Source organism: Pyrus communis, chromosome 13 (genome assembly GCF_041283825.1).
Source record: "Pyrus communis isolate YQ-2024b chromosome 13, ASM4128382v1, whole genome shotgun sequence".
Taxonomy (NCBI): domain Eukaryota; kingdom Viridiplantae; phylum Streptophyta; class Magnoliopsida; order Rosales; family Rosaceae; genus Pyrus; species Pyrus communis.
This window is the reverse complement of record NC_142577.1, coordinates 30470378-30598600: the sequence shown is the minus strand read 5'-3', so window position 1 is coordinate 30598600 and position 128223 is coordinate 30470378. Positions and strand designations below refer to the sequence as shown.

The following is a 128223-nucleotide window of genomic DNA, read 5'->3' as shown; positions in this document are numbered from 1 at the left end:
TCTGAATGTAAAGGGTAGAAGACACGAAACAAGAGGAGAGAGAGAGAGAGAGAGAGAGATGGGAAGAGGTAGGCCTACAGAGACCAAAGGTGGCCCCCATTTTACAGTCCCCGCATAAAACGACATACATTAGGCTGCGTGAGCAGCATGAACACCGACCCCACCGCCCCTCCTCTCCCTCCATCTCTATTCATCCCCGATATTTTAATTTCTTTGTCAATTTTAATATTGGTAAATATTTTTAATTTACAGTAAGAGAGAGAGAGAGAGAGAGAGAGTGCATGTATGTGTTGTGTATGTATGTGCATGACATTAAATGAGAGGAACGCAATAGAGCGTTTTATGAGATGAGTTTTATTTTTTATATCATCATCTAAAAAAAACAAGATAACTCTCTCTCTCTCTCTCTAGCTAAGGAGAGGAAGAAAAAGAAGAAGCCGGACAAAGGCCGCCTTGACTCTCTGCGTCTTCTCTCTCTCTCTGTATATATATCTTCATCTTTTCCGGATTTTAGCTGTCGTCCCAGAAGATGCTTATTAATTTTTTCCTCATAATTATTTGTTCTCTGCATCCCTGAAGCTGTAGCTACCTAGCAAAAGAGCGTATGACTCAGAGAATTTTTATTTTACTTAATTAGCTATATAGCTAGGTTTACTATGTCTCTAGTATTCGAGGAGCTAAGAGTCTAAATTTTTTCTGTGGGTCGGTTATATAGTACCTTGAGTCTTTGATCGTTTTTGAGTGCGTATAGCTCAAAACAACAGCTGAATAATTAAGAATAATATTAATTGTTTTCCTTACCATATATATATATATATGACGGCTCATTCTTCATCGTTGCCATTCTTTGGAAGTAGTAGCAGAGAAGAAAACCAAAGCCAGATGACTTCGTCAATCCTTCCGTCTTCCTCAAATGCTACCACCGCAGCCACAGGCGCAGCCCCACCACCTCAAAAGAAAAGGAGAAATCAACCAGGAAATCCAAGCAAGTACCTCTTTACTTTTCATGATCGTCAATTCTTTGTACACATTTATCGATTTATATAAGATTTCAAAAAAGAAACCCTAAGCGAACCTTTGTGAACTATTTGGTTTGATGAATTAATGGTTGTTAGTTTCTTTGAACTTACTCCTCTATCTGGCTCTGATTTCTTTTCTTTCTTTCTTTATTTTTTTTTTTTTTGTTAAATATCATGAGTTTTCTTTTATTATAATTTGGGTATTCTTTAAAATTTTAACAAAGAAAAAATGTTAATTTTATTTGGCATTTTTCCCTAGCAGATCCAGATGCGGAGGTTATAGCACTATCTCCCAAGACGCTAATGGCAACAAACAGGTTCATATGTGAGGTGTGCAACAAAGGGTTCCAAAGGGAGCAAAACCTACAGCTCCACAGAAGAGGACACAACCTGCCTTGGAAGCTCAAGCAGAAGACTAACAAAGAACCTAGACGCAAGGTCTATCTATGTCCGGAGCCATCATGCGTTCACCATGACCCCTCTCGAGCTCTCGGAGACCTCACCGGCATAAAAAAGCACTACTCTAGAAAGCACGGCGAGAAGAAGTGGAAGTGCGACAAGTGCTCCAAGAGGTATGCCGTTCAATCGGATTGGAAGGCTCATTCTAAAACGTGCGGAACTAGGGAATATAGATGCGACTGTGGCACTCTCTTCTCAAGGTAAATTAATTAGTAGTTACTTGATTTAGTAACTAGCTCCTAATTATTGTTGATTTTCAATCATTCATTCATCGATACATACATTCATTTTGGAGATGTTCTCAAAATTGATCGAGAGAGGTACAGGTGGAGGTTTATGGGTGTAATACTAATAATCCTCTCTTCTTGGGTAAAAATAGGTGTCTCGCATACGACTATAGTGATCCTTCTATTGAAATTAATCAAACGATTTTTCAGTCTTTCCCCATGATTGTGCTTGTTTCTGTGTCTGGGTTAATATGGCAGGACTGTTTCCAAGTGAGAAATCTGTGAGAAACTGGCTTTACAAGGTTATGTATGTATATGGAGGTTTCAATCAGAATTACAGAAAGAAAAACAAGAAAGATCATCTTTTTATCGATCCTTGAAAACAACGCCCATTTTTCTTTCATCTTTTTGATACTCACGAGTGTAGTAGTAAAAATGATGAGTCGGATTATACAGACTATCAACAGAACATATATATATATATGGAAGTGGAAGTAGTGGAACTATGGAAGGAGAAGAAAGAGCATAATATCAATGTTACTGGAGGGGAGGGGAGGTGGAGATAATAAGCTAGCTAGGCTTTATCTTTGTTGTCACATATAACGAGTTGGATGTATATGTCACTCATGAGTTTTGTTCTCTTCCTCGTTGGATTCATGTAATCAGAGCTACAGCTCTTCCCTTCCAGTCCAGGTACTCCTTCCCATGAAATTAAAACGTATACTGATCATGGGACCAATATTCAGATTTAGATAGATGCTCTCTCTCTCTCTCTCTCTCTCTCTCTCTCTCTCTCTCTCTCTCTCCCCCCCCCTCGCAGTACTGGTCCAACACCATATTTCTAGCTAGAAAATCGCTTGACAGATCTTATTCTGATTTGAAATTTTACAAGTCAAGTCAGTCGTTCAATGATTAGGGTGACGAGGTTTGTGGACTTGTGACTATTATCTGTGAAAAATTAATTGAATAATGGACCGTTCATGGTTTCCTGTTGTAGTGAAATTTTTACGGGCCTTTTTTCCGTATATTTATTCACCTTAGTAATTTTGAGTATCCTCTATGGGCTCTCTAAATGAGTTCCTAACTAAAATTTAGGAAGGATTCAATATTTTCATGTTCAATCACACTCCCTGTCATGCTCCTAAGATAGCAAAATTTCAAGGAATTACTAACTCTACGGAGTGAGAAAGGGGCTACTAATTAAGAACTCCTAGCATTGATTACTATTTTTTAATAATATTTTAAGTAACTTTTTTATTAGTTCATATTTATTATGACTCCCAGAAAATATGATTAAAGTAGAAATTTTTTAGGGAGATTCTAAAATAGCTTTCCAACATTTAGTTAAATTTTAACGTAAAATAGAAAGTATGATTGGAGATGCTTTTGTACTCCTAATTTGTCATGGAAAGATAAACTTTTTCTTGCTTTTTTTTTTTTGTTCAAGTTTATTACTTACTAGCACTAGAACTTTTTTTCTTTCTCAAGCACTAGTTACATTTTAACGTAAACGGGTAAAAATGATTGGTATTCTTCAACTATTGTTTTTATCTGGATGCATCATATATGCATGTCACCACCACATATATGATATATATGTCTTGTTCTTCTATATATACATACATTTTACTCTATATATATGTCCATGAGATGATATGATATGACGAGGCCTTTCCTTTCCATTTCTTTGTGTGATACACAGGCGGGACAGCTTTATCACTCATAGGGCTTTCTGTGATGCACTGGCTCAGGAGAGTGCAAGGCATCCTTCAAGCTTAAGCACAATGGGCGGTAGCCTCTATGGAAACAACCACATGAGCTTAGGTCCATCCCAAATCCCCTCACTCCAAAACTCAACCCACCTCCCTAACAACATGTTGAGGTTAGGTAGTAGCGGCAGCGCAAAGTTTGAGCACCTCATCCCGCCATCAAATCCGTCTTCGTTTGGATCACAAGCCATGCCTAATTCCCCCAATTTCTTCATGAGAGACATTGCTAACCAGCAAGGGTTTCAAGACCAGCATCAATTTCCAAGCAAGGTATTACATGGACTAATGCAACTTCCTGATCTCCAGAGCAACCCTAACAACAACAACAGCTCACCCTCATCGAATAGCGCTGCGAATCTCTTTAACCTGAGCTTCTTTTCTAACAATGGTACCAGTAGCAGCATTACTCCTCCTGATCATCAGTTTAGTGATGGTAATGGCGGTGGCCAAGGGTTTAGCATGGGTAATGACCATCAAATTGGGTCGGGTTCTCTACCGTCTCTCTATGGGAATTCGATGCAACACGAAGGTGGCATGGCTCCGCACATGTCTGCCACTGCATTGCTTCAGAAAGCTGCTCAAATGGGTTCGACTACAAGCACCGAAAGCTCGTCTTTGCTTAGGGGATTAGGTAGTTCGTCAACAAGAGCAGCTAAATCCGTAAGGCAACTAGTGTCGGCGCCCTCGAGCGTTGGAGTCAGTTTTAGTGGTGATCATCATCACAGTACTAATGAGGGTGAACAACACCACTTGAGATCATCACAGCAGGTGGAAAATGAAAACCATCTTCATGGATTAATGAACTCTCTTGCAAATGGCAACTCCTCGATTTTCGGAGGCGGGGGACTGGATCATAACAACTTTGGCGGGTTTAGTAGCGGCACTACTGCTACTAGAGTTAGTGCAATGGATCAACAGCATAATAACCCTAATTATGATGAGGCTAAGTTGCACCAAAATTTGAGTGTAAATTTTGGAGGGTCTGATAAACTGACCTTGGATTTTCTTGGTGTTGGAGGCATGGTAAGAAACATGAATGGTGGCCATGGATACTCACAGAGAGATCATCAACAACAACAACATCATGGCATCAATATGATCAACTCCTTAGACCCAGAGTTGAAGTCAACGCAGGCAAGTCAACTCTTTGGAGGCACTACACTACAGTGAGCCTGCTAGATCGAGGAACTAAAATTACATTCATGGTATAGGTGAGAGAGTCGATCCTTTTAATATGTACGAAAAAAAAAAAGAAACGGTATCGATTAATTACCAACTCTAGTTGTCTTGACCCCCAAGCATTAAGGTTTCTTGAGTTTTATTTCTATATGTGCATGCCTTAAGGACCACACTAATGGATGTCGAGTACTTTCATCGGTACTATATTATGTATAATGTGGTACCTTAATTACTTGCTTATATATTTGGCGATAAAGGAATCCTAAATTAATATTGATCCTCCCTCTTTTGTTGACCAAGTGGTGCATGCTTAATTTTCACATAATAAAATAGGGAATTGTTATTAGCACTCCAAAAATCTCATTCTACACTCCAAACTTTCTATATTAGGAAAGAAAAATATACTTGTGAGGAGTGTAGAATGAGATTTTTGGAGTGCCAATAACACTTCCCAATAAAATATAAGCATCTAATTATTAATTAGTAATGAGATCGATGCTCATAATTAAATGTGGGAAAATTTTCAGACTATTTGTTGTAAACCACATGATGTGGTCGTAGATGTATGTTGGGCTCTTTTTTATAATGTTTTAAAAGAAGAAGTCTCACCATCAACCGTCATATCATGTGGTTTACAAAATAGTCTAAAAAATTAATCTCTCTAATATTTTTCTCAAATATGTATTAATTAATTTAATATTGCACATATGTATGAGGTAAGCCATGTTTGATTTATATATGTAATCAGAATGTCACAGCAGCAGACATGGGCTAGCAGCTGAGCAGGTGCTGTTTGCCCAGAAAATTCAAAATGGATACATTCCAACATAATGGACAAGTGAGATTTTATTTTCTTATTTGTCTGGTTACGAGATATCCCTAACTAATAATATAATATTGGTATTGCCATGCATCAAGAACAAAGAATCACATAAAATAATTTGAATTTATAAGAGCTAGAGGAGAAGCTCGGGCGACGAGTTATGTATGCCAAGTTGCCCGGTACCCCACAATATAAACTACGCACACGAATTTGTTCGGCTACCTAGCTAATACCTAACCCTAATGCCCACTTCTACAACCAAGTACAAAACGTTGCTTGGTTTTTTAGTAATTAATTAATTAATTAATCGCCCCTCCCTGGCGTTTTCCAACAATTCTTTCCATTCTAATTCGATCCTTAAGCTGGTATTTGAATATTTAACTTCACAGCTACTGATGATAGATATATAATTAGATATTTTACTTTGAATTTAGAAATTTAATTAATTTAATTTACGAGCATATGCATGTGTGTTGCCATTGGGTTTGGGGCCGACTGAAAGACTGAAGAATAACTGCTGGCCATGTAATATAGGATACTGCTCAACCAGAGGCAGGAGCAGAAATGATATATATTATGAAATATTCGACTATATATAACTTAACCTTATGTAATTATTAGGAAATTGATGGATGATGATAGCCTGATAGGGCTGTCTACTATTGTCGTAATTGTTGTCTCTTCTATCTTATCACGAATCATAGATAATCATCCCGTGACTCCAGCGTGTGGATGCCTTTTTTTCTTCTTTAATTCAAAATTTGAATTCCTGCCCTTTTTTGACTAAGGGAAGTGTTATTCATACTCTCAAAATCTCATTCTACATTCTTCACAAGTGTATTTTTTTTTCCTAATATAGAAAGTTTAAAGTATAGAATGAGATTTTTCCAGTGCTAATAACAATTCTCTTGACTAAAAACAAATATGTTTGGAAGAAAATATAAACAAAATTATTTAGTTCATGAATATTCATTAACACATTTAACTAGCCTGAAAAAGAATAAGTAAATTTATGTATAGGGGAATGAATTTTGCATGGACTAATAAGTAAGTTTGAGTTACTTCTTATATTATCAATCAATTTTATGGTGGAACCTCAATTTCCTTAATAATAGAATTGAGCAAATAAAATAAAACTGAAGAGAAACTCTGTCTTAGACAATTTCTCCAAAATCCTTAATCCCCAGTTGTGTCTTTTGAGGGATAAAGAGTTCTACTCTAGAAACCCTCAATGACCACTAGTTTTTTTAGCGTTTCTACTCAAATTTTTCAGTCGATCGAGTTACAAAGTTACTCCCTGCAACCTTCTCTACGTACTTAATTGTGTATTTTTTTTAAGGTACCTATGTATTTTAGTTGGGTATTTATCAACACTATATTGGATGCCAAAATTTCAAATTAAGAACCGGAAAATAAATGGAAATTAGGTGGTGAATGAAGAAAAATTGTTCTTACATGGGGTTTCTAATAATTTCCTAAAGATAAAACTCGAAATTGTATAGGTTCATTGAGCCTCCCTCATCTTAATATATTAGACATAATATTGTTAGGTTGAAGACAACATTAATACTAATTGTGTTTAATAGTGGTGCAACCTTGTCCCTCTTGAGGAAAAGACGCGTTGAAAGTGTGCGAAAAAAATAATCACACAATTCCCGGCCTTCCTATTAGGAGGAGACAATTGGATACAACTTTGGACACTCTCATGGAACTTATGCCATATATTAAGAATTGATCAGTCAACCAAATGAAATGAGAGAAGAGAGAAACATACATGTTTCAACGGAGATGCCAACAGAGTTCCGTGGATTTATGTTTTTATGTGTATATACAAAAAGAAATAATACAATCTTGTCGATCTCTGTATTTCTTTCCACCCTACGTTGAGTCCATGAGGGTGGGATTAGGCTTCAAAACTTGTCTCTTATTAATACAAAGAATTGACCACATCTCTCTCTCTCTCTCTCTCTCTCATCTCCATATATATATATATATAGACATCAAGCAATAATCATTTAATAATTTAACATTGCACTAACTATTAGTTTGGCTTGGCTCTACAAAGTAAGTTCATGATTTGAATTGTTCATGTTTTAAGTCACCGTTCATAAATCGTTATTGTAAAAATTCACTCAAATCGGAAATTGATTGTTGTGAATATTTCATTGTTTGTCGACAACATTGTGTTTCTTTATTTATTAGTTTACAGTCAGATAACTAATCGATTTCCAATTTCATTGAATTTTTGTAGTATTGGTTTGTCATTGATATATAACCTAAATAATCATCAGCTTAGATTATAAGAAATATGTGTCGCTAATTAAAACTTTGCGTTAGTACTACTGCCACAGCACTTATATAAGATGTTGATAGTTAGTATCTAATTTGTACAAATGAGTGTGAACTTTATTTGTAACTGCGTGCAAAATTTTGCTGATACCTCTTACAAGGCACACGTCAAATCCAATATTATGAACAATATATATGTTAATCTTCGGTAATATACAAATCTTGCATTTTCCTGTACTCGTCCATAACGCAGCTACTAAAGTATTCTTAGACTTTAAGGGTTGGTTTGGTATTGCTGTGCTTTTAAAAAAAACTACTTCTGCTGTACTGTGAGAATAAGCAGCTATGAAATAAAGCAGCAGAGTGTTTGGTAAATTTTTTTGTAAAAGTGCTTTTGAAAAGAAAAAAAACGGTATTATAGTGTTTGATAAACTTTTATGTAAAACAGATGTGAAAAAAAGCTGGTTTTTCAAAGCTGGATTTTGCAGCTTTGTGTTTTTGGCTTTTTTTCACCCAAAACTGTGAAAAAAAGCTGAAGCTGAATGTTTACCAAACATAAAAAAGCTCCCAGCTTTTTTTGATAGCCACTTTTTACATAATCATCTCAGTACCAAACTAAGGCTAAGAGGCACGAAAATGTTCAAACACAATTATTGTCCTCTTCCATTATCCAAAAATATATTGTCGTCTTCTTTTCAATTAGGTCGTGATATAATTCCTATGGCATTTGCACATATATGTACTTTTTGTTAAATTACGATTCAAACATTTTATCATCATTTAAGATGCCGATGCACAAGAGTCTTCTTTTCCCGAATAAGATGCCTTGTGTCATAAAAAAATTGACTTCCAAACAAAATCAAGGCGAACATAAGAATTTATTTTTTAATTTTGCTAGTTGTATGCAAAGTTCTAAAAGATGCTAGGCACTAGTCGGGCGGTGAGTTAGAGTCTAGCGCCTCGGCGGCTAGACGGATAATGAGTGCTCATCCAACAAAAATAAAATGTAAAATAAAATTATTGATTTTTTGTCTAAGTGAGAGTCACGACCTAGGCAGATGCCTAGTCAGGACTACGTGGGCTAGACGGGCGCCTAGGCAGGCTAGGTGGATATGCCTAAGGAGGACTAGGCAACCTTTCTTGATTTTCAAACGTCTAGGCATTAATAGGGACGGTGGCCAACCACCTAGCGCCTAGGCAGTGCTAGGCGGGGATTTTTTCAAACAGTGGCTGTATGTATGTATGTAAGCTTGCATGTATGTATGTATATAGTGGTGGATTCTAACATCGGGTGGTCCTAATCAAGCTACGCTAGGCGCTATAGTCAGGTGGCGAGCTAAGGCCTAATGCCTATGAGCCTAGATGAGGCATAGACAGGACCCCAGGCGAACTAGGTGAATTTAAGTAAATTTATTATATGCCATATAAATAAGCATCCATATACAGGCAAAAAAACTATGCTTGCATTGAGAAATTGAGTTTATTGTTTTAGTTATGTATATTATTTAACATATAAAATACAAAAATATCATTTTTTTTTTTATTTAATATTTTAGTAAATTTGATGGTATGAGATGAAAGTTCAAGTGATTACTAGTTCGTATTACTTTACTAAATATTTTTCAGAGGTCGTATGAATTTATTGTAATTGTTTTTTTTTTTTTTTTTTTTTTTTTTTTTTTTTTTTTTTTTTTTAAGATAACAATGTCAAACATATGGTATAAAAAATTGGTTGCATAATACACCATCCCTTTATTAATTAAAATGTTAAGTGCCACAACCTGATTGGACAACAATTGAAAAAAAAAAAGAGGAGTTGGTCATGTGGGAAATGAAGAGAGAAAGTCTTTTGGAACCAAGGTCCAAGTACACAACAGAGCCATGGTGGTCTTTTGTGTGTTCCCCTTCGTTTGAAATTAGATCTTTCTTATTAGTTCAAAGCTTGTATTGCACAACATCTGCACAACCAAAGTGGTCTTCTCTCTTCCACCTGCCCAGATTGTTGGGTGATCCTCGAAAGTCCTCAGGGACGCTTCTTCGGACTTTTAGATGATCCTAAGACCATCGAATGGACGAATGGACCTGCCCCTATGTATGTATGTATTGGAGAATGAAAACTTGAACTATATTATTTCCATAGCCCATATATAAGATAAAAATATATCAAGTTAAACAAATACACTTTGTTTTGACTTATCAACTTGGTATAAAAAAATCATGTTTAATGCCACTGGAACGAAGAAAAGAATACTGAGTATATATGTTTCAACGTTATAAGTCAACATAAATTATGACATGGTTGCATGTCTAGTCAAAATACTTCACGAAAGTTTCTATGGATTTCAATTTTATTGAAATGCTAATATATAAAGGAACATCAGTTAAACATGAAACAGAACAAACTGTCGACTAGCTAGTCATTTAAATTTAAACTACGAAAAAGTTCTAAGCCTTCTTTGACTTTGAAAATTAAACTCCCGGCCCCCAAAACACCTTTTGAGGCTTGAACGGACAAAAAAAAAAAAAAAAAAAAAAAAAAAAAAGGAAAAAAAATATACTGCTCAAACACCATTAATTAATCTGCACTGATCTCCTTGGTCTCATATAGCCAGAGCTTCACGGTGTTTAGGATGCATATGGCTTTAGTCCGAAACAGGTTATATTCCCTGAAAACAAACCCAAATTTATATGATAATTGTAAAAACTCTATTTTCTTATAATTAAGGTATATTATTACATTGTGAACAAGAAATAAGCATAGTCATGGATAATGTGAACCAGAAAAGTCCCATATATAGACACATCCTAACCAACTTAATTAGTATAATCACTTCAATTCCTGGCAATCGAAAATAAAGAAATAGTTAATATATTCAAAATGTAAAGTTAAAAACATTTTACTTGTAATTCTTAGTATAAACTTAGGGGTAATGAAACTTTTAAGTACTTGACGAAAAGAAAGAAACAAAGGAACGACTTAGGTTATTTTTCCAAGAAAATAATATTCAACACATAGGAGAGAAGTCAATCTCATCATATATAAAAGATGTTCTTAATTAAGAATCTTAACAAAAAGGAAAAATTTAAAATATGTAAATCAAAAGGGAAGTTGTAATGAAATAGATTAACAGTAAACAAATAATTCCGGCATGTGATGAGTAAAAATAGAAGACAATTTGGAAAATGCATCTTTTTATATCTTCTCTCATTCACGCAATATCTTCTCTCATTCATGCAATGCACTTACTTTACAAGTTCAGCACTCGTGACTCTCTCTGCCATCCAAAATAAAAGTTAAAAAGGAGTAGAAGTATCATGTTTATATAAACAAAAGGACAAGACACCCAATGTGTCCTCCAGGTCATCACTCCTGACGGCCTCAATTTTATGTAACCATGCAAAGACATTGTGTCAGAATTTCATTTTTCATTTTTCTTCAATTTTCATTTTTTTAAAGTACCAAAAAGCCAGTGAACAGTAGTATCAGTGTACAAAAATTACACAATTACCGAAGAAAACTAACTCCTTAAATAAAATATAAGAAATTTTAACGAAAAGATTATGGGTTTATTTTAACGAAAAATCATATTTTTACATTAAAAGTCAATCTTGATACTATTCATTTTATCCTTTATTTTATCCTTATCATTAAAATTCAAAATTTTCAAATTATTTTCTTTAATTTTTCATGAAATATAATCATTTTTAGCCTTAGGTCAATCGTCACTAATTTTCACGTACCTCTATTTCTCTCACCATCTCTGTACTTTTCTGTTCACTGAAAATTCCCGCCTCCTCCAAAAGATTGGGTTGACGGCGCAGCTGCTGCAGCATTGCTCTCTGAATCCAAGGAGCTCAGCATCTCCATGCCGCTATGCTGCTGCTCTGATCTCTGATGAGAAAATCCACCGCTCATGCTCCTCACTACTTGTCCAACCCCAAGAAAGTCCCTCGTTAACCTATCCGAACCTCCTCCAATATTGTTCAACCCTATATGCTGCTGCTGCTGCAACTTTGCATCCTCCATGTTAATTGCCCTATTTGCCGATGCATCATATCCACCAAACGCCGCGTTTCCGAAAATCGATGAGCCTCCCCCTCCGCTAGCAAACGAGTTCATTAGGTCTTGGAGGTGGCTCTGGTCGGTTTGGTCACTTCCGAACATCCTACCTAAGCTGGAAGGAACTAGGGTCCCGGGCCTATCAGGTTTTGTAGTGGTCAAGGAGGAGCTTCCAAAGCTACGGAGGAGCGAGGTGGTGTTGTTGTTGTTTGAAGTGTTGGATCCCATTTGAGCAGCCTTCTGAAGCAGCGCGGTTGCGGACATGTGCGATGACATAGCCTGCTGCTGACTATTGCCATTGTTGCTATAGAGAGAAGGGACTCCAGAGCTCATGTGATCGCCGCCACCCATTATGTGTCCGGCAAAGAGATTATTCGAGACTTCATTGCCACCTCCGGTGGCGCTGGCGCTGCCGTTTGCATTGGTGTTGAAATGGTTGGGACTAATTAGTGAATTGCTGTTGTTGGCACTGTTGCTATTAGTACTGTTGGTGTTGCTGTTGGAAACGAAAGGCAGGTTAAAAAGATTGGTTCCTGCTCCGGAGTGATGCTGATGTGGCGAGTGGTGTGTAAACTGCATGAGTCCATGAAATGACTTGTCCTGGTCATGGTATTGTTGTTGGTTGGACTGGTCATGATCTGAGGCTCCAGTCATGAAGAAAGATGCTGCTGACGACTGAGCCGGTCGGAAAGATGATCCCATTGAAGGGGATGAGAGGAGGTGATCGAATTGTCCGGCCCGATCGGCAGCAGCAGCACCTGAAGATCCGCCAAGCCTTAGGATGTCACTGGGTTGATTGCTGTGGTCGAGTGAGGACAGTTGATGGGGAGGGCCCACAACTTGATGGGATAAGCCGAGGCCAGTGTTGCTGAGGCTTCCTCCTCCGTATAAGCTGCTGCCAATGGTGGTCAAACTGGGTGGATGCCTTGCACTTTCCTGAGCCAGGGCATCGCAGAATGCCCTATGCGTGATAAAGCTGTCGCGCCTGTACTCACGCTACATCATCTTTAATTTCATGGTGAATATAAAAAAACAGTACAACTAGGTAGCTAGGTTGAAACATTTTCTGGTGACAAAGTACATCAACTTAGAAAATGTACGAAAGACATCGCATTACATTTATATACATGATGAGTAGTGTTACTCTTATCATCGATTTGTATCATTATTCGTATCATCTTTTTAATAAAGGTAAAACCCACCAACACGTGTAAGTCCTACATTTATTAAAAGCGTTCACCTTTGAAACTGATGTTCCAAATTTGATTCCACTTACTAAAAAAAATCTTAATGGCCCCATTAGGCTTCAGAAAATTAAACTTGTATGTAATTCTATCCTTAAAACGAAGCCATATTGTTCAGATCAATAAGTGAGCTCCCCAATTTAGTAGTATATTTGTTGACTTTAATTGGAATTTTGACGATCTAATCACACCAAGAAGTAGTCATTTGTAGTTGCAGATAAAGCTGAAGGTGGACATCAAATTTCAAAGCCCTTGCATGACGGCGGGAGTTCGAACCTCATTGGTGACTAATCTAACAAAATTTATCGTTTGACAAAAAAAAAAAAAAATTTCAAAACCCTAATGTGTGAACTCTGAAGGCTTCAAAAAACAAAGACTAATTAAGAACTTGTTGCAAACTAAGATGCACTGTAATTACAGTTTTGAAGGGGAGGACACATTTAATGACTTACACCATTACACGCACTAATCTACCATAACAGAATTAATTGCACAAGGAAAATGAACGAAAATTTCCTAAGGGAAAAGTAATTGTGAAATTTTCTGAAAAATGGAAAAGAAATGTTTGAATGAAATTAATTAATTAACAACCAAGAAATTCCATCTCAAGAACTGGCAGTTCAATAAATGCAACATGAGAATGTAGTCGAAGTGATGAAAGTAAATCTATCAAAAACCCCATTTGAGGACTTATGCTCAATTAGGACAAAAACTCATGATTCAAATGTCTGTTTTTCCAGTTGAGAATTATCCCCAAAACCACTCAATATCCTCAATTACTGCTCCTCTTTAGTCTCATCATCCCCAAATTATGACACTGCGTGCAATTCTATAAACCCTAAATTTTGACCACAACTTCGAACTCCTGCAAGGTCATGAACTGACTCCTGGAGCCAACTCAAAACCAGTTTTGAGAGAGAGAGAGAGAGACAAGCGTTATGATGAAAACGAACAGTAGCAGTGTGACGAGTCATAAGAGAACAACAACACTCTCAGGACAAGTACAGTCCTTCTTTCTCCTCTTCTCTCACATTACAAAGCAATTGGCATAGCAACACGTGAATATGAAAAAGCTTTTGCTAAACACCGAAACTGGCGTTGTTTCCAAGGTGAAACAAAGTAAAAGAAATTAAATCAAGCACTAGTACGACGACCATATATGGCCATTATTTTCTTCAAAAAAAAAAAAAAAAAAAAAAATTGGGGCGCTCCAACTGGGGATAAAATCATATATATGTATCCTGAAACCACCACGATCATGGCAGTTTCCACAGATTATTCACGTGGGAGCATGTTTTTCTTCCATTTTCCTCTTCCCCCAAAGAAATTTTTAAAAATTAACTAAACACATTTGACAAGAAGAAGAAAAAGAAAATTAACACAGCTAGCCAGGATAAGGGTTAAAAAAAAAGAAAAATTAACGCATACATTTTTCTTCTGTTGTCACGACTCGAGGAATCTTAATAACTTGAACAAAAAAGGTCAAGTTTCAAGTTTCGACTAAGAAATTTTTGTAATTTAAAGTAACTTGCTATATGATCACGCGTATGATTGATTAATGGGAAAACCAGTTAGATAAAAAGTTGATTTTGAGTTGATGAATAATCACCTTGAGAAGAGAGTGCCACAGTCGCATCTGTATTCCCGAGTGCCACAAGTCTTAGAATGTGCCTTCCAATCGGACTGGACGGCGTACCTCTTCGAGCACTTCTCGCACTTCCATTTTTTCTCGCCGTGTTTTCTAAAGTAGTGCTTTTTTATGCCGGTGAGGTCGCCGAGTGCCCGAGAGGGGTCGTGGTGGACGCATGTGGGCTCCGGGCAGAGATAGACTTTGCGTTTGGGTTCTTTTGTAGTCTTCTGCTTGAGCTTCCAAGGCAGGTTATGTCCTCTTCTGTGGAGCTGTAGGTTCTGCTCCCTTTGGAACCCTTTGTTGCACACCTCACATATGAACCTGTTTGTTGCCATTAGGGTCTTGGGAGATAGTGCTACCACTTCTGCTTCTGGATCTGTTCTCTCATGAAAAATGCCAAACCACAACAAATTAGATAATTCATAACTTTATTAATCACAACAACAAAATTGTATATACCCTACAAGACACTTCATATTTTGTAAGCTTGCGTACTCATTTTTTCAATCCAACTAATTAGAAACTTTTATATCTATCTATATGTACGTGTTTTCCCATTTGAATTAATTCCTCTGCCAATTTAGGGTTCCTTATCTGTGAGAGAAAAAAGGGGAAGGAATATTAGCCATAATTGAATTCAGATAAATTAAACCATGTATATTCTTAATTTAATTTGCTTTTTGCGTTGGATAGCTAGTTAGGTAGATCCTAAATAATGTGATTTTAGAGTCGTGCCCACAGGTAGCTAGAAAAGAGAAGAGAATCAATTGTTGGATACTTGCTTGGTGTTCCAGGTTGGTTTCTCTTTTTCTTCTGAGGTGGAGCAGCTGGTGCAGCTATGGATGAGGTTGGTGTTGTGGAGGAATGTTGTTGCCTCATCTGCTGGTTTTGATCTTCTTCTCTAATTCCGAAAAGCGGTGCGCCCGATGAAGAAGACGCAGCCATCTCTTTCTGATCAATCTTCTTCTTCTTCGCTTAATTTCTTCCCTTTCAATTTCTCAGGGCAATCTGAAATATTCTAGCTAGAATCCAGCAAAAACCCCACAACCAATTTATGAGTCCTTCTCAAATCTTATCCCAAATAACAAATGAAGAGAAAAGGAAAACTTGAAAGGATGAAAATATTAATAAAGGGAGTTGAAGAGAAAGTAAAAGGAATCAACTCCATAACTAAAGCATTTGATGCTCTCTCTCTCTCTTCTTCTGCTAGTTTTTTTCTCTTGTTTTAAATGAAAATGTTCTGAGGAAAGTGATGCTGTTACGGTTTTATGATTTGGTGTCATGCACATACAGTAACACATGTACACAGCATCTTTTAAAAACAAAAAATATATTGTCATTTTTTTCACAGTTTCTTTTTTCCAGAATTTCTCAAAAATTTTCCTCCCTTAAATAAAATGCAAAAATTGAAAATTAATTGACAGGGAGAAGAGAGAGAGAGAGAGAGAGAGCGACGTAGAGAGAGAGAACCTGAGACCTACAGGTCGGTGGACCCAATCCATGCCCACATCACGACATGCTATGGTGCGTGAGAGGAGCATGAAGCAGCTAGCTACATCTCTCTCTCTCTCTCTCTCTCTCTCTCTCTCTCTCTCTCTCATTCGTATCTTCTTACTCAAGTCCAGACAAGCTATTCTTCATCACCCCTGTCCCAAGTGGACCTCACTGTAAAAATTTTAAATACAAGAAAAACAGAGAAAATGAAACTAAACCTAACACCAAAGAAATGGATATATATACATTTTCAAGAGATTTAGTGTGAGAAATGACAACAAAATTCATCTAAACTACAAAAATGAAAATATTTGATTCCAGGATGCAGGGAGATGAAAAAGAATGACCTATTTACCTCCACCACTTGCTTCTCAAGAGAATTAGTTGAATAATAAACAAATTTTCAAATGCATAATTAAGAAACAATTCCCAGAAAGAAAAGTAGCAACCTGATTAAGGTAGTTTGAGATTAGGCTGCGTTGCTGAAATCCAGTATAAGCTATAGCAGACTAATGTTGTCACTTGAGCTCTCTCTCTCTCTCTCTCTCTCTCTCTCTTTCTCTCGGTCACAACGCCTACTAGGTCTAGTTTCAGTTATATGCAATTGATTCTCCTCCTACTGGCAGACATATAATGGGGGACCATGAAAGGTTGTTTTAGTCCTTTTATAATTACATTTGCAAAATTATAATTAAAAGACTAAGAACAATTAAGAAAATACCTAATCCAACCACTATCGATAAACAATTACCTGGGAAAATCTATTTTTACACCACTAATGATAAATTGCTATCATCATCATCAACCCTGTCATTTCCCAAGCCCAAGCTTTGGGACAATTACTTTCAGTCATGTAGATTGTACAATAATTAAATCAAAGTAAAAAAAATTGATGAGGTAGTTATTAAATTAAAGTGATGTGAGTCACTTCTCTGATTTTGAAGGTCGATATATATGTAATAGAGTGCAAATTTTGCTTTATTTGTAGAATTTGATAAGTGATTGGAATAGTTTTTCTTTTTAGATCATTATTTGTAAACTAGATGACGTGTCGGTTGATAATTGGATTCTATTCATATTGATTTAAAGAAAAATTATCAACTGTCACATCATATGTCTAAAAAGATAATTTCTCTAACACGACCCTCTAGAATGACAGTTTTTATTCTATGCCAGCAAGCCCTTTTCCTCATACAAGAACGCTTGCAGCAGATCTGTCATTCTTTGAAACAATGACAGCTTAACTATAACTACGCACATCACTTTCATGTGTAGTCATTTTGATAATATGATGAGGGTGTAATATTATTCATTTCTTTGGGTGGATGACATTCAAATTTGGACCTTGGGCAGATTAGTACCCACTAAGCATATATATTAAGTTTTGCTAATTAATCCTAATGGGAGTTTCTGCTTCGATACAATGTCCCAATTGCTAAAGGGAGAAAAGGATGTCTTAATTGAGAAAAAGATTAACTTTCATTGCTATGTTATTCAGCTGCTCTAGGCATCATAAACTCAGGAAAATTACTTAAAATTCAATTTTTCAAATGGTTGTTTATGAATAAATTATCTTCCTAATTAAACATGAAAATGACAATTAATAACTACTATAACGTGTCATCACCTTTAAGCAGGACTTACTTGGCACCGTGCATGCACAACTGACTAATGTAACGTGGTACTAAGTGGACCCCCTCATTCTGTTCAATGTTGAAAACTTACATATGTAGTGTGCATGCACCTTTTTATTCTTATCTATTTATATGTTATGTGATGAGAGGGCTAAAGAATAAAAAGTTATTACACCTTGCAACAAAGATTTTCTCCAATTCACCAAGGACTTGATTGTAACTCTCAATACAGTAAATAGTCAAATCCTCACTTGAAAGTTTGGTAATTTCATTGATTAGATTCTTTTCAGACAAGAGGATGACAGTCTGTGTAATAATAAGATAAAATGTCAAGATGTCTAACAAGGAAAGGCATCATTTCCAGATACTTTCTACCTAATCCTTCTTATCAAATAATCTGGATTCTTGAAATTTAATCTAACGGCTAAACACACAGGCTCACTTTAAAAGTTATAATAACTTTAGTTGTTGGATCAAATTTCAATGATTCAGATTGTTTAATGATAATGATTAAGTGTAAGGAATCCGGAGATGATCAATTTCCGTCTAACAACTGATATTTTGTAGCTTATATATTGGAAAAATATATAATGTCTAAAGAGAAAGGCACATTTGTCAAGAAAATAATATAATAGTGAAGGAAATAAGCCTTAAAACTTTAAAATAAAGTTTCAGTTACATTTCATAGAATTGTCAAAACCCCATACGTACCCAAAAAGCAGCAACAAGTTGAACAAAACCGGGGCTGTGGGCGGTGAACTGATACACACACACACGTTCATACAGATATATATAAACACGCAGCAACAAGTTGAACAAAACCGGGGCTGTAGGCGGTGAACTGATACACACACACACACACACGTTCATACAGATATATATAAACACGCAAGATTGCTTTTTTGTGATTGAAAGATCACGGTTTGAGGTGTGGGAGTAGAAATTTTTCGATAAAACCGAGAACATTGTTGGCTTGAAGTCACCCTTTTATATATATATGTTTAAAGGGACGAGACCATTAAGTGACAACACAGCAGTTTGTTGCTACACGAGGACGATGGTTCAGTTAGAAGATGGACACTGCATTTTGAACAATGGCGGCATCTTCCACTTTACAACCGCTGCCCTCAATTCTTCTGCAATTGCTATCTGCCCTCCCTTAACCCTAACCCTACCAGCTAATTATCTCATTTACTCTCTTCTGTTTGCTTTTTAGTTGGACTTTTTACGTTCCCATGCAATTTTCAAATTTGGTCAAATATTTTTTGTAGTTTCCAGTCAGACGGTTAAGGACTTGGTCTTTATTGCTCTGTTGGGAATTTGGAAGGGAGACCCATATATTAGGGCTTTTTAGGGTTGAATTATGAGGCCCAAACGTTTTTTTTATATTGAAGTTTCTTTTGGCCCAGATGACGAAGCACTTAACCATTTTTTATGTAAGAAATTTCGCAGATTGAAAAAGAAATGCGGCACTAAATAAGCAATTTGGGCAAGTGTTGTAGTTTAGTTAATCAAGAGTATTTTTCTTGCAGTCGAGAAATGCCAAAGGCAAAAATTTTAGTTTTGTTCCAACAGCTGAAGGCAAAAATTTGCTACAAAAAAAATGGTCTAACAAATGCTAAGGATTTAGCGTCAGCTTCTATTCTCTTTATAATATGAGAATATGAAGGTAAAAAAGTCTCACATTATTGAAGGGTTTGTAAAAGATTGGGCTACTCCCTATATTGCCAATTGGTTTTATAATGAAACCTCAACTTCTTCATGGTATCAAAGCAGGTTGGCCTACGTGTGAAGTCCAACGGCCAAACATGCTCCACATCACCTAATTCATATTATCCACGTGTTTGGCTTGAAGATTCACTACAGGTGAGGGAGCCTGTGAAAATGTGAAGATAAAAGAGTTCTTGGTGAAAGGAGAAACCTTGGGAGGCCCGTCATATGTATGGTTTACGATCACCTCTTCCCCCGGGAGCCTCGGGTCCTTTCTCCGAACCAACCCTTTGCACCACTTCCACAGTTTTCTATCATTCAAGAAGGCTTATATACCAGCAAATACAGAATGTCCTCCGCATTCAGAACTGGAAACCACCTGTGTGGCAAAAAGCTTTAAAACTCATACACGGCTTCATCATTCTTGCGAACCATGTTGAGCATCGGTCCCCGGTGCATCATAGTGACGGAAAGAACCAAGGCTGGAATCAATGTTCACAATTAAGAACCGTATTAGAAAATAACGGAAAAGTAATGAACAAGGTAACAGTGATTGAAGATGTGTGCTACTACATTCGGCAACAATAACTTCACATTTTCAATAACCATAGTAATTGAAGCGTCTTACCTGCAGTTGTGCGGGACAACCCATCAAATATCTCTTCAAATTTGGCGGCAAGGACACAGATCGCTTCCAATTCTGAACCAGGATTCTAAGGGCATGAAGCTTGCTACCTAGACCTTTACAATAATTTGCATGCATTGTACAAACTTGATTCAAATCTTTACTAGGTTCACAAAATCCACCAAAGTAAGCCGTATCCAAAAATTTTATTTTCAGTCCGATACTAACGGTGGTTGGATAAAACTTGATAATATTGAGGACATCCTGATCATGGAACCCAGGGTAGGTTTCCCGTGAGAAATACCGAAATTTGTAGAACGCTATTGACCTGCTATCGGACTTTCTCCATTCGGTCAGTTCTTTAAATCATCCGAGCTGCCAAAGAAATGATCGCATGCAATCTGAAAATCTGCATCCTCATAAAACTGTGGAAATGGATCCCTGAACCACATAACATCAGCATCCTGGAGGAGGAGAGTGTTAGACGAAGTCAAGCCCACAGCGACATTCCTGCAACTTGAGGAGTCTTCATCAGTTTATGTTGAGAAGTCAATGATATCATTCCTGATATCTTGGCTTAGTTTTAGGAAACTATCTTGTAAATTGTTTGTAATTTATTTGTGATTATCTGTAAACCCTAGAATGTAGGATAGGTTACTTCTTCGGCAAGTACTCTCTTTGTATAAAGTCTCTTAGTATCAATTGAAGAAATCAATCTTCTGCAAAATATTCTTTGCACTTTTTACATGGTATCGAGAGCTAGGCTGAAAACCTAGTTCCTTCCGCTGCCTTTTGTTTCTCTGTTCTTTTCCGTCGTTTGCCATGGCTACCAACGCTGTTTCTGGAAGCAATTCCGATGCAAAGGCTAATGTTTCCAACCCTTTTTTTATTCATCATTCTGATCATCCAGCCATGATGCTGGTTTCAAAGCCCTTGAATGGGGATAATTATTCAACTTGGTCTCGTGCTATGAAGATCTCCTTGAGTGCCAAAAACAAACTTTGTTTTGTTGATGGCACTGTCCTTCAACCTTCTGTCAAGACCAAGCCGGATGATCACGCTTCATGGCAGAGATGCAACGACATGATTGTAGCATGGATTATTAATTCCATTGACTCGGATATTGCTGACAGTATCCTTTATATGACTGATGCTCATGCAATTTGGGAAGAATTACGTGAGCGCTATTGCCAAAGTAATGCTCCTCGAATTTTTCAACTACAACGGGACATTGCTTCACTTACACAAGATCAACTCTCTATTGCTGCATATTATACGAAGATGAAAAGTTTATGGGATGAGTTGTCGTCCTACAGTGACTCCGTTTCTTGCACTTGTGGAGCACAGAATGAGAGGAACAAGTTGATGCGGTTTCTCATGGGACTTAACGACTCCTATAGTGTTGTTCGAGGGCAGCTTCTGTTGATGAATCCTCTTCCAACTGTTCGTCAAGCCTATGCATCGATTTCCCAGGAGGAGAAGCAAAGAAGCCTTGCTTCTTCCCGAGTTACTACAGGCACAGCAGCCATGGCTGTGCGTCACAGTGGTTCGAAATCTTCTAATCGCAAACCCTTGCATTGTACTCATTGTGATCAAGACTACCATACCATTGATACCTGCTATCAACTTTATGGGTATCCACCAGGACACCGTTTGCACAAGGTTAAGCCACAGAAAGGGAACCATCGTCCTAAGACGGAGCGGGGTTCTTCCTCGGCAAATCATGTCTCGGAAAATGCAACCACCAAAGAGGAGATGCAGTCCGTTATGTCTGGGCTCTCTGATGCCCAGTTTCAACAGATTCTTCAAATCATGAATGGTCAGGGTAGTGATGAACAGCCACAGGCCAATGCCAATGCCGCCAAGACAGGTTTGTTGAATCCCTCTTTGCATCTCCATCGATGGATAATCGATAGTGGTGCAACGGATCATATCACTTCCTCACCAGAATTGTTAACTAATGGTGTTGAAAATAAGAAACTGTCACCTGTTTTGTTACCCAGTGGAGAGACAGCCCGCATACTTTCCACCGGTCACATTCCTTTGAGTTCTACTTTTAGATTGCAAGATGTGCTATGTGTGCCTACCTTTAAAGTAGATTTGATGTTAGTAAGTCGTATTACGAGTGGATTGCATTGTTCAGTAACTTTCTTTCCTTCTTGGTGTGTTATGCAGGACCTAACGACGAGGACGGTGATTGGTTTGGGTAAGCGAAGAGGCGGGCTGTACTACTTGGTGGCCTTGGCTCCTGCGCAATCTCAGCATCCTCGGCGATTCTGCAACCTTGTGCTTTCACCTACGGAGCTATGGCATCGGCGTTTGGGTCACTTGTCAGCCCCTCGTTTAGATTTCATGTCCAAACAATTGTTACATTTCCCTTTTGCATCTAATAATGCTTGTGATGTTTGCCCTTTAGCCAAGCAACATCGATTACCTTTTCATGTTAGTTCTATTTCTTCTAATAAACCTTTTGTTTTGATTCATTGTGATATCTGGGGACCCTTTAAAGTTGCATCTACTTCTCGAGCAAAGTATTTTTTAACCATTGTAGACGATTATTCTCGCTTCACATGGATTTTCCTTATGCAACACAAAAATGAAACACAATCTATTCTCAAGAATTTTTTTTCATTTGTCAAAACTCAATTTAACACTTCTATTCGTCAAATCCGTGTTGACAATGGTGGGGAATTTTTTTCTCTTCGTGACTTCTTTAAAGATCATGGAGTGATTTACCAACATTCTTGCGTTTATACGCCTCAACAAAATGGGGTAGTAGAACGCAAGCATCGCCATATACTTGAAACCGCTCATGCCTTGCGTTTTCAAGCTAATCTTCCCCTCCATTTTTGGGGTGAATGTGTGCTCACAGCCGTTCATCTCATTAACTGTCTTCCCACACCCATTCTTTCCAAGAAAACGCCTTTTGAACGTTTATATTCTACACCTCATACTTTTTCACACCTTAGAGTCTTTGGTTGCCTTGCTTTTGCCACTGATGTTAATGTGAATCACAAATTTTCTCCTCGTGCCCACAAATGCATTTTTATAGGATATCCTATTGGTCAGAAAGCCTACAAGTTATATAACCTCACCACTCACCAAATCTTTACTAGTCGTGATGTTGTCTTCCATGAAAACATATTTCCTTATCAAACCTCGCCTTCTTCTTCCCCTCAACCTGTGTCTTCACCTGTCCCACTTATTTCACCTCACTTACCTGATCCCGTGTCACCCCCCGACCCTATGATTCCACTTGAGTCGTCCCCTTCCGCTGATGTTAGTTCTCCCACGCCTCCTGCACCGCTTCCTGCATCTGCCGTTCCTGACCTCCCAACATCAGCGCCTGCTCCTGCCCCGATGCTCCGTCGCTCTAGCTTACCCAACCACATCCTCCATCGTCTTCGTCGTCTGGTCACACTCCAGGTACACGGTATCCACTCGCTAATTACCTTACTTACCATCGTTTCTCACCTGCACAACAATCTTTCCTTGCCCATATTACTCAACAGGTTGAACCCCGGAGTTACGAGGAAGCTGCTCGTTTTCCTCATTGGCAAGCTGCCATGGCTTCTGAATTAGAGTCATTGGAAGCTAACCAAACTTAGTCTCTTAATTCCCTTCCCCGTGGCAAAACTCCCATTGGCTGCCGTTGGGTTTACAAGATTAAGCACCGTTCTGATGGCTCCATTGAGCGCTATAAGGCACGTTTGGTTGCCAAGGGCTATACCCAGCTTGAAGGTGTTGACTTCCATGACACGTTTTCTCCTACTGCCAAGATGGTCACTGTTCGGTGTTTATTGGCTCTTACTACTTCACGGCAGTGGTCTCTTCATCAGTTAGACGTTAACAACGCTTTTCTTCATGGTGACCTTCATGAAGAAATTTACATGACTCCTCCTCCAGGTTTTCGGCGACAAGGGGAGAACTTGGTTTGTCGCCTCAGCAAGTCTTTATATGGGTTGAAACAAGCTTCCCATCAATGGTTTGCAAAGTTTTCTGACTCTATTCAATCCGCTGGTTTTGAACAATCCAAGGCTGACTACTCGTTATTTACCCGAAAACAAGGCAAGTCTTTTACAGCCCTCCTAATTTATGTTGATGATATTTTGATTACGGGGAATGATTCGAATGCTATCGATGCCCTAAAACAGTTCCTTAATGGTCGTTTTAAAATCAAGGATCTTGGCAATCTAAAGTACTTTCTTGGGATCGAAGTATCACGTTCTAAGAAAGGAGTCTTTATTTCCCAACGAAAGTATGCTTTAGAAATATTAAAAGATGGAGGTCTTTTGGGAGCTCGCCCCGTTGAATTTCCCATGGAACAAAATCTTAAGTTATCAGACAATGGTGCAATTCTCAAAGACTCGGCACAATATAGAAGATTGGTGGGGCGTCTGATATACCTAACAATCACTAGGCCGGATATAACTTATTCCGTGCATGTGTTGAGTAGGTTTATGCATGAGCCTCGCACACCACACATGGAAGCAGCGCTTCGGATTTTGAAATATATCAAAAATACACCTGGACAAGGTTTGTTCTTCTCTTCTGAAAATGATTTGGCCTTAAATGCATATTGTGACTCGGACTAGGCAGGTTGTCCAACAACACGAAGATCAACTACGGGGTATTGTATTTTTTTGGGCTCTTCATTGATTTCTTGGAAGTCAAAAAGACAAAAGACTGTGTCTTTATCATCAGCAGAGGCCGAGTATCGAGCCATGGCTGGAACTTGTTGTGAATTATCATGGCTACGATATTTATTGAAAGATCTAGGTATACTGCATCAAAGACCGGCTCTGCTCCATTGTGACAATAAAGCAGCTCTTCACATTGCTGCTAACCCAGTTTTTCATGAGAGAACTAGGCACATAGAAATGGACTGTCACTTCATCCGGGACAAGATACAAGACGGTTCAGTTGTTATGAGATTTGTTCCTTCTTCTAATCAACTTGCAGATGTACTCATGAAGCCATTAAGGAAGGAAACTTTCTCAAAGATCATTCACAAGTTGGGAGTTCTCAATATCCACTCTCCAACTTGAGGGGGAGTGTTGAGAAGTCAATGATCATTCCTGATATCTTGGCTTAGTTTTAGGAAACTATCTTGTAAATTGTTTGTAATTTATTTGTGATTATCTGTAAACCCTAGAATGTAGGGTAGGTTACTTCTTCGGCAAGTACTCTCTTTGTATAAAGTCTCTTAGTATCAATTGAAGAAATCAATCTTCTGCAAAATATTCTTTGCACTTTTTACAGTTTAAACTCTTATCGTTAGCTGTTCCTAGTTTATAGGATTTTGGTTTTCAAATGTTTGTTGTAACTCAAGCTGCGCATGCAATCTTTTGTGATCAGATTTGTATTTTTGAAAGCTCCCTGTATCTCGGGTTTTCAAACCCTTTCTGTAATCCTCAAGTTAATATAAATACATGCATCCCATCATTAACTGGGCATGCAATTGAAGTAAAACAAACTGAGTCTCTAAAGTTTTACAGAGAGAACAACCACGAAGTACATCAGAATGTCTGCACAGAGTTTTACAGATGTATATTGCAATTAATACTTAAATCGCCTAAAGAGCTGCAGGATGAGATCAATAAAGAATCAACACAGAATCGGGAAACCATTAATGATTTAGAGCAGAGCCCTACCGAACATATCTTCGACTAAAGTTATTCGAGTCTAAAAGTTCCTCATCAGGTTGTTTCATAAGTAAGTTTTAAACTGACAAACTTTGACAGTTACGCTTAACAGTTCAAGTTCTTGTAGCATAAGAGATTTACTGTGAAAACGAAATTGTAGCCCATCTCAGGAACAGAACGCAGAAAATCAATCCTTGCCCACATCATCTTCAAGTAGTGAGGGGTCATAACATAAGCCTCTCGACGAAAATCAAATTCTTGAGTGACGAGCAGAGCAATGGTTATGCACCTCCAAACAACACTGAAATGCCCTTTGATCCAAGGCAATGATCACCAAATGGCTCAAGATCCTGCGAGTTCCAACTCGAATCCTAAAGCTCTCCAACTGATGATGAAAATGGGAGGTTTACATCTGGTGTTAGATGTTATAAAATATTATCCAACTGATTCAGATATTTGTTGGACCCTAACAGTCATCCCAGTTTTGTGTCTCGTTTTTCTGTGGCAGAAGTCTTTCTTTTCTTCGTTCTTCATGTATTCGTTCTTACATTTTTAAAAGATCCGCCTTAGTTTGTACTGTTGCAGACATGGATATAATCGCATTGGCTAGAACTGATAATGTTTCCTTTTATACACTCGAGTTTGAATTTTAAAGTGAAATAGCGCAAGTATGAAATACATGCATATTGCTAATGTTTGAACGATATTTGTGTGTTAGTTTCTACCACATCATTAGGTTTTAACGAGACACCCACCTTGGGTTGGTCAGATCCCTAATGACGTCCCGTGGATGTTTCTTTTGACTTTGCACTTCTCACACATTTTTCCTTAGACTATGGATTTTGTCCCTCCTCGAGTTTTTGCCATAGCCTTACGGTTTTTTTAGTGAGACATACTACTTATGCAAGTTCCTACCTTATCGAGAATAAGCGTTGTTCCTTAGAATCAGTGCCGACGAGTCGACTTCCTCAACTTCTGCATGATGCTAAATCTACCTTGAGTATTTACACATTCAAGGGAGAGTGTTGTAAACATTCCTAGTTTAAGTGTGATTGTGTAAATCCTAGATTAGATTTTATTCTAATTATCCTTTCCTATTGTATCTTGTATTCCTTGGGGATGAAGGAATCTCTTCTTTCCTTTTACTACTATAAATAAAGGCATATTTTAGGAGGGATAACAACACACATTCCTCTGTAATTCTACAAACACATCTCAGTTTCTCTCTTCTCTTTGCCGTCGGCCCTCTTTAACCTTGTTAGATAAAATAGACCATAACACTAACCTTATTCTATTACAAAACAAAAAGAAATTAATTGATTTTAATTTTACTTTATTAGGATAATGAAGCATTCAGAAACGGTTGAATGAGTAAATTTAAGATTAGTTTAAAATGACGCGAATTGAAATAACAAAATTTTATTTTTAGAATTTGTAGATTTTGTTGTTTGACTAACTTTGAAGAACAATGAAAGTTAAATATGGAATTTAATTTGGACATAAAGCCATTAATATATAAATGAGAGAGACTTTAGTTAGGAGATATGTTAGTCATGATGGTGGCGACTGCAGTGATGAGGGCGGGTGCTTACGGCAAGTGGTGGTGGTGACGACAACTGTGGTGGCGACAACCGTATGTGGTGATGCAGGCAGATGCGGTGCCAACAATGGCGATTATGGTTACGACGGTGATGGTGATGATGGTAGGTGGTTGGGGATGCAGCAGTATCGAATGTGGTGGTGGTTGTTGGTATTCTAAAGTTTACTAACTCAATACCAAAATATGTGGGTGATAAGTTTACAAACTCTATCACACCTCTCACTTTCACTCTCAATAAAATTGGACAAAGAAATAGAGAAAGGAGGAAGCAACAAGCTTTGAAAAAACAACACTTGGACTTTGATATATGAAAAGAGAGTTTACAAACTCAATAGCTTACAAGCTGAAAATGAGAATGGGAAATGGGATTTGGATGATATGCTCTAAGGCTTAGCAAGATGGCCTATTTATACAAAAACTGAAAAAATAAACAATCCAACAATACATATAATGAATGATGGTGTTCCACATCTTTACACCCTTTCAAACACATGCAACAACTTTGATAGTTGGCATACACATGCATTGCATCATGGCAGGTTGTAATACCTTCCTTTCGGCTAACACACAGCAGCACACTGTTGTCTTCCTGCTAGCACATCACATGGTAGCACACTTGCTGTCTTTCATCACCATTCGGCTGAATAATGAAGGAGCAATGATGATTATATCTTGCTGGAAACAATCTGTAAAGAAACTAACAGCTTGCTTTAACCATTAACAACCTGTTTTGATTTGATTTTCCAACACACCTCCTCAAATTAAAACGCCTTTATGCCTAGCATTTCACGTAGCAACTTGAATGGCTCAACTGGCAGTGGCTTTGTGAATATGTCAGCCACTTGTTCCTTGGTGTGACAATAGACAAGTTCGATTGTCTTTTGCTTCACATGGTCCCTCAGAAAATGGAACCTGGTATCGATGTGCTTGCTTCTTCCATGTTGGACTGGATTCCTAGCAAGCTTGATAGCTGAGATGTTATCCACATGAATCACAGTCGATTCCACTTGTGGATGACACACTGACTTCAACAGATTTCTTAACCAAATTGCCTCACACACGGTTGAGGCTACAGCAACGTACTCGGCTTCACACGATGACAAAGCAACAATTGATTGCTTCTTTGAAGTCCATGAGAAAGCTGTTGATCCTAGAAAAAACACATAGCCAGTTGTGTTTTTCCTTTCATCTTGGTCACCTCCCCAATCACTATCTGAATAACCAAATAATTTTGCATCTTCACCAAAATTATAAAAACAGACCATAGTTTAGAGTACCTCTTATGTACCTCAAAATTCTCTTGGCGGCCAGCCAATGAGACTCCCTTGGTGTTTCCATGTATCGACTCACGAGTCCAACACCATAAACTATATCAGGTCTTGTGATTGTAAGGTACCTTAGGCTTCCAACCAAGCTTTTGTACACGGTTGAGTTTACAAACTCACCTTCTCCTTCCTTGGACAGCTTCAATCCAGTTGCAACTGGAGTGTTGACAATATTGCTCTTGTCCATATTGAATTTCTCCAATATATCTCTCATGTACTTTTGTTGAGAGATGTAGATACCGTCACTTTCTTGCTTCACCTCTATGCCAAGAAAGTATGACATTAATCCATTGTCAGTCATCTCGAATTCACTGAACATGGATTGCTTGAACTCATAGAACATTGCTTCATTGTTTCCTGTAAACAACAAGTCATCTACATAGAGACAAATAATTAAGAACTCCCCTTTTGCACCATTCTTCATGTAAACTGAATGCTCGTATGGACATTTCTGAAATCCATTTTGGTGAAGGTAGTTATTAATCCTTGAGTTCCAAGCTCGTGGTGCTTGCTTGAGGCCATACAAAGCCTTCTTCAAACGATACACCTTTTCTTCTTCTCCTTGTACTTGGAAGCCTTCCGGTTGTTCCACGTACACTTCTTCCTCAAGAACTCCATTAAGGAAGGCTGACTTGACATCTAATTGATAAATTTTCCATTTATGCTGAGCGGCAAGAGAGATTAGTAATCTTACCGTGTCAAGTCTTGCAACTGGAGCATAGACTTCATCATAGTCCACTTCATACTTCTGTTTGTAGCCCTTTGCTACAAGCCTTGATTTGTATCGATCCACACTTCCATCTGCAATGCGTTTGATCTTGTAAACCCACTTGACACCAATAGCCTTCTGATTTGGTGGGAGCTTTGTTAACTCCCAAGTGTCATTCTTTTCGATGGCATGGATCTCTTCTTCCATGGCTTTCTTCCAACAATCTTCTTCCACAGCTTCATTGAATGAGAGAGGCTCATGGTCTGCATAGAAGCAGAAAAAATTGGTTTCTTCTTCTTCTTGTCCATAAATCTCTGTGAGACTCTTTAACCTCACTGGAGTTGAGGAGCTGCTTTCCTCACTAGATGTAGGACCACTCCTTGCAATTCTGTGCACTGGAGTTGTTGTGATTGTTTGAGCAGGCTGTTGCTCAATAGGTGGTACAACTTCTGGTTCTTCAAAATCAGTGGAGACGATCTTCTCTTTACTGACTTCTTTGTTGTTCCACTTCCATGTCTCTTCCTCACTGAAGATGACATCTCTACTAACCACTAGTTTGCCTGTTAGTGGGTTGTAGAGCTTGTATGCCTTGGACTCTTCACTATAGCCCACAAACACACACTTTTCACCTCGATCATCGAGCTTTCTCCTCTTGGCTTCTGGAACCTGAGCATATGCAACACACCCAAAAACTCTTAGGTATGTAACATTCGGCTTGTATCCACTCCAAGCCTCTTGTGGTGTCATCCTCTTGACACTCTTTGTTGGACATCGATTCAACAAATAAATCGAACAAGCTACAACTTCTGCCCATAACTCTTTTGGAAAATTCTTCTCCTTAAGCATGGACCTTGTCATGTCAATGATGGTTCGATTCTCTCTTTCGGCTATCCCATTTTGCTGTGGGGTATAGGCAGCAGTAAGTTGATGCCTAATTCCTTGCTCCTTGCAGTATGCTTGGAAAGCATTGGAGGTGTACTCTCTACCTCTATCTGATCTCACAGCCACAAGCTTGTGGTTACTTTCAACCTCTGTGAGTGCCTTGAACTCCTTGAAAATTTTTAGGGCAGCTGACTTCTCCTTGAGAAAATAGACCCAAGTCTTTCTACTGAAATCATCAATGAAGGTAATAAAATACCTATTACCTCCATAAGACATGGGATCCAATGGACCACATATATCTATGTGCACCAACTGCAGTGGTGCCTTTGCTCTCCATGTATCACCAACAGGGAACGATAGTCGTGCTTGCTTGCCAAGCACACAACCTTCACATACTTGGCGTGTGGCTTCAATTTGGGGTAGACCACGAACCATTCCTCCACTTGACAGCAACTTTAGGCCATTGAAATGAAGATGGCCAAATCGAAGATGCCATTTCCATGACTCATCTTCCATTACACCGATGTTGCAGCTTCCAATCTTTGTGTTCAAATTCAACGAAAACATCCGGTTCTTTGACATTCGAACACGTGCAATAAGCTTTCTCCTTGTATTCCTGAGAGTGAGAAACATATTCTCTATATGTATAATGTACCCTTTCTGGAGCAGTTGACCAATGCTCAGAATGTTGCTCTTCATACCTGGTATGTAGTAGGTATCAGAGATGTATTCTTCTCTACCATCCTTCTGGATGATCTTGATCTTCCCTTTGCCTTCAACTGGCAACTTTGAGGAGTCACCAAGACTTACAGATCCATAGGCCCCATCTTTGAGTTCGGCAAAAAAACTCCTTTCCACACATGTGATTGCTTACACCAGAGTCCAAATACCAAACATCTTGTTGGCTACTGGAATCATGGTGTGCTAGCAAGACTGTAAGTTCTTCATCAGTATTTCCACTTGATTCTGCCATGTTGACATGCTCACCATTTTTATGTGAACAGTCATTGGCATAATGTCCATATTGCTTACAGTTGTGACACCGGATATGCGCCTTTCCTCGAGTAGATCTCCACTCCTGAGACTGACCTTGATTTTGTGCATAGCCTCGACCTCTTCCTCGGGCTCGTCCTCGGCTACGGTTGGATGAACTCCCACGACGTGAGTTCCACTGCCCACGACTTCCATTTGGTTTGTCAATATTCAACTTTGACTCCAAAGCTTGCTCTAGCATTGTGGGGCTTGCATTCTTCTGAATGCGTTGCTCGTGAACTAGGAGGGATCCTAGCAATTCCTCTGTGCTCATTGTCTCCAAATCCTTCGATTCCTCAATGGCAGTCACCACATGCTCAAAGTTGGATGTGAGTGACCGAAGGATTTTCTCCACAACTCGTACTTCATCGAGTTTCTCGCCATTTCTCCTCATCTGATTTACTATCGCAATGAGCCTTGTGTGATAGTCAGAGATGCTCTCTCTTTCATTCATGTGAGCAGTTTCAAAATCTACTCGAAGTGACTGTAACCTTACTTTCTTGACTCGATCTACTCCTTTGTAGATTGTATTTGAGTGTGTCCCATACTTGCTTGCTCGTTGTTGCTTCTGCAACCTTCTCGAACGTTGAATCTTCCAAACCCTGGTATAGAAGATACAGCGCCTTTTGGTCCTTCTTTCATGAGACCTTGAGAGTGTTCGTTTGATCCGCAGTATATACGGCTTCTTGCTCGGCAGTGGGTACAACATACCCACTACTGACAACTTCCCATAGCTCCTGTGATCCAAACAATGCTTTGAATTGGATGCACCATCTTTCATAATTTTCTTTCTTCAATGTGGGAACTTGGAGTTGCACTAAGTTGGACGCCATAACTGCTGCACCTGCCAGAATGGTATTCTGGCTCTGATACCAATTGTTGGTATTCTAAAGTTTACTAACTCAATACCAAAATATGTGGGTGATAAGTTTACAAACTCTATCACACCTCTCACTTTCACTCTCAATAAAATTGGACAAAGAAATAGAGAAAGGAGGAAGCAACAAGCTTTGAAAAAACAACACTTGGACTTTGATATATGAAAAGAGAGTTTACAAACTCAATAGCTTACAAGCTGAAAATGAGAATGGGAAATGGGATTTGGATGATATGCTCTAAGGCTTAGCAAGATGGCCTATTTATACAAAAACTGAAAAAATAAACAATCCAACAATACATATAATGAATGATGGTGTTCCACATCTTTACACCCTTTCAAACACATGCAGCAACTTTGATAGTTGGCATACACATGCATTGCATCATGGCAGGTTGTAATACCTTCCTTTCGGCTAACACACAGCAGCACACTGCTGTCTTCCTGCTAGCACATCACATGGCAGCACACTTGCTGTCTTTCATCACCATTCGGCTGAATAATAAAGGAGCAATGATGATTATATCTTGCTGGAAACAATCTGTAAAGAAACTAACAGCTTGCTTTAACCATTAACAACCTGTTTTGATTTGATTTTCCAACAGTGGTGGCCATTCATAGTTCAGTTATTTGTATTTTTTTGTTATTGAACTCATGGAAATTTAAGTTCCAAATGCAGCTGATTTGTCAAACTGTAACAATCTTTTGGCCTGGTATCGGCTGTCAAAGATACATTCTTTGTTCTACACCGTCCTCCTGACGGATATATATTCCATCGTACTTGAAAATTCAGAGCTCATAACAAAGATATATGCTTTGCTGTTCCAGAATCAAAAGTGGAACTCAAGGACTAATAAACTACCCGAAGACCTAAGCGGTAACTTAACTACAGCAACAGTAAAAGAACAAACAGAATGTGGGGTGAGTGAGGGCATGAAAACCTGCTAGCCTAAAACAGATGAGTTTTCTTTTTACAGCAGCATCAGTTACTGCAGAGAGCAATCGAAAGATTCAGATTAAGGCTCCGATTCCCGGAAGAAGAGGCGGAGCAGTCTTTGTAGTTGGACATAGAGTAACACGATGAGATTGCACCACTTAAGTCACTTGAAGAAGCATTACTCTTGTGGGAGGGGGGATGGTGTAACGAGAGGGACAGTGATAATTCACATTCACCGGCTTCATCGTCGTCTTTGTCATGTGCTCTTCCTGCCTCTTGTTTGGTGGTAACCTGGGGGAAGGACAATTAATTAAACACCATGTCAGTAGGTCACATTTGATTTTCAAAGAGATGCAGCAATGCTACATGAAAATGATTCAATGAGACAATGTCTAACTGGGAACGGAAATGACTTACATACACCTCTTAAGATGCTAGCAAATATTACATGTCGTATGTTTTACTTTTCTCATATTAGTCTGAGGTAACATTGTAGCGTCCACACAAGTCTCTCTCGCTCTAAATGGTTAAAAGGACGTTTTAATAATTTGAATTTACTGTTTAAGAGAGAGGAGGGGACCTGTATCTATACGAATCAGAATTGGACCACAGAATGTAAGAGTTTTTGCAGGCAAAACCAAGGACTTGTCCAACAACTTTTTTAGAATGTAGTTCATGTAAACGACAAGGCATGAGGAAGAGGTGGACCTCGAAATTAAATAGAGCAGTATGGGATCATATATTTTCAAGGCCAAACCACCGTTTGTTTTGTAAATGCTGCACCCCAACCACCTTTTCCATCATTAAACAAGGAAGAAGAACGAATTGCACAACAAAAAAATAAACCAGAGATTTTAATTGACGAATTGTGATTCGTTATGTATATTAGCTAGATTTAAAAACCAAAAATTATTTTCGCACACTCATTTTCTCCATTTGCACCCCTCGATTTTTCTTTGTCTATTCAATTTCATGGCAATAAATAAACCGGAGAATTTCCATAAAATAAAGAAGGGGACTAGTCTGCTGTCTACTGAACACTTTCAAAAAGTAGAGAACTGTTTAGGCAAAGAGGTGACGCAGGTTGACTTAAAATAAATCATGCACATTATTCCATCCATGCCCCCTCCCAGCCTCTCTGTGGTCATAACTGGGCATGTCTGGATTTCCTGGTTGAAACCAGAAAACCAAATAACAGCATTGCAATCAACTTAGTCATTTAAAAATCAAAATATTGAAATGCAGCAGGAAGAGAGAGAGAGAGAGAGAGAGAGAGAGAGAGAGAACCTTCAAGAACTCATACTCTGGCAAAGCAAATTTGAAGGCTGAAGGGTGAGGATCCTCCTTTATTCCCAATGCCAGCACATAATCATCAAAAGAGTACGGATTTGAGACTCTCTCATATATTCCTCCTTGGCTGCATAGCATCTGCTGCTGCGGCTGCGAATTCTCTGATATGTTTGAACTCATCGTCTCCGTTCTTGCTGATGGGTAAATAAATAAATAAATAAAATAATCAAAAAGAAGAATAAGTATCAAGGAACAAGAAAGCAACTTTCAGATAAAAGCAAAGACATCTCATGCAGTTCCTTTTTGTTTGTTTCTGATCACACGATTCACGCCATCTTTATTTTGGGATTTTCAAATACGTTCCGCGAAATTCTACACATTGAGATTTTTCGACTCTTGTTTAGCAGTTCAATGATCAAGATCTAACGTCCAAAACTACCAATATATAAAATATAAGGGAACATAAGTATTTTTCGCTTTAATATACTTTTTTGACATTTGATCAAAACAAAAAATCTTTACCCCAAAAAGAAACCAAAGATAAAGATGGAAAAATAAAAGATAGTGGATATATAGCTGTGCCGGCAGAGTACAAATTGGTAGTTGGTGGTGCAGGTGCAGGTGCAGCCTAACCTTTTTGAACGGCGGGGGTTGCAGATGACCTGGGAATCGGAATCGGATTCTCTCGTGGTTTGGAAGATGGGTAAAAGCTCAAACCATTTACTTCTTCAACACACCCATCATCCTCGGCCTCTTCAAACGAATGTAGTTTTCTTGTTTGCACCCTAGCTGTAATTTTATAAAATAAAATATCAAAAAAATGTTAGACATAAACCCAAAAGAGAGAGAATGCGTTCTTTAGGACAATGTTTCAGGCTTCATGAGAAGTGCCAATACTAGAAGATCGTAAAGAAGAAATGTTCACTTTTGGTGTGACCTGTTTGGGGCATCAACTAAAAGTAGACTACAAACAATAAATATGTATTATTAAAGGGGGGAATATATAATCAATGAGGTGATGGTGCAGTTGCAGCTGAGTCCTCATATTTCATAAATTTATTCCATCGAGGGAGTTCATAACTCTGCAACCCTAGCTCCGGACACAACCCTTTACTGGAAAACTAATGGACAGTCGAGAAACATACATGAGAATATAAAAAGATGAAAACTTTGACAAGAAATCGGCCAAAATAAATTATGGGCATGTACAAAGATGAAAACTTTTAAAATAAATCGGCCGACAAAAAGTAAGGGTATGCGAAAAGATGAAAACTTTACAATAAATCGGCAAAAATAAATCGATGGATATTTACCTTGTCTTCTAATCGGTTCGCCTTTCATGCTTCTATACATCTGATGATTAGAAGAAGGAGAAGGGAAGCAAATTAATAAAAAGAAAGGAAGAAAAGTGTGAAAGCAAATGAATTTTTAACCTATTAGACAAACAAAAGCACTTTAGAAGAACTGGAGAAAAAAGCAAAAAGACCTGGAGATGGCTTTTAACATGAGAAATGGTGATCCCCTTGACATCCATCAACTGAAGAACAAGTTTTGGAGTAGCCTCTGCGCGAGAAAATAAAGAAAAAATTAAATAAAAACAATAAAATTTTCTATAAAAGAAACAAAAATAGAAGGTGGGGTTTCGTAATTGCTCACTTTTATGGCCTCCGAGCCTTTCAATGGCCTGAAGAAAGCAGCGATGAAGTTCAGGAGTCCATCTCAAACGGGGCACCTTGGATCTCACATACTGCCTAACAGCGCAGTTCCTTGCACTGCAACTACTTGTAGTCATTTTTTTTTTTCCTCAAATTTGCTTCTATTGCCTTCAAAAGTCCAAACGTTCCCAGCCACCTGGGTCTTTCCCAAATCCCTTGAAAAAACTCCTTGAAACCTTCACACCCTCAGGATCGGCGTCGAGACCAGAACGAAACGGCGTCGTTCCGGGTTGGTCTTCTCTTTAAAAAGTTCAAAGCCGTTGAAAGTGTGTGTGTGTTGGTCACAGCAGAGACTGAGAGGGCATTTAAAAAGAAAAGGACTTTAAAGCCAATATCTCAGAGAGGAGAGAGAGAGAGAGAAGAGAGAGAGAGAGATCACGAGAAAAAGATAAGACGAGCTGGGAAGCTCTGTAAATTCCTTAAAGAGTCTGATAATGCCTATTTGCTATTGCTACAATTGCTAGTATTTCCCTAGCCTGCCTCCCCTGCTAATCCTTCCAGTACTATTCTATCCATTACCCAGGACCCCCTTCTCTCTCTCTCTCCTGCTGCTTCTGCTGCTGCCTGCGCCTTCTGTTTATTTCTTGCAAACCTTGCACCCACTGGCACCCAAAATATTAATAATAAACTTATAGAATCGAAAAATACAGAAAATTCTCTCTCTCTCTCTCTCTCTCTAAAAACGCATCACACTCACTCACGAGCTTCTGAAATTCTGATGGATCTTTATTTTAAAGTTTATTTTTACCCATCTTCTTCTCTCTAATTATTACCCCTATACAAATAGGGAGGATGTGCTACAACTGCTTCGCTTTGACCTTTTTCTTTCTCTCTCTTCTTTCTCTCTCATGAATTCTATGGTTCTGATCATATACGCCAACGTCGTCATGATACAAAAAGCCCCGCCATGAAATTATTATTTTCATTTACCCGACCCAAATAACAAAAAGAAGAAAATAAATCATTGTTTATTTGTCTTTCTCTCTAATATTTCTGTCCTTTTGTATTCCCCTCGACACTCGACAGTCTCTTTTTATTTTCCGAAGTCAAATATTTAGAAACTATATCACGTGTACGGGATAGAAAAAAACTGAAAAGTATTCAGATACATGAAAAACTTTTTTGCCCTAAACATGCACATGCGAAGGAATAAGGAACTTAAGTCCAAAGTACTGGGATCAGTTATTATGTTATTTGTTGTCTTTGGCGAGGGCAGGGGCGATCCTTGCGAAACATCTCTCTTCGGGATGGCCAAGCTCCCTTAAACCCTAAACCAACTAACGAAGTACAAATTTTGCATGCCTTCCATGATAAAATAGAAAGTAAAAATTGGTTTATTTCTCTTCACAATTTTCTTTTTTTCATGAAATAAATTATTTTACAATTTTGCTTTGGAATGACACACTTACTGTGATCTGAATAAAGATACATTTTGATACGACTTTCTAATTCAAAAAGCTTTAGTATCGTATAAAACAACATGAATTAGTTGAGACTCATAATGTAAAAGTTACTATGCTTATGTAAAATAAGCATCATATATGACGTGGTTGAATATCTCTATCTACAATTTTTTTTTTCTTGCGAGTAGCCTAACCTCTTTGTACAACATTATTGAATGTCTTCCTTCCTTTTTTTTCGTTTAAAAAAAATTCAGAGGGAGATTTGGCTACTCTCACCACCAACACTAGGATATGCCCACAACTTTAATTTGAAAGGACTTACGCGTGACACCTAACTGTTAGCTGTCACCGATATGGATTTACATCTGAATTAAAGATCACGCACCAATAAAACGGCTAATAGCAGAGATTAAACTTGGATTAGAGATTAACAGCAAGCGTGTCCTTACCAACTGGACCAACCAGGACCGTAAACGTCCTCCTTCCCTTTGTTTTTCTTTTGATTGCCATGGTCGAAGAGGAATATGCTTTGTGATATGGGTAAGTTGAAATCAATGATTGAATTGAAGTAAATGAACCGACTTGAAATTTTGAATCAATAATATACAATGCTAGGTCCCCTCTTTTAAATGGGTTGGCAGCATTCAACGAGACAGCATAAAAATATGTATGTCCCTTTATAAAATGAAAAAATAAAAAATAAACTAAAATACTCAGCATGGCAATTGGAATGGCATGATGGCAATTTATTAATTTGGTTCATGGTTGGAGGGTAAAATTCCATTTAAGTTCATTAGTGGTTAAATCAATGAGGATTAATACATAACACAAATGAAAATATTTTAGGTCTGGCATCTGAATCACGTGGCCGTGTGTACTTTAGACACAAAATTCCCTATAGCTCACCACCTCTTGTTTTGAGACCAACAATTACCACATGTAATGACCGCACTCCCCTCTCACACCACTCCCATGACCTAGCACTCCGGATTTCTCACACAAGAATCTCTTCAATTTGAAGGGGTTATGGTTGGTCACTTGAAAGGTATAGGACAAAGTACCCTAACCATTTTTCAATGTGTCTGCAGCTACAGAGGTCGAGCCATATATAGTTATTATTTAAATGGTAAATTAATGTTATGACATTATTATTAGTATTCAGCTTCCTGCGTTTAGGCATTATAGAGAATACAGTAACAGAGGTAAAGAGAGATGAGTACACACATATATATATATATATATATATATATATATATATATGTTTGATTTGAGTTTTTTTTTTTTTATCACTTTAGGTTTGCCTGCATGCCGAGAGACCCTTCATGCCCTTCATACTCTTTATTACTACTGTGTTTCCTCTTGTATTAGCTGTTGCATCCGCTGATGAGGACTTTATGTCGAAATCCAAACATTGTAAAGTCAACCAGATCATGCCAGGAAGGCAAAAGAAGAAGGTATGCATACGTACCCCAAACCTAGTGAAATCTGCACCGTCCACCGTACTTTTTTTAACGTGAGAAATACGGATGTCGATGAAGAATCAAGGGTTGCGATTGCGAGAAAGGACAATACATCGAGTGTGGATGATGAGTTAATTTTCTGTACATGGAATCGAATCAAATTTCACGCATGGGAGAAGGAAGAAGAAGCAGGTGGTTTTCTAAGGTCAAGCTTCAGTCATACATCAGTGTCATATTCTCCTTCAAACCTCTAGGTGTGTGCAGCCATAGCTAGCAAAGGCCTAGTTTTATGATAATTATGGTAGTACTTTATTGACAGATTTTATGGTATTAATCCTAATTTTTTGGCAAGCATATGATATTAGTTAAAACAAGGTCAGATTTCTATCAGAATTTAAGAATTTTAAAAACACTTTAGTTGTTCTGATTCGGAGCTCCCGGAATTTTCAGAACCTAAATTCTAGTTGTCAAAGCTTACACAGTTAGAGCCAACAATCCTTTTTACTTTTTATATGCTTTTGAATTTTCGATCATCAAATCTAATAAATTAAAAAAAAAAATTATGACAAAAAATAGATAGTGTGTGGAAAATGAAAAAACTACTCGTTTTGTTTACCAAATATCTTTTTTCTCTGTTGCAGTAATACTCCTCAACTTTTTCTTTATTGGTATTTCTCCTCAATTTTGCAGCAACTAGCAAAGGTGCCTCATGTTCCTGTCTGACTGTAGACTACAGTTTTGTACCCCCTTTCTGTCCTAGCCGGAGTTTGAATATGATGCCTTTGGGCGTAGGGGGGTTGCGATGCGATGCACAAGGGAGGCTACCGTACTCGAGTTTTCAACGTAGGGTGGCTAAATTAGGTCTGGGAGTATGATATGCTTAAAACTTAGGAGTTAGAACAATATATTTTCTTATTCTTTTGCCCTTTTATTGTCTGGTCAGCAAAGGAATAAAGAGTAATATTCAAAAAATATAATAAACAGTTGATTTACTATCAATGAATTAAGACGAGTTAATATTTCACATCGTTCCTGTATGATTTAGGTAGTTGATGAGAACATTGTGTCCGACTGTCTGCCATCTTTCATTTAAGTTCGATCAAGATGGGAAGGAAGGCTTTGAATCCGAAACAATACAAAAAAAGTTAAGATTCCACCACAAAATCATTAGCAATATATGAATTTCTTATAAGTTTATGTAAGGTTTCTTCTGACATCAATGAGAATTTTATTCTCAATAAAACTAAAGAAGAAATTCATGTACATCAGACCATGTCACCACTTACATCATAATTGGTAGTACAAAAAAAAGGGTCGAGAAAAAATCATGATTTATATAGGGTGATGTTATTCACATACCTAACTTTACCTTTTACATACATATCTCGATTTTCGGATTCTGATCAAATTATTAAAGAAAATCAATAGAAAAAATTAACAAGAATGTGCCGAAAATAAAAACGGTGCATGCATAACCATACCTTTATATATCGATATAAAGACAAACATCACACAATATTTATTCATGTATTCGTATCAATAGGTGTCAGAATATATCAATGGAAATTCCTCTGGTCCGTTCCCGTTGATGTTATATATGTATATGAATGAATAAAAAAGAATATTTGCGTGAGACTTTGTACAATGATGAAAGATATATATGATATATAAATACACACACACACACACACACGATATTTCCAACCAAACGACAACTCTCTACGTACACGAACGTCTATAAATCTTTCTTTGTTCATCGACCTTTCTTTGTCTCAACTCTTAACGTGCGTTATGCATGTTCCTCAGACTGGAGCATTCAAATCCCTTTTCAGCAGATCCCACGGATTTCCAAAGGCAAATTAAGCTCATGAGTTTTCAAAATCAAGCTTTTAGTTTTCAGTGTTTGTTTTTTTTGTTTTAATTTTCAAACTCTCGTATCTCAGACTCTTGTCGCATCATTTCAATTGAAGAAATAAAATTAGATCATTGTATTTTTAAAGAAAAAATTAGTATCTGGTCCCTAGTTACTAATGTTCATTGACTGAAACCTTATTAGTTTTCAAATTTTGATCAAAGTCCCTAGCATTAATGCAATAATGAATTTACATGTCAGTTTCATAATTTTAAAATAAAAATTAATAATTGATTAAGAATTTTAATCTCACACCTTTATTGAACTCCTAACTAATTTTCAATTCAAAACATTTCCAAAATAATTAAAAAAAATAGAATAAGTTTGTACACCTTAATTTTTTAGAAAAAGGTTTCCAATTTTTTAATCTTATATGTACCCATTCATGTCATTTTTCAATTTTTTGATCTTAAAATGTACCAATTTGTTGTATGTAAAATGTACCATTTTTCTTGATTTGAGAATGTATCCATATCAAGTTTAATCAAAGAAATTTACTAATGTTATTAAACCTAATATCTATTATTTTTTGTGTGGTTTTGAAGAATGTACCCATATTTTGGTACAATAATTTTTTTGTTAATTTTGATTAATGTATGTAACAACCCGTCTGTAATTTTACGATTTTATTAATTTTAAAGGAGTGAATGGACGAAAATGTCCCTAAAGGCAAGATTGTTGACTTTTTTTACCGTCATTTTGAGGCCTGTATGAGTTATTATTTTACTGTATCCTCGAAGTACTCGATGATACGAACGCATAGGCGCAAGCGGAATCAAATTTGGAGCTACGATGAAAATTTTACAGAACTACGAAAATTGAGGTTGTGTTATGAAATTTGAATTTTGAGTATTTTATTATTTTAATATTTTCTGGCCGGATATTTCTAAATATTTTATAATTTTATGGCCCATGGGTCCCACTCTTCACCCTAACTCTCCTCTCCTCTCCCACCACTTGTCCTTTTCCCCTATCTCTAAGACACACTCTATCTTCTCTCTATTTTCTCCCTCACCTCACTCTTGTCCTAACTCTCTCCCTCTCCGGAAATGACATGTCACCACCACTCGGTTCCAAATTGGTATGAATGTGTTTTCCTTATTTTTAGCTTCATTTCCATATAAAGATCATCGATTTTTCTTAAGAATTGAAGAAGTTATGAACGTTTAAAGTTTACCCAATTTTCCAGCGACCTCTGCGGCTTTCATGCCATTTTTTGGCCAAACCACGACGAGGTAGCTGTCAAGAAGGGTACCAATATGTTCGTCTTATTCCGAGTTTTCCGACGAGTTACCCAGTTTCCAGTCGACCAGTCGCTTTTCAGGCCATTTTCCAACCATCTTCGACCACTTTTTGAACTACAATTAGGTGTGATTACTATCGGAAACTCCGGCTTTCCTAGTTAGAACGGATGCGCCTCGCAAGCATCTGTAGGGTTCTTTACTTTTAGATATTATATACTTATTTAGTTTCCACATATATAATTAATAAAGAATTTTCTCCTTATACCTAGATTAGACTCACGTTTATAAGAATTAGTGAAATGATAGAATTTACGAAATTATGCTAAATTCTACGGGATGCACAGGTATGCGAACTATTTTAGGACTTCAGTTATGGCCATGATCAATATTTTATTGAATAGTATTATGTCGACTAGAATTATCGATTTATTGTTGTGTGACCCTGTTTACTTTATCTGCTCATCGTGTGCAACACTGGTGTTTGTACTTGCCAGGGCCAGGGCCACGCTATACGTGTATGTTCACATCACATTGTACGCTCACTTTGGATCCATTGTTTGTGCCAGTCTTGTCCTAGGTTGCTATAGGCAATTAGGACTTGTATGTGATGTGCATAGCGCCAGTCTTCAGGTGATTGTAGTACTAGAGTGTAAATCATATTGCACCCAGTCTTGTTCATGTCAAAATATCTCTGCATGAACTTGTATGTTAGCATACGTCGATGAGCACCTGTTAGTATATGTTCGTTATTCGAGATATTGTTATTATTGGATGTCATAGGACTTAAATATGAAATATTGTGGACCGTTGCTTTTCAAAAGATTACTATTTATGGTAAGTATTTTCTTGCTATATTTAGATATATATTTGGAAACTATACTTATTTTATGTTTTCGAAAAGGTTTTTACAGAGCTTTATTTTTGTGCCGGTGGGGATTCTTGGCAAATCTTGGTATAGGTGGTTACTTTCAATGGTATAATTCTCATTTTACTTTTACTGTATTTTACTTATGCTCTGACATCACGTGCGAAATGGGTTCATTCCTGCTCACTAGTGCACTCTTGCATTTAGGCACTTTAGGTTTAAATTTATTCACATTTTCTACATCACTACACTTTATGGCATCATCACCTTCCTGGTGTAAGTCAGCACAGCTCGATTCGTAGTCTAAGTGGACATCTCGGGTCGGGGTGTGTCAATGTACCCATGTTTATACACACACACACACACAATATATATATATATATATATATATATATATATATATATATATATATATATTGGGGAGTATAATTTATATTTTAATAATTTTAATCCAAAAATTATGGATTTTTTATTTAAAATCTCATTAATACAAATAACTATAATTTTTAATTTTTATTAAAAAAATATAGTAACCTACATAAAAAATACATTATCATATTAATTTCAAGAACTTCAATCAAACATTAAAAACCAATAAGATTTCAATAAAAAAATATTAATAATTAGATACCGCATTCAAAGTGTTCCATTCTTAAAATTCAAGGAAAATAAAGGAATTGGCCAGATACAAAATAGAAAGAGCTACTATTATGTATTTGCTAGCTAATAAATTAATGTAATTTCAGCAAAAAAAAAATAAAAAATTAACGTAATAGGCAGTCTTGCTCTCTTGGTTCTTGCATGCAGATGTGGGGTTGAAAAGATTAAACGGTGGACAGAGGCGAGAAAGGATAACCGGACAAGTGCGAATATATATATATATATATATATATATATATATATATAATATTCTGTATGGTGTTTGTCTATGACAGGGCACGGTACGATAATGATGGAGAGGTCAGAGAGGAAGAAAGGAATGATGGAAATTCCTGCGCAAATGGAATGATGCATACGGCAAAAGCATGTCCAGATCCAGAGGACCAAAGCCGAACCAATTCTTTTAGATCATCTTCAATGGTTGAGCTAAAAATTAAATATTTTAGCCTGAAAAGTTTAGCTTTTAACCCAGAAATAGCTTTTTTGCTCAAACCGTTATAGTCTAAAATTTTAGCCCGAGATTATTAAAAAATGAAGTTAGGCTTTTTTTTTTTTGTTAAATTAATTTTTTTTTTAAATATGTAGACCATTGTAAATTAATTTTATAAACATTTTAATCTAAAAAAAATTTAAATTCCAATAAATATTGGGTGGAGTCCACTCGGATTTCTAGGGGGAATTTTACATTGGTTTAGCATTTAGCCCAAAATTTTCCCTTGGGTTGGAGTGGGTTTGGGGGGGGGGGAATTTTGGAAAGTAATTTGACTTTAGCCCACCATTAGAGTTGGTTTTAGGGATGTGATATCCACACACCCATTTTACTTCTCATACATTTTTTTTAATTTTCGACTATTGGATCGAATGAATGGAAGAAGATCAACGGACAAAAATTATCAATGAATGTGTGAGAAGTAAAATAAGATGCGTGAATAAGACATTCCTTCTTTTATCTTTTTTATATTTTGCTATAAGACATGAATATTATTATATCTGTACGGATTCTGAAGTTCTTGAAGCAGCAACAGTAGCAAAACAAAATGAACTTATTATATTCTCTTGTGGCTGTATTTTTCCTATCAATTTGTGTAGCAAGCATGCAGGTAAAAACCAAAGAGCAAAACCCAAAAAAACTTTCAAGACGATGGAAAACTTAAAAAAGCGGGATTGGAGAAAGACAAAAAGTGAGACTGAAGTGGGGAGCCGGCTTCGAGGACGCCGGTATATTTGGCGTACGCAGGTAAACATAAATGTGTCTTGAACAGTGTGTAATGTATGTATATATATGTGCATGTATACGCATATGGATGTCATTGTGCATGGATGCATGCATGTGAATGTGGATCTCTCCCTCCGGTAAAAATTGTAAAGGGGTAACTACCTGTGGATGTCATTGTGCATGGATGCATGTATGTGAATGTGGATCTCTCCCTCCGGTACAAATTGTAAGGGGTAACTACCTTTAGATTTCATTGTGCATTGAACCTTTAGGTTTTGAAATTGTTTAAATTTATACTTTTTTTTTGTTAACTGGAAACTTCATTACCAGGCAGACAGTCAAAACTTACAAAAGCCTACAAGAGGCAAGCAACATAAAGCATAAATATGAAACACAGGGTAGTGGAGGGGGTACAGAAGGATAAGACGCTGCAACAAATGCTAAAGCATCGTCCTTTACATTACTCATTAAAGGAAATTAAGTAGAACATAGCAAGCCGTTATTGTTGAGAACATGAACCAACGAAGATGGAGGACGGTTTGTCCATGTGAAGTCGCACATCTCCATATTTCTACTTGACGCCAAACGGTCTGCCGTCATGTTGCCAATCTTGGGATCCAAGACCAGCGGCATGCTTGAAAAGATTCCCTAATTCGCCTAATTTTGGTCAGGGAAGGGAATGCGTCCCAGCAGCCAAATTTTGAAGAGTCCCTCAAACAGTCAATACTCTCCTTTGAATCGGATTCAATAATTACCATATCCATGACCAGAGAGATGGCAAACTCGTAACCACTGAGGATTGCCAAAGCTTCAGCCGCAACCACACTCGGAGCCCTGTTTCGGTACCTCCTTGCCGCAACGAACAGTCCACCAGAATTCTGTGCAACAACTCCAGCAAACCCATCACCATTGGCAGCGGTCCAGCTTGCATCCACATTAACCTTAACAAATGGAGAGCAGGGAGGAAGCCACCGGGTCGTGGCCACATTCCATTCCGGTAGTTGGTTCACCGTGGGTCGACAAGAGGCCTCCAAGAACGAGCCAACTGACACGGAGGCAACAAGAATAACCTGCTGCGGGTATATGGCCCTCTAGTTGAATAGGAGATTACACCTGGCCTTCCAGATGTGCCAGCATGTAAAAGCAACTTAAAGGTCCCCCAAACCGAACAGTCTCCACCCATGGGCGAATTCCTCTTGAGCATTGCAGAAAGGGCAGGTTGGTGAGGGGGAGGACCTCCGTTTGTATAGATCAGCCATGGTTAGCATCTCCCGCTGTAAGGCCCGCCATTTGATCGCTCATTCTCTGTATTGATGAGTTTTTGTGTCAATATTTTTTTTTTTTACATGCAACGACAAATAAGTTAAACTCTTACATGGTTACCACAAGAACAAAGTGTAAATGGTACAAATTTGCCACACAGGCAATAGAGGTGAAAAATCTAAGAATAGAAGCACGCATAACACCACTGCTAAAAGCGAAGTCACATCAAACCACCGCTGAAACAGTGAAGCCACAACAAACTCACCAGAGCGATACAACCCCGTTGAGCGTCACAACACAAAACAAAAGTTGAAACACGCCAACCCGCATATATATATCTCTTATTCATCATGTCCAAACAGTCAATCAGACTGAAAGAAAAAATTGAATACAATTTCGATATCTTATTATTGAACATGAGAAAATTAAAACTTTGAAACTCATCTCGAAGTTCATCCCAAATCTGGAATTTTTCTTTTTTAGTTTATAAATTTGGCCGCAAACTCCGTCCCACTTCAGCATTGCTATCATGGGAAGAGACTTTGAAGAGAATTTATTAATAAACAATAAAAATACAATATGTTAGGGGGGATATGAAGCTAAACCCAGACCATTAAAGAATTCATAACAACAATTCAAAACCTCTTTTAGTAAAACCTATAACAAGAAAGCTTAGAAAGGTAGTTAGCCTAGTTGTAAATTAAAACAAGGGTTATATTTTAAGTTAACTAAAGAGGAGAAAAGAGAGAATATTGTGTTTCTGCATCTGGTATTGGTGATTCACTACTCTACTAGGTAAATAGTGTGTTACTGTACTGCTTCTGGCCGCTGGAGTTTACTTTTCGTGGATTAGGGTTAGGATTTTTTTATTTTCTTTTATTTTTTGGTGAAAGGATTAGTTAGGGTTTTATTTAATTTAGGAAATGAATGATGAGTCTCGTGACCTCGTCCATAGCCGGGCTAATTGACGTAGCAGACTAATAAGACTACGTCTGTGTCTGCAATTTGCCGCCGTGCCAAGTTTTATTTACATTACATGGAACCATACAAGGAACCAGTCGACCCAGCACTCACGGTCTAGGGAATTAATGAAGAATGATTGAAGAAAGGTTCCCACCATCTTGACTTTTCACTGTATGTATAAAGCCTAAAGGTATCGAATTGCTAAGTAGAAAGTTTGAATGATAGTAATTGCTTTATCTTACGAGGGTTCAAGTATTGCGAGACTTCATTATTTTCTTTTTCTTTTTTTAAATACCAGGAAAATAGTTATATATTATATGTCATCACAGCAGAACGATTATCTTCGAGTTTTTAAGTATTTTGGAATACAATTTTTCCGGATAGATCCTCCAGATTCTTCAATAATATATCACTGTATCTAAACAGGATGACTATAAACTATGTTAGGAAAACGATTTGTCTAACTGTAGCTTAGGAATTTCGAGCCTTCAACATTTTACGTCCACACAGAATTTTAAACAATGGCAATATATCATGGTTGTTCCAAAATAACACTCAACCTTGTTTAACAAGTATTTGTTTCGGACAATATGCTGAAATATGTAACGTAAATATTATTAAGTAACATGTGTCACTATCTAATGTGGTTGATTAGTGACTGTGGCTTCATCCTTGATGCATTGGGTTTAGACTTTTTGGAATTTATTAAGCAATTTATTAGTAGTTAAGTTGTCCTAAATCACCACCTTGCTATTGTATGAATAGCTTATGTGCTATCTCGTATAAATTTAATCATTCATTCAAATACAATACACAACAACTATTACATCACTTTCTCTCTCTAAACTCTGTCCAGTTCATCTTTCACACCGTCCATCTCTCTTTATTTTTCTCAATACCGTCCAGATGTACGTAGTTAACACTGTTACAATATATAGTTTTTAAACAAGTCATAGTGTACGTGAACGAAATCATCATATGAAGGAGAAAATATATGGAAAGAAACCATGCATGATCTAACTTCTTTTATGTTTAACTATGTTTTTCTTTCTTTCCAAACGATTATCCATTGCTGGGTTCATACATGTTGAGCACGGTGCATGGAAGTCAAGGACAGCTGCAATCAAAAGTCATATATTCACCTCCCCTGACATATAGTATGGAACAGCTGAAAGTTGAAATCATATGATTAAATTTGGAGAAATATACATTTATTATATTATTGTAATCCTTCTTTATATCATCTCTTTAATAGAAATAATGCGCGGCAACACATGTAGTTCAAATTTTTATTCAATAAATAGTACAAAAGAAGAAAGTACAAATTAATATGTAATAAGGGCAGCATTTATGTTAAATTTATACACTATTTTAGCTTCTAAAATCTATTTCTTAGTTCATGATCTCTCTTATTAAATAGAATTAAAGAATTAGTAAATCTGTTTTGCCAAAAATGAGAAAGGGCTTATATTATAAAATATCCTGGCGTATCATTCTTCTGGGAAATATGTGATGATTAATCTCGAAGGTTGACCATAACAAAGGTAGTCGTGGTCCTCGTAGAGATCATGGGTTTCAGCTGGTGCGGCATGGCAACCGGAAGGGGTGTATTCAAACGTCCGTAGAGTCCTTTTCGAAAGGCAACCCAGGTCAATGTATTAGGTTATAACTTTGACGATTTTTTACCCATAGAAGCAAAAGAGTATGTTTCCTTTGATCGGTCGATAACTTGCTATGTATTTTTTTTCTAAAAGAAAAATGGCACCTATATATCATTTCAACAAGTAAAATATATGTATAACATATATCTAATTGTCCCATCATATAAATTATCCTAGATTAGAAGCTACAAAGAATTTCAAACCTGAAAGAGACATTAATATTTTAAAATCAAGGCATGTGTATTATTTCCCAGCATCTTTGTAGCCTCTATCGGTTCTAAGTCATTCTTTGATCGAGTAAGCATGTCTTAAATGAGATTTGTTCAAATCAAAATGGCTAATTGTTGCCCAAAACACTAGGAACTTTGAAATTAATATTTTGGAACTTTAACGAAAAGCTCCCAGTACTGTTCACTTTAACGAAAAACCACATTTTTATATTAAAAAGTCAATCTTGATACTATTTATTTTACTATTTATTTTATTCTTTTCGTTAAAACTCAAAGTTTTCATGTCTCTTTCATTAATTTTCCTTATTTTTTACCAAGCGTTTGTCTTTTTACACACTTCGAAACTAGGACTATTTCAGGGCGACATTTGTGAGTGTGTGTGTGAGAGAGGGAGAGAGAGAAATCAGAATATGGATGCGTGTTGTCGGTAACAATTAAAATCATGATTCCCCATACAGCATGGAAGAGACAAAAACATAGAAAATAATTAAGAATAAATAATCCAATTTAGATGCATGTCTACACTAAAAATGGGAAAAGGATCCTTGCCGGGGAGAGATTTTTTTTTTGTGACGAAAACACGAGTGATATGTAAGTAATGGAAATTTTTATTTTTTAAATTATTAACTTTTTAATACACATATTCTATCATTTGTGTAGTAACACGTGGTGTACCACTTCGTATGCCGGTCACATTGAAAAATCTCTCATCTCTGGATCTTTTTTCTAGGGATCCTAGGGATCCTAGGGATTTCGTGATCGTAACTATTCATCATACATTGGACGATCAATTTTCGTTAGGTACTATTCATATTTAATTTTAAATTTTAAATTTTAAAATAATTTCTGACCGCACGATGTATGATAAACGATCATAATCACAAAATTCTTAAGAAAATGATCGGATGAGGATCCTTTTCCCTAAAAATGCATGTTTATACATAGAAATATAAAAAGCCTATCCTTTTTCACTTTATCACCTTCGACCTTGACCATTAAAAAAACAAAAACAAAAAGGTCAAAATTTCAAAACGTTTTTTTAATCAACTGATAAATGTTATTACTAGACTACTCGTGTGTGTTGTAGATAGCATTATTATTTTATTATTTTATGAAAACATTTTTTTAATATGTCATATACACAGCTCGGTACTAAGTGTCAATATAAATTGAAAAAAATGTGTTTTTGAAGCACATAACCTAACTATTTATAATGAGACACTTATACTATATTGTGTTTACGGTACGTTGAAAAATTTGTCTGCGTACTAAAACTCTGGGAAATGAAGACTGATTGATGTGAAATGTTTCTGATCCGATCCCCACCATATATTGACTTTGCAAGCTCAAGGCATCGAATTAGGTGAAAAGTTTGAATAATTGTGGTGTTGTTTTAGTTTCGATTGATAAGACCTTTACGTTTTGTGTAACCTTTTGGCTATGTGCTAGTTGTGAATGATTTTGTGATCAAAAAGCTCACAAATACGTCCTAATTAATGTTTTTAGAGTTTTGACATATGATATTTGGAAATTTTACGATGCACGAAAGTTGCGATGGACTTTTTAATTGGTTGAAATGCAATCACATCATCGTATTTGTGTTGGTTGGCACCGACACATCTTTTCGTATCTTCTCAGAAAGAGGAATTGTGGAAACCTAAAAAGTTGGGAAGGCCGAATTCTATTCACCAGAGTAATGGACCATTAGACCAAATCATCTGCAATGGTGAGAGGCATCTCCGAAAGTTGGAGCGATGAGTTTTATTGTGTATTTCTACCCGGACAAAGATTGTCTGCCGTTTCACTTCCGACGACCTTCCGTACCTTTTTGTTTTGTGTGATCACAGTTAAGCCACATCAATATTTTATATTATTTTTTTTATAAAGATAATAAGATAAAAATAAATAGTATTATAAAATATTGACGTGACTTAACCGTGATCACATAAACAAGAGGTCATCGGAAGTGGGAGGGCAAACAATCCTTATCCTTCCTACCCGATCCAATACAGTAAAAAAGCCAGAACATGTAGTTACCGTTTCGGAAAATCGGATACAAATGTTAAGCAATGAGGAACTTAATTTATTCGAATACTATGAAACTGGTTTGCACAACTGCGAAAACAACAGGACCGAGTCTATAACATTTGTCTCGGTACAAAAGAGTCCGGAGAAATTTCTCATCAGTTGCGGTGAAAAGCATCAAAACATCCACACCTCATAAATTTATGCTTCCTGTCAAAAATTTAAACCAGACTTAGTAGGCAGAACCAGTAAAATTCAACTGATGAAAGTAAGACGGTAAAGTAAGGCTTCCTGCCAAGTGATCAGCTGAAATAATATAAACAGCGAACATTGCTTACTGAAAGCAGGAACAGAAACTGGGGCAAGTGTGTTGTTGGAAAGTCTTTTACTCTCCACTTTCAATTGTGATCGGGTGATGAGCGTGTGCATAATTGCATATTTGAGTGCACACAACTACTTAGAAATGATGATACATTCATAAACTACTTTACCAGAAACTGTTCCGTGAGAGCTTTCTATTTCTTTTATCCAATAAAGGAGAGAATAAAATGTAGCAAATTGGCAAGTTTTTATTTGGCTGAATGAATCAAAATGATGAGATGCATGAATGTGGATGCCCGAAGTTGCTCACGTTCTCTCCTCTAGCATTTGATCAGTAGTTTGAGTTGTGCTCCCCTTTAAAAATCCCACTTAAATGGGTTTTAGAATGACAAAAGAAGCCTCTTGGGGTGCTCTACTTGAGTTGAAATACCCCCACATAGTAGCATATCTGAAATGACCTCGCCTTATATTTCCTCCAGCCACAATTCTTAAACAGCCTAGGCTATCAGCCCTAACCCTCTCCCCTGAGGTAAACAAAGGAAGGCAGAAAGGGCCAACTAGGGGGGAACAAATGCTTTTTCTGGTTCCCCCAGAGCCGCAGGGGAGGAGTGGTGGGTTTGGAGGGGCGGGGGTGTTGGCTCGTGAAGGCTCTGTTGTCCTAAGGTACAGAAGTTGTAAATTCAGAAGTACAAGTTGTATCTTGAAGTGTATAGCTCAGCTCAGTTGGATGAGCATTAGCCTTTTAACCTAATGGTTGTACATTCAAGTCACTTGAGCTGATATGCTACAACCAATGCTATGGTCAAAATAGTTGTAATCTTATCCCTCTACATAAGTTGGACATAACCTTTCTAATAAATGAGTAAGTAACCCAAATCCCTAAGTCATTTGAGCTGATATGCTACAACCAATACTATGGTCAAAATAGTTGTAATCTTATACTTCTACAGAAGTCCGCATATATTGGCACAAAAAAGGCCACAAACCTAACATGACATGAAGAAACTTGGGACTCTTGTATTTTCCATAACATGGACACAACGAGCATAATTCAACTTCACATGTCGAAAACTTGCATCTAAGAATTTCACTACCGAATGCACCACACGAAAGGCATAAATTACAGTACCACATACCAGAAGAAAAGGAAAAGGGGATCTCAAACTCAAACAAAAAACACATTTTCTACAGCCTAACAAATATAGGGATGATAGGCAATTAGGACCAACCCATATAAAGCAATAAGAACAAATTTCCAGTTACTAGCCTTACACCCAAATAAATCCCTCCAACTATACACATCCTCATAGATTTGTCTTGCATTGTCTTCTCTAATAAGCAAAGAGTACAGTTGGACAAGCTCAGGTGAAAACATAGGCTGCATGTTTAGGTCATATGTAAGCTTGCAATATAACAGTATATTTAGAAAAACCCCATATACATAGCAAGTGCATTATATTAAACATCCAACCAACGGAACACCTAGCAAGGACGTTCACATAATCCACTCCATATTACTGAGACTCCTTAAATGATCTAAAAGAAATGACCACTAAAGATGCCAAATTCAAAGCTGATAATGTTTTTTTTTTTTCATTAGAGGGTGACCCAAATCATTGATTTTTATTAGACTGAGCTGATATAATCCCAAAGCATTGAAATTTAGAGTTCTCAAAGATGCCATGATCCCATTTTAACAGTGGTTGAATTCCCAAACTGATACCAGCTGATGGTTAATCCGAAATTTGGACCCTCTCCACCCAAATCATTTCTTCAAGCTTGAACCCATGAGTGAACAAATCTAAATACAAAACCCCATATTTCTCTTAGAAACTACATTGAGCCCAATTCAACACAAACCCTAGGTTCCATAATCGACCCGAAAAACTCCACAATAGCAGCCAAAAAACACATAGTACTGAACAATTAACAACAAACCCATCAATCAACGAACCAACAGTTCAAATTCAAATGCCAAAAATAAGAAATAGAAGAAGCAGAACAAAGAACTAGTGAATTACCCAATAACGGATGGTGGGTTCTAAGCGTTGGCGGTGTTGGGAATGAGAGGAATCGGCTGCCCCTTCTTCTTTCCCTGCTTCAACTTGGCCTCCTCGCGGATCTTCTGCATCGCGAGCATCCTCTCCATGACGAGCTCGTACTCGCACTTCTCGTAAGAGTGGCGCTCGTTCTCGCACTTCCATGGGAGGTAGAGCTCCGCCTGCCTGCACTTGTTCAGAGGGATCAGCAAGTGGGCGCACTGGTCTCTGTACGGAATTGGCACCCGATTCTCCACCATCTCCGCCTGCGTCGCTATCATCTTCTTCGACGTTCCCTCGGCTGCCATTGCTCTGAAAAATTGAGCACCTTTTGGTCCCTGGGAAAGAATTTGGTGGTGGCTTCGGCGGCGGCGTGTACGGCGGCTTTCGGTGTCGGGGTGTTCAAGGTCGTTTCAGTGTGCGGATTCGTGTTTAGTTACCATTAATCCAGCTCGAATTCTTGTTGGTTTCAGGCTTTTTTTTTTCAGCCAATGAAAAGAAATTGAGAGTTATTTTTTGGCCCATTGGGCTGAAGGTAACTAGGGAAATTATTGGGCTATTCAGCCCAGATCAAGCCCAACGCAAAGAAAGAGTGGCAAAACTTTTGTAATGTCCGTGAACCAGAATTGGATCGAAGAAATACTACTTTTTTTCAACTTGCTAATTTAATGGTTAAAAATCGGACTACCGAATACAAACATGATACTTTGTTCTACTTTGACCTCTGAATTTTAGTCCTCTATTTTCCAACTCGTGTCAGTATGCCCTAACTGTCACACTTTCTATAAATTTTATCACATCCTATGCTCGCGATCGACTTTTAAAGTTCTATGTGTACGCAAAATACTATATTCACAAAGTTAATACTAGAATTGTAATAATCAAACTTAACAAACATTGTCAAATTTAAAAGCTTGTACAGTAAATAAGTGGACAAAAATACCCCTTAATTGATAGAACTACCGATGGGAGGAACATTGGCGTGACTTAGAAGTTTAGGGAGGCTCATAACCAAAGTGAAAGTTCAACGGAAAAGTGAAACGGTTGTCCCAAAACGAAGAAGGAAAAAAAAAAAAAAAAATAGGCCACCAGACTCTTATGGGTTGGAAGTAGTTGTAAGGAATGAAAACTGTGCATGGATTGAATAATCAAAACATGTAGAGAGCCCTGTTCAACTTGTTTAGGTTTTACCCCAATCTTAACTTGCATTATATACCATCAAAAGCTCAATACAATGGGCTCAAAATATGGAGCAATCTCTTCCAATGCACGATGAGGACGAAGCGCGGAGGCCGCCTTCAAAGAGGTTAGTTGCAACTTTTGGCGAAACTCCAAGCGATTCTATGTTTATTCGTACATATGCGGTTTTTATCTGCTTTAGTTTTGTTAGGTTGGCGAACAAAGTTGCAGTCATAACTGGGGGTGCAAGAGGGATTGGAGCTGCGTCAGCCAAGCTATTCGCTCAAAACGGAGCCCATGTCATCGTTGCTGATATACTCGACGACATAGGAGCTACACTGGCTGATTCTATCGGAGGCCGCTACATACACTGCGATGTGTCAAAGGAAGCTGATGTTGAATCAGCTGTTGAGCTTGCACTTAAATGGAAGGGCCGAATTGACATCATGTTCAACAATGCCGGGGTTCCTGGTCCCTCGGGGAGTATATCCAGCCTTGACATGGAGCAGGTCAAGAACCTCCTCTCGATAAATGTTCTCGGCGTTGTGCACGGAATCAAGTACGCTGCAGCGGCCATGGTCAAAGGTCGAAGAGGAGGGAGCATCATTTGCACATCAAGCTCAGCCGGTATCATGGGAGGCCTTGGAGGACATGCCTACACATTGTCGAAGGAGGCCCTCAACGGATTGGCAAAAAGTGCCGCGTGTGAGTTGGGAGTGCATGGCATTCGCGTGAACAACATTTCTCCTCACGGGGTTCCTTCGGAGATGCTCGTCGATGCCTACAGAAGGCATCTCGGGAAAATGGACATGACGGCAGAAGATGTAAGCAGAATTGTGGGAGAGAGGGGGAGCTTGTTGCGAGGGAGGTGCGCAACCGTGGAAGATGTGGCGGAAGCTGCATTGTTTGTGGCCAGCGAAGACGCCGGGTTCATAACGGGACATAATCTTGTTCTTGATGGGGGTTATACTTCTGCTTGCAGTACCATGAGCTTCATCTACCAGAATAGTAACAAGGATACTGTGTAATTCGTTGCTCTCATAAAGTTCAACGACGGATGATAAGATTATAAGTCAAATTCTAATTAAAAAGTTACTGGAACAAATTAACTCTATAAATCTTCTACAGAACTGTGTTCCTTCCAACAGCAAGAAGCAAACACAGAAAATGGTTGTTAATCACAATCCCAGAACTACAAAAGTAATTGCTCGACGCGGCTGGTTTAGGAAGGGAGAAATAGCCTTTCCCGAACCTCCAAAGTGAGAATTAATACCAAGCTGCAGATCTAAATCTTGATGTGGAAGTAATCAGAATCAAAGTGATGTAAACGTACGTAACCATCCTCACCTCCGCTTGAGAAACTGTTCAAATAATACAACAAAAACCGAAAATATTAAGATAGTCTCAAAGCAGCAAATTCTCTTTTCCAGAAAAAATTTCTCAATTCATATAGGCAGATAATAAGCCACATCATCATCTGAGAAACAAGGAACCATTATTCCTCCAGCACCAATTGTTAAGACTCCTAACCAGCTACGTAGAGAAGTTGCATAATATTTACGAACGATTTCATCTCGGTTTTAAAATTAATTTAATTTTTCTAGCTAAACATTTAAATTAATTGTTCATGAGCACAAAAAATGATATCCCTAAACATTAGCAAAAGCAATATTGCACAGATAAAGGTGAGAAATTCCCAAGTACTATCTAACGGTAAGCCAATCCAACTCTAATTGAGAAGAATTTGTTCATTATGTATTCACGTATCATGAAACCAACAAAAGTAGTTAAGAAAATGAACTATACCTTTTTCCATCGGGATTAAACGCCAAAGCATTTATAGGTCCAAAATGCCCTTTAACACCTCCAATTTCTTCTTGAAGAATCTATTTATATGACATTAAGATAAACAAAATCACTTACTGAAGAAAAGACAACCAAGAACCTTCATACTCCAAAAGACATAAAAGAATAGTATGGTTTACCTTGTCATAGAATTTGGCTTCAAATTTCCCAGAACGATGATCAGTTGTGGTGACAGTTGATGCATCCTGACCACCACCAAGTACCACCTGGATAGAACACACGGAATATTTTTTCAATAAAATGAAGACTTTTGTAATGAACCGGGAAAACAGTGCATGTATAAGAGATACAAAATAACTAAGGGCCGTTAGTGCGTATCATCCATTCACCAAAGTTCCAACTAGAAACTCTTCTCAAAATGTGACTGATAGAAAGCATTTAATCGTATTTGTACAAATTCCACTTTTTATCTCATTATGTAAGTAAACAAGTTGGAATGCAAACGAGACGGGTTTTAAGTAAATGAAATACCGAAAAGACAACATTTTGAAAAAATGCAAGACAATGCAAACAAATTTGAGATTACAGTTACATACATGATCACAAAGGGGAGACATTGCAACGGCATTGACAGGACGCTCTGTCACATAGGTCTTGATAAGAGTCAACGTTCTAGTATCCCACAGCTAAAACATATGCAACAGAAAACACAAAACTCAGTAAAAATACGAAACCTACATACAACTCAAGAAACAAAGCACTAAGATTACGAGATGCATTACCTTGGCAGATTTATCTAGCGAACCGGTGAGGAAATGTGAACCATCCACAGATTTCGCAAGCGAAGTTATGGTCTTTTTGTGACCCACTTCCGGATCATTCTCCTTAAGTAGTTTACCAGTCTGCAAGTTAATGGAAAACACTTAGGGGGCAATCAAATTAAAGAAAAAGCTTTCAAATTTCCAATGCAAGTATTGAATAACATCACAGCGAGCCAATGCACACTCACCTCAGAATCCCAAATGCGAATAACTGCGTCTTCTCCGGCGCTTATGATGGTTCTGTTCAGAGGGCCCCAAACAGCTCTGTTAATTCTTCCCTGAGGTCCCTTGAGTATCAGAGCCGATTCACCAATCTCTGAAAATACGAAACCGCCGATTATTCCATATCTAATTTTAGATAAACCGAAAGGCAACACAACAAAAGAGGAAAAATCAAAGAAGCTTACGATCTTCGGGATCTCCGGCGATACGCTTGACGTGAATCGCCGACGTAACGTCCATGAAGGGGTCGGTGGTGATGACGGCGAGCTTATCGCCGACGGAGAAGTCAACAGCCCTCGCCGGCGAGTCAAAATTGAAGGTGAAAAGCTGCTGACCGGACTGAACGTTCCACAGCTTGGCGGTCTGGTCGGCGCTGCCGGTAATGAGGCGGGCGGAGTCTCTGGACACATCGCAGCACCAAACGGCGCCGTTGTGGCCGCGGTAGGTCCCGAGGCGCTCGCCGTTGTCGGCGAACCAGACGGTGGGGTTGTGGTCCTTGGCGCAGGAGAAGAGGAGGTCACCGTCCCTGTTGTATTTGAGGAAAGTCAAGGGCCTCTCGTGCCCTTTCATCAGTATCGGCCTCATCGTCGGAGTCGGAGAAGTAAGGAATCGACGGAGATTTTGCTGGTGCAGAATCAGGATTCCCAGGGAGTGGCGACGGCGAACGTAAGAGAGAGGCAGATTGTGGAAGAATGTTTTAGGTTTAAGCCAATCGGGTTCGGTTAAACGGGGCGTGGGTCGGTGTAGAAATTTAAGGCCCAAGCTTGGCTTAATTTAAGGCCTAATCGTGGCATTATGATTTGAGGCCCAAGCTTCCTCGTGATTATCCGCAATCCATCCAGCCTTCCCGCCCTCGGTTGTGCTTGCTCGTAGTAGAACTCATGCTGCCCCATGAACGTGATGACCTCGGCAGCGGCTAACAAAAAGTACTGGGGAAATTTGGCAAAGTATGCTAAGTGGAACAGCAACCTTTTCATGGATCTAACCGCGCTCCCTGGCAAGCTGCAATCGCGTGATCTCTCTAACAATGCAGCAGCTGCCATGCATGGAATGGACACGAACAGCCCGGGTGCGATATAGCATTTCCTTTCCAACTAGTGATACTTGTTGAAGCAACAACAGTTTCTTCGTGCAGTTTATCGGTGAAATAGTTGACAAGATTGGTAGAAATCCCGTTGAAGGCCAACAGTTCACAAAAGAACGCCCGCATTTTGTGTGTGTGTGTGTGTGTAGATATAATAAGTAAACACACTACAACTGTTAGGAAAAGAAGAGATTACTCGGACACATGAGAGCAAATGTCGAACACAATATGTCACCAAAAATGAAGGAGCGTGCCTTCCACTGTCCAGTGTTATTTTTTAGAGCAGGGTTCCCCTTCGAGTCAACTGAACCATCTCCGGTGTAGAGGTCATCGCCTTCATTCTGGACTGGAGACAGTACATGATAGCACGATCGCTAATCCAAAGGGAAACCAAAAACAGGATAGACAAAATGTGACCGATGTGGAACTGAGTATCCATTAGTACAATTCACACACATTAGAACGGGGGGGTTATCAACAACCTAACTGAAATTGAAGGTCCCCGAGTCAGTAATTGAAGGTCCCCGAGTCCATAGACTTCACTGTCATTCGTTTTATTTGCAGATGACACGCAACAATGGTTGGTCAAAACTATGCCGCTGTCATAAATTAACAGTGAAGTTAATGGATTGACTAAGGAAGCATGAAGGTGACAAAAAAAAATCAAACTTTAGGTATGAAAGTAGGACGAGATGAAATAAGTTAGTGCAGTCGAGTTTTGCAAAACTTAAAGGTTGTAAAATAGAAGTTATCCTAATTATTAATTTCGAGAAATGAATCAAAAGTACTGTGCATCCAACTGTCACCAGAAAACTTCAGTAGGCTGTCCGGCTTCGTCATCCCCGCAGCATTCGGGTCTCGTACCAATCAAACGACCGAGGAGACGAAACTCAGAAAGCAAGAATAGTTCACAAAGTGCAGGGCTAAAGCAAAGAATCGTTGCGAATAATACACATTTCTTTATAATCTCAAATGTTTTTGATTGGACGAAAATGCAGAGCTTGTAATTTCTATTTACACGGTATCAGTAACAGGGTGATTTTTACAAATGGGTTCTTCAGTTTCTTCTGTTTACGGTTTTAAGGGTGTGCGGAAGGCGCCACCCACCTGGAGAAAGCCTTAAGAAGCCTTCTTCTTTTTGTACCTCTTGGCACAGACCACGTACACCAACATATTCAGGAGGCTGAGTCCGGCTAAGAGCCAGAAGAAATAATCCAGATGACCTTCGTTTAAGTTATCCGGTATCCATCCAGCCTTCCCATCCTTTGTTGAGAAGTACGTTACAATTGTTAGAATCAAGGAGCTCAGATAGTTCCCCAACGAAGTCGTCAGAAGCGACAATGCACTGCATAGACTCCGCATAGCATCTGGAGATTGGTCGTAGAAGAACTCAAGCTGCCCAATGAATGTGAATATCTCCGCAGCACCCAACAAAAAATACTGAGGTATTTGCCAAAGGATACTCATCGGTACAGCCACCTCTTTGTCAACCAATCCAAGCTCTTTTGCAAGATTCAATCGGTAAATCTCTACCACGGCAGCAGCCGACATGCATAGCACTGAAAGAAAGAGACCAATACCCATCCGTTGCAACTCTGAGAAGCCCCTTTCTTTACCCGTAAATCTCCTAGCAATTGGGACAATAAACTTGTCATACACAGGGACCCAGAAAATAACACTGATGACATCAAAAGTTGAGAGGGAGGCTGGGGGAATGGTGAAAGAACCGATAGATGTGTCCATCATCGTGCCTTGCTCAACAAACATAGTCGACATTTGGGCATAAACAGCAGAAAAGACAATTCCAGTAGCCCAAATTGGAAACATGCGGATTAAAATTTTCAACTCCTCCACCTGTGTTACAGTGCAAACCCTCCACGGATTGGAGAAGTCCCCAGTTTTGGTCTCAGTTTCTGAAATCACAGCAGCTTTATCAAGACACCTGCAGCAAAAACAAAGTTCAAATTTTTAGGAACAATTTATATTGTGGTCGAGTTACACAGTCTCAACAGTTCAGAATAAGAAAATAACGTCATTCCATTTATTTTGTGCAGCAATTTGAAAATTCGCCATTTAAGTTTTCTGTGAAAATGTGTGATTCTGTAAAATTCAAATAATTATTCCCAAGAACATGAACACAGTAAGAAGAAATTTACGTCAGTTCGTCGCTGTGCTCTAGTTTACGACTTCCTTTAATAGCAGAGTCTTTATCCGGTGTTTCATACAGGAGACTACTGTCTTTAGGGACGTCCAAATTCCACTTACGAAATGACGCAACCAAAACCTGGCACATTCTTGTCACAGGGCTTCCCCCCGGTTTCTGAAATCTATATAGGGGTGTGCCTGAAAAGAAACTAAAAATAGCAATGCCCATAAACAATGTAGGTATACCAAATCCTAAACCCCACCCAGCATTGTCTTGAACCCAGACTAGTAGAGAACTCGATATTAGAGCACCAATGTTGATAGAAAAGTAAAACCAGTTGAAGAAGGATCCCTTCTTTACTCTTTCTGTTTTGTCTGTATCATCAAACTGGTCCGCCCCAAGGGACGAAACACATGGCTTGATCCCACCAGTCCCCAGAGCAATCAGATAGAGTCCAACGAAGAACACTCCATACTGTGCCGGAGAAGCTGAAGGACATACCGAATCCACACATTCTGGAGGCTTCAATGCAGGAACTGATGCAGAGAGAGTCAAAGTACCCATCCCCTACACAAAATAATTACCGAACCAATCAGCAAAATTTATATGCTCTAATCCCAAATATATATATATATATATATGCATATACATCATATATGCATGCATGTATATGAGATGAGATTATATAAGCACCAAACAAAATGGGAAGAAAAAACAAAATCTAATTTGTACTTACAATGAAGTAAATGGTCGAGAAAACAGCAATTGTCCAATATCTTCCCCAATAAGCATCTGCTAAGACAGCCCCAATCAGAGGTGTAAGATAGCAAGTGCCTGACCAAGTAGTAACATTCCTTGCCGCAGACACATTTCCTTCGTGCAATTTGCGTGTAAGATAAGTAATGAGGTTAGTTGCAATCCCGTTGTAGGCCAAACGTTCGCAACATTCGGTACCTGTAACATATATCAAAAGTATTACAATCACATAAACTACATTGATGCACAAGAGCAAATTATAGCGAAGAACAAAGCATCACCTAGAATGAAGGGGCAAGCTCTCCAATTCCCAGTATTTTGTTTCAGAACACGATTCCCCTTAATGTCAACTGAGCCATCTCCAGTGTACAGCCCGTCGCCTTCGTTCTGAAGATGCAACAGAAAAACATCAATGCGTGTAGTGCCAAACTGTTTGAAACATTTACATTTGGAAACATAAATGTGAAAGAAAATCCTTTTAAAGGAAACCTCGTTTAGGATTTCAGGAAGCACTTCTGCTCATAAGCATATGCTTTTATTAAAACACGTTGACATTTTATTAATTCAAGTACTTCGGAAGGCGTTTGACAGGTAAAGTCATAAGTGCTTCTGGGTCACCTACTATAAATGCTTCTTAAAAAAGCACTTGGCTACAAACAAAAACAATCCCAAACAGATCACTAATGGCAAAAGATGATCAGTATTCAAAAACGTGAACAGAAATCAAAGGATACCCTGTAAACTTCATATCATTGACCATAATCATACACTAAATCTCAAAAACTCCCAATCGAATTTCAGTTTAACATAAAAAATTCAAAATCTCTAACAGCAGCTAAGCAAATTAAGAACCGATTGCTCTTGAATTGCAGAACGTTTTACAAGATCAAAGATCAAACTTTTGAAATTCCAAAATTCGAAATCAATACGAAAGATCACAACTTTCAGACGAAAAAAATGAAGAGAGAGAGAGAGAGAGAGAGAGAGAGAGGAACCTGAATAAGTCCGTCTTCCAAAAGCAATCGCTCCTCCTCCTGGAGAGAACCCATCTCTCTCTCTCTCTCTCTCTGATCTCTGATTCCGTCGGCCTGCTTCTTCTCCGAGTGCAATACCAATGGAAAATGTGTGTTCTGAAGAACAAGGAGGAGCAGAGATACTATCTTCCGTCTTAGAAGCCGGAATGGTGGGTGGATAATACGGGTAGAGGTCAAGGTATCGGTGTCGTGTTAGGTGACGTAAAACGGAAGACAACCTTGGGACTTGCTTCAACTAACTACTTACCCCACTTCCCGGGCAAACCAACCGTTCTCTTTTTCCTTTCCCTTGACTGGGCCGTAACGTGCCTCTGTTGGCTTTTTACCTTCGTCTCCACTGCTTATGTGGCGAGTAGCACTTTTTGAAAGATGTACTTGTATTGGGTTATAAATTTCCGAACATTTTTTGAGATATATTTTTATATTTATTTTATAGAATCTATTTTGTAATGTATTTCAACAATTCGAATTGTTTATATTTTAAAATACAGAGGCATTTCAGCCTTATATGGTCATTATCGTATAATTCAAAACACGCTAAGAATCGAACTCAGAAAATGCAGTATAGAATACGCACTTGAAATTCATCATCAATCACTAACCCATTCCGTTTTGGTTATATTTCAAAATACAGTTAAATTGGGTTGTTAAAATACATAAAAAAGTGGATCCCACAAAACACATGTTAAAAGCGTGTGTCTATAGATCTTAAACCGTTTTATTATAAACTTATTCAAATTCTTAATAAAAATTTAAGAGATTCGAGAAAGATTTACAGAGGTATTTCAACCTTATTTGATCATTATCATGTAATTCAAAACACGCTAAAAATTGAACTCAGAAAGTGCAGTATAGAATAAACCTGAAATTTATCATCAATCACTAACCCATTCCGTTTTGGTTATATTTCTTAAGAACTTGATTTTTTTTTTTTTTTTTTTTTGAACTTTGAATCACAGAAAGGAGTCTCTAAATTATGACGTAAACAAGAAAAGCAAATAGTACACTTAAAGGAAGTGCAAAAAATAACGGAAAATAATGGCAATATTATTATCTTATATTCAAATATTATTGTTGTAAATTACGACAGAATATTGGAATCGAATTGCCCCCTTCCCAAGAAAAAAAATGATGCCTTGTTTTGTTTTTATTACTTGCTAACCACTCAAAGGAGACGAGTGCAATTAGCCAATTAATTATCTCGGTCATTTGCTTGTTAAAACTTCAACATCAACTGCATATATATTCAAACTGGACAACTTTGAATTAATTATGGTTTTCCATTGGTTAAATTTGCTCGCTCCATTCAAACAATACATTCACATTGATCGTTAGATGTGAACGACAATATTTCCTTAGGTTAAGTCACATGTATATATGACTATATATAGTTCTTTTGTATCTCATGACCCCGTAAATTTGTAATCACTCACCGTTCAATTATAATTCAAAGGTAGGTGGTTTAAGAGAAAAAGGCCCTGACTATATATGTTTATGGCCATATGTGCCTAATATGCTAGTATGAACTAAGCACATATATGTCCATTGATCAACATATCAAAATATGAAGTATATATGGACAAATCATGAACATAATTAAAGGTGAAAAAGACATAAGTTATAGATTAATATCTACAATAGGAATGCATGATGGATTGTTTGGAAGTTCGCATGAAAAACTTAAAAGGTATAAAGAGGGACGTGTAGAATTTTCCATGGAATTAGTTCGTTCGCATTGCAGGTCTAAAAGTTGTAGTTTTTACGTAAAAGGAATGAATATATACATTGATGCGGCCGATGATCCCTATGTGCGTTCATATATACCAATCAACCTCCTCTACTGCAAGCTCCATTGATATAATATTGACCAATATTATATTACAGATAGGGAGATCAATCGTTTAGACCAAATTTTGTAAATTATATAACGTGATTGTTGAATTATATATAGATATGGAGATCAATCGTTTGGACCAAATTTTGTAAATGATATGTCGTGGTTGTTGAAAAATACTGAAATTAAATTTGCAAACCAAATGGTAATATGGTGATGATTGAATTATTGGTAACACATAATTTGGCTTAAAAATTCGGTCTCCCTAGCATAACCAATATAAAGAAAAATGCTAGGGAGACCATATTATTTTTAGACCATTTTTGTGAATCACATGACTTGGCGGTTGATGGTTGGATATTCAACCATCAACTGACACATCATATGGTCTACAAAATATGATTCAAGTAGACACAACATTTTTGCTCATCATAACTATGATGTATGCTTACCATACACCTAATCCTTTGTTATGTGTCATTTCACCTAACTTTAGTTAACTTTCACATTAAATGTTACTTTTTCAATTTAATAAAAAATAAAAAAATTAACCAAGAGTAAGTGAAAAGACATGTGACAGATGATTAGGTACATGGTAAGCATACACCAAAATTTAGGGTAGTGAACAAAAATGCTCCCTTCAAATACACCAAACACGTTTTTTTATTTATTTTTATGGTTGGTCTAAAAACGTCGTCGTGGTCAATAAGTTTTTTGTATCTTCAATTGATCTTCTTTCTAGGTAAAGATTCGCCACAAAACATGCGTGCTTTAAGTTTAAATGATTTAAGTAATTTTATTATATTTAATGTTGTTTGGTTTGAATAGGATGAAATAGAATAGGAAATTATTATTTTTCTATATAATTAATCAATCAATTTTTTTTCTTTCAGTTCTTTCCAGAAAATGTTAAAGGCAGGAAGGACAATAAACAAGCTCAAAGTTTCCTGTGCGAATCCGGCAAGATTTATCACAGACAGAAGAAACGAGTAAGATATCCCTATAAATACCACATAAATGGTCTTCAACCCTCTTCCCCAAGCAACCCCAATCTCACGTTTGTAATTCGTACATATACCCCTCTCCCTTCAATCAATTTTCTCACCAATTAGCCAGTTTAATTGTGTGATTTCAGCTTTGCCCTAATATCTTGTCCTTCCCCTATCCCTCTCCCTGTCAGTCTCTACTGGTTTAAACTAGCATGGGGCTCTCAAAAACCTTCTCAGAGTCCGATGTCTCGGTCCGCTCCACCACTAGCTATATCCTAACCTCACCCGCTAAGTACTTATGTCGTTTTTTTCTGATTGAATTAATCATGCATGACCCTCCCCTGACATCCAAGTTCGACTTATCCTTTCCGTAGATTAGAATTGAGGTTGTTAGAATATGAGCATGAGTATGAATTGGTAAACTTGGTTGTAGGATTAGAGATTGAGTAGGAAGTCTTGTTGGGAATGGATTTGTAAATCCATGTTGTAACTGGATTGCTATTTGGAATGAATTGGTATTCTATATGGTTTTTAATAGGGGAATCCTTATAGAATTTGGCTTAGATTGTATAGTATATATATGGTGGCCTCTGCTCTCGCAGTGAGTACTCGATATAAGACTAAGACCTATTAGTAGTTGAGAGTCTCGTTCATTGAAGAGAGGAGAAGGTGCACCACGACTTTGCTGCAGAAATCAAGCTTCGAACTCTTCTGCCGGTATGTTTTCTCTCTGTGCATTGCTTTAGGGTTTATGGTTCTGTGTTTTGATCACGGTAACTTGCTTTGCATGATCTTGGTGTTGTGTTTATGCTAACAGAGGTAGCTATATGATACCATATAGGGTTATGGTGTTGCATGCAGGTACGAGATGCCGGAGAATTCTATGAGTGAAAAGGTGGCGGCCCAGATGATAAAGGACGAGCTGAAGCAGGATGCGGACCCAGGGATGAACTTGGCCTCGTTTGTGACAACATCGATGGACAAGAAGGCTAAAGAGCTTATCATGGAATGCCTCGACAAGAACTATGTTGACATGGATGAGTACCCTGCTACCACTGAGCTTCAGGTTCGTGTCCAGACCACAAAGAAGGAAAAAAAACGAAAACTTGCAAAATTATAATTAAATTATACATTGTAGTGCTACACTACCTCGCAATGGTGGTGAAAGAAGGGGTAGAAAAACCGGGCGGTTTAAGATATTGTCAAGGGACATTGGGGTTCTGGTGGTGGCGTTTTCTCTCAAGGACAGAAGCCGTTACAATGAGTTTAAGGTGTCCGAGGGTTTGAGGCGTCACCAATTTATTGTGCCTGCATATCACATGTCAGCGGATGCTAAGCATGTGGCCTTGCTCCGCGTTGTCATAAGGGGATACTTCTCTCGCACTAAGACTGAGGGCCTTCTGTCCTGCATCAACGCCGTGCTTAAAGAGCTCGATGAGCTGCATCCAGTTGCTGCCATTCAAGAAAATGGTCATCATAAACTGTCTCTAAAAGGAGTTGCAAATGGAAACGGTGAGCTGCCACCAGCTGCTGCCGTTGAAAATGGCCATCACATAGTGTGCACAAAAGGAGCTGCAAATGGAAATGGTGTGACAGAGAATGGCCAGAACGGCGCAAAATACTACTAGTCGCATTGTCGGAGTGACCAAACATGACATACATCTCAATTAATCCAAACCAGATTATTTAACATTTTTTTGTCGGAAATCGATTTTATTAGATCGATGGTAAGAGTTTTTGTTTCTTTTGTTTTGGTGTTTTTGTTTCTTGGCATGATCAAATACGTTCAGCAATAGTAATAATTGAGTGCTGAAATTTCATTACAAATTCTTTTTTTTTTAATTAGAAAAACATTTGAAAGTGCTTCCATCATCAGTACTTTAAAAAAAGAAGCGCTTCCAAATGCTTTACAATCTATACACTTTCCAAAATTTTATGTCAAATTACATTAGAAATGCTTTTGGTTATCTATGAGCGGCCTGAGCTTTCTCTAAATGATCTTCCACTCGTACACTTTTTCTAAAAGATCTTCCACCCGTGATTTGGGTATTACCGTACACTATTATGTTTTGTACCAAATTACCAATACGTACATGTGTAAACAACATATATGTTACCGTGACAATGAAATAAAAATATTACATGATGGTGTTATGATTACATTGAAAAATAACTAGTCTTGTGAACTACATTAGAACATTCAATCCATTGATAGAAACCCCGTATCATATATAGAGCCCACATCTTCAATCTGCCTGCAGGTCCACAGGAACTAAGGCCTTTTGCAAGAAATATGCCCCTTTCATACTCAAAGCTTATTACATATTGGAGGAATTTTAGAGTTGGTTTGGAAATGCTATTCTAGAACTTCTTACGTTCATAAGCGTTTTTTATAGAAGAGCATTGAAATTTATTAGAAATTCAATTTTTTGTTCTTTAAAAAAACGCTTGAAAGTGCTTCAAGCAGCAATACTCTATCACAAAAGCGTTTCCAAATGCTTTACAACCTATTCTCACGTTTAAAATTTTATGTCAGATTACGTTAGAAACGCTTTTGACTATCTACGAGAGCCTTGAGCTTTTTCTAAAAGATCTTCCACACTGGATATTACTGTTACACTGTTATGTTGTGCTACCAATACAAGAGCAGAAAACATGTTACAGCGACAATGAAACAAAAATAACACATGGCGGGGTGATGATTACATAGAAAAATAAGTTGTCAGGCAGTTCAACTCTGGATTCAACCAGATGTTGCCAGGTATTTGTGGGTTCTTATACAGATTCCCAAGATGTGGTTCTGTTCGAACACCAACTACTCAAAGCATATCTCTCAACAATGCATGTGAAGAATAATATATATATATATATATATATATATATATATATATATATATATATATATATACATATATAGAGCATGCGGCTAGGCAAAAAGAATGAAAGAGATCTCAGAGCACTCTACAGATGCAAAGCAACCAACAAAATCTAATTATATATGTGTCACCTTGTGGAAGTATCAATCAGTGTGAACACTCTGCGCAGTCTTCCCAAATGATTACATCTTTGAAAAAACTAAGACACAAACCCTAATAGTCATCATCCCACAATCCCACAACCACCCCACTACTGCAAAAAGGATCATTCTCTCCATGCTATATATATACTCGTCCATTGAGCTAGTTCACCAGGTCAGTGCACAAGAGGTATATATAATCAGGCAAACTTTAATTAGTAATTGCAAATATACACGTTGAGCTTCAACATGAAAGCCTGCGTTGTTTCTGTGTTTTTGTTTCTGCTGGCTACGAACATTTTCGTCGAGGAAGTTGTTGCAGCTGGAGAATGTGGAAGGACTCCGATTAGGTCAGCAGCAGCAAGCCTGAGCCCGTGCTTGAGTGCGGCTAGAAACGTGAGGGCCAAGGTTCCCCCACTTTGCTGCACCAAAGTTGGTGCCTTGATTAAGACTGCCCCAAAATGCCTTTGCGCTGTTCTGTTGTCACCTTTGGCAAAGCAAGCCGGTATTAATCCCGCCATTGCCATTACCATTGCAAAGCGATGCAACATCAGGAAACGGCCTGCCGGAAAGAAGTGCGGAAGTAAGTAGTTACATAAAATTGTAAATTATTGAGTAATATGTTACTTATACACACAAAATTTACGGTAACTGATGTTTTAAAATTAATTGTTTGTTGATTTGCAGGGTACGTGGTGCCATAAGCCAAAGTCAGAGGAGTCCTGCCATTAGCCATACATATATAAAAGAGGGACCAGAACATCCAATGTCTTTCTATATATAAGACTATAAGTTGGAATAGAGAATAAGATGTAACGATGGGTCATTTGCTATGCTCTGATCGTTGACTCTTCCAGGCACACTACCGTTTTACTTTACTTTCATGTACCATTTAATGTGGTGTTCTTGTCCTAATGTTTTCTTAATGGATTATATTTCCTATCCTTACCAGCTGAATCTCTTAATTTCTCTGATTATAGTAGCAAAATGAACATAAAATCAAAATTGACCCCAAAAAAAAGGGAAAATGAAATATAAAAAAACTCCCCCGTGGTATATTTTTAGTGTAATTAACAAATATATATACACACACACACATACAATTAATGTATTGCATACATTGATGCCTTGTAATAAAAAAGATCGAAATGTATTTGTACATGAATTTAGAATGTGAGTTAGCAGAGATTAAATAATTTCTGCCGTCGGATTATCCATCAATCAACGTTCACACGAAATCCGATGTAGGTGACTTACATCAGACCAAGTTCGGCCATTTAAACACCATGATCAAAAGTATGCTGGTCCCACGCACCCATCTATCCTGAAATAAAAATTCGTGTAGTGAGTTCCTTTTTTCAACATGGTTGTTACATCACCATGAGTATGCAAGACATAAGTATCATTTTCATATCTTACATATTTTGTATTTATTAATTAACACAGAAAAGTCTCACACTAAAATCAATTATCTCATACCTAAATTGTTAAGAATTAAATCACTAAGAGGGTCAACTAGTGTGTAGTTATTGTCTATATCACAATTTAACAGTTAGATAGCATTTTGATTCATGTCCTTCATTAATTTGAAGTAATTAAATATAAACTAAATTCATAACATAAATCTTATCTTTACTCAAATTATAATATAAATTAATAACAACAAGTGATAGTACGACCGTCACATAATATTTGTCATGATTTGATCCGTTACAGTTATTCACCACAAGTATGCCAATAAGTGGACCCAATGCATGCAAAAGAGCAAAGAAAATTTAGAAGTGGAAGATAGATGATACCCGACGATGGAGAGAAGGTGTGGAAAAAGTCTCAAAAAGAAGATCGGTTGGGAAGCATAATATTGAAGGGAAAAACAAAAAAGGAAAAGCTGAAATTTGAATTGCGTCGTAACAGTTACAGCACTAGGGCATATCTATTTATCTTTGCCTTTCAATACTTGCTTTTGCATGCAACATCATCATATGAGTACCCTTGCAATTATTTAGTCCCCCACACATACTTCTAATTAACCAAAGAAAATTAAAAGTGATACCACATTTCCCGAATCCCAAGAGACACAGCCCTTATTTTTCTTTTCTTTTTTAATCTTTGCCGTTGACTGAGCACTGCTGCTTCTGAAATCATATAATCTCTTTTAACTTTTTCCACTCTCTCTATATGTCATGACTTTGCGCATATATAGGAATGTATGGGCCTGAGTGAGTGAGTCATTAAACATTGATACTTCACAGAGAGAGAGAGAGAGAGAGAGAGAGAGAGAGAGAGAGATGGGTGAGCTTCATCACTCCATGTCCATGGCTTACACGAACAGTAGCCTCCACAACTCTTCCCAACGTTGGGATTGTCACGGCCACCTTGGAGTTCTCAACACAGACAGAATGTCTTTAGGTCTCTCCACTTTTTCTTCCTTTCTCTCTCTTTCCTTTCACTGTTTTTGTCTACATTTGTATTTTACTGTGGTTGAATATAAGACAATGATATATTTCTAGCTTGCTAGGGTTCATTTATTAGTTTTGAATAATATGTGCAGCTATGGATGAGTACATGATGATGAACGCAGCATTTTGCTCATCACCTCATGTAGATCAGTCAGATTTCTCGACGGGGTACTTAGAAGACGCTTTGGTTGAATTTGGTGAGCGATCCAAAAGGAGACGCTTGCTCGTGTATACCAATGATGATAACGAGCTCAAAGACTCCACTACTATTCTTGCGAAGGTATTGAATAGGCTTATTTGATGGATCTCTCGATTTGCATGTCTTATCTTTTATAATTATAAGAGTTTTTTCCATCGATCTTGCGCCAATTTCTCACTTAAATACTTTGTAAATAGAGAAACTGGAATTCAAACTGGGAATTATCTGAGAATTTTGATTGCATGAGCCAGCTAACTACTTCCAGTACTGGGCTATCAGGTAATTAATTGGTAATTAATTAATAATTACTTTTAGTTCTTTCTTAATTATGATTTCCGAAGTTAATTTCATCTTTCTAAAGTTGATTTCATCTTTCAGTTCTACTTGGTGATCCTTTATGTATAACCAGACCAATGAACAGACTCGTTTCCGAGGAGATCACAAATGACATCGTCAACGCAAAGATAAACACACCAGAAGAGCCAACAATTTCAGCTCCTGAAGCTTTTGATTCCTCCTCTTCTTCTTGCAAAGACTCGGCCAACACCAACTCTGATTATTTACCTACTCCCAAAGATACCCTTTTTTCAAATATTGCTGCTCCAGCTGCCGGTGCGTACACATATCAATCTAGTAACCTATTCTAAAGCAACTCTAAATTCAATAATGTTAATTTAACACATAAAACTGACTACATTGCGCACATATGCATGTACTCTTTAATTGAAGTGGATCCTGCCATTGCATACGAGATTGATCACCTATATCAGAGAGTGTGACTCTGTATAACTAAATAGCATGACTCAAACAAAACTAACGATATCATTGACATGTTCTCTAATACAGGTGGTGGTGGTGATGAAAAGAGAAAAAAGAAGAAGAGGGTGATAACAAGGGTAGTTTATCCATTTGCGTTGGTGAAGCCGGGCGGAGTAGAAGGCGACGTCACCTTAAGCGACATCAACGAGAGGATCCTGATGCCACCAACACGGCCAGTACGACACCCAGTTGGGGACTTTGCATGTCGGCCATGCGTGTCTGCGGATGGCCCTGGCCTTTCTGGCAAAGCTGTGGTGGCCCTTACCAGAATTCAAACCCAGGGCAGAGGCACAATCACTATTATCAGAACCAAAGGTTGAAATAATCATCGTCATTTAATTAGTTAATGCCCTCGGTGCTAGCTAGTTACCATGCATGAGTTCGATCCATCTTCGATTAATTAGCTAATTAATTAGTTTAAATTAATATGTCCGATCTGTCTGAATTGTATAGAAAACCCTATATATGTTTTCACAGTCCATGTGTTATGGTTTTACTTTTACGTACACAAGTAAGAGTTGTTATTTATTTATTTATTATTATTATTTTTTAACAAATAATATTATCTACACTAACTGAGTGGAGGAATGTGCTACGTCTCTGTTAATACTCAAGTTTTTTGTGTAGATTACTGAGTAACTGAGGTATTTAATGTGCAACAAGAGACATCATTTCAGAGGTCATAATAATAAAGATGGTGGAATTAATGGAAAAGAAGAAAGTAGTAAAAGAAAAAGGCCGAAAAGAAAGAAAGCAAAAGAAGATAAGAGAATAGACACGAAAATGACTCTTCAAAGATTAAAGCTTCCAATATATTGTCTGGTACGGAGACCTGCCTAGGCAATATATGTTATCTGCTATGCCCCAGTTTTCGCAAGGTGTAAAGAGACTAAAGTGAAAGTAGATGAGTTTGGTCATTTGATTTGTTGAAGTGGGGACAATTGGAGGGGGTACACAATATATTAGATCTCATTAATTACTTATGACTATCCAACAATAGGAATACTATACAAATTTGAAAATTAGAGAGTAACGACTGACATAAATTGCACAAAATAAAACAAGTAAGGTGTACCAATAACCCTATTAGCCAATGATGTGCTTTTTCTCAACTCATTAGACATTTGTTCACTCTATTATGTATAAATGACATCAATTTTTCTTGTAGTGACGATGACAAATATAGTATAACCCAACCCATTAATATTCTTTGAACATGAGATGGATGGATTCATCATCTTCCATTTCCCATCCTTTTACCTTTTTCATAGCTACCCTGCTGCAGACTCCAACCACTACCACCATAGTAAACATCAAATCATTTTCCATTATATATACATATCTGACCGACCAAGACTTTTAAGGCATGGGGATCGTGAGGCACGCATTATGTTAATTATGTAATTGTTAGCAGTGCGCCAATCATTTCTGATCGTTGACTAAAAATGCATACATTGTTCATGTTCTGTGGTGCATGTCTTCTTCAATACATAGGTCGGTAATTAGGTCAATACGCAAAATTCAAAAACATCTCAGGGATTATTCAAGACAATATCTAACATGTGGGACCGTATATACGAAAACATGCACCAAATATTGATATATATATTTTGTTCTAATTAATTGCTGATTGTATGCGCTGCACTGATCATCGATCACTACCCTCGATGAGCCTTTTGACTTTTCGTGATAAAAATTATAATATATACGATTTGAGATAACATTCATGCAGTTTGATAGAACGAAAATACTAGGATTGTCGAAGTCCAAGAAGGCTCACATACACTATAAATAACATTGTCGGACACTCTTTAATCGTTAACCTAGTTTTTCTCGGTAGAGCACATCGCAATGCTCGGAGACTCACGGTAATCACGTTTGCCCACAGATGTTGCAGAAGTCCAAAGCGGCATCTGTATTGTGTAGAATCTACATACGGCGTCGTTGACAAATTACTTTGTGCGAGAGTGACAAAGGAGTAACGAGGATTGGTGTTTGGTCTCATTACAACAACCATATTGTTGTTGTTTTTGGTGAAGATAACTTTCACCTTTTTTATTCCCAATTTCTTTGGATTTGCAGAATCTAGGTCAGTTATATATAGAAAATAAAAGGGCACCATTCTCAAAATCAAATATATACATTCCAAAAAAAAAAAAACAGAGGATATATATTCCAAAAAGAAAAGTAATAAATATAGAAAAAAGAGAAAAATCAAAGGACCATATTAAAGAAGAGAGGGACCTAAAAGGATGAGTAGGGTGGCTCAAGTAGTGAATGTAAAAAGAATGTAATGCTTTTGTCCCCATCAAGGGACTTATTTATCCTTCCACTTACGATTAACGAATCTTTATTGTTCAAACATCATGAGCAAAATCATTCATTCTCTTTATTATCATTTGAAGACCATATATGCAAAAGATTATTCAACTTGGCAATTCTTTAACCACTCATATGCATAAAAAAAAATGAACGATTCATCATAAATATGCTACTTGTTACCAAAACCGTTGATTGATTTAACACGTATGAATAACTAAAAAATCTTGAAATTGAATATTTTTTGCAGATATGATTATTGGATTATGATATAGAAGATTAACAATTACTATTATGATGCTCGGACGGTAAATGTTCATTAATGGTAATTGAAGGGATAAGTACGTCACCCCAAGGAGGGACACAAGCATTATCCTTCAATTTAGTGTAAACACAAACACAAGCTTTCTCAACAGAAGTTTAAGAAGGAGACTCTCAAAGTGAGATTTTCCATGAATCTTTGTCACTTCATATTTCAACAGTAATTTTCGTGCTAAACACTATAAAATATTCTATAAAAAATATGAGATGGCATAGAGATGTCTCACTTTTGAGACTCTCTCTTTAACATTTCTCTTTTCAATATTCTCCTTCTTTCTTATATATCTTATTTAAAATTAGAAAAAAGAAAATTCCCTTGGTATATGTGAGAATATCATCTACTTTTCTTTTTCCAAATCCCCGGATTCTCTTTCTGATTTAAAACACATATATTATACTGATTGGGGATTTTCAGTCTGTAAATTCTTTTAAAAGCAGGAACGGCGGTTTTTATTTTTGTCTGGTGAGCAGCTGGGCCTAATATATGATAGCTCACCAAGCCCACGTAGGCCCATTATTAAATGATTGCTTCAGAATCGATACTGACCCAATAATTAGCAGCGACGCAATAATTTTTGCATCACAATGCTTAACTCATGCAGCCGTCGTGTACGTCATTGGTCAAAGTAAAAGTCAAGAGGCCAAGGTTTGGAGAAATTTTTAATTGTAACGGAAATACAAGTGCTACATCACGTGTTTTAATATAAGTGGTGAAAATTTTTATTTTTTAAGTTATTAACTTTTTAACACACATATTATACAATTTGTATAATGACACGTGATGTACCATCCGTGTACTGATCACATTGAAAAATCTCTTTAAAGTTTGAACTCAGTCCTAGTTCGTGAAATTGATAATAGTGTTTAAATATGTAGCCGAGATAAAATTTCTTATTTTTATTTATATATGTAGGTTTCGTTATCAATTTCACCAACTAGGAGAATTTATTCATGACTTAAATTGACCCGAAGAAGGCCAAGGCAGAAAAGAACTAAGTACAAAGGTATTCATAAGCATCACAATCATATTCAATGGTAGTACAGAATCTCCGTGTTGACTTTTTACCAACTTGCTGACCAATTAATAAAACATAGGAACAAAAAGATGGGAGACGTACGTGTTCTTGCTATCTTGAATCGAAGAGAGAAAAAAATAAAAACAGATACCCAAATCTCAATATGCTTACTGATCAAGCAACTCAATGAACACACAATATTGCATTCAACGGGGACATTACAGACATGATCATCGAGAGAGATCACTGACGAAGGCGATCGATCAGTTACTTGACCAAGAAAAGTTACTTATATCGAATCAAAATTTCAATGGAAGGCTTCACATCAACCCACCATGAACAAATAACAATCTAAACGTAAATGAGAACGATTTGCGTACGTGTAAAAGAAACTGTAGTAACAAGCATGACAATGGATGACAACATAATGAAGTTAGACCGAGTACGTACGTACTAAAACTCTCATATTAACCGATCAGTAAGGAAAAACCGATGAAGGGTGTTTGTTTGGTGTGGTTGTTGCTGTCTGATCAAAGAACACACAAGCAAAGATAGACTTCAGAATCTTCTTCAGAACTTGGCCACGTTTCGGGATCCAGCGACTACTGCGAGGAACCGCCACTCCCCTTACTGCAGAAGCAGCCATATTCATATACTGAGTGCTTCTACCTGTAGCTAGCTAGCAATGAAGTTGGTAACGGTCGGAAGCAAGAGGCAGTAGTGAAGTACAGGTGGTTTTTGCATGATGAGCTGCCGACAGCAAGATGCAGAGGTTATATATAGTGGGGTGTGTTGAAGCCGCGTAGGAGTTTTAACCGAGTGAGCAACGTGTGTGTTGGCGTAGGTGGTGGTGCTGCTGCTCTTTCTCTCTCTTTTGTACAGTTGTATGACTCGTTCTTTCTATAAAAAACCCTATTACCCAACAACCCGCACCACCCTTACTCTATTCAGCCCCCAATTCTCCCACACGCCTATGTCTCAATTATTCTCTTTTTTTCCTCGGCTTTGAAAAGGTCAGTATTTTCTTTCTAATTCTAGTTAAACACAAGTTCTGTACGGTCGCTTGATTCATAATATATGCATTCTATTTCACTTGTATGATTGTAACATTTGCCACATAGATGAGGTTTAATTAGGTTTAGTAAGAAAACAAAAATCTCTACTTCTGTTGGAGATGCCAGTCAATAATATATCAATAAATTTGAATGTGTTACTGATAATTTTGTTGTTGTAATCTTTTTGACTATGAGGTATACATATATGGAGGCGGATTCGTGACGCCATTTTTTTTTTAATAAAATTTTTAATTTTTTAGATACGTTTTACGGGGTTCACTTCGTAACGTATTTTAACGATCCGAACAATCTATATTTAGGCACATATTTTTATGTGGCCCACTCTGTAATATATATTCTAATGATAGAACTGGTGCAGACCATTACTTATTGGCTCACTTATTTTACAACAAAGGGAGGCGATCTAAATGCTTTATGATGTTGGGAACTGGCTTATATTTTAAGAAAATTCGTACAAATTCTCTTCCAATATTATTTTGTTGTTGTAGATTTCATAATCACGTTGTATAAGAAATTTAAACTTTCCATTTTTTATAAAGCATATATATGAACATGAAGAGGAGGATGAAAGATGATAAAGTTACACGTGACATTTGATTTTGAGGTAAGTTTTTAATAATCCGAATTATTGAACAATTCAATTTTATATTAATTACATTATCAATAAACAAAAATATAACAATTCTTCATTTTGATTTTGATCGTTATTTACTACTGAGTAACCCGAACTGTTAAAAACTTTTTGCAATTGATTGATGCATACAGATGGCGACTTACCAAAGACAAAAAAGAAAAGGTGACGGGCAAGAGATTCATCCCTGTCAAAAGGTCAGTCCAAAACCGGTCTAATTTGGCGGGCTGAAATTAGGGCTTGGAATCGTGGCCCACTGGACTGGTTGAAGGGTATTAAATAAAAATTGACTTTGTCCCTTGCAAGATGGTTAGTTGTTAATCACGTAGCACCAGCAGCCAGCTCTTCCTCACGTCAACTTCTCCTTCCCTACCTCCTCTCTTTTTGGGTCGCGCCACCAGCATAAAGCACTCCTAATCTTCCTTCTCTGCCTCCTCCTTGATGATTTTTCAGAGTTGCTCTCAAAGGACCGCGAACCAAACTGTAAACGACAGTACGACTTTGACCGAGGTCATAAAAAAACTACAAGCAAAGCAAGTAAAAGAAAATATTTGAAAAGAGGATTCAAGGTCTACTTGCATGCTTCTCGTAACCTGTAAGTCGGAGTCGGAGTCGGAGTCGGAGACATTTTGGAGAGATTTAATTAATAATTGACAGTTGAATGAAACATCAGTTGGAGCATGATCAGCCTGTTCTAAATGCTAATCATTGAGTAATACTTTTCCCTACTGATGATTTCTACGCAGAAAGATTTTTCGGTGTGATCGGTACACCGGGTGGTACATCACGTGTCACTATACAAATGATGCGATGTGCGTGCAAAAAAGTTAATAACTTAAAAAATAAAAAATTTCACCACTCCTATTAAAACACGTGGTGTGCCACTTGTGTTCCCGTCACAACTAAAAATTTCTCCTCCATGCCTAATTATTGCTTTTTTGTGTTTAGTTCTGCATCATGATTAATTTAGAATATTACACAGGTTTGATTAATCGTGTTACCAATAATTTCTTTTGAAGGGTTGATGAGGACGCCTTAATCATGATGTTTTATATGATTGCACCCCATATCCTATTGGGATTTGGATCCTCTCCTGAGCTTAGGAGGCTGAGCTTCCTGAGCAAAGCACACGAGAATCCAACAGCTACAAACAGGGGGTCCTCTAAAAGTTATAATAATTGTAGCCGTTGGATCAAAATCCAACGGGCCGTGTGATTTGCTTAGGAGGCTTAGCTTCCTAAGCTTAGGAGAGGATCTAAATCTATCCTATTGGAGGGAGACTGTTGGCTTTACGTTGGTCATGGGTAATGTTAGGGTTAGGAGACCATCTATTTAAACTAAATTTTGTAAATTATACATTGTGGTTGTTGATGATTAATGAGCTTATTTTTTATTGGCGACACATCATATAACTTACCAATTTGGTCTAAAATTAGTCACCTACATTAACCCGTTGGTTAAAATACAATATGGTTGGCATTTGTGTGATTGTTACTTAGCTATATGTATGCGTTATTGAAGGATGAAGAGAATATATGATAACACACAGTTCCGAACTTCCAAATATGCTACTGGTTTATAGGAAGAAAACAAGAAGTACAAACCAACATATGGTTTAACCCAACTGATATTTCATTACTCGATCTTGATATGCTACAGGTTCCAACTTTGCGTACGTCACTAATTAAACGGAATTTCATGCAATTAGAAATTAGGGTTTTCAATTCCAAATGAGATGCATAAAGGGGGATCCCAAGCCAACAAGGTTCTCCACTTTATGAGAGTCTGAAGAAACGTAAATCGTACGCAGCTTTTTTCTTACCTTACAAAAAGATTGTTTCCACAACTCAAACCCGTATGATAGAGATTTTACCACCTGTAAAACAAGGGTTAAACCAATTCTTGCAAGAGAACAAGTTTTTGTAGTATAGAATGGCTCAAGCAAGGTCGATCTCCTCAGGGACTGGTATAAACAGTTTACGAGTTTTGGAGTATTTAACTTGGTTAACTCTAAGAACTGCACTAATTTGACAAAACTAAATCCTACTGTACGTTACTTAAACAAATATGTAAAATGAGAATTGGCTTATAGAAATAGTGGTCCAACTAAGCAAAACAAGTAAATGTAGAAACTCAAGATAATATAAATAATTGAAGAAAATTAGATTGACAAGGCACTAGAGTTCAACCTTTACCAACAACACTCTTACGTAGCTCTTCCAATTGCTTAAGTAATCGAAAACACACATGCTTTGAAGGTTGGGTTTTTCCTTGTGTGGTTTTACTTGTGACATTCAAGCTAAAACACATACCACTACATGCAATTCATCCATGACATTTGGATTAAATATAAACATGAGCGATTCATTTATCTTGGTGAAAATCCTTTTGGTAAACCATGTAATCTCTAAAAGTATGATATTTACCTTAGAAGAAATTACAATCCTCAATCACAAGAAGCATAACCAATTTTAACGTGATATTTGTTCAAAATTGCATTGATGACTTTTCTAAGCATTCTAATGGTGATCAAACATCAAGGCACATAGATAATTTAATTCAATGATTGAAAATAGTTATACATATTTGTCTGAATACATAAGAAATTATCCACGAATAATTAAAAAAAGAGTAACCATTTTTTACAACAATTCTTCCTGAGCTCTCCGATCTTCTCCTCTAAGAGAGGAGCACTTTCTTCTTCACTTCAAATGTGGAGCTGTGGCACCCCTCTATTTTCTGCTATGTTGCTCTCTGCAACCCTCCTTCTTTTCTGCTGCTCCCTCTACTCCCCTTGTTGTCGTCTGTTGCCTTAAACAAAAGGCCCCGATTTTTCAAAGCCACAAAGGCCACAAGTGGAATACAAGCCCAATTCCACTTCATACTGGGCACCCCATGTTCTCCACTCTCTAACCTCCTGCTTGTCTCTTGCTCCAAAGGTAAATGAGTGGAATTCCACCCCAATTTTCTGCCGAGTGTTGATGACAAAGCAAAGCACAAGACAACGATGTTGTCTTTCCTTTTTTTCTTTTCTTTGTATTTTTTTACTAGCTGTAAGTAGCTAGCAAGTTGGCCACTTCCTCCAACTTCCTCAAATTCCGCTTCCTTCCTCCAAGCTCCTGCTGCTGTAAGTAGCTAGCTGTAAGAAGGAAGTTGTGTTCTGGGGGAGTGGGTGTGGTGTTGAGGGATGGAAGGGGCAGTTTATAGCAGCAGGAGCTTGGAGGAACGAAGCGGAATTTGAGGAAGTTGTATTCTGACTTCGTCCCTAGCTGGCTAACTTTACCTAACAAAAAGACACTACCACCAAAGAAAGCCAGATAGAAATAGAATTATAATATGGAAAAATATAAACCTATGCCAGAGGTAGAATATAATTCTACATCTAAAAATATGAGCAATAGTAAAATTACATGTTTATGTTGTTTCCCGCAGAAATCACTTAAGAATCTGGTGCATAAACAAATTATAGATCGAGAATATCACATACATGTGGTGGTGTTATGTTTTTCTCTTCTATACATATATGATAGTTAGGTAAAATTTTAAAGTATGATTATTGACACTAAAAAAATCTCATTGTGCTACTCGCATCAATGATTTAAAATATCACCATCGGTGGAGATATCGATATGCAAATTATAAAATATTAATGGATATATCGATATCGGCTACTTTGTATAGAAAAAATTCCAAACACATTCCTATCAGGTATTATCTGGATCATTTTCCTCATCATACAGTTGCTTACATTGACTATATTGTTAGCGGAGATATAGAGATTTTTCCGCCTAGTTTCATACAATTGAATCAGTCTAAATCGAAAGCTCCTTCTTATTCTTCGGCCACTTTTATCTTTTCCTAATTTATCTCAACCAACTGCCTCACATCAATAGCATGTGCATGAGGAGAACAAGAGCATGTGTGCTCCTCAGTATACAAAGTTACGTAAAATTTTTGTCCATAAAATAAACACATACTGGCATATAAATTTATACGCATCTTTATTTTATTAGCATAAAACGATCGTGACAGGATACCCGCCCTTGTCATATGAATCCGTGCGTGAGTCAGATCAGATGTTTTTCATGTTTGATGTGCGGTGCTGCTGCATTGACAAAACCCGACGTTCAGGCAAAACCAACAATAACATACATGCAGAAGGACTGAGCGGGCTGAGAGATAAGTGGGGCCCACCCGCTTAGAGGTCAGCATAGCACGTGTTGCAAATTGGAAGTCACATGATCGTTGGCAAACTCAAGATTTTATTTTAAAGAATTTTAACGAAAAACTGCTGATACTATTTATTTTAATAAAAATTAAAAGTTTAAATTAAAAAATTAATTATTGTATTATTGTATTATTAATTTTATTTTTTATTTTATCTTTATAGTTAAAATTTAAAATTTTCAAATCATTTTCATTAATCTTTTTTTATTTTTTAAATACGTGGCCTCAGTCCTCCTCCTCCCTTTCATAACCTCATTCGACCACTTTCGTCAGGATTCAATTATTCACATCATTGCAAAGTTGTTAAGGATTCAATGATTCAAGGATTCAATAATCTCGAAAAACTCAAAATTTTCTAATCATTTTTCAAAGTTTTTGTCAGGATTAAATGATCCACATCTTTGCAAAAAAAGGAAATACAAATTAAAGGGGAATCAGTCCTCCTCCTTCTCCAGCTTGTCGCTCGGACTCGGACTCCGAGTCTTAACAACTCGGGGAGGCTCTGAGCTGAGTTGGGGACTTGTGTGTCAGTGGTGGTGGTGGTGTTTTAATGGATCAACCACCGCACTCGCCGCCGGTGACTGCGTTTGAGGTTTCCGTTGTCGTCGATTCTGCCACCAATGGTCATCGTCTCAATCACCCTCGCATTGCTAATGGAGATACAGACAACGACAAGGTGGGAAATCGTATGAATATCTGATGTGGGGACGCAGGCAGGCGTTCGCTTTGTTTTTGTTTGTATTTTGTGTTTTTGTTGATGGGGTTTTAAATACTTCTTTATTGTTTTAACAAAAATTAAAAAAAGATGATTACTTTGTCGACATGCAATGGCTTTCCCCTGTTTTTATTTCTTGAAGATTTTTATTTGTTGTATTATAATAAAGATGATTACTTTAGTTGTAAATTCTTCTGCTCAAACAAATTTAAAAAATGATTACTTTAGTTCATGGGGTTTTATTTGTTGTATTATAATAAAGATGATTACTTTAGTTCATGGGGTTTAAAAAATTAAAAAAAATGATTACTTTAGTTGTAAATTCTTCTGTTCAATTGCTTGAAAGATTGTTAATTGTTTTGGTGTTTTAATTTAATGAGTTAATCAGGATTAAGGCGTTGTTAATGACAAAACTTGTTTGATTTCAGGGGAAAAGTAGATGGGGGAATCTGCTAGTTGCCTACAGGACGCTGGGGGTGGTGTTTGGAGGGCTTGTTACATCCCCACTCTATGTATACCCTTCAATGCATCTCAAGTCTCCCACAGAAGCTGACTATTTGGGTATCTACAGCATCATGTTCTGGACTCTCACTCTCATTGGGGTTGTCAAGTATGCCAGCATTGCTCTCAAGGCCGACGATCATGGCGAAGGTACACTCAAGCTCACTTTTGTTTCACTTTCGAAGAACTCCAGGTCCTTACATTTATCCGCTGTCTTCAGTTTATTTATGTTTGTTCACTTTTAGTGGATGTGATTACTGTGTTTGAGCATTTTTGTTGTTAAACATTTTGCATTCGTTACTTACATTTGGTATGCGATAGGCAACTGGAAATCACACGCATATACGAAAACCTGTAAAACCAGCATCGTTAAGCCGTGATCATGAATGGAAGGTGACATCTTGAGATTGCCCCTAAAAGTTAGACCTTGAGTGTCATTATGCTATATTTCCAAGCATTAACGTTTTGCAGCATGTATCGATAAACCTCTTGTTTGTATGTCAAGGTGAAGACGAGATGCAAATGTAAATATGAGGGTTCACTCACGTAATAACATATTCTGATCTGCGTTCACCGATGGATTGCAGGTGGAACTTTTGCCCTATATTCATTACTTTGCAGGCATATGAATATCGGAATCCTTAATTCAAAGCCTGCAAGTTCAAACTCAAGTCCTTCACGCTCTATCTTGGATGACGGCATAGAAAACCAGAATAGGCTTGCCAAGTTTTTCAAGAAAAGTGTAGTTGCTAGAAGGATGTTGCTTTTTATTGCCATGATAGGCACATGTATGGTTATTGGCGATGGTATTCTTACACCTGCAATTTCTGGTATTTCACTGCGCATTCTGCCTTTCGTTTACTTTTGGCAAGATTTATTTACAAATTTTCTTTTACTTCGATACTTCTATATCGCCAGTTTTATCAGCAATGGATGGAGTGAGGGCGCCTTTTCCATCTCTCAGTTCATGTAAGGATGTCACTTTTTATTGCTATGCTAGGACAATGAGGCCAGTTTTCTGATTAGGAAATTGGAGTGCAATGGTTTTAATGGTATCAGGTTATTACTTCTCCGCTAAGTTGTTATATCTCATTTGAATTTCTTTGCTATTCTGGTTTATATGTTGCAGCTCTGGTGGAAGCACTTTCGGCAGGAGTCCTTATCATTCTGTTTTTGTTACAAAAGTTTGGTACATCTCGAGTGAGTTTCCTATTTTCCCCAATTATGGGTACATGGACTTTGGTTACGCCGCTCGTGGGAATTTATAGCATCATACGTCATTATCCAGGCATATTTAAGGCTATATCACCACACTTTATCTTGCATTTCTTTCAAAGAAACGGCAAGGAAGGCTGGCTGTTGCTTGGTGGCACTGTCCTTTGCATCACAGGTGACTATCATATTGATATCAAGATATAGATTATTTAGTATGGAAGATAGACTTGATTACCTTTTGGATCATGTACCTTGCAGTCTTGGAAATAATCATTTAATCGATGTTCCCTGTTTAATTCAGGCTCCGAAGCATTGTTTGCAGATCTTGGTCATTTCAACAGAAGCTCTATTCAGGTTCACCTCCAATAACATCGATATGTCTTTAAGGTTCCATTTCTTTTGTCTCAGTAGGTTTCTGATATATTTTCCTCAACAGATGGCTTTCCTGTTTACAATCTATCCGTCTTTGATTCTGACATATGCGGGGCAGACAGCATACCTGATCAGGAATCCAAATGATCATGATGATGGATTCTATAAGTTTATACCGAAAAGTATCTACTGGCCTATCTTTGTCGTATCCACATTGGCTGCGATAGTTGCAAGCCAGTCTCTGATATCAGCCACCTTTTCTGTAATTAAGCAATCTGTAGTGCTTGATTATTTCCCTCGGGTGAAGGTTGTGCACACATCCACTAACAAAGAAGGCGAGGTTTACTCCCCCGAAGTCAACTACATCCTCATGGTTCTCTGCGTTGCTGTCATACTTATATTTGGAGATGGAAAAGAAATTGGAAATGCATTTGGTACGTTAATTTTGAAAGCATTATGTGTTACCGTTGGAAAGTTAACATTTTCGTCAACATCTTATACAGGCATCTTTTATAATTTTCTGACTATTGCCACAACCTTATTTCAGGTGTTGTTGTCAGTCTAGTCATGCTCATCACTACAATATTGCTGACACTGGTAATGATCATAATATGGAGAACACCACTGGTGCTGGTTGCTCTTTACTTCTGTGTATTCTTCGTGATGGAAGGTGTTTACGTGAGTGCAGTCTTCACAAAGATCGCGGAAGGTGGATGGATTCCGTTTGCCATATCCTTTATACTCGCCTTCATTATGTTTGGTTGGTTCTATGGGCGACAGAGAAAGCTAGAATATGAGTTGACTCATAAGATAACCTTAGACAGACTTGAACAGCTATTATCTGATCCCAGTGTTCAAAGGGTTCCCGGATTGTGCTTCTTTTACACCAACATTCAAGACGGGCTCACTCCGATTCTTGGACACTATATTAAAAACACGAAATCCCTTCACCAGGTCATTATGTTCACTACTCTTCGATACGTTTTGGTTCCGAAGGTTTACCCCCATGAGAGGGTTGTCATCAGCGAACTCGGCCTGAAAGGAGTTTATGGGTGCGTTATTCAGTATGGCTATGCAGATGCCCTAAACCTCGAGGGAGACGATTTTGTTAGTCAAGTTACTAATAGCTTGCAGGCACATATACAGAACATCTCAGGCCGTTTCCCATCTGCTCCTTCAGAGGTCCGAGAACAGATATCTAATTTGGAAGCAGCGAGGAGTGCTGGCGTACTTCACGTTCGAGGGAAGACAAGGTTTTATGTTGGAAATAACTGCGGCTGGTTCGATAAAATTATGCTACCATTTTATGAAGTTCTGCACAGTAACTGTCGGTCCTCTCTGCCTGCTCTCGGGGTGCCTCTGCCTCAACGTATCGAGGTTGGAATGCTTTACGAGGCTTGATGGAAGGTTATATTTTGGTTCTCACATGTAGAATGTTGAAACAAATAATTTTTCTAGATGTGATAGCAGAAGTTTCATGTATAAGATTGAACTTCTGCAAAATTATTATATACGTAAGTTAGTTCTTCATCTAATCCCTCCGTTGGGGGAGCGAATCAACAAAATTTGCAAACTTTAGTTATTCGTTTGTACAATCAATCGATAGTTGATGTCGCGTACAAGATCTCTCTGATCCAACTAAAATAAATATTAGACAGACTTGTTTAAAACTTGGAACGACAGTGAATCCGACATTACAACCGTGGTTTTTCGGAATCATGAGGTAAACATTCAAGGAGCCTGGCAAAAAGAAAGCCTACTTGGTGAATCGATTCTCACTATTACATCATCCTCACCACCCGATTCATCACTTGAATCGTCTGCCACATGGCTCTTACTTGGTTCTGTACTTAGCTGCCCTAGAAGACTTGTTTGGGCTGTGAATTTTCTCACTTCATAATCCTTTCTCACAGTTGTTACCCCTTCTGATCTGACTGAAACCAGTGGACGGTTGTGATGAGATGGAACACTCGGATATGATACATTTTGTGAACGGCGCATGCTTGGATATGACACGGTGTGTGATGGATTAATCGGGCCACTTCTCGGAAAGCTTCTAGCGCGCTTCCGGGGATTCACGTTCACCTTGTTTGCATAACAACATAAGAAAAGAAGTTTGCTTGAGCAAAAAGATAAAACCAGAATTATAAGAACATAAAGAAACCAAGCTCACCATGCCGCCGTAAATGCTTAACTGCATCGCCCTCGCTGACAGGCTGTTGATTTGTCTGTCAATTCCTTCGGGGTTCTGCTTTTGTTGCTTTACTTCGAAAATGTGCTCAGGCCAACTCATAAGACCACTATGCTCTCTAGAAAGAGACCTGTGAGGATGATGATCAACTCCATTTGATATAAAAGAGGATGAGCGTCTAATCATGCTGCAATGTCGAATATGATCACTCTCGATCTTGTTTCAACGAGATAACTGGATACCTTATGAGAAAAACTGGCTCCCCTGGTGCCTGTGATCAATCATCAGCAAAAGTTTAATGATTAGCATTAACGATGTGGAAGTGGTTTATGCAAGAACGAAACTTGTTCTGAGAAGTATCTTTCGAAACAGAAGTTAATTATTACCTGATATTTCCAGATTCTGGAAGCTCTGGTAACCATGTGAGGGGAATAGAGGCGCAGGTGATGTGATCAGTTCTTCTTGGACACCTTGGGTTTTAACGAAACCCTCTAACAGAAATCCAATGGAACGGTATGGAATTTCAAAAGATTCGCCCCTTATGTGAATCGGCATCACTGACCTTTCTGCAACAAGAGTTCTCAAATCTTGCATTGCCATTTTCTCAAATATTTGTGGAAGGAAAAGTTTCACAAGAGCAATAGAACTTTCCTAAACATAAAGATAATTAAACAAATCAGTTCCACTTGCCATGCATTACAAAGTTTGATTAAAACACGTTAGTTTGAGAAAGTACCGAAAATTTGACAAACAGAACTCTTCGTGTAGTTTTGGTAGCAGTAACAAGCTGGAATTTTTAGTAAAACAATACCTGCCAGAGGAAGCCTTCTACTGAGGGATCGGACCGGAGCATTGAATGTATCTTATGAGTTTCAACGCAGAATCAGTGATCATGTCACAAATGTAGGGCTTTCCGGTTAGCGCTTCATACAGCCCCAAAGTAATGTTGTGAGTAAAAGTTGGATGCAGCGAGTGCTTGTTTTTTATGCTCTTACTGGTCCACTGCCACAAATGATTCTCATCCATGATATTATCCATGAGGAAAAAGCAGAACATGTTGCAGCATCAAACTTTAAATTACCTTGACTACCCCAGTCGAAAGAAGCCAAACACCAGTAGGCTTGGATCCCTTCCTGTAAAGCTTCACATCGCGCAATTTCGTTGTTTCCTTGGTAGAACCTGTGAGTTCTATAGAGAGCAAACACTTGTTTATCTAGTAGTGCAGAGTTGCAGAATAACCCTTTCAGCTCAAGCAGTAATGTCTTCATCTGGTGAGTGGTTAATTTGGTATTGTGATTTAGTTTTCATAAGTTATATACTAACAGTTGGTATCAGAGCCTTCGCGTATCATCTTAATCCTATGTTGGAGGCATCGAGATTTTTTTTTTCTTTTGATTTTCTTATTGTTGTGCAGGTTACAGAACTGGTTACATATTATCTGGGAAAAACATGCACGAGCATGTGATGGCTAAAGCCATTCTTATTCGTGTGGGTTTTTCATGTCAATTTGTATACCAGAAATGACACTTGAACGCTAAATGCGAATGCTGATCCTCTAAACAAGTTCAGATGTTCATATTTAATTTTTGAGGCAGCATCAGCCACCATGAATCAGCAACATCAAATACAAGAAGGCAACATTGACATCACCACTAATCTCAGAAAATCAACTAGGGTCAGGAAACCCACATCTCTAGATGATTTTGTATACTTTGCTGAGAGTGACATTGATTTATCAGAATTTAATGATCCTATAAGTTTTAAAGAAGCAATCTCAAGGTCAAATGCAAACAAGTGGATAGAAGCTATGAATAGTGAGCTGACCTCAATGGAAAACAATCGTGTATGGGAATTAGTTGAACAGACAGAAGGAATGAAACTCATAGGAAGCAAGTGGGATTTCAAAACTCAGAGGGATTTGAATGGAAATATAGAAAGGCACAAAGCTAGATTGGTTGCGAAATGATTCACACAAAGAGAGCGTGTTGACTACAAAGAGACCTTCAGTCCAGTTTCAACCAAAGATGCTTTTAGGGTTATCATGGCTTTGGTAGCACACTTTGATCTTGTTTTGCATCAAATGGACGTGAAGATGGCTTTCTTAAACAGGGATTTGGAGGAATGTATTTATATGAGATAACTAGATGGGTTCAAAGAAGAAGGGAAGGATAACTTGGTCTGCAAGTTGAAGAAATCTATTTACGGGCTCAAGCAAGCATCGGGGTAGTGGTAACTCAAGGTGGTAAGAGAATATGGTTTCACTGAAAATCCTTCTGACAACTGCATTTACATGAAGATTAGTGGGAGCAGTTTTATCATTTTAATTCTTTATGTTGATGATATACTGCTTGCCACTAATAGTCAGATTATTAAGTGAAACCAAGTCTTTCTTGCAAAGGAATTTTGAAATGAAAGACTTGGGAGAGGCAACGTATGTCTTGGGGATTGAGATCAAAAGGGACAGGAGGAGAGGTTTATTGGGACTATCGCAGAGAGGGTAAATAGAAAAGGTTTTAAAAAGATTTAACATGTCCAGTTGTGGAACTAATGAAGTGCTAATTTCGAAGGGAGAAAAGTTGAGTAAGTTGCAGTGCCCTAAAAATGATTTGGAAAGAAAGATCATGGAAAATAAGCCATATGCTTCCTTGGTAGGAAGCTTAATGTACGCTCAGGTATGTACAAGACCTGATCTTGCATTCACAATAAGTGTGCTTGGGAGGTTCCAATCGAATGCTGGTGAAGCTCACTGGAATGCAGCAAAGAGAGTGCTGCGATATCTTCAAAGAACTAAAGCACATATGTTGGTTTTCAGAAGGATAAATGAATCGGTGTTAGAAGGGTACAGTGACTCTGATTTTGCTGGATGTTCGGATCATCTTAAATCTACATCAGGTTACGTTTTCTTGAAGGCGTATGGAGCTGTTTCTTGGAAAAATGAAAAGCAAGATACAGTGGCTGCTTCTACAATGGTAGCTGAATATTTATCTTGTTGTGAGACTATTAACCAAGCTGTTTGGTTAAAGAATTTCCTAATGGGACTTAAAGTTGTTGATTCAATTGCAACGCCAATTCAAATCTACTGTGACAATAATGCTGCAATATTCTTCTCCAAGAACAATAAGAGATCAGCTGCACCCATGAACTTGGACATTAAGTACCTCATTACGAGAGAGAAAGTTGTGGCTGGGTTAGTTAAAATCGATTATTTGGAGACAGGTTCGATGTTGCAGATCCTATGAACAAAGCAGTGCCCAAGGGAGTGTTCAAGAAGCATGTGATGAGCATGGGAGTGCTGCAGTGAATTAGTGGGAGCCAAGTATTAATTTCTTCTTCTGCGAGTTATCTAGTTCTGAATGTTTTGAATATTAATAACAAAGAACACTTAGCTAATAAAGTGAAATGTTGAATGGTTGTTAAAGTTTTCCTATCAAGCTCAGCAGTTAGTTATGAAAGTGCATGTATGTTTATAATGCAGGATGGATAATGATTCTCAGAATCGTTATAAAGAATAAACAACCTGAAGACTTCACTATCAAGTATTTGGAATTGATTGTTTTATCAATCTTGTGGAGGACCAAGTGTAAGATGTGTTACTCAAATACATGCAGACATGTCTTGCATTAAATTACCTATCTTGTTGGAGTTTCATGTGTTATATAGCTTCATTATATTGACTACGGGGACAGTGCTTCTTGAGTGGGAGTGTGATGCCCTTTGGTTCTTTATGAATGCTTGTTAATGACAGGAACTTGTAATCGAGTTTAGCTGATATTAGTCTCTTGGCCAATCACGTATTATTCCATTTCTCTAAGTGTTCATGACAAGCAAGTATTAGCTCTAGTGGGAGAATGTAAGTTCTATAGAGAGCAAACACTTGTTAATCGTGTAAAAGTGTTTTGGAATAACAAGGTATTGGAAGAAAAAGGCAAGGAACGTGCACATACAGGCAAGCTCAGTAAGGAACGTGCACAGACAGCACAGCAAGGAACGTGCAAGTGCATGTGTGCTGTCAGATTACAAGTGTGTAGGGTGTAAAGCTTTCAGTGTAGGGTGTAAAGCTTTCAGCTTTGCTTTCAGCTTTCTTTGTATTGTATAAGTATGCCTTCCATAAGGCTTTCTAAGATATGAAATACATTACAATTCAAATCAGAAAATATCAATATGGTATCAGAGCAGGAAAAATAACCTGCTTCTGCATCATCTTATCCATGTCGTAGATAGCTTCGTTGTTGAGGAGAACCGACACATCGGTGTGCTCCAAGAGGGAGTGAGTGGAAAGCACGCTGTTGTATGGCTCAACGACGGAGTTTGAGACCAGAGGAGACGGGTAGACTGTGAACCCAAGTTTCGATTTCTTTCCATAATCGACAGAGAGCCTGTCCAAGAGCAGAGAGCTGAGGCCAGAGCCGGTTCCACCTCCAACGGCGTGGAACACCAGAAAATCTTGAAGCCCCGTACAGTTATCAGCAAGCTTTCGGATTCGATCAAGGCAGAGATAAACAATCCAAGCTGCTCCTTCCATTTCCTCAAACTCTCATCATCTTTATCTTTCTCAAGCTGCTCCTCAAGTTGTGATTGAAGGTCCCGCAACCTCTTCACACTCAAATCGCGCTCGTCAAGTCGTGGATCATCCACATTCCCAGACACGCCAGGAGTCTCCGGCTCCCAGCCCAATACTCTCGGTTCGTCTCCACCCTCGTCGCCGCCATAGCCACTCTGACCTTCGGATCTGCGCTCCGTAGCCGCTCCTTCCATTTCCTCAAACTCTCATCATCTTTATCTTTCTCAAGCTGCTCCTCAAGTTGTGATTGAAGGTCCCGCAACCTCTTCACACTCAAATCGCGCTCGTCAAGTCGTGGATCATCCACATTCCCAGACACGCCAGGAGTCTCCGGCTCCCAGCCCAATACTCTCGGTTCGTCTCCACCCTCGTCGCCGCCATAGCCACTCTGACCTTCGGATCTGCGCTCCGTAGCCACTCTGGCCTTCGGATCTGCGCTCAGGATTTGAGGTCTCAGTTGCTGCTTGTCTGGATGTGGCTGTGTAGAGCGGTTTGGGATTTTATGATGCGTTTTGTTTGATAGCGAGTGTCGTTTTAGTGGCTGGTGGTTATGGATCTATAGGGATTTCGTTTACTGTGATGGATTTCTGAGTAAAAAAAAAAAAAAAAAAAAAAAAAAAAAAAAAAAAAAAAGGAAAAAAAAAAAAAAAAAAAGGAAAAAAAAAAAAAAAAAAGGAAGAAAAATTCTTTCTTTATTCTTATAGGTCTTTATATGGCGGAAGAGAATTCTTATTCGTTTGGAGATTCCCAGATACCTTCCTCCTCAACAGTATCTGAGGTGGATGTCAATCCAAATCAAAGATTAAGCTCGGTCTTGTTAAATGAGTTTAATTACTTACCTTGGTCGAGAGCAGTGAGTCTTGCCCTAGGTGGAAGGTCCAAGCTAGGGTTCATAAATGGAAGCATCGAAGTTCCTGATGTTTCTTCACCAACTTATGAAATCTGGCTTTGCAAGGATCAGCTAGTTATGTCATGGCTCCTAAATTCCATGGAACGTAAACTAGCTGAAATATTCAGTTATTCTGAATCATCATTCAAACTATGGCAGACAGTCAAGGAAATGTATGGCAGCCAGAACAATGCTGCACGTGTGTTTCAATTGAAGAAGAACATTTCCAACATACAACAAGAAGGAAAGCCCTTTGTTCAACTTTTAGGCAGCATGAAGAGCATGTGGAATGAGCTGGAAATGTATCGGCCTCACACAACTGAGGCGTCTTTACTACTGAAAAGGGCAGAAGAAGACAAGATATTCCAACTCTTGTCAAGTCTCGATCCAGGATACGAAGACCTACGAAGCCACATACTCATGAACCCCGAACTACCTTCCTTCACCAGCGTATGTGCAACAATCCAACGTGAAGAAGTACGAAGGAAAGTCATGAACACTGGCACAAAGACCAGTGTAACTGAAGCAAGGGCTTATCTAGCCAACGAAAGAAAATACAAAGTGAAGAATCCACACTTAAAGTGCCAACACTGCAACTATACTGGTCACGTTAAGGAGACATGCTGGATTTTACATCCAGAATTAAAGCCAGAGTTCATGAAGGATAACAAGGGCTCACAAAGACTGAACCGTGCACCACATAGAGCCAACAATGCAACTACCTCAACCTCTCATAGGTCTGATGCACTCAAGAGCTTCACTGCAAATCCAGCTGCACTCATAAATGAGTTTGCAGTGTATCTTCAAAGCAAGAAAGAAAGGATTAAGAGTGACCAAACGGTCGGCTTTGAAGATGGAAGTTCAACAGCTTTGCTAGGCAAGTTTGCTGGATTTCTGACAGAAACACAACACATGGCCCAAGATGACATGCAAGGTATCATGACTGCTTTTAAAACTGCTCTTAATGTAAATATGATGCATGATTTGTGGATTGTTGATTCGGGTGCCACAGATCATATGACCAACCATGTTTCTAAGTTTCACAAGTTTGAAAAATTTTCAAAACCGTCTCAAGTCTCAACTGCCAATGGTGAGAGTTCTAAGGTTTTAGGGAAGGGGAATATCAACTTAATATCAGACAAAATTGAGTCAGTAGCCTTATTTGTTCCTTCTTTTCCATTTCAACTTCTATCTGTGGGAAAAATCACCAATACCTTAAATTGTTTGGCCATTTTCTCTCCTCACAATGTCATTTTTCAGGATTGCCTCACCAAGAAGACGATTGGTGAAGGGTTTTACCTTGATGGCCTCTATTACATATCAAAAAACAGTCCCAGAGGATTTCAAGCCAAGTCCAGTCCATCCCAAGATAGTCAATTGTGGCATCAACGTTTAGCTCATCCTTCCCAACCTGTTTTGTCTTCCTTGTTTCCAAACTTAGGTAATGATTTAATTTCGTGTGAAACATGTCATTTGTCTAAAGCCACCAAATTGTCTTTTACCTCATCCTTATCTAAGACTAGTAAAGTTTTCGAACTAGTTCACTCAGATGTATGGGGACCAACGTTTGAATCTTTTGATGGTTATAAGTATTATGTAACTTTTGTTGATGATTTCTCTAGAGCCACATGGTTGTACCTTTTAAAGTCTAAGAGTGAAGTGATTGAAGTTTTTAAGGATTTTCACAATCTCGTTAAGAACCATTTTTCCTCTCAAATTCAAACCTTAAGATCTGACAATGGCACCGAATATATGTCCCATATTATGTCATTATATTTGAGCAATCATGGTATCATGCATCAAACAAGTTGTGTCGGCACACCTCAACAAAATGGTGTAGCTGAAAGGAAAAATCGTGACATTCTGGAAAAAACGAGAGCATTAATGTTACAAATGAACGTACCAAAGAGATTTTGGTCACAAGGAGTCATGGCGGCTGTGTACATCATCAATAGACTTCCTAGCCGAGTCTTGGGGTTTAAATCTCCACTTGAAGTCATGAAAGGAAGAAAAATCGACCTTTCCCATCTTAGAGTCTTTGGATGTGTCTGTTTTGTTCATATACAGTCACACCATCGAGATAAGTTGGACCCTAGAGCTCTCAAATGTATTTTTCTTGGTTATTCATCAACACAAAAAGGATATAAGTGCTATGATCCTCAACTAAGAAAAATAATTGTATCTAAAGATGTACGATTCCATGAAGCTAACCCTTTTTTCAGCAAATCACATGAAGCCACAAGTCAGGGGGAGTGCATCTTAGACCTAATTCCTCTACCAAGAATCTGTACTTCTACACCTCCCATTGAAGTCAATAATGAAGGTACTCATCCTGATAATTCTGTGCATGATGATGACTCGGTGCATGATGATGACAACGGCAACATAGAAAATTCTCAAGGAGTGGTTGGAAATTTGAATGAGGATGAGACAAACCTCCTAGTACCTCGACGCAATCCTCGGCGTGATAGACAACCTCCCACAAGGTTTCAAGATTTTGTCACATATAAACCGAGGCATCCAATTTCAAATTACGTGTCGTATCAAAAGGTAACTCCATCTCATGCTGCCTTTCTTAACAACATTTCAAGTCACAGTGAGCCTCAAAACTTTTATGAGGCTAATAATCAAGTTGTGTGGAAAGAAGCAATGAGAGAAGAACTCAAAGCACTAGACCAACACAAAACCTGGAGCATCACCAAACTTCCACAAGGAAAAAAGGCAGTGGGCTGTAAGTGGATCTATAAGATCAAGTTTAATTCTGATGGTTCGATTGAGAGGCATAAAGCCAGGCTGGTGGCTCGAGGATTCACTCAAACATTTGAGGTGGATTACAAGGAAACATTTGCTCCTGTTGCAAAAATGAACTCAGTAAGGGTTCTATTGTCTGTTGCCGTCAATAAAGGTTGGTCTATGTATCAAATGGACGTGAAGAAAGCCTTTCTACATGGTGATCTTGAAGAAGAAGTCTATATGAGATTGCCACCAGGACACCCTCAAAGCCAAGAGCCTAATTTGGTGTGTAAGTTACATAAGTCAATTTATGGACTGAAGCAATCACCACGTGCTTGGTATGCAAAACTAAGTACCGTTCTTCATAGCATTGGGTTCAAAAGGAGTAATGCAGATTCATCATTATTTGTTCGCACAAGAGCTGCAAGCAAATTAGTTGTGTTGATATATGTGGATGACTTAATAATTACAGGTGACAATGCTGCTGAAATCACCACACTCAAACAGTCACTTCAACAACAATTTGCGGTTAAAGATCTTGGGGTGTTGAAGTATTTTCTTGGAATCGAAATGGCATCTTCTTACAAAGGACTATTTCTTAATCAACGAAAGTACGTCATGGACCTACTTAAAGATGCAAATATGAGTGATGCCAAGCCTGCACTTACCCCTCTTGATAGCAAGCTCAAGCTTGACTTGGGAGGCACGCCACTCTCGAATATCAGCTTATATCAGAGGCTTGTCGGCAAGCTGATCTACCTAACGATCACCAGACCAGACATCTCACATTCAGTAAGTATTGCCAGTCAGTTCATGCACTCTCCCACCATCGAGCATCTGAACCTTGTCAAAAGAATCTTACGTTACTTAAAAGGGTCTGTTGGTCGTGGCATCCTCATGGCAAAGAATGACAACACTCAAATCATGGGATACTGTGATGCTGATTGGGCAGGAAACGCAATCGATCGCAAGTCCACCACTGGTTATTGTACCTTTGTTGGTGGAAACTTGGTCACGTGGAAGAGCAAGAAACAAACTGTCATCGCAAGATCAAGTGCCGAAGCTGAATATCGTGCAATGGCCTCAACCGCGTGTGAGCTGATATGGCTAAAAGGACTTTTATGTGACCTAGGTGTGTTCACAGCTCAACCAATGACCTTATTCTGTGACAACCAGGCTGCCATGCACATAGCATCAAACCCCGTCTTTCACGAGAGGACAAAGCATATTGAAGTCGACTGTCATTATGTCCGTGAACAAGTACAGTCGCAGGTGATTCAGACACATTATGTAAAAAGCCTCGATCAGCTGGCTGATATATTCACCAAACCTCTGGCTTCTCATCAGTTTCAAAGACTCCTCTCCAAGCTTGGATCCATCAACCTACTGGATCCAGCTTGAGGGGGAGTATTGGAAGAAAAAGGCAAGGAACGTGCACATACAGGCAAGCTCAGTAAGGAACGTGCACAGACAGCACAGCAAGGAACGTGCAAGTGCATGTGTGCTGTCAGATTACAAGTGTGTAGGGTGTAAAGCTTTCAGTGTAGGGTGTAAAGCTTTCAGCTTTCTTTGTATTGTATAAGTATGCCTTCCATAAGGCTTTCTAAGATATGAAATACATTACAATTCAAATCAGAAAATATCAATACAAGGAGATTAACATTCGCTATGTGGAATGGCTAATCAGAAATTGTATAGTAAGGATAATAGCCTCAAGCAATCTCGATAGAACTAAGACTTTATTATCTGATATGTTTATTAGAGTTTTCATGGTGATAAAGATAGTTTGATAAGGATTACATAATGGGAAGTGTCCTTATTGAACTCCATCGTTTATAGTATAAAGCTAGGGTCCCTGCGCTCTCACAAATACACAAGCTTTTCAGATACTCAAGCCCCATTGAGCGAGCCTTGTTTCCCGTAGTGCAGAGTTGCAGAAGAACCCTTTCAACTCAAGCAGTAATGTCTTCATCTGGTGAGTGGTTAATTTGGTATTGTGATTTAGTTTTCGTAAGTTATACTAACAGAACCTTCAGGTGGCTCACGAACTGAAGGCGGAAGAGCCCCCATTAGAGGATGGAGAGTAATCAAATCATTTATGTTTGGGATCTTTACTAATGGGGGATTCCTCAGAAGCTTTTTCAAATCAGTCTGCATGAAAGCAAAATAATAATAAAATCTATCGTCATCGAAGAGTGAGGCACACACTAAATAATACTACAACACAAAAAATCGCCAACACACACCTGGACTGCGTCACGAAGATGAAGCATCTCTTTTTCTTCCAATATGCCAGCCTTCTTTAGGTTTTGGAGATATTCAATTAAATGGTTGAGAACTGAGTATGTTACTTGTCTTGTTTTTACGACACGCAGAACCTGAGGAAATGTGACACGAACATCTTCCAGAAACTTTTTTGCTTCTTCCCCTTCTGCCTCACTTTCATTAATGACGATTGAAGCAATGCCACTATCACCTGAATAAATAAGCTGATGAAGAACAATTACACATCCAGTAAGTAGTAACCAAAACAATTTCCACTCTTACGTGACAAAAACAATCACAAAAGGTAAAGAATATAACCTATAAAATCATGAAGTTGCTGCCTTGCAATTCTATGGGCACGGAGAAAGGCAGCAGAAATGTAACATGCAGATTCCAGCCTTTCCACGGTGAAATAGGTTACCAATTTCCGGGGGCAAATGCTAGTTTGGAGGAACTTGTAGTAATTCGGGAAATGAACATGAGCTTTTAAACCTTTCCAGTCACATAAAGGCTCACGTGAAACCAAGTCAATCGCTTCATCTACTGATTGCATCAAAATATTTGCAGCAGATTGTGTAATCCTTCCCTCATCAAGCATGTTCCAGTAAGCAGCTTGGACTCCTGATTTAAAACGATTATTTGTATTAGCAAATGAGGCCACAGTTAGATATAGCTACCTTTAACTTTCACACCAGTATCCTTAAGCTTGAAAGTTACTGGGACTAACAAATGCCTAAGCTTGAAAGTTACTGGGACTGAAATATGTTGCTAAATTTACCATTCAAAAGACGTTCACGTATATCCTTCAAATTTGTAAGGTGCAGATCGTTATCACTTTCTGATGCCTCGTGAGGGTGTACAGGTTTGTTGTCAATATCATTTAAGCTTGCAATATATCTTTTCACAGTTGGCCAGTCAGCAGGTCCCAACTCCTTATCATCTCCAAGATCGCCAAAAGCCTCTTTTGCTTTGTTCAACATTTTATATTTTGTGTACTCCAGCACGCGCCTCTGTAATAAGACAAAGATATATAAACCAAATGCATAGACGGAAGAAAATTCTCATAACAAGTGCCCAAATGGATTTACAGCTGCATGAAATGTTGAGGAATTACTTGAAAATTATAAGCCCGAAACAAAGAACAGAAACATAAAGCAGTACTACAGGTCTACAAGGACAATGCGGTTAAACCTCACCTTAGCTGCTGATAGCTTGTCCAGATCTAGAAGGCGTAAAATGAATTGAGTGGTGGAACCATTCACAATTAGTGTCAAAAAGACAATTCCACCAGTGAAGAAAACAAACTGCAAAGGTTTAAACAGATTTCTTCAGTAAGTATCTGAAGCAATGTCCAATATTAATTAATTCGCTTTGTTTGCAAATCTAACATACTATACGCTCAAAGAACAGAAAAAAATGGTTTTCTGTTGGCAAGCAGTCACTCTCCAGATACGTACCAGGACTCCGGTGTCAGAACTGATAAGTGAAGAACTGTCACTAGTTTGCTACAAGAGTAAATGTAAATCAATTAGAAGCCATAAAAATCATGGGTATTCAGAAGGAAAAAAAATAGAGAAGAACGAGGTTTAGCAGCTGGTTTATTGAGAACGGAACAGCTTATGATGCACCATCCAACTTGAAAAGAAAAAAGTAACGAAATAAACAACAGCGGAGATTGATTTTCAACCACATGGTACTAATGAAATATTGTGACGGTGTCACACCAACAAGGTATAAGAGTTAAATTTTGCTTTGCATAAACAAAGTTTGTAAATAACAATAACTTGCCTTCACTGACAGTGAAAGTGACAACGCTACAGCCCCTCTTAAACCTGACCATATAAGGATTATAGCCTCTTTCCAGTCCAAACCATAGCCAAAATACTGGAGAAGGGGAAATGAAACTGCAACAACTATGAACCGGGAAACTTGAACATAAACATAGAGAAGAATGAGGTAGAACCAAGATTTTCCTGAAACAAAAACGATTTGTTACAGGGAAACAAGTTGAACAAATATCTGTAAGAACGTATTACATTAAAAATAAATATTTAAAAGGTAAAGCCACAAAGTTAAGGAGCTACATGTGCTGAATATCAAAAGATATACGGCGGGAAACAACAAAAATATGCAATAGTGTTAAGCTTGACTGTTCGGCCTTCGTACTTTGGAAGATTTCGAACCTGATCGGCCTGTGTTTGTGTGTGTGTGTGTAGAACCCCTCCCCAAATTTAGTTTGTAATTTTACTTTTTCCCTAAAAGTATTTGAAGTTCTCGTTTTGGTCCCTTTATTCCTAATCTAATCTGGACCCTCCATCTAGATTGTCTTTCTTCCCCACGCTGCCACGTGGCAGGCCACTAGCCCACTTACCCTCTCTCGACCATTGAACCTAGATTCTTGCCCCCACCGGCCGTTTCACGACAAATCAAAGGTACCAACTGCTTCCTCTCACCTTGTACTTCACTTTGGTACTTAGATCGTAGGGTCTAGTGGACAAACGACGGCGACCAGAGCTCGAGAGGCTCTGGCCTCCTTTCCCGACGAGATTTGGGCTTCCAAACCCAAACCATTAGAACCAGGCCCTTTGGGCCACGCCAAACCTAGGGCTTTAGGCCCGTTGCTTTAAAAATCCAAAACCCTTTTTCTTGTAGGCCTTCGGGCCGGTTGTACCACAGGCCCTTGGCCTTGGGACGAGCCCTAAGCCCAAACTCCCCCTAAACCCAACCCACCTAAAAGCTAAACCCAGCCCACCTAAAACCCTAAGCCCAACCCGGCTAGCCCTTTAGGCCCAAACCCATAAGGCCCTAACCGGCCCAACCCAAACCCTAGGACCCAACCTTGAACCGATCCGACCAGTTTGACCCAGTGGACCAGTTGACTTTGACCCGGTCTGACCGTTGATCCTGTCAATGGTCAGCGTTGACTTTGACTTTGACCGGTCAACGTTAACTTTTGTTGACTTTTTGGGTTTTCGTTCGAGACCTTTCCTAAGGTAATTTCGATGTCCTGGACCCATTTTTGATGTCCGTTTCCCTAAAATCAATTTTTATAATAGAGTTTTATTAATTGGACCCTTTTATGTGCTTAGGTGCATATATTATGGCGATTCTATCTTCGCTAGTTTGGGTGGCTCTCCGGCGGCGAAGTATCTGTGAGTGGACCCCTTCTAAAATGCATGTTTTAATAGTAGAAATGCATATATGAAAAACATAATTTAATGATCACATTTTAGATAACGTTTTATGAGTAAATTGGATTTACCTTATTATGATTATCATGCTTACTTAGTATATTTTGGAATACCATATTTTCTATCGAACCCATGTTCTTGTAGGATATTTGATGGATGACAATATACTATTTAGAACATGTTTTTACACACTTCTTTATAGTATAGATGATGGATGACTTTATACTATGAAGATGTTTTTGAGATGTATACAGTGTTCTAAAAAACGGCCTAGGGGCCGCCTAGGCACAGGGCGTGGTGGTGCCGATGCGATTAGGTCTGAATCATTAAGAAAAATCGGGAAGCTGTTATCCACTCACCTAGGCGCTCTTCGGCGGCCTGGGCGGTCTAGGCGGCTGTCTAGGCGGCGGTGTAGGCGGAGTGGAGGTTTCCTGAGAAGAAATTCCACCGTTTGGACTCCCTCTCTTTGTGCACCACCACCTTCTTAGATGTTGCGACTCGCTCTCTCTAAACTCCATCGAAGAAGAGGAAACAAGAAAAAAAGAGAAAATGTATAGAAGGGAAACATAAAGAAAAAGAAAGAAGAAGAAGTGGAAAGGAAAGAAGACAAAGCCGATAAGAAAAAGGAAAGAAATAAAATGACTAAAAGTTTCGGTTTTCAAGGCATGAAAAAGGGGTTTCTTGACTGATGCGAGGGATGGGGACTAGGAATGGGGGGTAAGGGTCATCCCACGTGCTTTTTGAAATTGGGGAGGATGCATGCACCTCTTCACACAATACATGAGATTTTTATTTTTATTTTTATGAAAATTAGATATAATCATTCAAAATATCTTAACTAATATGGCATATATGTGTGTTTTTAAATTTTGAACTTTGGATACTAGTTTTGCATTTTATTATTTATTATTTATTATTGTATTCATGAATTTCATACAAGTATAATTTTTTGTAAGTGTCAATATGCACTTACTTACAAGAAATACAAGAGATTTACTTAAATCCGCTTAGATCGCCTAGGCGTCTGTCTAGACTCCGCCTAGGCGCTAAGCGCTACCCCGCCGCTCGACTAGCCCCTAGCGTTTTTTAGAACCTTGGATATATATATTTGCCTATGTTTGGAAAGACTACTTTCAATGTTTTGTGCGTATCTAGTGGTCACTGTTTTGCCTCTGGGCAATGATATTATATTGGCTTTTGGGTCGGGTGATGTAGGGACCTTCAAGTCGATTGAAGATATTATATTGGCCTCCGGGTTGGGTGATGTAGGGGCCTTCGGGTTGATTAAAGATATTAGATTGGCTTTCGGGTCGGGTGATGTAGGGGCCTTCCGGTCGATTATGATACCACTAGTTAGCACACTATATACGAGATATGTTTTATGAAAGGTTTTATGACATGCTAGGGTTTTTGGGAAACCTATTATATATTATGCTATTAGTTTTCATAAAACTTTTGGGGTTAGTATGTTGATAACTGTTTTATTATATATATATATATATATATATATATATATATATATATATATATATATCAACTTGGTCCACTCATGTTTGTTTTGCGCCCCCTTAGGACCTAGGTATGAGGAATATGACCCGAGCTACAAGGCATTCCCTTACCAGTGACATCGTGTCATCTCTCTTGCTTTGACATCATTGTAATCTCACTTTCCGCTTGTACTTTGTAATAGATGTATGCTCTAAACATGCCATGCATTATCATTATATTCATTGTTGGCAGTTGAATATTAATTTGGTGATCGTACTCTACTACTGCATGAATAGTCACATCCTAGTATTTTGCTACAATTTACGTGCATACTTCACATGTTCTCAGCATTTGCATTCATAAATGGCTTGCGTCACCTTCAGGTGTCAGCCAGCATGTGACCATCCAGATGTCTCGAGAACATCGGGATCGGAGCGTATCAGTGTGCGTGTGCACAATTATGACCAAGCAAGTGACATATATTTATGAATACATAAATGCATATCTATATGTTTGAAAAGTAAGGATTACCATGATCAAAAACATTTTCACCGCTAAGAACACCTTCAGCTATAACAACCCCACTGAAAAGAAAAAAGAAAAAAAACAGAATGATGTAGATCATGATCAAGCAAATGGTACAGTAAGTTCTGTTCTCACTTTTATTATTGTCACGAAACAAAACGCACTTAAAGAGTGCTGGATTATGCACTTACCTCAAGATGAAAATTAAGGTATTAGCAATATAAGCAACCATTTCCCTGCGCAATATTCAGAGTACGAGCAATTAAAATTTCAATCGCGAGTAGATTGAAGAGACATTTTTCATCAAACAATTCACAAATTTGTTGTGTCTTTCGGTTTGAGATTATTAACAATAGGATGAATTTACTCATGAATTGGCCTTTAGTTTAACGTGATAACCACAACCACAAGATATACCAGAAATGATGCAAACTTTGTTGGCTTTCACCCTTAAAAGTTGTCCTTGTAACTCCAGCATAAAACCTGTCCACAGATTATAACATAGGATAAATGTATTCTCCAGTGTGTAACGAGATCTTATTGGGAAATTCAGCTTACATTCCTAAAGTCATCACCGTCAAGACACCAGACACGCCCGCACCCCCTTGAGCCTGTGGCACCCGAATTAAATGTCTCAGTTTTTTCATACAGAAAACAGGCAACTAATCACCAAAATTTTCCAGATAAGTGAAATGCATTATAATATGCTAACTGGAATGCATCAACCGTCTTTACGCTAGAAAAAAATCATATGAAACAGTTTATTGTTGACGATAATTGGTTATTTTTCGGAAAGAACAGACATAAATTTGGAAATGATGATACATGCAAGTAGCCAACTCCCCAGTCACACGTAAAGGTAACTGCAGAACGATAACTAGCATTTCTATGACAAGTTCAATCGTAAGACTTCTGGACCACTTCATACATATCTATTGACATGCCAAAAAGCATTTTGGAATTATGATCATATGAACTTAATAATGAAGCATCCAATTTTGGAAATGATCATACAGTGAAGTAAGCAACATAGCTGACCGCAAGTGTTAGTGTGATCTCTATCACGGTGTCATTGAAAATAAACCCAAGCCAAAGTATAGATACTATGCCAAAAGCAAGACCAATGCCTACACTGGAACAATAAAAGAGTTATCCATGCGAGACAAAGCTGCCATCTCTGCTCAAAGAAATATGTGAGACATACGCTCCAAATGTGACTTGAGATAGAAATTTAATTATGGCGGTCCAGTCATAGCTCTTTCCAAGGACCATCTGATAAAATATCTGATACACTACAATTGCTGTCCTGGATGAAATTAAACACATTCAGATTAGAGAAGATATGAAAGGCATAATTACAAAGGTTGTAAATCTATACCCATCGTTCAACAACAACAACAACAATAATAACAACAAAGTATTTTCCCACTAAGTGGGATCGGCTAAAAATCTATACCCATCGTTCATCAAGGATTCTCCTTCAATTATCGTACTCAGCTTTTTGCTAGCACCAAGCTCTTTTAAGAGAGCAACAACAGCCACAGGATCAGTAGCACTAAGAAGCCCCCCAAGCAACAGTGATGTTTTCCAACTCCAGTCATAAGGGAAAGTGAGCTGCAGTTGTATATGACAATATAATTATGGGAACTTTAACGAAAAGCTTCCGGTACTGTTGCTTTTAACGAAAAACTACATTTTTACATTAAAAAGTTAATTCTGATACTGTTCACTTTACCCTTTATTTTGTCTTTATCATTAAAAATCAAAGTTTTCAAACTCTTTTCATTAGTTTTCCTTATAATTATATAACTCCAACATATAGTCTAATTAGCAAAGTTTAGGATACCTTCAAAGCAGATCCAAGGACAAAGGTTGATATTATAACACCCGGACCAGCTAGTATCATCATTTGTACCATACACCTCTGCACGTAAGATAGAAAAGTCTGCCGGTTCATTTCATATCTCATGTATATAAGTTTCAGACTTCCCATGATTGTGAATATGCAGAACAACAACGCGGTAAAAGAAGAACAAAATAAAAAAGTATATAAATGACCTTTATTTGGTGCACCTCCATAGAAAACGAACTCTCGAAAAGAAGGGCGGGTAGAAAAACAGCCAAAAGAAGTCCAGGATCAATATTTGCCCCTGTACCACAGCAGAAAGCCCTCCAGGTAAAAAACAACACATGGATGCAAAAGCCTATAACCGGCGTTGCACTTGCTATTTCAGCAAACATGTAAAGGTGGAACTTACAAATTCGAATTCCGGCTCCAATCCTCCCCATTTGATGATGTGTGCCATATTCTGCATGTTTATCAACCATTAATTATCAACCATATATGATAGCTACATGTGAGTCATTTGACTCCTTGTTTTATAGCTGCCTTTTTTACAGCAAACACAGAATGAGTCAAATATATTTAATTGAATTTTTTAATACATGAGTCCCATTAACAATCAATAGAATAAACACTATAAATAATTTTGATAATTTTTTAATAATTAATGTAACTCCAGGCCTAATAAAATAATAAAATAAATATTTGACACATCCATTGGAAGAGAATAGAATTTAGCACTTGTATTCAATTTGCCACATCAACCATCAAATAAAATTTTGACATACTATATTTGACATCTTATTTGAAGATGCTCTAATAAAGACACAAAGCAGAGAGTATCATCCCACCATTTGAAGGAGGCAGATTGTTTGCCCTCCTGTTTGGGTGCCCTTCCCATCCCCTCCTATTTGTACGGTCACGGTTAAGCCACGTTAACATTTTATATTCATATTGTTTTTTGTTTTATTATTTCTAGTAAAAAATTAATATAAAATGTTAACATAGTTTAACCATGACCCCACAAAATAAAAAAGAATAAGAAAGGCACTTAAACAGGAGGGCAGACAATTCACCTCCCCATCTGAAAAGGGCTGACAAAGAATAAAGTAGTTTTGTGTCTCACTACAATTGCATGGTTGTTGTTCAATATTCCTCCTTATATTTCATTACTTCTTTTCTTAGAAATCTCACAGTTGAGATGCTGCTTTTGATTTTGTTAAACCTTAGCCCCCACAAATCGGAAAAGGATCCTCATTGGATTCTTTTCTTACGAATCTTAGGGATCTCATGATCTTATCCGTTCATCGTACATCGTGCGGTCAGTTTTCGCTAGAGCATATTTAATTTTAAATTTTAAATTTTGAAATAATTTATAATCGTACGATATATGATGAACATGTGGGATCACAGGATTCTTAGGATCCCTTAGGAAAAGAATTCGTCGAGGATCCTTTTCCCCACAAATCACCCTAAAGCCATTGAATTTTCATACATACATACATACATACATATACATATATATATATATATATATATATTGGTTAATCTAGAGACACGTGTGTTTGACATGCTTTTTGACACGGAAGATAGACGGTTAAATCGTTGAAAAACATTACGGAGTGACCTCACAAAAACATATGTGAAAAGCATGTGTCCCGGATCGTAACCATATGTATAATCCAAAATTGAAAACAAGAAGCTCCTAACTTTTTTTTGTTCATTTTTAAGATTCAAATCATTGAAACCAGCAAAAATACAAAGTTTGATAACTAGCTGCAATTAACATTAGAGCAACTCCAGCGTTGCAAAGCCCCCTAGGGCAACTCACTATTGAATAGTCTCCAGTGAATAATAACTGCCTTTAATGAACCGTAATTGTCTTTTGCATATCCACCTCTAAACTGAATAACCATGGCAATATGTAATAAAATATTAGTATTTTTTATTTTATAAAATAATAAAAAATAATTTTATTTCAAATTTCGGATATAATTTTTAATTTGTTTCATTGTACCACTTTTCATTAAATAAGAAATTACAACTCAAAGTATTTGAGAAAATATAAAATCCTGGTGTAAGGTGAAAGATAATGATAAGATATTTATAGAAAAATTTAAAAAAAAATAATTTTGGATTTTTTATTAATTGTTTACATTTTTTAAATTTTTTACATTTTTTACATTTTTTTATTGCTTTTTTTTACATTTTTTTATTATTTTTTAATATTTTTTAATTAATTTTATAATGTGATTGACGTAATCATGACGTCAATCTTGCATCATGTGATCTCAGGCTCTCGGACTATCAATTCGAGCCGGACCTCTCACTTGGGGCTTCCCTGAACCCAATTGCTCACATGAGCTGAAGCTGCTAGCTGGGGTAATTGGGTTGGAGCAACAGCCATTCCTCCGGACTATTGAATACGATAGAACTGCTCTTAGATTAAACCCAATAATTAAAATAATAATAATAATAATAATAACAACAAGAAGAAATGGAGGAGAGTGAGAAAGAGACCTATGGAGCCGAGGCCAATGCCAAGGATGAGCAGAGCGACAGTGTAGGGAACTCTGGTACCACGCAACAGATGCCTGCAGACGATCCCTAACACCAAACACAACCCCACGAACGCCACCGCGTTTGTCGGGTCTGACGAGCTATCTTCTTCTTCCTCCGCTGCCGACGCCAAGATTCTGTAAGGTAACTGCCATGCCGTTACCGCCGCCATTTCTCCAATCTCAAAAGCTTTACTCTTCCACCACAATTTCAATTCCGGTTTTAGCTTAAAAAGCTTAAAGCTTTCAGCTTTTGACTTCTGATTAAGCAATAAGCAGCTGCGGACTAAGGTGGTGACCCGCGAGCTGCTTTTGCTGTTTAAAAAAACAGTTGTGAGCTCTGAGGTTTCAGGTGCTCCCTCCCGCTTATATACTGTGAGTCTGTGAAAAGGTGGTCGAAGCTGATTGATACGATCACTGTCAGTCACGTTTCGTTCTGTCACGGTCCGGTATGCCCGACGTTTTTTGCTTTTGGACGTTTTATTGAAGCGCCGATTTGTCAAATAATTGCCTCACTGCAAGGTGAAATTCCTCGAAATGTGGCGCCCACCGTTCATTTTTTACGGAACCGGATATTTTTCGGATTCAAACGAACTGAACTCAAGAATCAAATGATATAGATCATTGAAATTTAATCAAACGATTACAAACAGAAATCATCTTTAAAAGTTATAATAATTGTAGACGTTGGATCAAATTTCAATGGTCCGAATCATTTGATTCTTGAACTCAATTCTTTTGAGTACGGAAGGAATCTGGTTCTATTTTTTACAACGGAATTTGTGAACGATGAATTCAGAGTCCTCCTACTAATAATATTTTTTATTTATTTTTCCATGTTTTGTCTACTGATCGCAAATCTTGACGGATTGTCGGCAGCCAAATTAAGCAATTTCTTCATCATTATTTTCGCCAAGTTGTCTCCGATGCAATATTTGGACCAAAAGTTTTCCGCTGTGATGTATTTTATTTTTCGATATTTTAACGATTAAAACTTCATTCTTCATTAAAGTTTTAATAGTTAAATGTCTAGGAGAATAAATTGTGAAAAATCGTAACTGAAATACTCATGGTTTTAGATGATAATATAAAGTCAGAGGGGAAAGCCTTGGGGTTCAAGAATAAATGCTCTTTACACAAGAGCCATCAAATTTGTCACCTTTTTTTGGGTTAAACAAAGGGGCTAATGTTATGAGTTCGAAAGAGACTTTAGAAATATCAGACAATGATAATTGCTTGCATAAGATAGAACTTGCTCAAAATAGACCATACTCAAAGGATGAGAGAAGCTCAGGTTAGCCAACTCATCAACAACAAAATACATGTCATGACATATATATTAAATATTACATTCGCAATCCCACAGTAACATCGCATGGCAAGAAATAAGAAAATTTCCTTCAAACCAACTAAACTTGAGTTACCTATCACTTTGCTTTAGCTAGTTGTAGTGTATGGAAATATCACAAGAAACAAGACAAATTCCTTATTTCACAATGCAAGTGCCAACTTTTATTCAATCGAATGAGTGAAAACAGGTAAATTTGTAGCTTGATAAAGATGTAGTATTTGAATTGAAGATGCCATATACCATTAAACATATATACCTAGTGGCTTCATTTCCATTCCTATTGTTTGTGATGCCAATAACTATCATGTTTCAATATCTTGTATAAGGGTTGATTATACAAGATTTTGAAACGTGATAATTATTGGCATCACACATAATAGCAAGTGAATTCTTAAAAAAAAAAAATATTTAAAATGCTTTGCAAAAAACATCAATTATGTGTTCCTTGTATGAAACACTTTAAATGCGTTTAAAACTCAAAAATATTTTCAGTCATTTTAAGAACACTTTTAAACGAGCCTTATATTCTCTATAATTATTTCTAGAAATGTAAAAGGATATTATTATTATTATTTTTTTTTTTTGGAAAGAAAAGAATGACAAATAAAAAATGGGAAGAAGATGAAGTAACAAAACAGTTTGGATCTTAGTGGACGTTAGCAACTTAGCACAAGGCATCAAATCAAATGTGTTATTATTTTCACTGTTGAGTGAAAAGGCAATTTCTTTTATTTTTTTTATTTTTTAACAAATGATATTATCTATCCAAGGGGTGGAAAGTGAGCTAAGCTTTATAATGGGCGAACCAAAATAATGTGGTTCAAATACGCCTTTACCTAGAATCGAACATAAGATCTCTCACTTACAAGTAAAGATAAATATCATTAGACCATAATTCCTTAAAAAAAAAAAAATCTGGAAAAAGATTACGTAAAGGAATAATTAAGGTACTAACCAAGATTACGAAAGGAATAATTACAGCATCACGTAAAGAGTGGTTGTTATGTGTTTCTTTGTGACATCCCACATCGCCCAGATGAGTGATCCTTATATGTATATTCTCATCTCTACCTAGCACGAGGCCTTTTTGGGAGCTCACTGGCTTCGGGTTCCATGGGAACTCCGAAGTTAAGCGAGTAGCGCGCGAGAGCAATCCCATGATGGGTGACCCACTGGGAAGTTGCTTGTGAATTCCCAAAAAATAAAACCGTGAGAGAATGGTAAACCCAAAGCGGCGGGGATGTGACATTCTTTTTCTTCTTTGGAATAATGTTATAGCATCACGTAATGAGCTGCTAAGTTGGTAGCTGTCATTTTGTTTCCTTTTTTGTAAATGATAGTGTAAAAATAGATTGCCTATTGTGTGGTTTAGCCAAACTCTCATTTTCTTTAATGTAAAAATATCGATGTACTCAAAAAAAAATAAAAAATAAAAACCACCAATCGAAGGCGGGTGTTCGACCCTTTGTGGCAAGACAGGTCGTGATATTTAGAAGTAATCCCTACAAACAATAGCACTCCCCACCTTCAAAAATAAGCGGTACATATACATGTTAATTAAGCTAGTTTACCTATGTGTTTGCCTTCTTTTCCTTAAGGTACTAACCAAGATTACGAAAGGAATAATTACAGCATCACGTAAAGAGTGGTTGTTATGTGTTTCTTTTTCTTCTTTGGAATAATGTTATAGCATCACGTAATGAGCTGCTAAGTTGGTAGCTGTCATTTTGTTTTCTTTTTTGTAAATGATAGTGTAAAAATAGGTTATCTATTGTGTGGTTTAGCTAAATTCTCATTTTCCTTAATGTAAAAATATCGATGTACTCAAAAAAAAAAAAAAAAAAAACACCAATCGAAGGCGGGTGATCGACTCTTGGTGGCAAGACAGGTCGTGATATTTAGAAGTAATCCCTACAAACAATAGCACCCCCCACCTTAAAAACTAAGCCGTACATATACATGTTAAGCTAATTAACCAATGTGTTTGCCTTCTTACACTCAAATTCGAAAACCTCTTCTTCCAATTTGAAGTAGCTCAAAAGTTGTCTTAGAATGGGCTCATGAGAGAGAGGCCTAAATATGCTTTGCGGTTTGTTTTGTTTTGGGCCTGCTTCTTAATCCAAGCAAGCATTTATGTCTTCATCTTTTAGGTCAAAGTCCAATTTATTAACTAGGCCCAATACAGTTATGGAGGCTTTGGCAAACACATGCGACATGCCAGTCAGCGCTAGGACCCAGCGGGTTGAGGCTAGTCGACCACTTGCACGAGCCCAAACTTCTATTTGCGAATGAAAAAGTTGAAAATAATGGGCGTTAGTTGATCTAAATGTTCAAATTTAAACTAATTTTTTTAATTTTAATTTATAAATTAAAATTAACAATTCAATTTCTGAGATTGAATATGATCAAATTTAACGATAAATAAAAAAAAATAAACGATTTCAATTTAAATCTAAATGCTAAAACAATTGAAAAATCGTTTGCTAGTAGATTTATCAAATTTTTAATATTTATCGTAATTTAAATATTTTTAATTTAAAATAATCATAAAAATAATTTAAAATAATCTACTTGAATCTTATTTATAAAAAAAAAAAGTTACTAAGTATTTTTTTTTGCCTAAATTAATTTTTTAGTGATCTCAAACAAAAATTTCATGTCAAAATCATTCAGGAACAAACATTATTTTGGATTAAAACCTAAAATTTATAGGCTAAAAGTTTAGATTTTGAATAATTAATTAAAACACCAAATATTTATACGGTAAAATTGAAATATACCTTTTGCAACTAGAAAAAAGAAAAGAAAAGAAAAAGAAATATAAGATCCTCTAATCCCACAACAAAAGTTGTTTGTTGCCGAGTCGCTGACAAGAAAGAAAAAAAAAAGTAAAATTAATTATTTTAAAAAATATAATTATCCGGTTGCTTTAGTTCCTTCGTTCATTGGCTCACTTTCTCCGGTTGAAAAAATATCACTCGATCTTCTTCTTCTTCTTCTTCTCCGTCGAGACCATGAAGAACCTCCCTACCGCTCTTCTACTCGCCGTTCTAATCGTGTGCACCGCCACTCTCGTGAGATCGGACGCTTCCGACCACCGCTACAACGAAGGCGACGCCGTCCCCCTCTACGCCAACAAAGTCGGCCCCTTCCACAACCCCAGGTAACCCTATCAAATCTCATCCAGATCTGACTTCGGATCTGGATTTCGTTCTCCATTTTCTGAAATTCTTCATGCAATTTCTGATTTTTGAAGATTATTAATCTATCTTTGTATCTGTTTGTTTGGTTGCAGCGAAACGTATCGGTATTTTGATCTGCCCTTCTGCTCAGCAGGTTTTGCATCTCAAATTCTTTGCCTTTACATTCTTCGTTCCATATGTAATTGTAAATTTTAGCTGCGAATTAGAAAAAATGTGCATAAAATTCTGAAATAGTGGCTTGTCTTGAGGAATTTTCACTGGAATTTCTATTTCGGGGAGTTAATATGTTGGGAACTGCGGAGTGATTGTCCCTGTAAACATTTTTGATTGATAGAAGCAAAGTTTTGGGTTTTAAAATTATGATAATGATGCAGTTCTGATCGTGGAGTTTGTTTCTTGATGCATTTGCTGTGTTATTGCCTCTTTTGGTTATTAATTTGTTGGCAAATGGATGTAAATGTTAGGTGATGTGAAGGAGAAGAGGGAGGCGCTCGGAGAGGTGTTGAATGGGGATCGGCTTGTTAGTGCTCCCTATAATCTTGAGTTCAGAAAAGATAAGGACTCTGAGGTTGCTTGTAAAAGGACGCTGACCAAGGAAGAAGTTGTGCAGTTTCGAACTGCTGTGAAAAAAGACTACTACTTCCAAATGTATTATGATGATTTGCCCATCTGGGGCTTTTTGGGAAAGGTTGACAAGGAAGGAAAAACTGACCCGAGGGAATACAAATATTTCCTTTACAAGCATATCCAATTTGATGCTCGGTACAATAAAGACCATGTGATTGAAATCACTGCCAAGATGGATCCTCATTCTGTTGTAGACTTGACAGAGGACAAGGATGTTGATGCAGATTTCATGTACAGTGTAAAATGGTCGGATACAAACATTCCCTTCGAGAATAGAATGGATAAATACTCACAGTCCTCTTCACTGCCACATCACTTGGAAATTCATTGGTTCTCAATCATAAATTCATGCGTCACGGTTCTCCTTTTGACGGGTTTTCTTGCAACGATTCTCATGCGAGTCCTGAAGAACGATTTCATGAAGTGAGATTTATTTTCTGCGCCTTGATGTTTTCTGAAAATCTCCGGGTTTTCTGTTTAGATTGTTGTTGTCACTTATCATTTATTTAATTTCTTAATAAGGTATGCACAAGATGAGGAAGCTGCTGATGACCAAGAAGAGACTGGATGGAAGTACATTCATGGTGATGTTTTCCGGTTCCCCCAGCACAAATCTTTGTTTGCTGCTGCCCATGGTTCTGGAACCCAGCTGTTCACTCTGTGAGGATCTTATTGCAATTTTTTTAGATGTATGAATTTCGTTTTATTACATATTAGTATTAAAGGCTACCCTTTCTTCCTTTATTCATTTCCAGCACAATATTCATCTTTATGCTCGCACTGGTTGGTGTATTTTATCCATACAACCGAGGAGCTTTATTCACTGCGCTTGTGGTCATATATGCACTGACTTCTGGCATTGCGGGATATACTGCAACTTCTTTCTATTGTCAGCTTGAAGGAAAAAACTGGGTAAGTTAACTGGATTCTGTTCGGTGACAAATACAACTTATGGTTTATGCTTTTAAAGTGAAACGGAATCATTTAGTTTCCATTTTCTGGTTGACAGGTGAGAAATTTGTTACTTACTGGGTGCCTTTTCTGCGGGCCTCTGTTCCTGACTTTCTGCTTCCTTAACACTGTTGCAATTGCTTATAGTGCAACCGCAGCTCTTCCTTTTGGTACTATTGTGGTAATTGTTCTTATTTGGACATTGGTAACATCACCATTGCTTGTTTTGGGTGGTATTGCCGGGAAAAACAGCAAGGCTGAGTTCCAAGCTCCTGTTCGCACCACAAAGTATCCTCGAGAAATTCCACCTCTTCCATGGTACAGGACTACCATTCCTCAGATGGCAATGGCTGGGTTTCTCCCTTTCAGTGCAATATACATTGAACTTTACTACATATTTGCCAGCGTCTGGGGTCACAGGATTTACACAATCTACAGCATCCTGTTTATTGTATTTATTATTCTTTTGATTGTCACTGCCTTTATAACTGTGGCTTTGACCTATTTCCAACTTGCTGCTGAAGATCATGGGTGGTGGTGGAGGTAAAAACATCTTTCTTGCATTAAGTTTTCCATATATACTCGTAATCTTTCTTCTATTCCAGGTTACATTGCTTATATCCTAGAAGTTAGGTTTAGTTTCCTGTTCTGTTTCAAGCTTTTTCTTTTGTTAAGTGTTTTCTAAGTTAAACTTCTGCTGTGGATTTGAAGCAAAAACAAATAAGATACAAGAAATGCTCATAATATGTTTCGAAGTATGAGAATTTCTGAAATTCAGTAGATGAAGTTATTTGGTACTAACGGTCTTCGGGGTTTTCAAGTTGTTTTCTCTATAATGTTATGTGCTTTCAGTGACTAGTGTCATTACTTTTGAGTTATGACCCTGTCAAGCCAGCTCTTCGTGACTCCTATGAAGCCACTATGTTGCTGTATTTTGTAAGTAGGCCATCTTATGAGAGGTTGACTAGCAAGGACATGTTTTTGTCCCAAGTATGGTATCTACCACATGTGCTTTGTAATTCAGAGGGGTGGAGCATTTCATCATTATCATATTCTCCGTGATCCATCCTGTGTACGGGTGATTTCATGGTTCTTATACCTTCTGATAACAGACTAACGGGGTTCTTGAAAAGCATGATTATGTAATTGATAGCATCAGAGGGAGCTCTATTTTTAAAATTCAAGGAATGATGTTTCATAGAAAGTACAGTTAATACTTCCGATTATGCAAAGGCGAATACAAGATTATTGATGTTCCCTAGAAAGGATTAATGAGACCCAATCGATTTTCGGATTATCGTAGTTCTTCTTTCCATTTGTACCATGATTTGTGCCTTGCTGCATTATGATTTTTCTTCTTCCTTATTATTCATTGAAATTTGTGTGATAGTATAGAGTTTTCATCCCTACATATAGCAGAGCATATATTTATTATGTCTTCCTCTTTCTATCACTTGTGTGGCTGGACTAATGGGAGTTCTTGGTTTGCGACAGGTCTTTCCTATGCGGTGGCTCTACTGGCCTCTTCATCTATGGCTATTGCTTGTATTATTACTACGCCCGTTCAGATATGACTGGCTTTATGCAAACGTCTTTCTTCTTCGGTTACATGGCCTGCATTTGCTACGGCTTCTTCCTCATGCTTGGCACCGTAGGTTTCCGAGCAGCTTTGCTGTTTGTTCGTCACATTTACAAGTCCATCAAGTGTGAGTAGGTGGTCGGTTGATGGGTCTGGCGCGTAGGTCCTCCTGTCTTCCTTTTTTATGATAGGAAAAAGTCGGTATTTTTTATAGAAGGTAGGCGAGAGGGTGCCTTCAGAAGCAGAGGAAGCAGCGAGCCTTCCCGAATCAAGTCTTTCGGGGCCTCTGTTGCGCGTTTGCTTCAGGCGTAGGGAAAATTTGGGGCATTAGGGTATCACTAGATTTGTGTCACAGAACAGAAGTATGAATGTGGGCGAACGCAAGAGATTGCTGTATGGCCGCATTTTACCCCACTCTCTGAAATGACTCTTTCCATATTAGCTTATCCTTTATTGTCCATTTTGCATTTTACGGTCAAATCGAATAATCGATCGGAAGGAAGGAAGGAAGGAAGCAAACCTTCATTTTGGATGAACAATTGTCCTTGAATACATCCAAATATCCAATATTTCACCAAATGACTTGTTATTTGCTATCACGAGGATCCGAAAATATGGAGGGATGCTCCTCTAGCTCTGGTAGATGTGGTTTCGGTTTCCGCTTTTGGAATGAACCAAATCTTCGCAAGTTGGATTCGAACCTACGATCAGTCAGTTAACACTGGATTTGTATATAGATAGGGTAAATATTACAATACAATGGCCGCTATACACAGCCATTTGGCGAGCAGCAGATTTCATTTGAACGTACGCAGCCGTGCGGTGACCATAAAGCGAACTATACTTTCGCCGTCTACTTAATAATACCGTGTGTTCGTCGCTTAAAGCAGCGTACGCCTCTTTTGGAGGGTATTTCCTTAGTGTCCCCTACATTTCTTGTTCAAAAGTTCTACGAATGTTCTACTCTAATGGTAATATTCCTTAAGCTTGTCGTTAGTTGAGCTAAACTGTTATACTAGAGTTAAAAAGTGCTGCTATCCTCACTCTGATGGTAATATTCCTTAATCGAATATATATATGCATTGTGGTTTTGAAGAATGTATCCATGTTTTGGTACAATATTTTTTTGGTTAATTTCACACATAATAGTATAATTCATATTTTAATATTTTTAATCCCACAAATTAGTATAATTTATATTCTAATATTTTTAATCGCACAAATTATAGGTTTTTATTTAAATTCTCATTAATATAAACAACTATAAATTTCAATTTTTAACTAAAAAATATAGTAGCATACATATAAATAAATTATCACATTAATTTCAAGGATTTCGATCAAAATTGAAAACCAACAAGGTTTTAGTCAAATAATATAAATAGTTAGGGACTGTATCCAAAGTCTCCCTATTATTTTTATAATTGTTGCATGTATTATAGGAATGTAATTACCAATTGTAATTAGTTTTATGGTAGAACATCAACTTCTTCATAATATCAGAGCGTAAACCTGATGGCTCTAACAAACAAACACAAAGATGATAGAATATTCTCTCGCGTGTATTAGGTTCGTGGAATGCCATTGTTCTTACAACGAACTCATTATATGACCTAACCCAAACTACTTTATAGTGTAAAATATTATTGTACAAACAAAATGCCAATTTGTATTGAATTACAACATAATCTCTCGCATGAATAACTAAATTAATTAAACATTACAACATAATCTCTTACACGAACCCGATTTTCTCTTTGTTGGGCTCGTGCATGGTTATTTGGTTGTAGCTGGAGTATGTGTCCAAGAAATTGAGCAGCTGGTTCATGAAAGTAGAATCTATTAGTAGATCGATTTGGGGAATTGGATAAGGATCCTTTAGGCATGCTTTTGTTGAGGTTGGTGTAGTCTACGCAAACCCTCCATTTGCCCTTCTTTTTCTTTATTACTAGCACGATGTTGGCAAGCCACGTTGAGTGTGCTATCTCTTCTATGAATCTGGCCTCTAATAGCTTGTTGATTTTCACTTCGATGATCTCCACTCATTCGAGTGCAAAATGTCTTATCTTTTGGATCATCGGTTTGGCAGCAGGGTCGACATGCAACTTGTGGCAAGCTATCTTATGTCGATGATAGGCATGTCGAAAGGTGACCGTGCGAAGATGTCACGATTTTCCTTAAGGAAAGCCGTGAGTTCCTCATTTTCTTTCGAGCTCAGACGTGAGCCGATTCTAGTAGTCTTCTTCAGCTGATGGGGATAAAAAATGATGTGCTCGGTGTCTTCTTCGGGTTTCCATCCCGTCTCGTTTGCTGGCGCATTTATTTGGACACAATCTTCTTGATCTGTCTGCTGTGATTGTTATTTGGTAGCTTTGTCGTCCTTTTGGACCTTGGTAGCCTCTATGAGGGTATGAGTCTTTTTTTTTTTTACTCATTCAGTATTTGCACAGTGCATCGTCGAGATGTGGCCTAATCAGACTTGATTTCTCTGATTCCTCATCCCGAGATGCATAATCAAAATTTTTGATACTTGACGGAGGTTACAATGTCCAGCTTTATCAGCTAAGGTAGCCCTATAATCCTATTGTAAGAAGATAGGTCATTTACTATCGTGAAAATTTGCTTCGAGACAACTGGCGGTGTTCTCATGTCAAGTGTAATATTGCTGATGTAGTTGATGTGTGTCCGTTGAATCCGGTAAGTATCTCCGCTCGAAGTATGATTATGTTTTCCAGCCCCATCTTCTGAATTACTGAGAGCTAAAGTAGGTTGATTGCACTTCCGTTATCAACCATCATTTTGTCGACTATAACATGGGGTAATTAGACAGATATCACTAGTGCGTTGTCGTGTGGAAAATCGACGCTTTCAGAATCCTGCTCGGTGAAGCCAATGATGGGTCTAGGTTAGGTGTTGACTGCCTGGAACTGTGAGACTAGTAGAGTCTGCTGGATCTTTCTCTTCTTGGAGTTGTTAGTGGGTCCTAGGTGCTCAAATTTTGCAAAGATGTCATTGATACAGATTGTCTTGGTTGGCGGTTCTTCGTCGGCGTCTACGTTTTTCTCGGATGCGCATCTGGCTTGTCTAAGTATCTGTCGACCTTGCCTTCTTTCACCAGTTGTTCTAGGTAGTTCCTCCAAGTGTAGCAATCGTCAGTTGTGTGACCGGGACCACAATGGAATGCGCAATACTTGGTGTGGTCCAACTTGGAGATATCTCCCTTTGATTGCTTTGGCAGCTTGAACCATAGTTGTTCTTGATGTCGTGGGGGATTTGGTGGATCAGGATCGAGAACTTAGAATAGTTCTTTGGCGTCAGGCCTTCTTTAGTTGGGGATCGGTCCTTGCTGCTTGGCTTCCTGCCTACTTTTGTTGTTGTACTCTTTCCCGTCCTCCTTCTTTTAAGCTACTGCTGATTTTTTTCGAGACTGCTCGAGTGCCTTGTCTGCTCGTCGGGCCTCATCCCAAGGTGCATGCTTCTCTACCAGAGCGAATGAGTCTGCCAGAGTTAGATCTTCTTTCATGATCAATTTTCCAATAGCGGATGGTCTGCTGAGAGTTATTTTTGAAAGGATGCACAAGCTATCGAGTTGTTGCATTCGACTATCTTTGCCTTCTTTGCTTTAAACCTTTTCACATAGTCACAAAGTGACTCTTTTGGGTTCTTCTTGATGTTGAATGAGTGGTCAGACTTCTTCTTGATCGAGTGATAAGATGAATATTGTTTAGTGAAAACCAAAGAAAGTTTGTCGAAATGCCGGATGGATTGTAACGGTAGGGTGTGGAACCAATCTTGCACCTCGCCTTGTACAGTGGTGGCGAATATCTTGCACATGAAAGCATTGTTGTTTCGATAGAGGATTATTGAGCTTCAGTAGTACTTTAGATGTTTCTCCGGGTCTTCATCCCTTTTGAAGGATGTGAAATTTGACATGTTAAACTTGTGTGGAGGCTCTGCCTACTAGATCTCATCCGTGAAGGATGACTTGCTTATGTTGGTCATGTCCTGTCGTAGTGCCTCGTCAGTGACCTCATTGCATTTGGAAATCGCAAAATCATTTGATTAGGAACTTCTCATTGCTTTGTTAGGGGTAGCAGAACTCTCAGCTGCCCCCGGTCGTGACCTGCTAGTTTAGGCCGTTTTTCCATGTGCTCGGCTCTTCTATTGATGCGGTTGCGGTGCATGTGGTACGTTCTTAGTAGGTGACCGAATTACTCGTAGGCTGCCAGTTGAACTTGAGCCGGTTTGTGTGACTGCTTGTCTCCGTCTATCGTGCTACCTACTCCGATGTGAGGTGGATGATGCTCCTTGCGGGCTTAGCCATGAATGAACATTTAACCGTGAGTGTATGCTTTTCCATAGGCCTGACTGAGAGTGCACGCTCCTCTATGCATTAAGACGAGAGTATACGCTATCTCGGGGGCCCAGTTGGGAGTGTACACTGCTCGAACGCTTGGTTCGTGGCTAATCGAGGGGCTGCTTGCTTGGACGCTGCTAAAGAGGTTCGTCGTCTGCCTTTGTCCTACTTTGGGACATCTCGTCTAGGGCATGTTGCATCTCGGTACGCAACAAGAGCTGATTCACCAAGGTTGTCTGCTGCATGAAGGCGCTTGTCAATTCTATGACTTGTCGAGACAAGTATTGTTTGCCATTTGGGTTGGAATACCTTGGACGATATGCATCTTCTTAAGTGGTGGAAGTGTAATGGACTATGGGCATGAGATTTGAGCTAAAATAGGCCTAATCTACATAAAATAGGTCAAAAAAATTGAAAAAATGGGTTTGGATCACCAAAGGGTCGACCTAGGGGTAAAGAAACGCGGATCCGGGTTAGGGCGCGCGGGTGGTCTGGAGCACGGGTCAACCTGCTAGGCTGCTGGAGTGCGCAGATTGGGCCTATGAAGCTGCTGAAATGGGCTGCTTCAACGTGGGCTACTGCTGTAGCCGTTGCTGGGCTTGAGCGTAGGGATGCCCGCGGTGGTCGCTGGATTGGGCGCGCTGAGCTTTGCGTGGAGTGGGCCATTAGGGCCTGATCTTGGAGGCTCAGCAAGCTGGCTCGGCATCTAGGCTTGGTTGCATTATTGGCTTGAGCCACGCCATAAAGGCTGCTGCAGGTTACACCAGCACGGGCTGGGTTTTGAGGGCTGCAAAAATTGCACCGAGGGTTGATTGGGCCACGACAGTGGCAGTGGGTGGTGGCAGCCTTCGTTGCTTCGCGATCTGTTAAATGGGTGAAAACCCAAATTTGTAGGGAGCACATTTTGTTGTTGTTTCATAAATTTTCCGTCATCGTATTTCTTCCCAGGGCTATTCAAAGAATTTATAAAAAAATTCTAGAAGTAGGAATATGTGGGAAAAATTTACGAATGAACGAAGAAAAATTAGAAATGTTGAATGCGATAGTCTTCTTCGAGCGTGTGAATCAAACTCTCAATGAAAACACCAATTCGTGGATGCAATAATCTTATCCTTTTTACCAAAAAATTCACGTGTCGTCTCCATAATTTTCTTGATTATTTTTTGCTCCACAACTATATTAATTGTCTTTCTTATCTCATTTTTTATTCCTCTCATCTCAAATAATGTTAGTAATGTGAACGTGGGGCGTTGTACCAAGTCCAACATACGAATTACCGTACGTATTATTAGATAATAATAATTTAGAACAAATTTGAATAGCTTACTTGCATCGGTGAAATTGGTATTATTAAGCAATAATGATCTAGAAGTTGAAATTTATATTATTAGAGATTAATTAATGATTTAGAAGTTGAAATTTGTGTTATTAGACATTAAGTAATGGTGAAGTTGAATTACTTGAATATGTAAAACAGAACATTCCAGCTGAAGAACGAGTAACATGTAACCGTCGAATAAAGACAAACTAAAGTTGACCCAGGCTCGATTAGCTGCTGATTATATGAAATGAAAACTAAAAATTCTCGATTGTAATTCTTGACTTTTTTTAGCTAACCCGATTTATCAACGCCCTTCTCCCTATTCCGTTAATTTCTTTGTAATTAAATAAGTTAATAACCTTGACTCATTTTTTTTGGTCAGAATAAGCATTTTCTTTGTTGCTCAAGAGTCAATAACAAACATGACTTGGGAAACATTCATCAACCATATGAAAGTAAACTTCAAAAATAAACTGCCATCTCCTTTTACATGTGTGGAACCGTGCAAATGGAAAACTAATTTTGGATTTGGAATCCTTTTTCCCAACTGTGGGTTAATGCTTTCACAAAGGTGCGTTGTATATAGAGAATAGAGAATATCTTGCTCACCGTGTTCCAGTGAGTGTCATTTCACCATTCTATTTATCACCGTTTGATGAGTTTAAAGATCCATGTAGTGGGTAAATACAAATCTCAAAACTCTTAAACTCATCCAATAATAATAACTAGGGTGGTGAACAATAATACCACCACTTAAGATTAGTGAGTAAAATGCACCCAAAATAATCAAGAAGATTATTATTAGATCACCGTGAATGTCATTTTCTTTTAAAAGTAAGATAATAATGTTGAATTTTGTTTGCGACAGGTCTTTCCCATGCGGTGGATCTACTTGCCTCTTCATCTATCGATTGGAACGAAGGAAGCAAAGCTACATTTTGGATGCACAATTGTCCTTGATTACATCTAACAATTGAGCAAATGACTTATTTGCTAATACGAGAATCCGAAATTACGAAGGAAGGCTCCTCAAGCTCTATAGTGGAGATAGGTTGGATTTTCTTTTGATATCTTCTCTCCTCCTTCTCTAGAGTCTGTGGTTTAGATTTTCGATTGTAATTAGTGTAGGATTTTGGTCTATATATATGGTAATATTTACCACATCAATACAAGGAGTTATATTTCTACGTAATATCAGACCATGTTGTTATGTGTGTGAAATCTAACGGCCGTGCGTGTTCATGTCACGTCTATTGTGTTGTCCACGAGTTAGCTTAAAAATTCATCACACGCAAGGGGCCGTGTTGAGAATGAACCTCATATTGATAGAAGGATGGATCTTTCATGTGTTTATAAATAAATGAATTACTCTCCATATTGCCATTTAATTCTATGATGAACCTCAACTTCTTCATGATATCAGAGTATTAACCTGATGATCACAAATAGACACAAATGTTAGAGAATATTCTCTCGCATGTATTACGTTCGTAGTATATCATTATTCCTATGACAGACTCATTATATTGCCTGGGAGTAGACTTCTCTCCCCTCCTATTTTTATCCCCTTCCCTCCCCTCTTCTCGCATATTGTTTTTTGTCTTATTATCTTTATAAAAAAAAATCAATATAAGAAGTTGACGTGGTTAAACTGTAACCGTTCAAATAGGAGCGGAGGGAAGGGGAGAAAGATTAGGAGGGAAGAGAATCCTCCTCCATATCGCCTGACCCAAACTACTCTATAGTGTAAAATATTATTGTAAAAACAAAAATTTGTTTTAATTTAAAAGAATCTCCTACAAGAATAAGTAAATTAATTAAACTTGTTAAAGTATAAAATTTGCTATACTACATCTTTATATATATTAATTATTTTTTATTTTTATTTTTTATTTTTTTAATTTCATCTTTATATATAAACAATCATTCAACTTTCATATGGAAACATCTCTATATATAATACTAATTCTTGACGCAATAAAACAATGACTCCACCAGCAAGGAATCTTATTCCTCAGATTAACCGGCCAAAGAAGTATAATATTCCAATCTACCAAAAGGTCTTTAAAAAAGCGTTGACTTTAAATTTTGGATAGTGCTATTCACGCGATTTTTTTTTTTATAACATTTCACACATTCATTTCAAATTTTAATCGTTAAATCAAATAAATTGAAGATAATCAAAAAACAAAAATTAACAAAGTATATAGGAGGTGAAGAAGAGTGCATGTTTAGCACCATCCTAAATTTTTAGATGAAGTTTTTGTTCATTTTTTCTTTCCCGCTAAAAGCATGGGATCAGACAATAATCATAATTCAGCGTCAATCTCAAGAAGTCGATCATGAGGGACAAAAATTGAGGCAAAGGTAATTCCTTAGCGCTGAGGAATATGATCAATCTTGTCCAATTTCTCCTCAGTCAAATACCAATCGAAGATGTCAAGATTTTGATTCATTCTTTCCTTGTTGAAGCTTTTTGTTACCATGCTCACAGCTTGCTCGCACACGATACACCCACCTCAATATATCACATATATATAGAAGTATACCATTTGTTGGTTTCCAGTTATACCTACGTAGAATCATGGTCACATTTTATTACAATCTAACAAGTAAACAACAAACAAAACATGTTGTATACATTTTTTAATTTTTAATCAAGTTGATTTCAAAAAATTTAAATTTTGTGGAAAATTTTATCCATAATATACATAAAATTTGACATTTTCAAAGCAACTTCCTAAGTTCAACATCATGCGAAGCTTACACACTGGTGGATGGTTTGACAAATTTAGGACATCAATTTCTTAATTATGTTTGTAATTTTCAAATGTAATAAGAGGAATGCTAGCTACATTTTCTATTTGTATTCCTCTATTTACCTTTCTCACTCATCACTTTGACACTATTCTACTAATAAATTAAACTACACAATTCATGCTTTTATGGTGGAAAATGAGTATGTGAATAGCACTGTTAAATTAGAATTTTTGACTTTAATGCATTAGTAATTATAGAGAAATGCTACACTTACCACCTAACCGTACCATCATTTGTACTATCTCTTTAATAGAGGTAGGGCCCACCAATGCATATGGGTTCCATCTCTGCTAGAGAAATGATACAAATAGGTGCAGTGTTAATTATGTGGTTTAATTTGCTAGTGGAATACATGTGTCAAATGATGAGTGAGAAAAGTAAATAGAAAATCCAGATGACATTCCTCTATTATATCTCAGATGATAATATTACTCTGAATTAGACTAAAAAGAGAGAAAAGTTTTAGTCCAAAACGCAATAGGTAAAAGAGAAATATCATATTTATCATGACAATCGCGAACACAAAAATATACTCTCCGGTCTCCCGTACCTACATTTCTAGCATTCAACACAGTGGAAAAGTTAATTAAAGATTATAAAACTAAGTCAATGAGCTTCACATATATACATCCAAACGAAGTCTGTACTCAAAAAGCAGAAAATTTATTATGCCCGTGTTCAAGACACGATATAAAATATATAAACAACGTGCATACCCGACAAAATCCAAATTCTTACACAAAGATTGACCAGAGTAAAGCGTACATATACATATATATATACACATACATATACATATATATATATATATATATATATATGCCATAAGTTCCAAACAAGTGTGGAACCTGCGGAAACTTATGGAATTCTGAACAGCAAAAGAAACAGAAAAACCCTAGTGAGGATGAAGTCATCAATGAAATGAAGGTCCGAAATGATCGATCGATCATAATCCAGCATCAATCCGGAGCACAACATCATGCGGTCCCATAATTGAGGCGAAGGTGATTGTTTTGTGTTGAGGAAGACGACTAATCTTGTCTAATTCCTCCTCAGTCAAGGACCAACTGAAAATGTCAAGGTTCTGATTCATTCTTTCCTTGTTGGTACTCTTTGTTACCAAGCTCACCCCCTGCTGGTACACCCATCTCAACGCTATCTGCATATCATGAAAAAGAAGAAAAATTAATTAGTGCAATGCTAAGCTAGAAATATGTATTGTGTGTGTATGTGTGTAATAGACAGAAGTAGTAGTGCTAATTGTTAAAGTTTCATAGACAGTCTGCTGGTCCACTACTAATTTGAAACGATATAATTTCCTAACTTAGTTACATAAGTATTGTGGAACCATTCATTATTAGGGAATTTAACTTGGTGAGATATGATGTTTCAACACTGATTAACTAGCTAGGCACCTGAGCAGTTGTTTTTCCTTTGGCTTTGGCAATGTCCTGGAGGACTTTTGAGCCTAAGACTTTGTTGTCTCCAAATCTAGACGCGGTTGACCCTAACGGAGAGTAGGCCGTCACATGAATGCCCTTTGCCTTACAGAACTCCCTCAGTTCCTTCAGCTGCCAAAGTGGGTTCATCTCCAACTGTTTATTTAACATACAAATGAATTAAGAAATAAAACGTATAGCCTTATGCATGCATGCATAAAAAAAAAAACTAATCATAAAGTAGGAATGTAAGACCATCTCCAATCGAAGGATCCAGAGGATCAGAGGGCCGAAAATAACCTGAAAACCATCTTCAACTGAAGGCTAGGGCAAATGACTCATGGGCCCCACGTGACAAAAAAGAGACAAAGGGCCAACCGGCTGGCCCTCGGTTGGCCCTCATTTTATTTCAATTCTTCACATTCCATACCATAACCCTTTGGCCCTCGGTTGCAGATGGTTTTTTATGACAGGGCTAAAACGAGCCCTATGGCCCTTTAGCCCTCGGTTGGAGATGGTAAGAAATACGGCTATGCACTGTTCATTAAAATATTAATTTCTTGGAAGAGCAGAGGGCTAAAACGAGCCCTCTGACCCTCCTTCGGTTTGAGATGGTCTAAGCATACTTGGTTGAGGGCGGGAGGGAATTTGGCGATGGAAAGGAGGTCCTCAAGCATCTCGGAAGTGAAGTTACTGACGCCAATGCCCCTCGCAAGGCCCAGTCTCTTGCATTCTTCCATGCCTTCCCAAACTGACTTGATATCTAAGGGTAGCAGCATTCCCTTTTCTACTGGCATAGAGCTCACCACTTTCCCCAGTTTGAAGGGCCAATGTATTATGTACATATCCACATACTCCAATTGCAGATTCCTACATAATTCGTTCATGATTTAATAGGGTTAACTATTAACAAAAAAAAAGTTAATTAGCTAGGGTTTCAACTTTCATTTAGGGGTTATTTGATAAATATTTCATTTTCATTTTTCACTTTATTAGAAAATTTAAAAATAATAGCTATTTTTGTGAATTTTTAAAATTAAAAACTGAAATGTTATCAAACGAGCCCTTAACACTATCGGTCAAACCTTAAACTCATGTTGATGGCAGGCACTACAAGGTCCCTTTCAGCAAAGCTGGCATAAAGCTTGGTGGTGATGAAGAGCTCACTCCTGGACTTGACAAGTCCAAGACGCAGTGCTTCAGCTATGGCTCCCCCCAGATCTAGCTCTGACCCGTAAACAAAGGCAGTATCGAAGTGGCGGTAGCCCGCTCTGATTGCTTCAAGAATTGCAGCTATGGCTGTTTCAGGCTCGACTTTAGGGTACGGTGAAGTCCCCATGCCAATCACTGGCATCGTCATGTCACAGGAGATCAGTGTTACCTCAGGAACTATCGTTGGCGTCATTGCTAATGAACGTACGTCGATCGAGAACTTAAACTTCAAAATTATCTTCAAGAAATTAGATAGAAGTATATGGAATCAGAAGATATCCTGGTCTCCAGTTGTACCAATGTCTTGCGTTTATATAGGCATGCATCTGTGTAGACCATGTTATAAATCATTCATTTAATTACTGCTTCTGGTTTGAATATGTCATACGTGACGGCTGTGTTTAAAATAGTTTCGTGTTTCCCTTTTTAAGGTTTTTGGCCGGTCGGAATATGTCTAATTAGTCGTATATATCTGGCAAAATAAATGTAAGGTAAAATACTAAACCAAATAAATAAAATATGAATTACGTTGCTAGCCTAGCTTTTACATTTGTTTAGAATTTTCTTTTACAAATTTTATATGTTATTTTACATTTGGCTAGATATAATTTATTTTTGTGTTGAAGCAATGTCAAATTAACCATCGGCATGTTTACTTATAAACAATGGACATATACAAGACATGAATATCATTTTTATTTTTAAAATATACTTAACTTTTCGTGCACACCAAAATTAAGTATGCCATGCATGAAAAATCAGGTACGAGCTCGAGATCACCAAGGGAGATTGTTGATTACACACTTGAACAACTATAGTAATTACCATTCTTATCTTATTTTTATTCATGACTTTTCTCATGTTAAATAAGTAAACATGTCCAATCATGGGAATCAATAATGACTCATTGTCAGCATAATGCATGTCATGACACGCCATGCATTATGTCAACAATTTGTGAGGCTTGTTATGGCGTGCCATGATGCGAGGATTAGCATGTCAAGATAAGTCATAGCTACGCTAACACTTGCATAGTGATACACCAATATTTTCCCAACACTTTGCCTACTATTTTGGAATAATTTAGATGTCAACAATGCATGTCATGACATCCTAATCCATAACATTCCCATCGCATTCCAAGCGCGCAAAACGTCGACAAAATGCATGCCATGACATGTCATCGCATGCCAACATCGATGTTTTAGCGAGTCACGATACGAGAGTTAGCGTGTCAAAGTGTTAAAAAAAATGCATGGCATGACATGCTAACCCTCGTATCATGGCACGCCAAAACATTGTTGTTGGCCTTGACATGACAAGCATCGCAAATTGTCGACAGAATGCATGTCATGACACGCCATGCATATGTTGACAATTAGCAAGGCTTGTTATGGCATGCCACGATGAGAAGGTTAGCGTGTCAAGACAAGTCATGACTTGTCAAGATATGTCATGCCCTGCATTCTGGCAACATGCTTTTTTTCTAACATTTTGCCTACTATTTCGGAATAATTTAAAAAAAAAATTCTAGGGCAAAGAGTAGACCCCCTAAAATTATTTTTAAAAAATTAGTACAAAACAGGACGCTAGTCATATATGAACATATTCTTACCGTAAGGACACGTTCATTATGTGAGTTGAATATTTACACATGTTCTTACCGGTAAGAACACATTCATTATGTGAACTTAATATTTACAAGTGTTCTTACTAGTAAGAACCTTTGTAAATTTTAAGCTCAATCAGTGAACGTGTTCTTACTAGCAAGAACCCTTCATATATGATTGCCTACTATGTTGTAGTAATTTCCAAAACAAAAAATTAAGGCTCTGGGGTCTATTTTTTCCTAGATTTTTTTTTTTTTTGGATTTTTATCACAAATGGTCCCTGAAATTGATCTTCACCATCAAGATGGTCCCTGAAATTGAAAATCAATCAATGTAGTCCCTGAAAATAGGTGTCGCAAATCAATGTGGTCATTCCGTCACAATTCTGTTAAAAATTTCGTTAAGTACTAATATGGCACATAAATGGGTTCCATAAGTCATTTTTCTCACAAATGGTCCTTGAAATTGATCCGCGACATCTAAATGGTCCCTAAAATTGACATGTGACATCAAAATGGTCTCTGAAATTGAAAATCGATTAATGTAGTCATGCAAGTAAGTGTCTAAAATCAATGTAGCATTTCTGTCACAATTCTGTCAAAAATTTTGTTATGTGCTGATATGACATATAAATGGATCACACAAGTCTAATTAAATTTTAAAACTTACAAATAAGTTTAATAATTTAATATTTGATAAAAAGTTGTGAACCCAAAAACTAGTCATGCAATCACCTCCGATCCCAATCCACATTCCTCTACCTCATTCGTTGTCTATTCTCTAAAAAAATCTCAATACACACTCATCTTTACACACTTCAACACCCTTCACTGACTTGGTTGATTGGCAAGGACTTCTAGGACATCATCATTAACATTTACGCGATCAAGATCCTCATAACCTTAATCTTGGAGAGCTTGTTCGACACTTCCCTGGTGGTTTGGTGACTCAAAGAATGGCAAGGTCTGCCTTGAGATAATGAGGTTATAACCGAAGTGCGTCAATGTAGTCATGCAAGTAAGTGTCCTAAATCAATGTAGCATTTCTGTCACAATTCTGTCAAAAAATTTGTTATGTGCTGATTTGACATATAAATGGATCACACAAGTCTAATTAAATTAAAAAACTTACAAATAAGTTTAATAATTTAATAGTTGATAAAAAGTTGTGAACCCAAAAACTAGTCATGCAATCACCTCCGATCCCAGTCCACATTCCTCTACCTCATTCGTTGTCTATTTTCTAAAAAAATCTCAATACACACCCATCTTTACACACTTCAACACCCTTCACCGACTTGGTTGATTGGCAAGAAC

The 128223-nt window shown here is 37.8% G+C and overlaps 13 protein-coding genes, 1 long non-coding RNA gene, 1 other non-coding gene and 4 pseudogenes across 25 annotated transcripts; 11 read left to right on the top strand and 8 right to left on the bottom strand.

Moving 5' to 3' along the window:
• Nucleotides 1-314: 314 nt before the first annotated feature.
• LOC137737462 (protein indeterminate-domain 4, chloroplastic-like) lies at nucleotides 315-4948 on the top strand. Of its 3 annotated transcripts, none has more exons than XM_068476950.2 (4): nucleotides 315-482; nucleotides 858-985; nucleotides 1282-1678; nucleotides 3408-4948. In XM_068476950.2, the coding sequence occupies exons 2-4, from the start codon at nucleotides 883-885 to the stop codon at nucleotides 4642-4644; spliced, it is 1737 nt and encodes a 578-aa protein (XP_068333051.2). In that variant the 5' UTR covers nucleotides 315-482; nucleotides 858-882; the 3' UTR covers nucleotides 4645-4948. The 3 variants fall into 3 exon arrangements, with proteins under 3 accessions (XP_068333051.2, XP_088539225.1, XP_068333050.2); XM_088683099.1 differs by having other exon boundaries at nucleotides 328-602; XM_068476949.2 differs by having other exon boundaries at nucleotides 342-985.
• Nucleotides 4949-10085: 5137 nt separating this feature from the next.
• Nucleotides 10086-16775, bottom strand: LOC137737490 (protein indeterminate-domain 5, chloroplastic). 2 transcript variants are annotated; one of them, XM_088683124.1, is made up of 5 exons: nucleotides 16643-16775; nucleotides 15482-15721; nucleotides 14679-15075; nucleotides 11507-12810; nucleotides 10086-10431 (listed from the first exon to the last, which is right to left on the bottom strand). In XM_088683124.1, the coding sequence occupies exons 2-4, from the start codon at nucleotides 15642-15644 to the stop codon at nucleotides 11541-11543; spliced, it is 1830 nt and encodes a 609-aa protein (XP_088539250.1). In that variant the 5' UTR covers nucleotides 15645-15721; nucleotides 16643-16775; the 3' UTR covers nucleotides 10086-10431; nucleotides 11507-11540. The 2 variants fall into 2 exon arrangements, with proteins under 2 accessions (XP_088539250.1, XP_068333086.2); XM_068476985.2 differs by lacking the exons at nucleotides 10086-10431; nucleotides 16643-16775 and adding an exon at nucleotides 10449-11040 and having other exon boundaries at nucleotides 15482-16024.
• A 3090-nt stretch (nucleotides 16776-19865) lies between these two features.
• On the bottom strand, nucleotides 19866-30255 carry LOC137736403 (uncharacterized protein At4g15970-like; annotated as a pseudogene).
• On the top strand, nucleotides 21231-25210 carry LOC148692086 (uncharacterized; annotated as a pseudogene).
• A 2660-nt stretch (nucleotides 30256-32915) lies between the features above and the next one.
• LOC137738030 (uncharacterized) lies at nucleotides 32916-37043 on the bottom strand. 3 transcript variants are annotated; one of them, XM_068477632.2, is made up of 6 exons: nucleotides 36116-37043; nucleotides 35946-36022; nucleotides 35773-35812; nucleotides 35093-35248; nucleotides 34457-34653; nucleotides 32916-33460 (listed from the first exon to the last, which is right to left on the bottom strand). In XM_068477632.2, exons 1-6 carry the CDS (start codon nucleotides 36249-36251, stop codon nucleotides 33215-33217), a joined length of 852 nt encoding a protein of 283 aa, XP_068333733.2. In that variant the 5' UTR covers nucleotides 36252-37043; the 3' UTR covers nucleotides 32916-33214. The 3 variants fall into 3 exon arrangements, with proteins under 3 accessions (XP_068333733.2, XP_088539638.1, XP_088539639.1); XM_088683512.1 differs by having other exon boundaries at nucleotides 32916-34338; nucleotides 36116-36924; XM_088683513.1 differs by having other exon boundaries at nucleotides 34473-34653; nucleotides 36116-36924.
• Nucleotides 37044-51113: 14070 nt separating this feature from the next.
• On the bottom strand, nucleotides 51114-53893 carry LOC137737449 (NADH dehydrogenase [ubiquinone] 1 beta subcomplex subunit 7). Its single transcript, XM_068476925.2, has 2 exons — nucleotides 53419-53893; nucleotides 51114-51286 (listed from the first exon to the last, which is right to left on the bottom strand). Exon 1 carries the CDS (start codon nucleotides 53742-53744, stop codon nucleotides 53439-53441), a length of 306 nt encoding a protein of 101 aa, XP_068333026.1. The 5' UTR covers nucleotides 53745-53893; the 3' UTR covers nucleotides 51114-51286; nucleotides 53419-53438.
• A 773-nt stretch (nucleotides 53894-54666) lies between these two features.
• On the top strand, nucleotides 54667-55733 carry LOC137737545 (short-chain dehydrogenase reductase ATA1-like). 2 transcript variants are annotated; one of them, XM_088683288.1, is made up of 2 exons: nucleotides 54667-54742; nucleotides 54827-55733. In XM_088683288.1, exons 1-2 carry the CDS (start codon nucleotides 54684-54686, stop codon nucleotides 55641-55643), a joined length of 876 nt encoding a protein of 291 aa, XP_088539414.1. In that variant the 5' UTR covers nucleotides 54667-54683; the 3' UTR covers nucleotides 55644-55733. The 2 variants fall into 2 exon arrangements, with proteins under 2 accessions (XP_088539414.1, XP_068333165.2); XM_068477064.2 differs by having other exon boundaries at nucleotides 54679-55733.
• Nucleotides 55637-58158, bottom strand: LOC137737544 (eukaryotic translation initiation factor 3 subunit I). The gene is made up of 7 exons (XM_068477063.2): nucleotides 57650-58158; nucleotides 57431-57558; nucleotides 57204-57323; nucleotides 57018-57107; nucleotides 56601-56687; nucleotides 56422-56501; nucleotides 55637-55976 (listed from the first exon to the last, which is right to left on the bottom strand). The coding sequence occupies exons 1-7, from the start codon at nucleotides 58047-58049 to the stop codon at nucleotides 55901-55903; spliced, it is 981 nt and encodes a 326-aa protein (XP_068333164.2). The 5' UTR covers nucleotides 58050-58158; the 3' UTR covers nucleotides 55637-55900.
• Nucleotides 58159-59484: 1326 nt separating this feature from the next.
• Nucleotides 59485-62843, bottom strand: LOC137737052 (protein NRT1/ PTR FAMILY 8.3). Its single transcript, XM_068476403.2, has 5 exons — nucleotides 62446-62843; nucleotides 61732-61837; nucleotides 61431-61648; nucleotides 60705-61261; nucleotides 59485-60490 (listed from the first exon to the last, which is right to left on the bottom strand). Exons 1-5 carry the CDS (start codon nucleotides 62497-62499, stop codon nucleotides 59668-59670), a joined length of 1758 nt encoding a protein of 585 aa, XP_068332504.2. The 5' UTR covers nucleotides 62500-62843; the 3' UTR covers nucleotides 59485-59667.
• Nucleotides 62844-66175: 3332 nt separating this feature from the next.
• Nucleotides 66176-67134, top strand: LOC137736402 (uncharacterized; annotated as a pseudogene).
• A 1349-nt stretch (nucleotides 67135-68483) lies between these two features.
• On the top strand, nucleotides 68484-69271 carry LOC137738215 (uncharacterized). Its single transcript, XM_068477849.2, has 2 exons — nucleotides 68484-68906; nucleotides 69011-69271. The coding sequence occupies exons 1-2, from the start codon at nucleotides 68573-68575 to the stop codon at nucleotides 69025-69027; spliced, it is 351 nt and encodes a 116-aa protein (XP_068333950.1). The 5' UTR covers nucleotides 68484-68572; the 3' UTR covers nucleotides 69028-69271.
• A 1280-nt stretch (nucleotides 69272-70551) lies between these two features.
• LOC137738200 (uncharacterized) lies at nucleotides 70552-72996 on the top strand. Of its 2 annotated transcripts, none has more exons than XM_088682212.1 (6): nucleotides 70552-70732; nucleotides 70875-71062; nucleotides 71179-71260; nucleotides 71360-71593; nucleotides 71828-72115; nucleotides 72478-72996. In XM_088682212.1, the coding sequence occupies exons 1-6, from the start codon at nucleotides 70612-70614 to the stop codon at nucleotides 72573-72575; spliced, it is 1011 nt and encodes a 336-aa protein (XP_088538338.1). In that variant the 5' UTR covers nucleotides 70552-70611; the 3' UTR covers nucleotides 72576-72996. The 2 variants fall into 2 exon arrangements, with proteins under 2 accessions (XP_088538338.1, XP_068333931.2); XM_068477830.2 differs by having other exon boundaries at nucleotides 70553-70732; nucleotides 72428-72565.
• A 3401-nt stretch (nucleotides 72997-76397) lies between these two features.
• On the top strand, nucleotides 76398-78570 carry LOC148692085 (uncharacterized). Its single transcript, XR_015955185.1, has 3 exons — nucleotides 76398-76469; nucleotides 77072-77136; nucleotides 77298-78570. It is a non-coding gene; the product is annotated as an uncharacterized LOC148692085 (long non-coding RNA).
• A 3041-nt stretch (nucleotides 78571-81611) lies between these two features.
• On the top strand, nucleotides 81612-85775 carry LOC137737467 (putative potassium transporter 17). 4 transcript variants are annotated; one of them, XM_068476953.2, is made up of 8 exons: nucleotides 81612-82066; nucleotides 82534-82756; nucleotides 83194-83436; nucleotides 83525-83575; nucleotides 83736-83996; nucleotides 84123-84175; nucleotides 84258-84627; nucleotides 84741-85775. In XM_068476953.2, exons 1-8 carry the CDS (start codon nucleotides 81941-81943, stop codon nucleotides 85592-85594), a joined length of 2181 nt encoding a protein of 726 aa, XP_068333054.2. In that variant the 5' UTR covers nucleotides 81612-81940; the 3' UTR covers nucleotides 85595-85775. The 4 variants fall into 4 exon arrangements, with proteins under 4 accessions (XP_068333054.2, XP_088538955.1, XP_068333055.2 ...); XM_088682829.1 differs by having other exon boundaries at nucleotides 81638-82066; nucleotides 83194-83394; XM_068476954.2 differs by having other exon boundaries at nucleotides 81638-82066; nucleotides 83194-83412.
• A 3137-nt stretch (nucleotides 85776-88912) lies between these two features.
• LOC148692084 (secreted RxLR effector protein 161 pseudogene) lies at nucleotides 88913-89623 on the top strand (annotated as a pseudogene).
• A 6666-nt stretch (nucleotides 89624-96289) lies between these two features.
• NHX8 (Na+/H+ exchanger 8) lies at nucleotides 96290-106868 on the bottom strand. Its single transcript, XM_088682830.1, has 18 exons — nucleotides 106400-106868; nucleotides 104295-104345; nucleotides 104095-104186; nucleotides 103883-103960; nucleotides 103493-103650; nucleotides 103241-103342; nucleotides 103051-103168; nucleotides 102595-102647; nucleotides 102454-102519; nucleotides 102228-102272; nucleotides 102043-102095; nucleotides 98621-98805; nucleotides 98290-98337; nucleotides 98029-98136; nucleotides 97611-97842; nucleotides 97151-97453; nucleotides 96814-97043; nucleotides 96290-96718 (listed from the first exon to the last, which is right to left on the bottom strand). Exons 1-18 carry the CDS (start codon nucleotides 106608-106610, stop codon nucleotides 96569-96571), a joined length of 2283 nt encoding a protein of 760 aa, XP_088538956.1. The 5' UTR covers nucleotides 106611-106868; the 3' UTR covers nucleotides 96290-96568.
• A 3770-nt stretch (nucleotides 106869-110638) lies between these two features.
• Nucleotides 110639-114594, top strand: LOC137737049 (transmembrane 9 superfamily member 3). Its single transcript, XM_068476399.2, has 7 exons — nucleotides 110639-110951; nucleotides 111084-111124; nucleotides 111456-112041; nucleotides 112141-112278; nucleotides 112374-112530; nucleotides 112628-113112; nucleotides 114064-114594. Exons 1-7 carry the CDS (start codon nucleotides 110803-110805, stop codon nucleotides 114281-114283), a joined length of 1776 nt encoding a protein of 591 aa, XP_068332500.1. The 5' UTR covers nucleotides 110639-110802; the 3' UTR covers nucleotides 114284-114594.
• Nucleotides 114595-114961: 367 nt separating this feature from the next.
• LOC148692083 (U5 spliceosomal RNA) lies at nucleotides 114962-115075 on the top strand. The gene has a single exon (XR_015955400.1). It is a non-coding gene; the product is annotated as a U5 spliceosomal RNA (small nuclear RNA).
• Nucleotides 115076-123554: 8479 nt separating this feature from the next.
• LOC137736573 (D-galacturonate reductase-like) lies at nucleotides 123555-125555 on the bottom strand. The gene is made up of 4 exons (XM_068475821.2): nucleotides 125171-125555; nucleotides 124712-124955; nucleotides 124062-124241; nucleotides 123555-123805 (listed from the first exon to the last, which is right to left on the bottom strand). Exons 1-4 carry the CDS (start codon nucleotides 125488-125490, stop codon nucleotides 123593-123595), a joined length of 957 nt encoding a protein of 318 aa, XP_068331922.2. The 5' UTR covers nucleotides 125491-125555; the 3' UTR covers nucleotides 123555-123592.
• Nucleotides 125556-128223: the final 2668 nt, after the last annotated feature.

Excerpts from the sequence above, each read along its gene's own strand:
- LOC137738200 (XM_088682212.1), top strand. The coding sequence starts at position 70,612 with ATGGGTGAGCTTCATCACTCCATGTCCATGGCTTACACGAACAGTAGC. Across the intron at positions 71,261-71,359 it reads TTCCAGTACTGGGCTATCAG|TTCTACTTGGTGATCCTTTA; the intron begins GTAATTAATTGG and ends TTCATCTTTCAG. Across the intron at positions 71,594-71,827 it reads TATTGCTGCTCCAGCTGCCG|GTGGTGGTGGTGATGAAAAG; the intron begins GTGCGTACACAT and ends TCTCTAATACAG.
- LOC137737052 (XM_068476403.2), bottom strand. The coding sequence starts at position 62,499 with ATGGGTTCTCTCCAGGAGGAGGAGCGATTGCTTTTGGAAGACGGACTT. Across the intron at positions 61,649-61,731 it reads AGCTTGCCCCTTCATTCTAG|GTACCGAATGTTGCGAACGT; the intron begins GTGATGCTTTGT and ends TATATGTTACAG. Across the intron at positions 60,491-60,704 it reads GAGCACAGCGACGAACTGAC|GTGTCTTGATAAAGCTGCTG; the intron begins GTAAATTTCTTC and ends TTTTTGCTGCAG.
- LOC137738030 (XM_068477632.2), bottom strand. The coding sequence starts at position 36,251 with ATGACTACAAGTAGTTGCAGTGCAAGGAACTGCGCTGTTAGGCAGTAT. Across the intron at positions 35,813-35,945 it reads ATGTTAAAAGCCATCTCCAG|ATGTATAGAAGCATGAAAGG; the intron begins GTCTTTTTGCTT and ends TCTAATCATCAG. Across the intron at positions 33,461-34,456 it reads CAGAGTATGAGTTCTTGAAG|GTTACCACCAAACAAGAGGC; the intron begins GTTCTCTCTCTC and ends TCCTTCCCCCAG.
- LOC137737449 (XM_068476925.2), bottom strand. The coding sequence starts at position 53,744 with ATGGCAGCCGAGGGAACGTCGAAGAAGATGATAGCGACGCAGGCGGAG.
- LOC137736573 (XM_068475821.2), bottom strand. The coding sequence starts at position 125,490 with ATGACGCCAACGATAGTTCCTGAGGTAACACTGATCTCCTGTGACATG. Across the intron at positions 124,956-125,170 it reads GCCATCAACATGAGTTTAAG|GAATCTGCAATTGGAGTATG; the intron begins GTTTGACCGATA and ends CGAATTATGTAG. Across the intron at positions 124,242-124,711 it reads TCCCTCCCGCCCTCAACCAA|TTGGAGATGAACCCACTTTG; the intron begins GTATGCTTAGAC and ends TTAAATAAACAG.
- LOC137738215 (XM_068477849.2), top strand. The coding sequence starts at position 68,573 with ATGAAAGCCTGCGTTGTTTCTGTGTTTTTGTTTCTGCTGGCTACGAAC.
- LOC137737545 (XM_068477064.2), top strand. The coding sequence starts at position 54,684 with ATGGAGCAATCTCTTCCAATGCACGATGAGGACGAAGCGCGGAGGCCG.
- LOC137737462 (XM_068476949.2), top strand. The coding sequence starts at position 817 with ATGACGGCTCATTCTTCATCGTTGCCATTCTTTGGAAGTAGTAGCAGA. Across the intron at positions 986-1,281 it reads AAATCAACCAGGAAATCCAA|ATCCAGATGCGGAGGTTATA; the intron begins GCAAGTACCTCT and ends TTTCCCTAGCAG. Across the intron at positions 1,679-3,407 it reads TGTGGCACTCTCTTCTCAAG|GCGGGACAGCTTTATCACTC; the intron begins GTAAATTAATTA and ends TGTGATACACAG.
- LOC137737490 (XM_088683124.1), bottom strand. The coding sequence starts at position 15,644 with ATGGCTGCGTCTTCTTCATCGGGCGCACCGCTTTTCGGAATTAGAGAA. Across the intron at positions 15,076-15,481 it reads AAACCAACCTGGAACACCAA|ATCCAGAAGCAGAAGTGGTA; the intron begins GCAAGTATCCAA and ends ATGAGAGAACAG. Across the intron at positions 12,811-14,678 it reads TGTGGCACTCTCTTCTCAAG|GCGCGACAGCTTTATCACGC; the intron begins GTGATTATTCAT and ends GCGTGAGTACAG.
- LOC137737467 (XM_068476953.2), top strand. The coding sequence starts at position 81,941 with ATGGATCAACCACCGCACTCGCCGCCGGTGACTGCGTTTGAGGTTTCC. Across the intron at positions 83,437-83,524 it reads TCTTACACCTGCAATTTCTG|TTTTATCAGCAATGGATGGA; the intron begins GTATTTCACTGC and ends CTATATCGCCAG. Across the intron at positions 83,576-83,735 it reads TTTTCCATCTCTCAGTTCAT|CTCTGGTGGAAGCACTTTCG; the intron begins GTAAGGATGTCA and ends TATATGTTGCAG.
- LOC137737544 (XM_068477063.2), bottom strand. The coding sequence starts at position 58,049 with ATGAGGCCGATACTGATGAAAGGGCACGAGAGGCCCTTGACTTTCCTC. Across the intron at positions 57,324-57,430 it reads TTCGCATTTGGGATTCTGAG|ACTGGTAAACTACTTAAGGA; the intron begins GTGAGTGTGCAT and ends ATTAACTTGCAG. Across the intron at positions 55,977-56,421 it reads TTTAATCCCGATGGAAAAAG|TTTCTCAAGCGGAGGTGAGG; the intron begins GTATAGTTCATT and ends TTATTTGAACAG.
- LOC137737049 (XM_068476399.2), top strand. The coding sequence starts at position 110,803 with ATGAAGAACCTCCCTACCGCTCTTCTACTCGCCGTTCTAATCGTGTGC. Across the intron at positions 111,125-111,455 it reads TCTGCCCTTCTGCTCAGCAG|GTGATGTGAAGGAGAAGAGG; the intron begins GTTTTGCATCTC and ends TGTAAATGTTAG. Across the intron at positions 112,279-112,373 it reads GGAACCCAGCTGTTCACTCT|CACAATATTCATCTTTATGC; the intron begins GTGAGGATCTTA and ends ATTCATTTCCAG.
- NHX8 (XM_088682830.1), bottom strand. The coding sequence starts at position 106,610 with ATGGCGGCGGTAACGGCATGGCAGTTACCTTACAGAATCTTGGCGTCG. Across the intron at positions 98,806-102,042 it reads TGAAAATGTTTTTGATCATG|GAAAATCTTGGTTCTACCTC; the intron begins GTAATCCTTACT and ends TTTTTGTTTCAG. Across the intron at positions 97,044-97,150 it reads GCAACTTCATGATTTTATAG|GTGATAGTGGCATTGCTTCA; the intron begins GTTATATTCTTT and ends TTATTTATTCAG.